The sequence below is a fragment of the Schistocerca americana genome, chromosome X (genome assembly GCF_021461395.2).
Source record: "Schistocerca americana isolate TAMUIC-IGC-003095 chromosome X, iqSchAmer2.1, whole genome shotgun sequence".
NCBI lineage: Eukaryota > Metazoa > Arthropoda > Insecta > Orthoptera > Acrididae > Schistocerca > Schistocerca americana.
This window is the reverse complement of record NC_060130.1, coordinates 274,633,473-274,770,836: the sequence shown is the minus strand read 5'-3', so window position 1 is coordinate 274,770,836 and position 137,364 is coordinate 274,633,473. Positions and strand designations below refer to the sequence as shown.

Here is a 137,364-nt window from a genome sequence, read left to right as displayed (position 1 = left end):
ACACCAACATGGCCGAAAGAATTGTACATGAATGTAAATTGTGTGACGACTATCTGGACAAAAAACTTGAAACAATTACACAGGACACACTTTCAAAAGCAAAGACACATGTTAAAGACGAGACAAAACACACAGAAGACGAAGCGACAAAATTACGAGACAATGTTGTGCCGTGTTTGGCGATTGCTGCAAACGCATCGCTAGGAAACGACAAAGCAGCTAAAACCATGGCTAATGACACAGACAGAACACCACCTATTGTGGAATCACCTATTTCCAATCAAAATTACAATGTGCCGCTTTCTTTTCCACCGAACGATCAATATTACGGTACCACACCTAGAGTAGCATGTGACCTAAATCACATCAATACAGTTATGCCAACCGGCATGGCCGATGACACGCTTGTAAGACATGGGTATTTCCAGACCCTTTCCAGTGAGGACTAGCACAAAGTCCATCCTATTGTGTTTATTAGATCATTTGACGGTGTTTTTCCACGTAGTTGGTCAGAAGTCGATAAAATCAGATACGTCACCAATCTCATGAGAGGACGAGCAGCTAAGTGGGGTGCCGCTATGAAGCGGCGGTGCCTTACGTTTGAGCAGTTCGATCAAGCCTTCTTGGACGAATTCTGGTCCGAGAATGAGCAACAGAGTCTAAGGAGAGAAGTGTGCAACCCCGAGACCTATGACCCTAAAAAAGAGACATTAAAACAATACTTTGAGAGGTACCTAGACAAGACACTGTACTGGTCCAAACCAGCCGACTTGCCAGCGATAATTGACACTTTAAAGAGCCACTTACCCTTTCCATACCGAGACAGATTAATAGGAATACCGGAGAATGACGTTAAGACTTTCTTAAACTTCTTAGATCAAATGGACGTAGTTTACAGAAGCGATTCACGCCATTCAAATTTTACGCATGTTAGTAAACAAAATCAGTACCCACCCCAAAGGAACCGTAGTGACGGTGGTTGGTGGAACCATCCGTCCGCGCCGCGACACAATACGATGCCTGCACGCGAAGCATATTCAAATGGAAACGTGTATGACAGTAGGAACAACCGCAGAAATTCGTGGAATAATAATAATAATAATAATAACAATAATTATCGCCCATATCAAAATGGTAACTACAAGCAAAATGAAAATTACAGACAGTACAATAACAACAACAATAGGAGACGTGAGAATAACCGGCACAACCCGGGCTACTTTGACAGGAACATGACATATAACAGACATAATTACCACAAAACAATAACAATCACCGACAGAATATGTGGAATACACAAAATTCACGCATGACGAATCATAACCGTCCACGGCATCCGCCGCCGTTTCCCTAGTACAGTGATGCACTCCCCACCACGAAGTAGCAATAACAATTGCGGCGCGCCATCAGCTGACGCGTGGGCGCCAACCGGCCGGAATGTAAACATAGTGGAACTGGTCAATGAACCCGGCCAAACACAGCAGACGACGGAAAACAGTCGACAACCGAGCTAAGCGCTCGTGCTACGGTCGTGAGGTGTTGTAAGAACGCAACGGCTGAGACGGTTTGTTTCCTCAGGTACGATGACAAAATGTCAGCAAAACAGGAATTAACAAACCTATCAGGTTAATGACCTTGTTCTTTTGCGTTCACATCCCAAGTCTACAAAATTAAAACAACTGAACAGAAAATGGCAGCTATTATATTCAGGTCCTTTCAGAATAGCAAGCATACCTCACCCAGGTTGTTACTCCCTAGAATACCCGTTATCTCACAAGCCGAGGGGGCTGCATCCCCACAGACATTTGAAACCCTTTGTGCACTAAAATAACATAATATAATGATAACTAAGTTGAACATGAGCAAGTTGCTGTGAAAACGAGATCATAAATATTTGTATTGAATACACGAACATTAAGTTATAAAGCCTAAGAACACAAACATTCATTTATGGAAATTATATACTGCAGTTACACTTGTACACATAATTACGAAGAGAAGGTAAACCCAGGCGAGTACACTTACTAAATGAGAAAAGATATTCATATAGGAATGAGATCTACACAGGTTACATTTGTTGTTAATTGTAAATTATAAGGTGAATCAACAATTAGTTAGTAATTTCAAGGCACTCTAATGACAGGAGATAATAGCTGTTGAAATCAGTAAAGACATAGGTATGTAGCAGAATGAATGAGGATGTAAGAATGAATGATCAGTATGAATGAGTTAATATTTAAGTTAATATAAGAAGGTAAGTTACTGTGAAGTAGTTGATGGAGACAAGAGATTATTTGAGGAAAATATTATTGGAGTTTTATGAGAATGGAAGTGCCAAATGGCCCCACGTATGTGATATATTAATGTTTGATGAGGAATCTGTTTAATGTATAAGGATATATATATATTATGATGAATATGTGAGTAAGGAATGAGTGAGAATGTTTGGTAATATTGTGCTACATAGAGAAGTGAGTAAACAGTCTACATCTTTAAGATTACGTAAGAATTTCAGTTTGAAAGAAAACATTTGTGATGAGTTAGAACACGTGAGTACAAGGCGTTAAAGGTGAATCTATTTACAGTGCCATTGAAAATGAACGAATGCAAGAAAAGCAGAGTGAACATAATGATGATTACAGCTGTTGAAAGAAATGTAATAAGAAGGTAACTTGGAAACACATTAGCTTTAATTTATTTCAGAAGTGTAACATAGTAACCTTTCGTTAAGTTTTGTTAAGCCACTGTGTGGAAGAAAACGTTTATAGTTCATGTTCAGACAGGAGAACGATATTTTAAGGAACTTAAGTTGGAAGAAATGTTTTTTACACAGCCCTCATGTGAATACATTTGTATAATTTTTTTTTTACGAAAGTGAAATTTAGTGCCATGTTAGCCTTTATTATACTTATACTTACATATGACAGAAAACCCTGAGGAAGCAAAAGATAGGAAAGTTATTAAGGCTGTTTTTGCGATACGTACAACACCTCCACTTAAGCGAACAGATGACAAAATTATATCTACGTTGAAGACATTTGACTTTTTAGGCTATGCAAGGTAAGTGCAAAGGAGCAGTGACCATCCGTGCAGCCGACGTCGAGCAACGGACAGTGAGAAAGAGACATTTTACTGTCAATTATAATAATATGTTCTTTATTTATAATTTATAGATAGAAATGATATATATATATATATATATATACTACATACATGATGTTTAACCTTCACTAAAGTAGAAGAAAGTTCATGGTTGAACTCTTGAGAGGAAATTTGATATGTTATCATATAATACACATTATGAGGGAGACAATCTCTGAGATACATTTTCCATTTGTATAGACGGTATCCACAAGAAGTGGAGATATTAAGGAAGTACTGAGCAGACATGCGATTAACTCATGCAAGGATTTGTTAAGGTATAATACACTAAGTCACATGAACAATCACAACACAAACAGAGAATCTGTCATGATGTTACACTACACAGACTTGACGTAAGGACACTTACATTTACCCATGATTTGGTAAATTGTAAGCACCCCCTTTCACACACCCCTTGAAGGTGATGCAAACGTTATAATGTATTGTGTTCTCTTTTTTTTGTATTAGCAGTAGGATTTGGCAGTTTTTAGGTAGTAAATAGTTTCTTCCAGTCTATCTTTCTTTCTTTCTCCGTTATCCTACCACATACTGCAGCTGGGTATTGTTTGTTTATGGAATGTAAGAATATAATGTGTGACAGTAAACTTTCAGGTATGAATAAAAAGACATGAATATTAATGGCATTACAAGCCTGGTTAACCACTAGCCAGCCGAGATATGGAATCAAAAGAAAGAAAGAAATAATAAATGAAGGAAAGCCCGTGCTTTAAACATTAAGTCTTATATCCCTTGGCACGTCAAAACCTTAATAAAGAAAATCAAAAAGACCATAAACCCCAATAAAAGAAAGCCAATGGGACTTAGTATAATTTTTTTTAGTGTAAATATTTCACATGCATATTCTTGTAAATTTATATGTATTTGTATATGTGTTAAAACTTTGCATATTGTCAACATATTTTGAAATGTGACCACGAAATGTACGCTTTCATAATTAACTATGTAAACATGCTGGGACACCGTGAACTTTGTTAAAATGTAAATGTGGCAAAAAGTGTTGCAAACTGTGTTAAACAGTGGACGTTATAAACGACAAATTTTGTGTTGTTTGTGAAACTTATGGCGCATAAACCAAATAACTGTTTGTAAATCGATATAAACTGCAAATTACTTCGACGATAATGAGGATTTTCACACTCCAAATGAACGTTTGTTGGCAAGTGTAAACATTGTGGTGAAACACCTACCTTTGCGAACATCGACGCCGTTGTTCCTGGCCGGCCTTCAGATGCTTGGAGACAATAAACTCAGCACCTGTCGTAGGCGATGTGGAGGCTAAAAACTACATCGACAATAGTCATGAAAACGCACAAGGACCTGGAGTGTTGTGTCGTAACAGAAGACATGGACGTTGCTTCAGATCACGCACACGCTCAATCTTATGGTGTCACCGAACTTAACACGCCATTTATGCTGGAATAACAACTTGTAATGAACACTATGTGAGAGCGAATACTGTTGAAGACTGTCATAACACAGCGATTTTGAAACTGCCCCACGCGAAATTCAGTGATGCTACTGCGCATGCGCAAAGACTACGGGTTGCCAGAGGTGCATTGGGAAACCAACGCTGGGAGCACACAACATTAACTGCTCTGGCGAACAGCTTGTTCACACAAACTGTATGTACATATATATTAATTGGGTAAAAAGGATTCAAACTGTAATAATTGTATTTAGTATATAGGTTTAGATAGTAAGTGTTGGTTAAGATTATCCCCTATGGATGCACGTGGCCTTTCCAATGAAATATGCATGTATTGACTTTTAGGTTTGCTAGCCTGCCACGCTAAGTGTTTTAGCGTGACAGTCGAGGGGGCGATGTAGCGGGACTTTGAATTTCGCCGCGCTACACTCGTTCCCCCAGATAAAAAATATCTCGTCGCAGCGGTATGAGCGCTCGACGGCAGAGAAAATACCAAAATTGTAACCTTTTTTGTTTTCTATCCGTTTTCAATTGTCTCTTGATACCCGTAGCTTAAAGCAGGCGTGATCGGATGCTGACGTAAAAAACTTAATGGCTAATCTTGATCTGATTGTAATGTGTAGACATTGTGGAAGTTATTAAGAAATTCGGTGTATGGAAGTAGCAAAGTGAATTAAATTGCATACAGTATCAAGATGATTTTTAATTGGTATAAATTAGTGATCCCTGGGCTATTGCAAGATTTTGGAGCAGATTTTTTCACGCAGAAATGAAGGAGATTTTTGAAGACCTGGACGCCGCCCGGAAGAAGACATGTTAACCTGGTAAAGAATGAACTCTAAGCTACGCCATTTCCCCCGGTCAGTTACATTCTGTTATTCTCTGTTTCTTTTCAATAACTTTTGTAGTGAAAATTGGTTTAACTTTTGCTCAAAAACGCCACAAGGACCACCCCAACAATAGCTTTTCCGAATAACGAAGTCCGATAGCTTTTCTGTAATACAAAGTCCGATTTGCTTTTCATTCTTTCCCTTTTTCACGGTCTCTCTTCTCCCATTTTTTTTTATTAACCACTACAGTATGGCAGGAAAATGCCATCTCCCTTTGAAGTTTTGATTCCAAAATTATGACCAAATGGTGAGTCGTTGAGGAATTTCGCCAGAAGAATTAGGGAAGTTTGGAGGAATGTACAAATGGCAAACACGAAGGCACTAGAACGCCCGGAACAACCGAACAGATGCATGCAGTACCGCTTGTGGCAGTGGGTAATATTCACTAGTCCCTATACGTTGATGGAGAAAACAAAGGAGTTTTTAACAAAATACCAGGGACCATACCAGGTCGTGGTAATGACATAACCGGCCAATGGGAAGATACAGTTCCGCGCAAATGTATAGCACAAAACCGTTTAAAGGAATGGTAGAGGGGATACCATAGTTATTGGCAATCAATCAGGTGTTGAAAGTTACAGAAGGTAAGAAGGAGGAACCTGGAATTGGTGAGCAACAAGATAGATGCTGTGCCATATAGATTAAGGTTGCGTAAGCAAGTTGTATAATTGGAATTTTGTGAGTTTTTTTTGTTTAGTATATGATGGAGTATGCATTTTTATTGCCGTAGGGACATTTGTTGTTTTTTGCGGAGCTGTTAGTTTTTCATGTCTTTATTGCTGATATTGTTCTTTTGTGGATCGTGCATTCTCGGAAGCAGGGTGGGGGTGATGGAGTAATTTTGTTCTACAGGTGGCAAATAGTAAGGGCATTCTGAGGAATGAGGATGGTCCTGCTGTTGCTGTACGTCTGCAAGGGCAAGGCAGGATCAGATAACGGTTGTTCAGCGTCTAGAATCAAGTGTAATGTTCTCGAGACAACCGAGTTGTTGCTGGTAGACTCCTTATTATCTAATTCGGCTCGCACTTTTCAGAAGCTGCTGAAAGGGTGGCAGGAAAGTGAGTACAGGAAAGTATCGTAACCATGTGATGGAACATGTGTCGGTCTCACAGACCATACCTCAGCAGTTAGAGGTTAAGAATTTACAAAACACTCTACAATCAATCTTTGATACAAATGAAGAGTTTCAATGTGGGAAAGGAAGGTGAAAAGAGTATGAAGCTGATATACCGGTATGTGGTTTTGTAAGTACCGTTCTTCCCACTATCGATCTATGAGGCAACAGTTATTGATCATAAATAATAATTTGTTTAGCCAAGAAACCATCAAAGGATAACAAATGTATTAACTTAATTAGAGCCTTCGTTATGAATGCGAATTGTCTTGTGTAAATTTAGCTTTGTATTTTATGTATTGTATACACTCCGGGAAATGGAAAAAAAAAACACATTGACACTGGTGTGTCAGACCCACCATACTTGCTCCGGACACTGCGAGAGGGCTGTACAAGCAATGATCACACGCACGGCACAGCGGACACACCAGGAACCGCGGTGTTGGCCGTCGAATGGCGCTAGCTGCGCAGCATTTGTGCACCGCCGCCGTCAGTGTCAGCCAGTTTGCCGTGGCATACGGAGCTCCATCGCAGTCTTTAACACTGGTAGCATGCCGCGACAGCGTGGACGTGAACCGTATGTGCAGTTGACGGACTTTGAGCGAGAGCGTATAGTGGGGATGCGGGAGGCCGGGTGGACGTACCGCCGAATTGCTCAACACGTGGGGCGTGAGGTCTCCACAGTACATCGATGTTGTCGCCAGTGGTCGGCGGAAGGTGCACGTGCCCGTCGACCTGGGACCGGACCGCAGCGACGCACGGATGCACGCCAAGACCGTAGGATCCTACGCAGTGCCGTAGGGGACCGCACCGCCACTTCCCAGCAAATTAGGGACACTGTTGCTCCTGGGGTATCGGCGAGGACCATTCGCAACCGTCTCCATGAAGCTGGGCTACGGTCCCGCACACCATTAGGCCGTCTTCCGCTCACGCCCCAGCATCGTGCAGCCCACCTCCAGTGGTGTCGCGACAGGCGTGAATGGAGGGACGAATGGAGACGTGTCGTCTTCAGCGATGAGAGTCGCTTCTGCCTTGGTGCCAATGATGGTCGTATGCGTGTTTGGCGCCGTGCAGGTGAGCGCCACAATCAGGACTGCATACGACCGAGGCACACAGGGCCAACACCCGGCATCATGGTGTGGGGAGCGATCTCCCACACTGGCCGTACACCACTGGTGATCGTCGAGGGGACACTGAATAGTGCACGGTACATCCAAACCGTCATCGAACCCATCGTTCTACCATTCCTAGACCGGCAAGGGAACTTGCTGTTCCAACAGGACAATGCACGTCCGCATGTATCCCGTGCCACCCAACGTGCTCTAGAAGGTGTAAGTCAACTACCCTGGCCAGCAAGATCTCCGGATCTGTCCCCCATTGAGCATGTTTGGGACTGGATGAAGCGTCGTCTCACGCGGTCTGCACGTCCAGCACGAACGCTGGTCCAACTGAGGCGCCAGGTGGAAATGGCATGGCAAGCCGTTCCACAGGACTACATCCAGCATCTCTACGATCGTCTCCATGGGAGAATAGCAGCCTGCATTGCTGCGAAAGGTGGATATACACTGTACTAGTGCCGACATTGTGCATGCTCTGTTGCCTGTGTCTATGTGCCTGTGGTTCTGTCAGTGTGATCATGTGATGTATCTGACCCCAGGAATGTGTCAATAAAGTTTCCCCTTCCTGGGACAATGAATTCACGGTGTTCTTATTTCAATTTCCAGGAGTGTATTAACCAGGGACCTAGAAACGATGGAGAGGCTCCGTCCCCGCTGCAGCCGCAGTGATCCACAACCCCACGACGACTACCACAGTCCACTTCACCCCTCCCCGCCCCACACCGAACCCAGGGTTATTGTGTGGTTCTGCCCCCGGTGGACCCCCCCCTCCCCCCCAGGGAATGTCTCACACCAGACAAGTGTAAACCCTATATTTGCGTGGTAGAGTAATAGTGGTGTACGTGTACGTGGAGAACTAGCTTGCGCAGCAATCGCCGACATAGTGTAACTGAGGCGGAATAAGTGGAACCAGCCCGCATTCGCCGAGGCAGATGGAAAACCGCCTAAAAACCATCCACAGACTGGCCAGTTCACCGGACCTCGACACAAATCCGCTGGGCGGATTCGTGCCGGGGACCAGGCGCTCCTTCCCACCTGGAAAGTCATGCGTTAGATCGCACGGCCAACCGTGCGGGCCCAAATTTAGGTTTAGTCATTTAAATCCAAAAAAATCCTGGAGTAGCATATTGGCAATGTGCTCCACAGTCTCCTGCAATGCTGCGTTTCTGGAAATGTTCTAATGGAAGTTCATAAGAATGAATGCGACTTTTAGAAGTGGTTAATATTTGAATTACAGAACTGTTACGGTGTGGCACACTGAATTTTCTGGTCCATTCAGTAGATTACTTGCCGGAAATAAAGAAAGAAAAGGAAATTAGCGTTCAATGTTGAGCATGATCTTGTTCAAGCAGTTATCATGGTCAAAAAATAAAAATAACCTGAATCGTTTTCCTAATAAAAAAATCTGTTCCATAATTTGAATAATACCAGTTAGTAGTCATGATGGAAGTGCTCAGCTGCATATTTTCTTACATGGCAAAGATTTAACTACATTTAGTGTTTACAGCAAAGAAGATATACTGGCAAATATAATGATAGTGTGTAAATGTCCAGATCATGCAATACTAGCTGGAGGCGACTTTAACCTACCAAGTCTAGACAGGGATGCCTCTGGATTCATTGTGACAGCCGATACAGTCAGACACACTTGGGAAGTACTTTTGACCACATTTTCCAAAACTGACATGGGCATCTAGTTCAGCAGTCCACAAGCAGGGGAAAGCTCTTAGACCCTGTAGCTACAACAGGCGAGAACTTATCGATGGCATCAGTATAGACATGGTGATTAGTGATCATTAGTCATTGTTGTTACTAATGTTACGAAAGTTGATAAATCAGACAAGAAGTCTAGGACAGTGTTTCTGCTAGGAAGAGCAGATAAGCAGTTGTCACAATCTTCTTAATGCAAACTGGACACCATTCAGTTCCAGTATGATGGATGAAGAGGAAATATGGGCATAGTTTAAGCAGATTGTAAATCTTGCTCTGGAGAAGTAGGTGCTTAATAAATGGAATAAGGACGCAAAAGATCCACCATGGTTTAACAATGAAATTCGGAAAATATGGAGGAAGCGAAGGATTTCACTCTCTCAGCTCAAAAGAGAATGTACCAACGAAAACTGGAAAAAGTTAGCAGAGATTAGTGTGTCTGTGAAAAGATCTAGCCACGAAGCATACGACAGTCACACCTTAGCGGAAGATCTGGCAGAGAACCTGAGAAAATTTTGGTCCTACGTAAAATCGCTAAGCGGGTTTAAGGATTCCATCCAGTCACTCGTTCACCAGTCTCATGTGGCAGCAGAATATAGCAAAACGAAAATCAAAGTTTTAAATTTCGCGTCTAAGAACTCGTTCACTCAGGACAATCACACGAACATACCATCGTTTTACCATCGCACAGAGTCCATTGTGAAGGACATAGTAATAAGCATCCCTGTCATAGTGAAACAACCGAAATAGTTGAAAATTTGGCATCTTACTTAGCTGGCATTTATCGCGAATCTCTCACCCAGTAGAAAGTCCCAAACGACTGGGAAAAAGCGCTGATGACTTCTGTATACTGTATAAGAAGGGTAAAAGATTGGACCCACAAAATTACAGACCAATATCCTTAACATCTGTTGATGCAGAATTATTGAACATATTCTGAGTTTGAATATGATAAACTTCCTTCAGAGCGAAAAGCTTTTGTAAATGAATCCGTACGATTTGAGAAACCATTGCGTGTGCGAAACTCAGCTTGTCCTTTTCTCACATGATGTACTGCAAACAATGGATGGTGGCCCTTCATTGAAGAGCACCTGACAGATTCCATTCTTCTAGATTTCCGCAAAGCATTTGACACTGTGCCCCACTGCAGACTGTTAACAAAGGTATGACTATATGGAATAGGTTCCCTATGTGAGTGGCTCAAAGTCTTTTTAAGTAACAGAACCCAGTACATTGTCCTCAACAGTGAGTGCTCATCACAGACACAGGTATCATCAGGAGAGCCCTGGGAAATGTGATATGACTGCTGTTATTTTCTGTTTATGTAAATGATCTGGCAGACAGTGTGGACAGCAATCTGCAGTTGTTTACTGATATTTCTGTGGTTTACAGGAAGGTGTCGAAGTTGATTGACTATGGGAGGTTACAAGATCACAGAGAGAAAAATTATAGTGTTGTGATGAATGGCAGCAATCTCTAAATGTAGAAAAATGTAAGTTAATGCAAATGAGTAGGAGAAACAAACCTGTTATGTTCGGATTCATCGTTAGTATTGTCCTGATTGACACAGTCACGTTGTTTAAATATCTGGGTGTAACATTACCAAGTGATATGAAATGCAAAGAACATGTGAGGATTGTGATAGGGAAGGTGAATGGTCGACTTCGTCTTATTGGGAAAATCTTGGCAAAGTGTAGTTAGTGTGTAAAGGAGACTGCATACAGGGTGCTACTGCAACCTATTCTTGAGTACTGCTCGAGAGTTTGGTATGTGCACGAGGTCAGATTAAAGGAAAATATCGAAGTAATTCAGAGACACGTTGCTAGATTTGTTACCAGTAGGTTAGGAAAACGTGTATGTATTATGGAGATGCTTTGATAATTCAAATGGGAATCCCTGGAGGGAAGGCCACGTTCATTTCGAGGAAAACCATCGAGAAAATTTAAGGAACAGGCATTTGAAACTGGCTGCAGAAAGATCTTACTGTTACCAACAATCATTTTGAGTGAGGGCCTTGAAGATAAGATAGAAGAAAATGGGGCACATATGGAGGCATACAGATAGTCTTTTTTCCTTGTTCTGTTTGCGAGGCGAACAGGAAAGGATATGGCTATTACTGGCACAGGGTACCCTCCACTACGTACTGTATGGTGGCTATTGGGGTATAGATGTGGAAACAATGTTTCCAGATAATAATGTAGTCCACTCAAAAATAGATTCATGATGTAGGAATAGTAAACTGGATACTACAGTAATCTTCAGCAATCTCTTTCTGTCAAAATACTGTTTACATTATTTTAAAACCGTTATTAAGGGTTAGAAAATACTATGCGCTAATCTCATTCTGATTATTATGTCACATAATTAAACCTGCCTGTTGTGGTATAAGCATTAGGTAGCTGTGCAGTTTCACTGGATCACCATCTGAAAATGCTGATGTAGGATCTATCCTGAAAATGAATATGCCGGTGGTTCTTTCTGTAGTTCCAAATTGGAAGTTTACCAATCTTTAACCACATTTTTAAGATGGTACTGGTGATGACCAGATCTCTTATAGTCTCCATTGCTTACAAACAGATAGTGTGGACATACATGGAGCTTAATAGTTCTCATCTTGTCAGAAAGTAAAAGTGCATGCAGTATGTATCAAGTTTTCAAAAGAATTTTCCCATGTGATTTAGTAAATATGCCACTCAATAATTGTTATAACCACCAACATTCCTCAGATAAACAGAAACCACACATTTGTCTATAAAGTATACCAATCCAGTATCGATTAAAAAAATCTAAATATTAGCACTAATCTGTCCCATGGCTAAACTGAACCAAAACAGGGACAAGGACTGTATGCAGCCAGTAACAACCCTGTGTGAAAACTAAAGTAAGGCTGACTGAAATGACGCTAGGTTTGGCCCTACAAATACTTGGTCTACGATATTGTGCAGCTGCTTTAATGTAAAAGAGTTTATAAATGCAATAGGTGAGAATGTTTGCATTTCACTGGTTGACAAGATTGTGATAATATTTTGTTTACATATTATTTGGTATGAGCAGCAGCTAATGAAACATGCAGTACTAATTTGTGCCTACGTAGTGGGAATACTGGGTTTCTGACCATGGGATCCATCTCATATGTTACAATTTGGTTATTGAAAATTCAGTTATTTTTAATTAGGGATTCTTGCTCGTCAGTATGACTGTCACTGGATTCAGAGACGTCAGACGATCAAAGGTATCTTAACAGATCTCAGGAATTTGTGGTGGTTTGTCTATAATTGGAACTGATAGTTTCGATCAGGCGAAACCCTTAATTACTAATATCCTTTAAACTAATGCAGTTTGGGCTAATGTAAGCACTTCACTGAAAAGAGGAAAATAGCCCTCTGAATTTACCTAACAGCTCATAAGACTTTTCCTATAGCTAGATGCATGAAATTTTATAATTGCAATAACTTTTGATTAACATCTTTTCTGATGAAACTAATTAGCTCTTTGCAGCCAGGACAAACAGAATGATTTGAATAATAAAGTTTTGTTGGGGAAATTTGTTTCTACCATTTTGATAATATGCACATTATGTGCTTAATGTAGGATCATTAATGTCGGAATTTTGAAAAGAAAGTTAGTGAAAATTTTATATAGACCTTAATACACGAAACAGGAGTGCGTACAAAGTAGGATGTTGGTCGTCAACCTGCGTTGTCACAAGTCCATTTGAAAAACGTTCAGAATTAGGAATCTGAGATACATTAAACATTAATAATATCGTTACTAGTCAAAAACAAAATGTGCCAAAAATGTATCTGCAATGAACAAAAGTGTATTTATTACCATATTTATGTATTGTACAGCTACTGTGTAGAAATTCAAAAGTCTTCATTACAAATATTATTAAACAGTTTTTGATGTTGCTGAGCAACAGTTATACAATAATTTTTAAATGAATGCACCATCTTTTGACTGTATTGTTGTTTATTTAATTAAGAAGCAAGTATCGGCATTTTACGCCATTTTAAAGTGATTGAGCTTATGTCATTGACATATATTGCAGGACACCAAGCTCAAAATTGCCATAAATTAAGAAAAATATTCACTCCCCACGAAATGGCAGATGTAAAATCATCATTTTGTAAAAAGATCAGTAAATAATAGTGGGAGTACCTCTAGTTAATAAAATTAGATTGATGTCCTGCAGTATATGTGAATGACATAAACTCAATCACTTAAAAATGGCATAAAAGCCCAAAACATGGGTTGTAAATAAATAAACAACAATACAGAGAAATGACACTGTCTTCATTTAAAAACCAAGTATTAATATTTCATTACAATTATTGTTAGTATTTGCAATAACCTTGTCACACCAGTTTCCATCATGTCACCAATGTTAAGTGCTGTTGGCCTTGGCTAGTTCTTGGATGGGTGCTTGTCAGGGCCTGCTGAGTGCTGTTGGCAAGCAAGGGGCCATCAGCCATTGTGAGGCCAATTAGGGAGCTTCTCGTTTCAGAAGTAGCAGTTTTGGTAACGAAGGTTGACAATGGCAATGGATGTGGTTTGTTGCGGAGATGCCCCTCCATGTCCACATCCAGTCATGCCTAGGAGCTAACGATGACCCAGAGATTGGTTGGTACAATTGGACCTTCCCAGGTTTATTCAGATTGAGTTTAGTTTATTTTCAATATTAAAGAGATATTATTTTGTACTAATTTTCACTCACTATAGTATATTATTATGTTTCTTAACAATCTAAAGCTTTTCTGCAACAATACATAGTAAAGAGAAAATCAAACAGCACATATATTTTGCTCTTTGCCGCTTTATCTCTAGAAAATGGCCTACTAAATTATGTGATGATGCAACACCTAGGTAAATTATCATCTACATACCAGTGATGGCGTACAAAACAAAAGTTGTATAATTTTTTTGTAAGTTTTAACACAAATTGGCTCCTATTTTGTGTAACTCTAAAACTCCACTGTCTCTTTTATCAATATCTGTAACTACAGCATTCATTTAGTGATAGGAAAGAGGTTTTCTGTGATTTCACTAAATCGCTCCAGGCCAATACTGGGATGATTCAATCGAAAGTTCATGACCAATTTTCTTCTCCATCCTTGAAACAATCTGAGGTTGTACGCCATCTCTAATGAACTCATTGTCAATGGGAAGTTAAGCCCTGATCTTCCATTCATCCATTTTCCAAACTTCTTCTTTTATCTGCCTCACTGATAACTGCGAATAACATTTCATATTGTGTCACAAAGTAGTATTGCAGATCATTGCCTTTGCTGATAAGCTATGGACTCTCAGGAGTCATCTAGTAAACGAGAGTCATCCATTCGCCCATTACCCACTCTACAACTAATCTTATAGAACTGATAAAGTATCTAACGAAGAGCCTAAGTGACTGTATATATGAGGAGACACTTACTCAGTGTGAAAAGAATTCTAATGTAGAGAAGTTTATACATATATAATTGGGAATGAGTTGTTATGATTATGTATGTATTGTAGGTAGCTGTGAGAAGAAGTTTATGAAAATAGTATTTATACCTTGATATAGAACTATAGATCAACGTGGATTATGCTAACGATCATATGTTTTCGTGAGTATTTGTTGTGGTTACCTGATTTTAGAAGTGTTTAAATAACTTTAAGCCCTATATGTGAACCCCAGGTAAATGTATACGAAATTACTGTTAATTTTAGACAATTTTCTGTATTCAGTTGATGACATGCAAGCTAAGTATTTTAAGTCGTTAGATTATATGACTGTTCATATATTAAAAATACACTCTCTGCACATAAAATAATCAAATGGGACCAAATAAAAATCAACCAGTCAATCGAGTAATACTGAAGGATGGTCAGCCATATAGAATTAAAATCAAAAGTGGTAAGTTTCTCTTCTCACTCATGCATATTGTTTTGTGTGTATTCACTTTGAAGCCAAGGTGCGATTCTTCCACAATGTGTATACTGCAGCGGGCTGTGCTGTATACAAAATAGCATAATGTTTAATGTCGCTGGCTACCCTGTTGTGGCTATCCAGTTCATACCCAATCGTCAGTGATAATTTGTAACTTGGTAATTATCATTTCTGGAAGGTTCTAGATTCATATTATGTTTATAATATTTCTATCTTCTGGAATATTAGATGTCTGTGTAAATAGCAGCACACTCCATTTGGGATCTGAGTTCTGTGCTGTCTGGAAGTTGGTGTCCATAATAAATATGCTTCCAGCGTTAAGTGTTGTATTTCACTGATGACCTTGATTATGGCTTTAGAAATGATTGTGGTGAAGATGCGCTTAGTTCCTAAATTTTATTGGGTCTCCATACAGTTATTCAAAGATGAATCTTTTTTGCACTAAGTTTTGTAGATGGTAGCAAAATCTGAGCATTTTGCTCCAGCCGACTTAGCACATATTTTTATTGGAAACTGAGGACAATGGACTGAACAACATTACATCAGTATTTACTGCTATTGCAGGTTAATACTTACAGCCACTATGAGCGCCAAGTGCAAGCAATTAATGCTTATTTTTCCTTGGGTAACAGGTCAAGTGCTGAAGTGTGGCACATGGGCACAAAACGGTTTGTCTATACTGATAGGCATGCCCACTTAGTGGGGTAGTTATGACCATACAGAAAACATCAGGTAGTAAATTATGTGACATGTATGTGCGAATACTGAAACATAGAGAGGAAAAAACAACACACTGAAGTGGGTAAATATTAAGGAACCAATGATCACAATATCTACACTTATGCCCCTAAAACTTTGTATATAACATCAGTCAGTGTGCTTAAGCTGAATGCTGAGATTTGTTACCATCTAGGAACTCTGTGCAGCAAAGAGTCATTCTTGAATAGCTGTAGGGAACTGCTGGAAACATTTAGAAACACATCACAATCACAATCAGTTCCAAATCCAAATTAGGCTCATCAGTAATTTACAGCACTTAGCACTGGAAACACATTTATTACAGACCTCAACACAGACTGACAGACACACACACACACACACACACACACACACACACACACACACACACACACACACATACACACAGATCAGGGCGAGTCACTTAAGACAGAATACCTCATTTATTTCATAAACAGTTCCAGATACCAAAACGAGGTTTTAGGCAAATGATATTACGCTAAGGGGCATGTACTTTAGTATGCGATGAAGAGTTTCAACTCTTGTATCAGTTGCGATACTGAAGCAAGCTTTATTTTTAAATAGAATTATATACCATTTTAATGGCACCTGAAAGTACCTGAAAAGACGATAACAGAGCTATAATGCTTGTTATTGTTGAAGTTTAAACTATTCACAAAAGAATCCAAAAAACGTACGAAAATAGGATCACAATGCGGGCAGACAGCTGCTGCAGTGCAGACACCAAGAGGCACTCTTCTCTTGTGAGGTTTTTTAGTTATATGTAGCAAGCCAGGCCCATGCTACAAAGACAAAACCTCATTCCCTATATGACATAGACAGTGGGTCAACAATGATTTTCGCGTTTGGAAGTATAGCATGTGCTTGTTTCTGGTGCATCAGATGTGGCTTAGGGAAACTATTTGAAATATGTGTGCATTTCCAGATTTTGTGAAAAAAATTGCAGCAGAGTGTGCATTGACATGAAATGTCCTGGTAGCTTAAAGCTTTGTGCCAGACCGAGAACCAAACACAGGACCTTCACTTTCGCAGGCAAGTGCTTTACTGGTTGAGCTTGGAAGGTAGGAGATGAACTACCGGCCAAAGTAAACCTGTGAGGACGATAGTGAGTTGTGGTTTGATGGCTCAGTTGGTAGAGCACTTGCCCATGAATAGGCTAAGGTCACAAGTTTCCCCAGCTCAGTATACATGTCTTGTTTTCCCCAGAGCAGCATTTTTGATGTGGGATACACACTCTGCTGCTCCACACATCTCTCCACTTCCCTTAATCATTTAATAGCCCAAGCAACCAGAGTAACCATTTCCCCATACTTTGCTTTCATAGGCCACTCATTACCACCTACTTCGTCCCAACATTCCCATTTCTTGGGCAAGCCTTTCATAACAATCAACAATGTAACTGACATGTGTAATTTTTATCTTTTCTAAAAAACACATAAATAACATAATCAATTTTTTATGACGATAATTGAGAAACTCATCTATGTGATATTGATTTATAAAATAATAATCATAGTTGTTGTGCTCTTCAGTCCTGAGACTGGTTTGATCTAGCTCTCCATGCTAGTCTATCCTGTGCAAGCTTCTTCATCTCCCAGTACCTACTGCAACCTACATCCTTCTGAATCTGCTTAGTGTATTCATCCCTTGGTCTCCCTCTACGATTTTTACCCTCCACGCTGCCCTCCAATGCTAAATTTGTGATCCCTTGATGCCTCAAACATGTCCTACCAACCGATCCCTTCTTCTAGTCAAGTTGTGCCACAAACTTCTCTTCTCCCCAATCCTATTCAATACCTCCTCATTAGTTACGTGATCTACCCACCTTATCTTCAGCATTCTTCTGTAGCACCACATTTCGAAAGCTTCTATTCTCTTCTTGTCCAAACTAGTTATCGTCCATGTTTCACTTCCATACATGGCTACACTCCATACAAATACTTTCAGAAAAGACTTCCTGGCACTTAAATCTATACTCGATGTTAACAAATTTCTCTTCTTCAGAAACGCTTTCCTTGCCATTGCCAGTCTACATTTTATATCCTCTCTACTTCGACCATCCTCAGTTATTTTACTCCCTAAATAGCAAAACTCCTTTACTACTTTAAGTGTCTCATTTCCTAATCTAATTCCCTCAGCATCACCTGACTTAATTCGACTACATTCCATTATCCTCGTTTTGCTTTTGTTGATGTTCATCTTATATCCTCCTTTCAAGACACTGTCCATTCCGTTCAACTGCTCTTCCAAGTCCTTTGCTGTCTCTGACATAATTACAATGGCATCGGCGAACCTTAAAGTTTTTACTTCTTCTCCATGAATTTTAATACCTACTCCGAATTTTTCTTTTGTTTCCTTTACTGCTTGCTCAATATACAGACTGAATAACATCGGGGAGAGGCTACAACCCTGTCTCACTCCTTTCCCAACCACTGCTTCCCTTTCATGCCCCGGGACTCTTATAACTGCCATCTGGTTTCTGTACAAATTGTAAATAGCCTTTCGCTCCCTGTATTTTACCCCTGCCACCTTCAGAATTTGAAAGAGAGTATTCCAGTTAACATTGTCAAAAGCTTTCTGTAAGTCTACAAATGCTAGAAACGTAGGTTTGCCTTTTCTTAATCTTTCTTCTAAGATAAGTCGTATGGTTAGTATTGCCTCACGTGTTCCCACATTTCTACGGAATCCAAACTCATCTTCCCCGAGGTCCGCTTCTACCAGTTTTTCCATTCGTCTGTGAAGAATTCGTGTTAGTGTTTTGCAGCTGTGACTTATTAAACTGATAGTTCGGTAATTTTCACATCTGTCAACACCTGCTTTCTTTGGGATTGGAATTATTATATTTTTCTTGAAGTCTGAGGGTATTTCGCCTGCCTCATACATCTTGCTCACCAGATGGTAGAGTTTTGTCATGACTGGCTCTCCCAAGGCCATCAGTAGTTCTAATGGAATGTAATCTACTCCCAGGGCCCTGTTTCGACTCAGGTCTTTCAGTGCTCTGTCAAACTCTTCACGCAGTATCTTATCTCCTATTTCGTCTTCATCTACATCCTCTTCCATTTCCATAATATTGTCCTCAAGTACATCGCCCTTGTATAGACCCTCTATATACTCCTTCCACCTTTCTGCTTTCCCTTCTTTGCTTAGAACTGGGTTGCCATCTGTACTCTTGATATTCATACAAGTGGTTCTCTTTTCTCCAAAGGTCTCTTTAATTTTCCTGTAGGCAGTATATATCTTACCCCTAGTGAGACAAGCCTCTACATCCTTACATTTGTCCTCTAGCCATCCTTGCTTAGCCATTTTGCACTTCCTGTCTATATCATTTTTGAGACGTTTGTATTCCTTTTTGCCTGCTTCATTTACTGCATTTTTATATTTTCTCCTTTCATCAATTAAATTCAATATTTCTTCTGTTACCCAATGATTTCTACTAGCCCTCGTCTTTTTACCTACTTGATCGTCTGCTGCCTGCACTACTTCATCCCTCAGAGCTACCCATTCTTCTTCTACTGTATTTCTTTCCCCCATTCCTGTCAATTGTTCCCTTATGCTCTCCCTGAAACTCTCTACAACCTCTGGTTCTCTCAGTTTATCCAGGTCCCATCTCCTTAAATTCCCACCTTTTTGTAGTTTCTTCAGTTTCAATCTGCAGTTCATAACCAATAGATTGTGGTCAGAATCCACATCTGCCCCTGGATATGTCTTACAATTTAAAACCTGGTTCCTAAATCTCTGTCTTACCATTATATAATCTATCTGATACCTTTTAGTATCTCCAGGATTCTTCCAGGTATACAACCTTCTTTCGTGATTCTTGAACCAAGTGTTAAATCATAGTTATATTTATAACTTTAAAAATCATAGTTATATTTATAAATTTTAAAGCATTTGTACATATTTAAAATGTATTAGTGCCTTGTATATGGTTAACATTTTGGTTCAAGGATGGGGACTTTTGTACCAATATCAATTAAAAAAATAAAGCAAAAATAAAGCGACTTCTATGCATACAATAAGCAAAGATATGTGAAAAATAACAAAATTTATTTCTTAGTATGACATGTTTCAGAGATTACAGAAAATGGGAAATAGAACATTAACACACTGATTGCTGTGAGATTGCTGGTGACCACAGGAGAGCCTTACACCTCATGCCATATACCTGCTGGCACCCACACCAGAGTCTCATGCCTGATGCCATGCTCTGACAGTGAATCATCCATCCCAATGTGTGCGCAGTGAATGTGTTAACTAACCCACTTGACATCGAATGCTGTCATTTTTTGTGCCGTCCGCCCCTGGTAACTGAGCGGTCAGTGCGACAGAATGTCAATGCTAAGGGCCCAGGTTCGATTCCTTGCTGGGCCTGAGATTTTCACCGCTCAGAGACTGGGTGTTGTGTTGTCCTAATCATCATCATTTCACCCCCATCGACGCGCCAAAGTGGCGTCAAATCGAAAGTCTTGCACCTTGCGAATGGTCTACCTGATGGGAGACACTAGTCACACAACATTTTCTTTATTTTTTGTGTCTGTAAAAGTATAATTCTAAGGAAAGTTGCAGTTTGTTTTTTGGTTCATTCATACAAATTTTTAACTCGAAAAAATACTTCCACTACACATTCTGGGATAACAAAGTAGGCAATGCTTGCAATTATAATCAAACATACGTTTCATTCCTTCCAGTAATTCCACTTTTTGTCGAAAATAAATGTTTATGTTTAAGCACCCACCCCTTTTTGTTAATCTCTATCAAGATTTGGTTGTTTCATTTGTATGATTAATCTTAATGGTGTTGAATGAGTCATTTTAAATTGAGATTACACATTCATATATAAATACTGCTGGAGGCTTACCATTTACCATTGCTTTGTTTTAATATAGATGTGAGTGAATAATTACTCATTCCCACCACCTTTTACACATTACAAAAACAGTAATTGTTCTACAGAATGAAAGTATTTGTGTAGAAGAAACTTCTTCAGGCTGTTTTCGAATTTAACTTTGCTGACTGTCAGAGATTTCGTATTATTGGGTAAATGATCAAAAAGTTTGGAAGCAGTATTGTTCACCGCTTTTTGTGCTTACGATATCCTTGATGTGGAATAATGGAGATCTTTTCTTCTTCTGGTATTGTAAATCAATGTTACTTTTGAATTGCAGTGGATTATTTACCATGAACTTCACGAGGAAATAAATATGCTATGAAGCAGTAGTTAAAATGATTAAGTCCTTAAACAGATGTCTGTATGATGATTGTGGATGGGAACCACATATTATTGTTACATGTTTTTGAGCAACGAAAACTTTCTTTCTGAATGATGAGTTACCCCTGAACATAAGTCCATATGATGTTGTTTAACGAAAATAATCAAAATATGTCAAGTTACTGATTTCTCTCTCCTCACCAACTGGAAGTGTAAATGTGACTGAACTACTCTGTTTTAGAAGTTCCAAAACGTGTTTTTTCCAGATTAAAGTCTCTTCAATGTGGAGACTAAAATTTTCTAAGTTTCCGCCCTAGTCATTATTTGCACATCATGTGTCACACTTATGCGTCTCTAGATGTGCAGAAGTGAAAACGTTGTGTCTTTTTAAACTGAGATGAGACTATTTGCAGAAAACTATTGCATGATATTTTTAAGAACATTATTTAACATTTTTGAACTGTTTACAGTACTGTTGTCATCCACTTAAAGAACTAATTCTGCTGTGGGTCTATTATTCGGAAGGTCTCTGACATATATGAGAAACAATAGAGCACCTAATATTGAGTCTTACAGTGGATGAACTATCAAGTAAATCTTTCTGCACTCTTTTGGTTAGATATGACATTATCCATTGGTTAGGTGTTCCATAAATACGATAATAATTTGATTTGTGGTGACATCCCAGAATTTATACAGCACATTTAGCACTGAAAGTTTGACGGAATATGATGGAAATAAATCTTCATCACCACGCACCTATCTCTTTACAGTGTTTATTTTATGGTTATTTCTACGAAAATTTGGGGCACAATATTATTTCTTGTTGTTATTATAAGATTTTCTGTGTAGTTAATAGATTCCAGCACTGCGCTTTTATATCAGCAACAGAATCTACTGGTAGCTTTTATCTTTGAGATTGTTGTTGACCGATGAATGTTATCTTGCGTTTGGTGGGAGATTTGTTTGACAATGTCAGGGGGCGACCCGTGATCAACTGTTGTAGTGTCGTTTCTTCGTGTGTATGTTAACGTAACACCGAATGTTTGCGTTCTGACGAGCGTTGATATGGGGAGTAGGGGATAAGGTGTTGCTAAGGCAGCTGTTTGCAACACAGAGGTGAGTGTGAAACAGAAATTACAGAAAACTAAGTTGCGATAGTGAAAAATTTTTGTAACGCTTGTATAGAACTTGAGCTGGTTAAATTTACATTCGTTGTTAATCCATGTATTGTGGTATACAATTACTGTAAGGCTCAGGGCATCAACCTATTATTGTTATGTGAGTCTCTCGTGAAGAATACGCAAAATTCGTAATTTTTCCTGACGTTGAGGCTACAGATTGTTTTCACAGGCTAAAAATGATTGTTGAATGAAATAAACACAATGAAAGTTTGAAAGTTCATTGGTGTCCTTGGACTGTTACTGCCCATTAACTGAGACTGTGCACCAGCAATATTATTATCGTGTGTTCATAATGAATTATGCAATTAACATGAAGTTATTTTTTTCATTTCTTGTTGCATATACCGCAGTATTTTCAGTCCACTGAAATAAATTTTCGTTAAAAACTGGATTATTCCTCTTCTAAATCCATAAGGTACTTTGCTATTCAGCAAAGGAACTGCCTGCACATAATCACGGCTGTACTGTTGTATTCTAAGCCAGTAAGTTGAGGATTTTCATCATGAGTGCTAAGCGTGTTTTTGTTTGTCATTCCATTTTTTATGTACCAATTATCTAACGTATGAAATTCGTTTTAGTTTTTCAGATAAATTAATGCAGTGAATATAGTTTTCTTGCTTGCTCTATACTGCTGCGTGTCATTTTGAAAAGAATAAAGAGTTTTTATCAGCTGTAGATCATATTAATTGACAAAGTCTTTTTCCATGTGTTATTCTTTGTCAGACAGCGACATCAGTTTACAAAAACACTTTATATACAAACATTCAGTAAGTACAATGTATGTTAAAACCGTAAATAAATTTGATGAAATAGTAATTGTTTTAAATATAATAAATAAATTTTTATAAATTGATGTACAAGAAGAACTGCACTTAGGTCTATCATTTTGAAACTTAGTAACTATTGTACAATTGAAGGATGAGTAACACACTGTGTTAAGCCATTATCTTACAAACTAATACCAGCATTGTTGAGATCATAGACTTCTTGTGTACTATAAATCCATATCTTACCTTTCTGCTGTTTCATCAGTTTTAATCTTCAGTTCGTAACCAATAAATTATGGCCAAAGTCAGTATGTGCCCATAGAAATACCTTACATTTTAAAATCTAGTTTCTATATCTTTGTTACCTGTACATAATCCATCTGAACACTTCTTGTGTCTCCACGTTTCGTGTGTGCTGTTTTCTTTAATCTTTCTTAAACCAAATATTTCCATTGATTAAATTTGGCTCTGTGCACATTCTACCAACCATGTTGCCTTTTAATTCCTTCCCCCCCACATCCATGTTTCCTACAATTTCTTTCTGCTCTTCCTTATCCTGATATGAAATTCCCATCTCCCATTACATTTAAATTTCCATCGCCCTGAACTAACTGTATAATCTCTCTTACCTCATCATACAGTGTTTCAATCTCTGCATCATACACTGAGCTAGTAGGGAATCATGTAGTATTGTGGTGGGTGTTGCCTTCATGTCTATCTTGGCTACTATAATGCATTCGCTATACTGTTAGTACTGGCTTATTTGCATTCCAGTTTTTTCTCTTATTACTAGACTTGCTCCGGCATTGTCACTATTTAATTTTTTTACATTTTACTCAACTGACCATAAGTCTTTTTTTTCCTACCACTGCACTTCAGTAATTCCCACAATACCTAACTTCAACCAATCCATTTCAGTTTCCAAATTCTCTAATCCATCTGCCTGATTAAGGGATCAAACATTCTGTCCTCTGACCTGTTGAATGCCAGTTTTGTTTTCCCTGTTGATGACATCCTCCCCATTAGTCCCAGTCAGAGATCCAAATGGATTGAATTTTACCTCTGGATTTACTTGTGATGAAGGTGGCAGAGGTAAAATGCAGGGAGCAAAAGGCTATTTACAATTTGTACGGAAACCAGAGGGCAGTTACAAGGTCGAGGGGCATGAAAGGGAAGCAGTAGTTGAGAAGGGAGTGAGACAAGGTTGTAGCCTATCCCCGATGTTATTCAATCTGTATATTGAGCACGCAGTAAAGGAAACAAAAGAAAAATTGGGATTAGATTAGATTCAGTTTTCATTCCATATACCCAAAAAATGAGATGATTCTCGTGAGTGTGGAACATGTCAGGAAGTATGACATAAAACATTTGAATGCAATTCTTACTACCCTGATCATTTGTCAGGTGATAGTCAAAAATAAGCTAATACAATGCAGTAAACTGGGACAGCTAATATTTACAGAATTAACACACTGTCAGCATGAAACACTGTTATCCACTATTAATAAATTTATCATATGCAAAATACCTAATCTTGAGCGTTGTGACGAAGTGTTGTCAAAATTGAAATCTAACAGATATTTTTACCTAAGCTGACTTAACAGTCTCTGTAAAGATATTCATCTATGGAGTAGGAGGAGTTGCCTATCAACAATTCTTTCAAACTCTGTTTAAACTGTGCTTTATCTGAAACCAAGTTTTTAATGGTTGCTGGCAATTTATTAAAAATGTGTGTTCGTGAATATTGGACCCCTTTTTGGACCAAGGTAAGTGATTTTAGGCCTTTGTGTTGATTCTTCTCATTCCTAGTGTTGATGCTGTGTACTGTTGGAAATAGAGATGTATTACTTGCAACAAATTTCATTAAGGAATAAATATACTTAGAAGCAGTGGTTAGAATACAAAGTTCCTTGAACAGGTTTCTACAAGATGTTCTTCAATTTACACCACAAATGATTCTTATCACATGCTTTTGCACCCTAAAAACTTTTGCTCGGTTTGATGAGTTGCTCCAGAGTATGATCCCATATGACATAATAGAATGAAAGTATGCAAGTTTGTTTATATCTCCTACATGTGACATCATTCTAACGGCAAATACAGACTTGTTTAGGCGCTTAAGCAATTCTGTGGTATGCCCTTCCCAATTGAATTTTTTATTGAGTTGTAATGCCGGAAATTTAACATTGTCAACCTCTTTGATCTGCATGTCTTCATATGGTATACTCATGCTGGAAGGAAATCTCTTACAGGTTCTGAACTGCATGTAGTCGGTCTTCCCAAAGTTTAATGACAAAGAATTAGCTTTAAACCACTTATTACTGTCAGTGAAAATTTGATTAGCAGCTATTTCTAAATCTGTACTTGACTTGCTACTTATTGCAGTGTTTGTATCATATGCAAACAAAACAAACTTAGCATCTGGCATTGCAACAGACGAAAGGGCATTCATATACACAAGAAAAAGTAGGAAGTAAAGTCCAGGGAGAAGAAATAAAAACTTTGAGACTTGCTGATGACATTGCAGTTTTGGCAGAGACAGCAAAGGACTTGGAAGAGCAGTTGAATGGAATGGACAGTGTCTTCAAAGGAGGATATAAGATGAACATCAACAAAAGCAAAACAAGGATAATGGGATATAGTTGAATTAAATCGAGTGATGCTGAGGGAATTAGAGTAGAAAACGGGACACTTAGAAGTAGTAGATGAGTGTTGATATTTGGGCAGTAAAGAAACTGATGATGACCAAAGCAGAGGGGATATAAAATTTAGACTAGAAGTGGCAAGAAAATCATTTCTGAAGAACAGAAATTTATTAACACCCAATATAGACTTAAGTGTGATGAAGTCTTTTCTGAAAGTATTTGCCTGGAGTGTAGCCATGCATGGAAGTGAAACATGAGGGATAATAAACAGTTTAGACAAGAAAAGAATAGAAACTTTTGAAATGTGGTGCTACAGAATAATGCTGAAGATTAGAAGGATTGGATGAGTAGATCATGTAACTAATGCATAGGATTGTGAAGAAGAGAAATTTGTGGTACAATCTGACCAAAAGAAGTGATCAGTTGGTAGGACACATTCTGAGACATCAAGGGATCACCAATTTATTACTGGAGGGAAGCGTGTGGGGTAAAAATCGTAGAGGGAGACAAAGAGATGAATACAGTAAGCAGATTCAGAGGGATATAGGTTACAGTAGTTATTCGGAGATGAAAAGGCTTGTACAAGATAGAGTAGCATCAAGAGCTGCCTCAAACAAGTCTTCAGACTGAAGACCACAACAACGATGCAATCATCATTAACTCATAAAGAATAGTTGCATTCCCTTGAGAAAAATAATGGATTTAGTTCCTCTTCCTATCAGCTATTCACAGTGCTGGTGTAGAAACTCTATAGTGGGTAAGTGTTACAAGCCAAGATCAGCCATTCATGTAGACTGTTTGTCGTGCAACTACTCCAAAGACTGTTGCTCAGTCTTCAGGAACTAAAAGTTTGTCTAGCTTCTGCACAGACACCTGTCTGTTGTTGCTGCATCTACAGTATGATTGTCCCATTGAAGCATGCAAGCCATCCTGTCTGGACATGGCCCATTGGGGTGTCCCATATAGCCTTGAACTTGTTCTCAGCTAAGTGTCTTACGGGTATAGCTTATACTCTCTAATAATATTTCCTGGGTTTTGTAGAAATGAGATTCTGAAGAACATCTGTCAACTACAGCAACAAAAAATTATTGTTCATGAAGTTTGGACATGATTGTGACTCGTACTCCAGGGATCTATTTCTGTGCTTCGAATACCCAGTGGTGGTGCTTCTGCACCCGTACTCTGTGACTCATTGCAACCTAGGTGCTGGGTACTACTGGCTTCTGTTCTATACAGCGTATTGTTGGTTCCAGTCTATAAGACTGTTCACTAGCTGTAGTTGTTTAGTGTACAGCATTGAACAGCCAAGTGATTTCCCCCACTGTAGTCTGAATATCTGTTTCTATGAACCATAACAGTTGGCCATGACACCTGTTTTCAACACACTCCGACCTGCCATTGTTGGTGCTTGTGGCACTGGTTTTCTGTATATTAACTCTTTCAGGTACGATTTTTTTCTGGCAGATGGAAATTTTTGATTTATGTGTTAGTGCTCTAGGTGATTTTTAACAGTTTTAGATGCAATATTTATACAAAAATATGTACCTATTTTCAAATCACACTTTGTACATTTGGGTTCATTTTAGGGACTAAAATAACAAATTACAGAGTATTCTCTATTGTAATAAAGAATAAAGAGATCATTCAGTAATTACCATGCAAAATAACAATATTTAATTACAATGTAAAATACAGTGAACCAACCACTTCCATGTATTCTTTTGGTAATAAGGCTGATGTGTACTGTCATTAGCTGCTGCACACTGCTGCATTGACTTGCTGATATTTTTGTAGTGGTGCCCAACAGTTGGCAGCACTTGCACATATGGAAAAGGTTGAGCATTCACAAATGTGTACCTCAAGTTTCCATTGGGAAAAATACTTCTGCTGCAGCTAAGACACAGTGAAAGTTAATGTAGACAATTGTAGCCAAAGGGTCTGAAAGGGTTAAGGTAGTCACAGTACACCCTTTAAATTGTGGTATGGGAAGTGCCCAATGCCTTCATTACCTCAAGAGTGTGGGTACCCAGTGATATAATGTGTGTAACAGAAAGCAAAGTAAAATTTGAAAACAAACTGAAAAGGTTTCTCCTTGATTACTACTCCTATTTTGTAGAATAATTTCTATTGTTGTGATGCGTAAAAGGTGGTGGGCAGGAATTGCTAACTCGCATATGGTGGGGGGAGCACTTGTGAATGATCAGCATGTTCACAATATAGTTTGTGATTTGAATATATAAAGTGATTCATTCTACATCACTTTGAGCTGTCATGAAGATGACCCATGGAACATGAAACTAACTTGTTGATGGTTCAGTGACCATTCTTGCATTCAGGAGGACCTGTGTTAAAACCACCATCCGACCAGTCAGTTTGCAGTTTGGTTTATCTCACTCACTCAATGTAAATGCTGGGATGATTCTGCTATTGTCATCTGTAGTCATTAAACCTTAATCTTACTTCCTTCTTACCATTTAGTCCGCTGTAGATTTAAAGTACCAAGCAGTATTTTATCACTGGTCCTGCTTGAATATTATACGCAGTCTGTAATTGTAGTAAATATAGGTAATTCCTTCATATGGAGTACTGGTTGTTATACCAACTAGTCTTGTCAAAAATGAGCTCATAGCTAGGTCCACTTGCTTCTTGTATGAAATGTAGGATAAGAGGGTGCAAATGGAGGAATTACAAACAAATGTAGGACACGAAAGTAAAAGAGGTAGGATGGCATGATATGATAGAAGCTCAAACTTTGAAAGCTGACTGAGCGAGGCTGTCCAGTGATTTGCACAATGGACTTGCATTCAGGAGGATGATGGAGCAAATCTGTGTCCGACCATCCTGATGTAGGTTTTCTGTGATTTCGCTAAATCATTCCAGGGAAATACCGGGATGGTTCCTTTGAAAGGGCATGGCTGATTTTCCTTGTCATCCTGTATGAGACTGTATTTTGTTTCTAATGATCTCATCGTTGATGGGACATTAAACACCAATCTTCCTTTTTTGAAAGCAGAACTTTGACATAATACTATATTGATGAAATGATAATTAAATCAAGACCCTAAACTGTCGACAGACGTTGATATACAACAGGGGCAGTTGAAAATGTGTGTCCCAACCGGGACTCAAACCCGAGATCTGCTTACATGGCAGACGCTCTATCCATCTGAGCCACCGAGGGCACAGAGGATAGTGCGACGACAGGGATTTATCCCTTGCACACTCCCTATGGTACCCACATTCCCAACTTAATGCCCACACACTACATTCGTAGTGCCCCTGCCCATTACACTCATTAATGGCGGCAGACAGTCTTACCGAGTACCGTGAGAGTTCGGGCAATGTGTATGCATCCAGCACAGAAGAAGGAGGTCAATGGCCAGCTAGCCTTAACTATGTATCTGTTCTTTCGGACACGTCCGAAAGACCAGATACCGTCTTCATATAATACTATATTATTCTTGACTTTGTTAGTTACAGGTTGTATTATGACTGGCTATAGTATGCAAATTATTTTCTGTGATTCCAGTAATATTAATGACATTGGAAATAATAACAGTAATAATAAAATAAAATTTCTCTGGAGGCTAAAATGTGGGGCATGTTGACAATTTTCCAGACCTCTGGTAGATTTACTCCTGCGCTATTGACGATGTAACTGGTAAGTTATTAAACCAAAAAAGAAAAGGCTGTTTGTTAATGTGGTTATGATAGGTGTCAGGTTATGCACTTTAAAATAAGCTTGTCAGCTCTGTGTAAATGCAATGCACTGTACATGTGAACTTGTTATAAAAATTTTTGACAATATTTTCTACATTAGATGTACTTTATTTAATTTCACTATTGCAGGTTTGGTCTTACAGTTATTTTAAGGTGTCAGATACTGACTGAAAAATGCAGTTACAATGTTATAAAATGTTAATTACTGTCTGAGGCTACTCTATTTTAAAATGTTAATTTACATCAGAACTACGTGAACTTAATAACAAACATGTTTTTAAAATCATGGTGAATGTATGGCCTTATTACATTGTGAATTCATCTGTTGGCATATATGTGTATTATTGGTTTGGATTTCACTTAATTAGGCTATTATAACTTTCTTCAGATGCAGAACAGTTTCTGGATTGGGAGCAGAATCTCAGATTTCCTCTTCAAGGACTTTTCAATTCATACGCTAGCTGGTAAGTTGAATTTTTTGGTTATCCACTCTGTCTAGAATCATTTCATAATGTTGTCAAGAGTGAAACACTGTAGTGATGATAATTTTAAGTCAAATTCTAATTTTTTATAGAAAAATAGTTAGGTATCCACCTAAAATGCATTACTATACAAATATTTATAAACTGCCAGGTGGGTTGCAGTGGAGACCTATAAATTTGTTCTTACGAAAGGAACTTACATACTTGTGATCACCAGACACTATTTAAGTTGGAAGAAATGTATTCAGAAATGTAAATATGATTAGACTTTAGCTGCACAGTTTATAAATAACAAATGGAAATCTGTTCTCGACTAGGACTTAAACCCAGATTTACCACCGTACCCAAGTGGTTGCCGTAACGAAGTAGCTGTCCAAGCTCCAGGACTGACCCATATCTCCATGTGCCACTGAGTGTACATGACCTGCAGTCACACAATTTCTGTGCGTGCATTGATGCTTGACAGAATGAAATTATAGTATACTGAAAAACACAGACACTGCGTATAGCAACTTTTGTCTACGATAGATCACTATTGGCGAAGTAGAAGAGATGCTGTGAAAAAGACAGTAGATTTCCAACATTTTAAACACTAATACAAGTGTGTGTAATATCATGTCGCAGGATTGTGGAAAGACGTGGCAATGGGCCATAGAAGCAGGAGGAGAACAATGCCTGATAATGATTGAATCCAGAGGACCTGGATGAATGATATATATGTTGCAAGAATGTTTCCAGCCTGTGCATTTCAGAAATGTGAAGCATTTGAACCTATTGATACTGCACTTCAACTTTGAAGTGTGACATAATGATGTGTGGCATTTGACGCCGTACAGAGTAGTGTAGCCTAGGCTCTAGGTTAGGTTGGTAGGTGATAGCTTTGTTGTTAGTTGGCGGAGCCGATGAATTTGTTGTCATGAGAATAATTATAATTCTTGTTTTGTCATGTGTTTCACGCATATAGGATTTCGCTGAGTGCCTGATGTGTGCCACTTTGATTACACCGTGGGCATCAGTAGATAGATGGGTTTAGTAGATTCAGTATTTCCAGAACATCTGGTGTTGAGGCTGGAGGAAGAAAGATCCAGATGACGTGGCTTGAGGAGCAGTTGTTGAAATCTAATGTTATATTTAGTAGCAAGTGCTACAACTAGATGGCTTGGTTGGCATTCAGCCATAGTTTATCTTACCCATACTCCCAATATTTAATGGGTGCAACTACTTCCATTGAGTGTTTTGCAATTGTGTAATTGTGCAGTAATGGATTTTTCTGCTCATTTAACTGCAGTATATTACACTTATTTATGTTAAGGGTCATCTGTCAATCCCTGCAGCAAGCTTCCTCCATTTCACTACAATTTTCTCCTGTTCTAGACAATCTTTATGTAATAGTATCATCCATGAAAGGCCTCATTGAATTTATGATACTATCCACTATGTTATTTATATGTTTTGTACACCAGAAGTTACTTTTATGTGAGAAGATTCCTCTCTGTTAAGAATGATGTGCTTTGTTGTTTGCTAGGAACACTTCAGTCCAATTAGAATACTAGTCTGATATTCTGTCTCTAGTATTTTATTCATTAGGACACAGTGTGGAACTGTATTGAGTGCCTCATGGAAGTCGAGGAACACTGCATCTACCTGGGCAATGGTGTCTGCTGCCGTCTGGATCTTGCAGACTAACAAAGCAAGCTATGTTTCAGGAATCACCCCTCCTGCATGGTTCTCAAGCTCCTTAACCTCCACCAGCTGAAACTTCACATTGTAATGGTTAATTATACCCCAACTGGTGGTATCTCCACTGTTAATAGTTACAGAATCTTTTGTCTGCCAGCTTCTCTATTACATCAAAGACACAAATCACTGTTCCACTAGCTTTCCACAGTTCTTGTCCCTTTACTACCTGGCACTTTTCGCTGAAGATTCTTCTGACAACTTCCATCGCATTCTGCCATTGAACGTAACATCTTCCAACAGGCAGCTGACTTCAGAATCATAATCTGCTTCCTGGTAAACATAACCACTATATTCTTACCAGTATCTACTTCCCCTTTTAAGATGTCACCTGGAAACAAATCTGTGGCACTGTCATGGGCACTAAAAAGGGATAGTTCTTCACCAACTTGTTCACGGGCCAGGTTCAGACGCACATAGATAATACCTTTAGGATCTTGACACAAGTTAAGGACATCCTGTCCTCATACTTTCAGAATCTCAGCACTTTTTGCCCCATTTTATTCACCTGGTTCTCTTCAGGCAAGTGAGTCATCTTGCCGAGCGTCTACATCCATTTCATTGAAGGCTCCTTAAGAACATCTGTTCACATGACAGCCAACAAACACCAATTTTAACAACTGCGACCCATTCCAAACCATAAAAACCCTTTGATTAAAGTGCGGTCACACTTTGGTACCACTTATGCAGTAACAATCAGTCCCTTTCTCAACACTCAGTCCCCCTTTCTTAAATTGCCATCACAGCATGGCCATGCCTGACCCACTTTGTACAGAAGTATATCTCCACTGCATACATAAAACATTACTCTCACACTTTCTGGCAACATTTCAGAACCTCTCTGTTGTTACTCAGTACCACCCAGGACAAGAACCACTTAACTATGTCCCTCAGTGTCTGTGCTAAGGTGCTACATTTTGCACCTAAGGGAGAACCTACACTATGTGATCAAAAGTATCCGGACACCCCCAAAAACATATGTATTTCATTTTGCTGCCATCTACTGCAAGGTACTTCGTATCAGCGATCTCAGTAGTCATTAGACATTGAGAGAGAGCAGAATTTGGCGCTCTGCAGAACTCACAGGCTTCAATCGTGGTCAGGTGATTGGGTGTCACTTGTGTCATATGTCTGTACTTGAGATTTCCACACTCCTAAACATCCCTAGGTCCACTGTTTCTGATGTGATAGTGAAGTGGAAACATGAAGGGACACATACAGCACAAAAGCGTGCAGGCTAACCTCATCTGTTGACTGATGTGATGTGTAATAGGCAGACATCTATCCAGACCATCACACAGGAATTCCAAACTGTGTCAGGATCCACTGCAAGTACTATGACAGTTAGGCGGGAGGTGAGAAAACTTGGATTTCATGGTGGAGCGGCTGCTCGTAAGCTATACATCATGCTGGTAAATGCATTGGACGATTGAACAGTGGCAAAACATTGTGTGAAGTGACAAGACACAGTACACAATGTGGCAATCCGATGGCAGGGTGTGGTCATGGCGAATGCCCGGTGAACATCTGCCAGTGTGTGTAGTGCCAACTGTAGAATTTGGAGGCGGCGGTGTTATGGTGTGGTCATGTTTTTCATGTAGGGGGCCTTGCATCCCTTGTTGCTTTGTGTGGCACTATCACAGCACAGGCCTACATTGATGTTTTAAGCACCTTCTTGCTTCCCACTGTTGAAAAGCAATTCGGGGATGGCAATTGCATGTTTCAACACGATCTAGCACTTGTTCGTAATGCACGGCCTGTGACAGAGTTGTTACATGACAATATCATCCCTGTAATGGACTGACCTGCACAGAGTCCCGACATGTAGCCTATAGAACACCTTTGGGATGCTTTGGAACGGTGACTTCATGCCAGGCCTCACCAACAGGCATCGATACCTCTCCTCAGTGCAGCACTATGTGAAGAATGGGCTGCCATTCCCCAAGAAACCTTCCAGCACCTGATTGAAACCGAGCGAGGTGGCGCAGTGGTTAGCACACTGGACTCGCATTCGGGAGGACGACGGTTCAATCCCGTCTCCAACCATCCTGATTTAGGTTTTACGTGATTTCCCTAAATCGTTTCAGGCAAATGCCGGGATGGTTCCTTTGAAAGGGCACGGCCGATTTCCTTCCCAATCCTTCCCCAACCCGAGCTTGCGCTCCGTCTCTAATGACCTTGTTGTCGACGGGACGTTGAACACTAACCACCACCACCACCACCACCACCACCACCACCTGATTGAACGTATGCGTGCGAGAGTGGAAACTGTCATCCAGGCTGAGGATGGGCCAATATCATATTGAATTCCAGCATTGCCAATGGAAGGCACCATGAACTTCTAAGTCATTTTCAGCCAGGTGTCCGGATACTTTTGATCACATAGTGTATGTTTCTGTATCATCTTCCAGTGAGATTCTATGAAGGGGGATTCCATTTCATTCCATGTAAACAGCTGTCCCACAAAAATTTCTCCATAACCCTCGCAAACAGTGCTCTGCATTGTATCTGTAGCACCAGGAAGGCCCTGTAGTACTCTGGACTCACTGTTCTGCCATATAGAATGAAGTGGCACACTATGATGCCCCCGACGTCATATGCGACGATCACCATCAGTTTCACAGAGGAAGGATTCTGACGTTCTGTCCCATTGGTGATATGGCATGTTACTACTCCGTGGACTGACGTTTGAATTATGGTTCATATTCCATGGTCCAAAATTCATTGATGGTGATTATTCATGACAGTTGCGATCACTGTTCTGTTGCCAGTTTGCTAGGTATTCAAAGGATATTGCATATCACATCCACTTGTAAAGGTTCATGTGGTACCTGCCACAATATGATTTTGTGCAGTTGCAGCTCTGTCCAGAGTATCCTGTGGATGGTGTGTTTCTCAGTGTCATTAGTCTGCTGTAAAGCCAGCAGCAGCAATCATGTGTCTTCCTCCAGGAGCTGCTTGATGATGGGACATGCCATTTTGGTCCGAACATTGACAGGTCATCCTTTGTATTGCTGATTATTGGTTACCCCATGTCCGTGCTGAAGATTTTGCTATCCTCTTTGCTGCTGTACCATATGGGAGGACATTATTCCCAAGAGCTTCCACCATTTTGCTGTGGCAAATCTCATGTTTCTTCCTCAGAGAACTGCTATTTTGATGTATTGTTCCTTTGAAAGTGCATGGTTGACTCCTTTTCTCGTCCTTCCCTAATCCGATGAGACCGATGACCCCACTGTCTGGTCTCCTCCCCCAAACATCCCAGCCCAGCCCAACCCTCAGCACAAGAAGGTGGATTGATGTGAAGGCATGGCGGAAAGGAGCTGATGTCCTCGGATGTCCGTATGATCCCACAATCAGTGAAGTCCTCTAATATGTTGTCATATCAATGCAGATTGTGCAGCATGTCTACAAGGATTCATGTGGCACCCAGTCTTAAAACATGATGTCAGAACTATTGTTGGAAGAAGATTCTAACTGACAGGAACTGGAACCGAGTGTCGTACCTGTCAGTGATAACTGGTTTCGTCTGACAGGAATGGTTGCTGTCAGTGAATCCAAGTGCATCTCAGGCAGTTTCTGAGAGAACATTGCAGTTAACATGCAAATTCTGGCAACTTGCAGAACAGCTTTGCCCATGGTGGCTTATAAAGTTGGATGTCTTTATTGGGCCAAACAACATGAAAACTGGACATTAGGTGATTAGAGCGTATAGCGTAGTATGGCAAGTCATGATGTCGCCTCTGTTCAAAGATACACGTCATAGAGTACACTGAATGCCCAATGAGGCATTTAATATGTAGTACGAGGGGCGTCCAGCGAGTACTGCAACAATTTTTTTTCTTAAATTAAATTTTCCCTGAGACATTTAAGTCTCTAATTTATCTGCGATAATAATAATTTATCTGCGAAGCTGAAGAAGTGAATTAAAATTTGTGCTGCAGCTGGGACTCGAACCCGGGCCTTCTTGCTTACTAGGCAGATATGCTGACCATTACACCACCACAGCATTATGGTCAACATAGCTGCATGAAGTACCGAAGTTGGGGAGGGTATTTGACTTGGGTAGTTCGTGCAGCTATGTTGACCATAATGCTGTGGTGGTGTAATGGTCAGCATATCTGCTTAGTAAGCAAGAAGACCCGGGTTCGAGTCCTGGCCACAGCACAAATTTTAATTCACTTCTTCAGCTTCCAATATTATTGTAGATAATTTTTTTTCTGAAAGCAAGTTGGTTTTATTCATGATAGTAATACAACATATTATTCCCCACACTTTTGGCTACAAAACTTTGTCATTCAGCATACCTCCATTCAGTGCAATGGGCTTACGCTACCTTACTGGGAGGGCATGTATGCCTGTATGGTTCTGTTGTACTGATTGATATCAGAGTCAACGTCTTGCTGCTCACTGAGTGCATCCTTCATTGGGCCAGACAGATTGGTGACAGAAGGTGTGAGGTCAACAGTGTAGGGTGAATGAATAACAACTGTCCAATGCTGTTTTGTGGGCGAGTGTGTCAACACTACCAACAGAGATGTCCAGTTCTGCAGCAAGGTGTTTGATTGTGATTCATTGATTCAAACATTGCACAAGTCACAGCAATGTGCAGCTGACTGGCATGCGGTAGATAGAACAGGTTAGTGTGACCTTGTTGCAGTGATTGACAGACACCTCGCCCAACAACTCAACATGTTTTTGTTCAATGCCAGATCTTCATAGACATTCTGCAAGCACCTATGAATATATGTGACGCTCAGGTTTTCCCCAAAAGAATCTCTGACAGCTCTCTGATTGGGACACGTCTCCATTACAGACACCATTTTGAAGGCTGTGTGAAGCACTGCCACCTATTGGGACTTCATGAAACTATAAGGGCTTGAAGAGGGAATATGAGGTTTGTTCAGAAAATTCCAGAACTTTGTCCACAAAATTTTTTGTGCTTACCTTTTACTTACTGTGCATGGTATCCTTCAAAATCTGCAATTAGTACACCACTCCCAGTGGCATTTTCAGTTCTGGAAGCGGTCTTGATATACTTCTTTCTGTATCGCACGAAGTGCTGTCTGTGAATTTTCTTTTATCTTGCCTATCATTGTAAGTCTTCATCCTTTCAATGAGGTTTTCAACTTTGGGAAAAAAAAAAAAAAAAAAAAAAAAATCTGCAGGGTCCAGGTCTGGAGAGTACGGAGAATGAGGGTGCACAGTGATTTCATTTTTTGTGCAATAGTCACACACCGACAGGGATGAATATGCAGATGAGTTATTGTGATGCAGGAGCCATGACTTGTCTTGCCTCAGTTCGTGCCTTTTCTTTCTCACATTTTCTCTCAGGCATCACAACCTATCCCGATAAAACAATCAATTAACAGTTTGTCCCTGTGGCACGAATTTGTGATGAACTAATCCTTCAAAGTCAAAGAAAGTTATCAGCATGGCTTTGACATTTGACCTGACCTGACAAGCTTTTTTTGGTCTTGGAGAAGCTTTCCTGGCCCATTGTGAAGATTGAACCGTGGTCTCAACATCACAACTATAGGCCCATGTCTCATCAGCATTTATGATTCTCACTCTCACTTGTGCAATCCAAAAACTCTTCACAGATTACGAGGTAAAGGTCTTTCTGGTCTTTATTCATGAGCCTTGGGATGAACTTGGTGGCAACATGATGCAATCGAAGACGCTTTGTCAGAATTTAATGACATAATCCAACTGAAGTGTTAACATTCTTCTGCAATTTCTTCGAGAGTCAGTCTTCAATTGGCATGCACAATTTCATCAATGTTCCTGTCATGAGCATCATTTGCAGATGTTGAAGGGCGTCCTGAACGAGGGTCATCTTTAACATCCGTCCAGCCATTTTTAAACTGTGTGAACCATTTGTGACACCAAGTAAAGCTTAAGCACTCACCACTGTAGGCTTCCTGCGTCATTTGGTGTTCCTGTAAAGGTTTTCTTGAGTTTCACCCAAAATTTAATGCAGACACATTGCTCCTCTAACTCTGTCATCTCGAAATTCGCAAACTTGCAACACAATGTTCTACGCAATACAGTACTGAACAGTAACTGACAGACAAACAACAACGAAACTTCTGGCAGTTACACTTTAAACACAGGCATGTGCAACGGTGCCAAATGCATTTTGCTCCAACACACTATTGGTGGGAAATTTTGAATTTTTTGGAATGTTTTGAACAAACCTTGTATTCCATAATGCCCCACAACAAATTTTTTCAACCAGACTTAGCTGAGAAAAAAAGTGTTGCATTACTTATTGAGTGCATCTCGTCTTTGGAGGGTGTAGTTGAGACTGGAAGTTTTTCACATTTTTCATACCATATGTGGTTTGGGCCCTACTATTCATGTTGTGATGAGCATGAACTGGGATGTTTATTTCAACATTCTCAATGACCAAATGTTTCCCTTCGTGATTATTATCTGTAGTCACTTCCACCCTCCAAGGTGACACAGTTGTGTTCATGGGACAGAGCGTGTGTATTCCTATTTTGATGAGCACTCAGTTGCACCTTGACTGACACCTTATCTTAATGAATAGAAAATGTCTGGGTCTATTTGAAACAGTGGAGGAAACATAGCCATCACCATCACTGCAATTTGGCAGCGCTATGATATATATTTATCAGCAGACTCTATTTCTCACAGAATTGAAGTCATTATTGAAATGTAGTGTTTGTGCAATATATTGTAGGGGTGACAAATTTTTGTTTGGAGTTCTTTTTTGTACATAACAATAGACTGTCTTTAGAGACTGAAATAATTAAAAGCAAAACCATAATTTCTCAAATTAGTACATTTATCATACAGAATTCAGTAACTCATTTAGACTCACAATAAGGGACTAGTCTAGATTTAGAATAATCTGGTGTAGGTATTGGGCTAAACTGAATATCCATATTGTGAGATGAAAGGAAGTAGCAACATATAGTGATCCTTTACTGAAGACTGTGGTGATTACTTTCTTCCCAAGTACACTTAGGTCCATCCTGGAGGATACTGCATTATCGTAGGCCAGACACGAGGGTTTGTGTACCTCAGTGAGGCTGAGGACTATGCTGGCAGTAGAATGGCTACTGGCAGGGTCACCCAAGCTTGGCAGGCATCAGTGGAGGGAGTTGATGAAGTGTGTCCCACAACTTAGGGAAGGGAGGGCTATGTTTTTCTGAGGGAGCTCTTCCAGCAGTGTTGGAGATATATATATAACAGTCTGTAGTGGGCAGCCACTGGGGTGCTGCACCCTTCCTATCCCTTCCCCCCTCCCCCCTCCCGTCGCCCCTTCCGCAGATTGTATAAGGCTTGCTCAAGCATCAAGACTCTGTGTGGATCCACATTTGTTTGTTTGCCTAGCAGCTTGTGGGCTCTCAATGGAATGACCTAAACTCAACTCTACACATGATGCGATGGGTGTACTAACAACTAATACCTACACCCACCCAACAAACAGAGCTTGGTTAGTCAGTCTGCTCAAGAAGAAGTCTCAGAATTATAGTAACAGGACACTGCCATAACACTTTCATTGTAATCAAGAGGGCAGGTAGAGTCTTTGAGAAGGTCTCTCCTTTCTATATTCGCAAGGCACTGGAGGGTATTGCTGGGTCCTTAAAAGTGTTAAATGTCTTCATAATGGAACACATTTAGTTGAAACTGCCATGTCAGACCAAGTATATAAGCTTCTGGGATGCAAGGCCTCAGTTGAGTACCCTATTGTGGTTGAGTTGCAGAACACCCTTGACTTCTTCAAAGGCGTGGTTACCTGCTCTGATATAATGGAGATAGACCCTTAGAAGTTAAGTGAAGAATGGACAAATAAGTGCAGAACTATGTGAGGAGAGTCAGTGGCACATCCAAAAACTGCAGCATTTATTCTAATGTTCAAAGCTGTGGAATTATCTGAACATACTTTTGCAGGCTGTATCTGTTGTAAGGTTCAACCATTTGTTGCCAACCCAATGCGATGCTTCAAATGTCAAAGGTCTGGTTATACCACTGTGGAATGTAAGGGAAGGCTGTGTGTGGAAATTGTGGAGGTTCAGCTCAAGAACCAGATAATAATGTATGAACTGCTGTGAGGATCACACAGTATGGGACAGGAAATACAGGGTCTATAATGAGGAAAGGGAAGTTCAGGAGTTGAAAATTATGACATGCATAGCTTATGGTGAACTAAGACAGTTTTCAAAGCTATGCAACTTCTGATGTTTGCTACTTCTTTTGCTATCAGTAGTTCTAATGGAATGTTGCCTACTCCTGGGACTTTGTTTCGACTTAGGTCTTTCAGTGCTCTGTCAAATTCTTCATGCAGTATCACATCTCCCATTTCATCTTCACTTATGTCCTCTTCCATTCCCATAACATTGCCCTCAAGTACGTTGCCCTTGTATAGTTCCTCTATATACTTCTTCCACCTTTCTGCTTTCCCTTCTTTGCTTAGAACTGGTTTTCCATCTGAACTCTTTATATTCATACAAGTGGTTCTCTTTTCTCCAAAGGTCTCTTTCATTTTCCTGTAGGCAGTACCTATCTTACCCCTAGTGATGTATGCCTCTTCATCCTCACATTTGTCCTCTAGCCATCCCTGCTTAGCCATTTGGCACTTCCTGTCAATCTCATTTTTGAGACGTCTGTATTCCTTTTTGCCTGCTTTATTTACTGCATTTTTATATTTTCTCTTTTCATCAATTAAATTTAATATCTCTTCCGTTACCCAAGGATTTCTATTAACCCTAGTCTTTTTACCTACTTGGTCCTCTGCTACCTTTGCTATTTCGTCTCTCAAAGCTACCCATTCTTCTTCTACCATATTTCTTTCCCCTGTTCCTGTCAATCAATCCCTAATGCTCTCTTCGAAACTCTCTACAACCTCTGGTTCTTTCAGTTTATCCAGGATCCATCTTGTTAAATTCCCACCTCTTTGCAGTCTCTTCAGTTTTAATCTACAGTTCATAACCAATAGATTGTGGTCAGAGTCCACATCTGCCCCTGGAAATGTCTTATAATTTAAAACCTGGTCCCTAAATCTCTGTCTTACCATTATACAATCTATCTCAAACCTTCCAGTGTTTCTAGGCCTCTTCCATGTATACAACCTTCTTTCATGATTCTTAAGCCAAGTGTTAGCTAAGTTAGATCAAGTTATGCTCTGTGCAGAGTTCTACCAGGCAGCTTCCTCTTTCATTTCTTATCCTCATTCCATATTCACCTACCACTTTTCCTTCTCTTCCTTTTACTACTATCGCATGCCAGTCCACAATAACTACTAAATTTTCGTCTCTCTTCACTATTTGAATAATTTCTTTTATCTCGTCGTACATTTCTTCAGTATCTGCGGAGCTAGTTGGCATATAAATTTGTACTACTGTGTTAGGTGTGGGCTTCATGTCTATCTTGGGCTAAAATAATGTGTTCACTTTGCTATTTGTAATAGCTGACCCGTGCTCCTATTTTTTTTAAATTCATTATTAAACCTACTCCTGCATTACCCCTATTTGATTTTGTATTTATAACCCTGTATTCACCTGACCAGAAGTCTTGTTCCTCCTGCCAATGAACTTCACTAATTCCCAATATATCTAACTTTAACCTACCCATTTCCCTTTTTAGATTTCCTAACCTACCTGCCCGATTAAGGGATCTGACATTCCACACTCCGATCCGTAGAACGCCAGTTTCCTTTTCCTGATAACGACATGCTCCTGAGTAGCCCCCATGTGGATATCCGAATGGGGGACTATTTTATCTCCAGAATATTTTACCAAAGAGGACGCCATCATCATTTAACCATTCAGTAAAGCTGATTGTAGTTTCCCCTTGCTTTCAGCTGTTCGCAGTACCAGCACAGCAAGGCAGTTTTGAATAATGTTACAAGACTAGGTCAGTCAATCATCCAGACTGTTGCCCCTGCTACTACTGAAAAGACTGCTGCCCTCTTCAGGACCCACACGTTTGTCTGGCCTCTCAACAGATACCCCTCCGTTGTGGTTGCACCGATGGCATGGCTATTTGTATCACTGAGGCACACATGCTTCCCCACCAATGGCAAGGTCCATGGTTCATGGGGGGAGGGGGGGGGGACTTCTCACATAAGTAAAGAAAAAAAGGTTACACAAAAAGTCATTCAAAAGTGAAGAAGGTGGCTTCAGATAAACCCTCAGATAGGTGAGCACTCTCCCTTTCCAGTGCTGGTTTTAATTTTGAGGATATTTATATCCACATAGGGAGACAGGAGAGCCAGGCACTGTCTAGGGTTCCCCTTGACCTCACGGGTAAATCAGCACCATTGAGAGAGAAGGACAAGGACAACCATTACTAATAAATGGTGTCCACAGGGACTTCGGTGTTACAATGGAACTTAAAAGGATACTGCTTATATTTGGATGAATTACAGCTCCTGAACCTATAGAGACTGGTCTACACCTGCTTACAAGAAACTCATTTCAAAGTCACCAACTCATCTACATTAAGGGGCAATCACCTGTAAAGGAAGGACGATGTTACTGGAGATAGGGCTAAGGTTGGAGTGACTGTTCTCATCAATAACAGATGCCACACCATTCCTGTGCCTCGTTATCATGGTCATACAAGCAGTTGCAGTGGAAGTTCCCACACCAGTGTGTTCTTTAAATCTTCTGTCTCATGATCTGTTGGATGCAGTTGCATTGACAGAACTCGTCCACATACTTCGGTGCCCATTCCTCCTCACGGGGGACTTCAGTGCACATAGTGTGCTGCGGGGCTTGGCTACCTCTTGCTCCAAGGTTGAATTATCAAATGCCTTGTTCATTCAGAAAATTGCAACTCTGCTCAGATAACACACTTTTCAAAGCTGCAAGTCATCTACATCCATTGATCTTTGTTTTTACTCACCAACTATTGCAGATTCAGTTCAGTGGGAAATGGTCACAGATTAGCATTCCAGTGTGGATTCGCCTGCTGACTCGGTTGCAGTACAGTCAGCAGGTCACCTTCAAACAACACGATTGTGCTCAGGAGATGGTGCACATTATCACCTGTGAGATCTGACGAGCTGCCACAGATTCCATTCCCCTGTCTAGCAACCATATCAGACAATGGCCTGTTCCTTGGTGGAATGACAAGCTGCTCGGCAGAGCCAGGCATGCAGCTTTACAGAAATTTAGACGTTAAAGGAAACCTTGATGCCTTCAGACCTGCAAGAGCATATGCGAGGTGAGTGATAAAAAAGAACAGAAGAGGAACTCTTGGAAGGAATTCGCAGCTTCCTTTAATTGGGCAACTTCCAGTCCACAAATTTGGGAGTCAATACAGTGGATTTCAGGCAAGGCCAGTACACCTCCCTTATGGCCTTACTGAGAAATGGAGTCTTGATGAGAAATGGAGTCTTGATGGACATGCCTAAAGACATGCCTCAGGTTTTAGCTGAGAATGATTTCAGTCAGCCAGACAAAACTCCTGCATTCTAGGTGATTGTAGGATTGTGGAGATGAGGTGGCTCCCTTTCTTCTTACATTATCAGGAGGTGTACAATCTTCCATTCTTCATGTGAGAACAGGAATCAGCTGTTTACACGGCCAGAGACATTACTCCAGTACCAGATCAGATTCATTATCCCATGCTCTGTCAACTGTGCTCTGAAGCCAAAGGCAAGCTCCTATCTTGTTTCAGTCAGATCTGGTTTTATAGACTGTACCCCATGACTTGAAAGGAGGCAATATCTATTCCATTTGGATAACAGGTAGGATCATACAAACACTAACAGTTATTGGAGCGTAATGAGTGCATGGTCTACCACCACTTCTGGCTCCTCAAATTTCAAGGTCATCTATGGTGCTCCCAGTGAAGTTTCAGGTGTTACCATTTGGCCCTTGACAACTTCTGCTGGAGATTCCTTCTGAAGCTGAAATCATTTGGTTGGTTTGTTTTCTGACCTCGAAAAAAAGCATACACCACTACTTCGAGGTACAACATACTTTGCCAGCTTCATGAATGGTGACTGTGGACGTCTGTTGCTTCTTATTCTATCCTTCGTCAAGGACCGGTGCTTTCGATATTGTGTTGATAAGCCCTGTCTGACTGCTACATTCAGGATAATGGCGTCCCCCAAGGCAGTGTACTTAAGAGTCACATTGCTTGCAGTTGCTATCAGTAGCATCTTCTCCACAGTCCAGAGCACTGTTAAATGCTCTTTGCTTGTGGATGACTTCACAATCTTCTGCTCTTCCTCCAATCTTAAGATGACAGTGAGGTAAGTCCAGCTAACAATCAGAAGTCTGTAAGGTTGGGGCAATAAAACTGGTTTTAGGTTCTCAACAGAGAAGATCACATGCATCAATTTTAACTGTGCCCGTCAGAGTTTTAACTAGCCAGAGCCCACAGTGGGAGGTAGTGTTTTACACTTTAAGGCCACTATGTGCTTTTTGGGCCTGCTATTTGACTCAAAACTAACCTGGCTCATTAAAGATTTGCAAATGAAAGGATTCAGGTCACTGAATATTTTTAAATACCTGAGCAGAAAGGTGTATGGAGCTAAAAAGTCCCACCTCCTGCAGTTTTATAGGGCATTTGTCAGATCCAGATTGATTACAGCAGAGGATTTATGGATCAGCATGTGTTTCCTAGCTCAAGATGTCAGGCACTGCCCACTGTGAGAGCATTCGGATATTGTGTGGAGCCGATCGGACCAGCCTATTTCCGAGTTGGTGTACAGAGGCTGGTGAACCATCACCTTGGATTTGGCAGCACCTCTTTCTGGCTCAACAGGCCATGGAAATTTCAGCACTGCCTCAGTCATTGGTATTTAGTGCAGGAATCTGTCCGAACTTCGAAACAGAGTCCAGGAATTGGTGCCATGCGACCAAGCCATTTGGTATATGTGCTACTGATTGTCTCAAGGATCTAGATACATCAGGCTTCTGGATACACAGCTAAGGATGGAAAAACTGGTGCCTTGGTGTGTTCAGATGCCCAAAGTGATTTTAAGCCTGATACGGTACAAGAAAACTTGTATTCCAGATTACATTTTTATAACTCTGTCTTCTTTAATTTTAAATACATACCACCATTTTGTCATGGTTTATGCAGATGGATCCCATCAACACCCTTGGTTGTTCAGTGTTTTCCCTGATATGGTGTTCTAAGTGCACCTTCCAAAACAACTTGTAAATTATTGTGCCGATATATATGGCATTATGGCACCACTGGAGTCAATTCTTGAGCATCATAGTACGAGGTTTCTTCTCTGTTCTGACTCGCTCAGTGCGCCACAAGTGGCTCACCAAATGTGTCTGGTGGACCAGTTGATTCAGCTCATCCAGTTGATTCAGGTCACCCCTTACTTTGGGTACAGCTCTGTGGCAAGGTGTCTTTTCCTGGGTACCTGGACCATCAGGATACAGGGAAAAGGCATAGCTGACAAGCCAACAAAACAGCCAAAGGAGCATATCAGAATGGTGTTGTATGTTGATGTGCCATCCCCTTGCACACCATCATATCATTATCTGACAGATGAATTGTGCGTCAGGGGGAAACTGAATGGTTGGAGGTGACAGAAAACAAACTGCATTCACTCAAATCGACTACACAGGCGCAATGGACTTCATGCCATCCCCACTGACTGAAAGAAGTTCTGCTCGCCAAACTGCACATAGGACATAGCCTTTCAACACAAGGTTTCCTCCTCTGGCAGGAGGATCCACCACTATGTGGAGTTTATGGTGTACCACTTTCAGTTAAGTACATTTTGGCTGTGTATGTCTTACATTCTGATACAAGGGCAATCCTTGGTTTGGCTGGAGATCTGCCCGCTATCCTGCCAACACTGACACCAGTATTAAATGGGTTCTGAAATTTGTGAACTGTTGGGGCTCATCAGTAAAGTGATGGGGAGGGGAGGTTGACTTTGCATTATAAACTACTACTCATGTGGGGGGAGCCTCCCCCCCCTCCCCCCCCCATCCCCAGCTCACAATGAGAATAGCATCCTGACTTTTCCTCGGAGCACTGATGACCATGATATTGAGTGCCACACATTCAAAATAATAATAATAATAATAATAATAATAATAATAATACTCTGGTAGAAAGCAGGTATCACTCCTCCCACCTATGAGTAATTGAGTTCCCGCAATTCTAGTAAAATCTGCAATTATGAAATTTCACTATATTTATTTTTAGTGTGTTTACAAGTATACACTTACTCATTCTGGGGTCTCCTGTATATCTTTCACCTACGAACCTTATGTTTCTGCATGAATAGCTCCATTTAGTTGTTTTTATTTCTTAAATATAGTACAGTATAGGCCTATCTCATTTTTGCCAGTAATACCTCAGGTCACAAAGAATGGGTACAATATGCAGAACATACTTAATTTAGTATAAAAAGGTACCGATTAATAAAGTATACACATTTTCAATGGTTTTCCAGCAGATACAAAAGTTCAGCTCTTAATAAAATACAGTGAAGAGGATTCATTGGTGTTCCATTCCTTTTTCTCCACCAGTGAATGTATTTTCTGAGCTAATAGATACCGGGCCTTCTTTGAAAATGTTAGACTTCTTTGCCTCTTACTCTAAGCTTCACCTTTCAAAGTAAACAAAGTGGTGCAGTGGCAAGGCACTGAAGTTGCATTCATGATGAAAGCAGTTTAAAGCCCCATTTGGCTGCCCCTGTTCATATTTTCTGTGGTTTCCCTGAATCACTTAAGGCAAATGCTGGTACTGTTCCTCTGAAATGGAGAGGGCCAGTTTCCTTCTACAACCTGAGCATGTGCCCTATCTCTAATGACTTCATTAGTGGGGTGTTAAACCCCAGTCTTTCTTTCTTATTCTTTCTTCCTTCTGTCAAATGCGATAATATGATCAATATATGTTAACATTGTAAGTTCTTATTGTTTGACATTTATTTTGTATATCTACCTTAGTTGTATTCTTTATTTGATTATGAAAATATTGTATTAATTTGTTAATGGTAATGGGCTATGATTTTATTAACTTGTTCAGTATCTTTGTGACCAATTCACTTAGGAATTATAGAATAAATATTGAATTTAATTTGTACATATCAATTCTTCTATAAAACACATATTGTTTTTATCACATATTACACATTTATGAGGGCCTTCTAATTGTGGGTCTATAGAACGAACATGTCTACTGAATATAACCTCCTCCAAAGAAATTTGGTGTTATTGTTTAACTGGATTGAATTCCATGAGGCTGGTAGGTGTAAACTTAGTGATACCGAGAATGAATTGACACATATTCATAATGTAAAACAGTTCTGGATAATTTTGAAAATAATTTTGGCAGGAGAAATATAAATAACCTGAAATTACTTTCCAGAATATTTTTATCATGCTGCCAAAAATTATGTTAGTAGTTGGAAATATTAATTAAAATTTAGTGTGTCTTTTTACATTTATTTTCCAGGTTTCATAGCAATATGTTTTGGACTTAGTGCATTAGCAGTTTTGTATGAACTGTTGCTGGTATACCAGATATTGTTGAAGCAAACATCTGGTGTATGGAGGCATGGGAGAAGTAGGATGGTGCACACCTTGCCACACAGAAGGTAAAGTAATTAGTAAGATGAAACTGAGGAAAGAAACAAGATGGGTTTCACAGGATTGCATAGTAACTACAGATCTGAACCTGTATCTCAAAGTCAGAGTGAATGAGACTCAAATCCCTATCCAACATTCTGAAATTAAGTTTCCTGTTTCTGTTCTTCAATAATTTTATTCAGTATCTATTTGTTTTGTGTTCTATTTGAAGATGAAATGTCAAAGATGATGGCTCTTGAAATGTGACTGATATCTAGGTGTGGGAAGAATTTATCGTTGTACTACTGTTGTTTAGTTTTTGTGCTTCATATGTTCAACTTCTGCAGCTCTCTCTCCATGTTCATAGATTTTGAGTCACAGATAGGCACAACAAAAAGACTCTTACAGTTATAGTTTTCAGCTGCTAAGGCCTTTGCACTCACTACATCTACATCTACATCTACATTTATACTCCGCAAGCCATCCAACCGTGTGTGGCGGAGGGCGCTTTACGTGCCACTGTCATTACGTCCCTTTCCTGTTCCAGTCGCGTATGGTTCGCGGGAAGAACGACTGTCTGAAAGCCTCCGTGCACGCTCTAATCTCTCTAATTTTACATTCGTGATCTCCTCGGGAGGTATAAGTAGGGGGAAGCAATATATTCAATACCTCATCCAGAAACGCACCCTCTCGAAACCTGGCGAGCAAGCTACAGCGCGATGCAGAGCGCCTCTCTTGCAGAGTCTGCCACTTGAGTTTGTTAAACATCTCCGTAACGCTATCATGGTTACCAAATAACCCTGTGACGAAACGCGCCGCTCTTCTTTGGATCTTCTCTATCTCCTCCGTCAACCCGATCTGGTACGGATCCCACACTGATGAGCAATACTCAAGTATACATCGAACGAGTGTTTTGTAAGCCACCTCCTTTGTTGATGGACTACATTTTCTAAGAACTCTCCCGATGAATCTCAACCTGGCACCCGCCTTACCAACAATCAATTTTATATGATCATTCCACTTCAAATCGTTCCGCACGCATGCTCCCGGATATTTTACAGAAGTAACTGCTACCAGTGTTTGTTCCAATATCGTATAATCATACAATAAAGGATCCTTCTTTCTATGTATCCGCAATACATTACATTTGTCTATGTTAAGGGTCAGTTGCCACTCCCTGCACCAAGTGCCTATCCGGTGCAGGTCTTCCTGCATTTCGCTGCAATTTTCTAATGCTGCAACTTTTCTGTATACGACAGCATCATCCGCGAAAAGCCGCATGGGACTTCCGACACTATCTACTAGGTCTTTTATATATATATTGCGAAAAGCAATGGTCCCATAACACTCCCCTGAGGCAAGCCAGAGGTTACTTTGTCTGTAGACGTCTCTCCATTGAGAACAACATGCTGTGTTCTGTTTGCTAAAAACTCTTCAATCCAGCCACACAGCTGATCTGTTATTCCGTAGGCTCTTACTTTATCAGGCGATAGTGCGGAACTGTATCGAACGCCTTCCAGAAGTCAAGGAAAATGGGATCTACCTGGGAGCCTGTATCTAATATTTTCTGGGTCTCATGAACAAATAAAGCGAGTTGGGTCTCACACGATCGCTGTTTCCGGAATCCATGTTGATTCCTACATAGTAGATTCTGGGTTTCCAAAAACGACATGATACTCGAGCAAAAAACATGTTCTAAAATTCTACAACAGATCGACGTCAGAGATATAGGTCTATAGTTTTGCGCATCTGCTCGACGACCCTGCTTGAAGACTGGGACTACCTGTGCTCTTTTCCAATCATTTGGAACCTTCCGTTCCTCTAGAGACTTGCGGTACACGGCTGTTAGAAGGGGGGGCAAGTTCTTTCGCGTACTCTGTGTAGAATCAAATTGGTATCCCGTCAGGTCCAGTGGACTTTCCTCTGTTGACTGATTCCAGTTGCTTTTCTATTCCTTGGACACTTATTTCGATGTCAGCCATATTTTCGTTTGTGCGAGGATTTAGAGAAGGAACTGCAATGCGGTCTTCCTCTGTGGAACAGCTTTGGAAAAAGGTGTTTAGTATTTCAGCTTTACGCGTGTCATCCTCTGTTTCAATGCCATCATCATCCCGGAGTGTCTGGATATGCTGTTTCGAGCCACTTACTGATTTAACGTAAGACCAGAACTTCCTAGGATTTTCTGTCAAGTCGGTACATAGAATTTTACTTTCGAATTCACTAAACGCTTCACGCATAGCCCTCCTTACGCTAACTTTGACATCGTTTAGCTTCTGTTTGAGAGGTTTTGGCTGCGTTTAAACTTAGAGTGAAGCTCTCTTTGCTTTCGCAGTAGTTTCCTAACTTTGTTGTTGTACCACGGTGGGTTTTCCCGTCCCTCACAGTTTTACTCGGCACGTACCTGTCTAAAACGCATTTTACGATTGCCTTGAACTTTTTCCATAAACACTCAACATTGTCAGTGTCGGAACAGAAATGCAAATGCAACTCATACACATGACTGCAGTCTCGGGCAACTGGAACCACACTGCGAGCAGCAGCACCAGTGCATGATGGGAGTGCTGACTGGGTGCGGTTGAGGAGGAGGCTGGGGTGGGGAGGGGGAGGGATACTATGGTGGAGGTGGTGGACAGTGAAGTGCTGCAGGTTAAACAGTGGGCATGGGAGAGGTTGGTGGGGGAGGTGGGGGGGGGGGTGGGAGGGAGTAGTGGAAAAGGATAGAAATAGAAAGACTGGGTGTGGTGGTGGAGTGACGGCTGTGTAGTGCTGGAATGGGAACAGGGAGGGGGCTGGATGGGTGAGGACTTTGACTAACGAAGGTTGAGGCCAGGAGGGTTACGGGAACATAGGATATATTGCAGGGAAAGTTCTCACCTGCCCAGTTCAGAAAAGCTGGTGTTGGTGGGAAGGATCCCTATGGCACAGGTTGTGAAGCAGTCATCGAAATGAAGGATATCATGTTTGGCAGCGTATTCAGCAACAGGATGGTCCATTTGTTTCTTGGCCACAGTTTGTCAGTGGCCAGTCATGTGGACAGACAGCTTGTTGGTTGCAATGCCTACATAGAATGTAGCACAGTGGTTGCAGCTTAGCTTGTAGACCACATGGCTGGTTTCACAGGTGGCTTTGACTCTGATGGAATAGGTGACGTTAGTAGGTGGTGGTGGGTGTATGTATGAGACAGGTCTTGCATCTAGGTCTGTTACAGGGTTATGAACCATGAGGTAAGAGATTGGGAGCAGAGGTTGTGTAAGGATGGATGAGTATATTGTGTAGGTTTGGTGGATGGTGGAATACCACTATGGGAGGGGCAGGAAGGATAGTGGGTGGGACATATCTCATTTCAGGGCACAACAAGAGGTAATCGAAATTCTGGCGGAGAATGTAATTCAGTTGCTTGAATACCGGGTGGTACTGAGTTACGAGGGGAATGGTCCTAGAGGGACTGCTCATCACTGCAGATGCAACAACTGTGGGTGGCTGGGCTGTACAGAAGGGACTCCTTGGTATGGAACAGGTGGCAGCTGTCGAAGTGGAGGTATTGCTGATGGTTAGTTATTGGTGATTGTTAAATTCCATCCTGGATTTTCCATTGTCTGATTTTTGTCCCTATATTTGATATTCAGTTGTCCATTACATTTTTCAAGACGGTTAAATTTTTAATTGTAGTTTTGGGAACAAAGCATCATCATGATGTGGGGTTAGATGGACAAGGTCTGTTCAAAAAATTAAAGAACATTCGTAATTTAGCACCAATGGTGTGTTGGGGCGAAATGCAGTTGGCATCCATGCACACACCTGTGATTAAGGTTCAACTGCTGGATGTTTCATTGGGGTGAGTCTGTTAGTTATTGTTCAGTGCTGTATTGAGTAGAACATTGTGTCACACAGTTTGTGAATTTCGAGATTGCAGAGTTAGAGGAGCAACATGTCTGCATTAAATTTTGCGTGAAACTCAAGGAAACCTTTAAAGAGACACAGTAAATGATGCAGGAAGCCTATGGCAGTGGGTGATTAAGCTGTACTTGGTGTTACAAATTGTTCACATGGTTTAAAAATGGCCAGACAGAAGTTAAAGATGACCCTCATTCAGGACACCCTTCGACGTCTACCGACGATGCTCATGTTAGGAACGTCAACAAAATTGTGCATGCCAGTCAAAGACTGACTGACTGAGAGATTGCAGAAGAATGTAACATTTCAGTTGGATTATGTCATGAAATCCTGACACAGCATCTTGGAATGTATCATGTTGCCACCAAGTTCATTCCACGGCTCATTAGTAAAGACCAGAAAGACCTTCATCTCACAATCTGTGAAGCTTTCAGATTGTGCAAATGAGAATGAGATGTACCTTAAGAGAATCATAACTGGTGATGAGATGTGGGTCTATGGTTATGATGTTGAGACCAAAGTTCAGTCTTCACAGTGGGTTGGGAAAGGTTCTCCAAGACCAAAAAAACTTGTTGGGTCAGGTCAAATATCAAAACCATGCTGATAGTTTTCTTTGGCTTTGAAGGATTAGTTCATCACAAATTCGTGCCACGGGGACAAACTGTTAATCGATGGCATTATCAGGATGTGTTGCTATGCTTCTCGATGGTTACCATGTTTGTGTAGAGGCTCATCGAACACTGAATTCTTCACATGGTGTCACATACACTTGGCTGCTTGAGGGTATGACTCTGTAATCAGGGTGTAACTTCAGTCCATCAGGTTATGGAGAGGGTCGATGCAGAATTGGTGCCTACCCGCACTCATTTCTTAACGTTTGTTCGAGTGGACCTCCTATCTAAGATAAAGGCATGCTATTAAGTCAGGAGATGCCTTTCCCCTCTCAGAATCATGAATGCTACGATACTGTTTTTACTATGAGGGAGCTTGAATGTGCTCTCACCTTGTCACGATCCCCTGCTCTAGTATCGGATGATAATCATATTTAGATGTTGCAGCATCTGTCTCGTGGTGGCAAGCACTTTCGCCATCATACATATACTCACATCTGGACAGATGGCACATTTTCCAGACGTTGGCGTGAAGCTACTGTAATCCCCATTCTAAAGCATGGTAAGGACTTACGTCTTCCATCCAGCTACCACCCAATTTCCCTCACCAGCAATGTAACAAATGTTCGATGGTCAGCTGATGTGGTGGCTTGATTCTTGGAATTTATTAACAAATACACAATGTGTGTTTCATAAGCACTGCTCTACAGTTGATCATCTCTTCACCCTGTCAGCCCATATTATGAACAATTTTCTGTGGATATTCCAGACTGTAGCTGTGTTTGATTTGGAGAACAGTTACATACAATGGGCATCTCCATACAGTGCACATGTGTGGTTTCCGGGCAGCCTGCCCAATTTTATTTGGGGTTTTAAAGAGACAGGGTTTTTGAGGTACATGTGGGTTTGGCTTCATTGAACACCTTTTTTTTAGGAGAATGGGGTGCCTCAGGGGTCTGTGCAGAGCATAGCCCTATTTACCATAGCAATTAACCCTATCATGGACTGTCTCCCGCCAGGCATCTCAGGCTTTCTTTTCGTTGATGACTTTGCAATCTACTGCAGCTCTCAATGGACCTGTTTACTTGAGCAACAATATCAGTGATGTGTTGACCGTCTTTACTCAAGGAGCTTCACAATGGCTTCAATTTTTACACTGAATTTGTAGAGGCATAAGGAGTTTTTTCTGCTGTCCTTACATTTCAGTCCTGTTGCTCTTTCGTTTGTCGAAACTACGAAATTCTCGAGGTTCACACTCAATAGGAAACTCTTCTGGTCATCCCATATATCTTATATCGCTGCACACTGTACCTGATCTCTAAATATCATATGTTTTTTAAATGGTACTTTATGGGGAGTGGATTGGAAAATTCTCCTCCTCTTATATTAATCCTTTGTCTGATCAAAAATGGTCTATGGGTGTCTCATTTAATCATCTGTGTGACCGTTTATTTTATGCTGTCTCAACACAATCCACCATCAAGGCACACGTTTGCCCACTGGAGCTTTCTACACTACTCTAGTTATAAATCTCTGTGCTCATGCTGCGGAAGTACCACTGTCATACCAGTATGATGTTCTCCTCAGTAGATGTGTGTTCCATCTGTCCTTTATGCCCAACCATCCATCCTGTGTGTCCTTTTTTGATGAATCACTTGAGCCCAATACAGGGTAAGCACAACTTCTTTGTTGCCTGCAGCAGTTAGCTTTTGTATACTGATTTGGAAGCTTAAGGTTACATTACCTGCCATTTTACTGATGGGTGAGAACCCTTCACTGTCTTGGCTTTTCATCTTGGACTTATTTTGCTTGCCAAGGCCACTACTCTAGATTCGACCTATCGCTGTAAGGTTTTCAAACTTTGCACACAACTTGGAGACAACACCTTCGTGTACAGTGATGCTGTAAGACTGACCATGGCATCGGACGCTCCTTTGTCATTGGCAACAAACATTTTAGGTATCAGCTTCTAGAACAGCACTTGATTTTTACTGCAGAGCTTTCTGCTCTCTATCAGTCCACCTGGTACATCCGATGTCACAGGCATCTCAACTGTGTATTATCTTCATATTCGATTTGTACCCTCCAGAACCTCTGTATGCCCTACACATACCACGCCATTGTGAAGCTCCTTGAGTAAAGACGATCAACACATCACTGATATTGTTGCTCAAGTAAACAGGTCCATTGAGAGCTGCAGTAGATTGCAAATTCATCAACAAAAAGAAAGCCTGAGAATCCAAAGAATACCTCCACTCACTTGCTGATGATGGAGCGTGATGTTCAAGTGGGTCCATGATCATGTCGGAGAGTTGGGGAATGAAGCTGCCAATGCTGCAGTCCAACTACGTAGGCCTTTTAGCTATTCTGTCCCTTCAGATGATCTCTCAGTTGCCAAATGTAGGAACGTCGTGTCACTCTGAAAGGAACAGTGGTATACTCTATATGGAAACAAACTCTGGGAAATTAAACGCCTCCCAAGGGCTTGGACGACTTCCTCTCACCCCACTCATTGTGAGGAGATACTTTTAGCTAGGTTGCATATTGTGAACTGTCGTTTCAGTCACTGTCATCTGTTAAGTGGAGACCTTGTGCCACTCTGTGTTTACTGCAACCAATCTTTGAGAGAGTGCCATTTTCTGGCCCAGTGCCTATATTATAACCGTTTATGTTTTAATGAATGTTTGCCATCTCAGTTGTCAGATATTTTACCACATATAATACGAGCTTTAAATTAATTTTATTTTTCATTTGTTGCAGTAATATGGTGAAGAAAATTTAATTTTCAACCATTTGAGCAACCTCATCAAAGGGGAAGTGATGGTTTTTAGCTATCCCTCTACTCCATTCAGTTATGATCTGAGTGTTATTGACTTCCAATTCATTCATTAATTGACCTATGACCTCAGTTGTTTTGCATTCGTAAGTGACAACAAACTACAATGTCAAGTGTAACCCAGTTCCAGTATGTAACAATGTTAAACCTTGTATGTAAAATATTTTATATAAATCACGATAACATCAGAATAAACTTCCTGTATACACCATTTCTCTGCAATGCACACTGAGATGCTATTTAGTGAAATAATTGTGTAGAAAGTGTAAGATGTTAAACATATGGCCTCCTATCTGCAACCATACCATCCAGCCGCTCTCCTCAAATGTTCACAATCAGCTCCCAAACTCAACTGATCAGCTTGAAACTGTTAGCTTGGTGGGCATTATTGGTATGAGCCAAAGGCACACAAAATGCTACCTCTACATTCCTTAATAATAAAGTAGTGGTAGAATATTGGTGAAGAAATGAATCTGATTAGGGGGTAAAACAGCTTACTATCAAGAGGATTGCTGCTATGGTTGTCAATAAAGTCAGAATTATTTATTAAAGAAATATAAATAAATGAAAATATGCCTTCACTTCACTCCACCTATTACATCGTACATCAGCTAACATTTTCTCAACTCAATTATTATGTGAGGCTTGGGAGTGAATTTTATGGCTCCCAGAGTCAGAAATGTTGCAATGTACTACATAGTAAAAAAGTTACTTGTATTTATTAATAACAATCATTTAAAAAGTGCACATTGTGAAAGAAATTATCCCTTGAGCAGGGGCAACTATGTATAAAGTGCGCCAACCACTAATAACATTGTTTTGCACTATTTCATTGTTGTTTTACAGTTGCAAGCCCATACCTATTTAGTCATTACTGCTTCAGCTTACACACTGGTAAGTTGTGTTGTCATATGTCCAAGTGAACAGCAGAAATGCAAAATAAACAGTTAAATAAGTGAGAAAAAATTTACGATCTGTGCTTGAAAATGCCCCAGATTCTGAGCTGGCAGCACATCCCACAATGAGGCGGTTGTCTACATGATAACAAGTAATTGAATAAGTGTTTGTTGGCTGGGATTTGATGCAACTGCGCTGTTTAATGCTCTGAGTGGGTCACAAAAAAAATTAAACAGTGATTTAACTCACATAATTTAAGTTTATTTTATTGTTGTTTAATTAAACTAAGATTAAACTGTGATTTTGCTCATACTACTTTACCTTTCAAATATAATGACGGCTGTTGTCTACATGTTTACAAAGTACACCACGCCCCGCTTTGTGTTATGAAAATCGGTAGGCCCACTCGAGGGTTAATAACACAGACAGAAGAGCTAAAGCTATATGAGACTTAGCTAAACCACAGAAAGCCAAAGGAAAATAAAACATTGCAATTTATGCTAGTTGACAGATGCAGATGATTTTAAGAACCATTATATAAATGTAGTAGATACAATTGAATTAACAGGAAAAACAGAAAAATCAAGGCAGTCCTTTGAAAAATGCATCTCCGTAGCAATGTCCTACTTCAGACCTAACTGTATTGCACATACACGTACATATATCTGCATAGATCTGCATGACTACATTGTCCTGGCCAACTTGTTTGTATGGGCACTGGCCTAGAAACATGTGCCTATTGACGAATAAATGCCTGATCTGTATAGTGTGTTCTTACCTTGAATCCTTCCATTATTTATATTGCACCAAGGACTTCCCAAGGACATAACATTTATTCGTGAAAAACTCTCACCCACTTCCCCTTTTGAAATTAAGAATTTGTTAATCCTTGCCAAAATAAAAAGTAGACTGAAGAGATGTCAGTAATTACTGATCTATTTCATTGCTGAAACCCAAATCCAACTGTCTAAAGAAAGTAATTTACTCTAGGACAGCATCCTGATTTGCTTGTAATGATATGCTTAGTGATCCATAATTTTGATTTCACAAGGATTTCTTAACTGAGAATGCAATTTACACATTCTTTCAGTCAAATATTAAATAACAAAAAAATTTACATTTAATTTTTGTGTCCTCATGAAAGAAATTCAATATGTAAATCACAGCACTTTGTTTAAAATAAAAGTTTACTGGAATTAATTATGTAACTGACAAATGGTACACATCATATTTAATTAAAATAATGCAGAAGATTGTGGTGTGTTGTTCAGTGACTACAGACAGGGAAGATTTTTCTTATATACTGGGGATTAATTAATGGAGTTCCACAGGGTACAAACTTAAATCCTCTGTTTTTACTCCTATATATAATTGATTATACATTGAGTATGAAAGAAGTGGACGTTACTCATATTGCAGATTTACTGTTAGACATACAACAAGGGAAGTTGTAAATAGTACTTTTTAAAGTGTTATTGCCTGTTTTTCTGCCAATGGTCATTGCTTTAATTACAAATTGTATTGTCCACTCTGCCTGTTGGTGTGCTTTATTTAATTTTTTGTAATTTGCATTGTACAATATGTATAAAATCTTGTTTCAATTAAGTTAGGTCATCAGTCACCACTTAATGTTATTTTAGTTAATTCTGGCAAATAGTGAAGGTGTTGACTGGAGATGTTACTGTAACTCTCTCCAGGATTTATAGAGTTTTCAGCAGGAACAGGCCCCATGCCAGAGTAGAATGTGTAGTAAGGCATTCAAAGAACGGGGTGGTGAGAAGGGCCTGATAACTGGCAGATTGTACAAAAGTAGGTAGAATTAAAAAGCACAGAGACGGCTTCATGTTAGAGACAGAAACGGGTTTCATAACTTCTGAAGTGGAGAGGAGTCTCAAGTATCTGTAAGGGTAAGGAGACTGTAGCAAATTTTGAATATAGTGAGAAAAACATAAGGTAGAGAGGAGGGTTGGGAAGAAGAAACTTCTGCTGCTCGATAGTAGACAGTGAAGATTGTCAGGTAGGATATGAGAACTAGAACACTAGTATATCTGTACCTATTCCAGAGCTCAGTGTATCAGCCATGACCTTGCAAAGAAGGCTCCTGGACCTATCACCGTTGTGCATTTTGTTTAATTGTTTGCATGTCATGATCAGCTGTGCTGTGAAGCTAGTTACTGTAAACCTAGGAATAGCTGTGATGGAAGCTGGCATATCCCAAATTGATGTGATACTGGTCATGGCTATCAGTAGACAGTATGAGGTTTTTCAAAGCAAGGGCTACACCTGAAATAGGTTATTGAGTTTACTGGCAGAGAATGTAGTGGGTGAAATCAGATTCGCATGGCCCAGTTCCTGTTGTAATGGGGAAGACTGATAGATCTTTTTAGTGTGAATTTGACTAACAGGAATCCCTACTTGTGTGTGGTCTTGGTAATTATGTAAGGTAATCTGATGGTTACAAAAGAAAAAGACTATTGTGCACTACTGATATTTCATCAAAATGTTAGGGAAAGCCAGTCAGTGCTGCAGAAATAAATCTTGACTGTGATATATAGTGTTGACCCATTTCTTCTTCAAGTATTCTTTATGGGCATTAGTAGCTGCCATCTGTGCCAAAGATAACATTCTGTTCAGATTGACTGAAGTGTCAAAATTTTGTTCTGAACAAATGTTTCTGCAATTTATCAAGTGTTGATGTATCAGTAAACTACACAGGGAACCAGTATGTGAAGCAGTAATTGGTAGAAGTGTGTGTTTCCCTCAAAGAAGTAATGTATAATATCTTTTAGTGCCTTCTTTTATAGAATATAATTGGTTTGGTTGGTTGGTTAGGAGAGTAAAGGGACTAAACTGCAGGGTCATCAGTCCCTGTGGTGATTTGGAAAGTAAAACGTTCATATAAAAAGGTCTAGTGAACAGACTGATATCTCAATGATAACTAATTGAAAAATGCACACATGTGCATGCAAATGGAGAGAGGGGCCAAGGAGTGCCAAATAACACTGAGCACACTTAGTTGATGAAAATTTATGGGCTGTAGGGAGTCAAATGTAGTGAGGCAAGTTTTATAATACAGTGAAGCAATGCATAAACATAAAAGTTTGTAACAAGCTATGAAAAACTGGAAAAGAGATGCCAGAATTTTGGTGAAAATGTAAAGAATACAAGTTGTGAAAAAAGAAAATGTGTTTACATGTGACTACAGAGAATATTGGACAACTGTGACCTATAGTTGTGCAAAATATGTGACTGTTTATAGCTTAATATTGGAAAAATGTGAAATAAACAAAGACTGTGTTAACACCATAAGTGAAAAACTTGTTCCTGATTTGTGACATACAATTTGTTGTATAGTTGTAATGTGCAGCCCCCTACACAACCTTTCAATAGATATTCAAAGCTGTATAGTGGTCTGGCTCCAGACTCCTACAGTCGTCAGGAATGAGCCAGGTGGGATGTGATGGTGAGAGTCTAGTTACACTTGAGAGTGCCAAGAAAACATCATTGACAATAACACATTTATTCAGCAGTAATTCAGGATTGTTTTCCAAAGCACTGCACCACAGCTGGGCCGGCAGAGTAGCATCTCATCAGCGGTGGAAGGTTGGCATTCATGCGTTCATCTTGCAGCATCACCAGCACAGCAAAGCATTGGGCGACAGCTGCTACGTCATGGGTGGCCGTCGACCATGGAATCTGGTGGCCTCCAACTCTGCGTATCGATCTCCATGGCGCTCATGTGGAGTTAAGCCCCAAGTTCTTATGAAGCACTCAATGGCTCATAGGGGTTGGCTCTCAGCGCCTGTGTGGGGAAGATGAGCCAGCAGCCTCAGTGTCTGCCACAGGAATGGGATGAGCAGCAGCGGTACCCACCTACTCGAAGGCGGATGACAGACAATGTCCAGGTCATGCAGATGAAGCCTTCAGCAGGCCTGCAGGGTAATGGCGGCCTCTGCATCCCATCGAATTGTCTTGGAAGTTGGCAGTGCAGCTGGCAGTAGCCACGTCCACCTGGCTGGACTCGTGGTCCCATAGACAGTTGGATACAGTGTGCCGAGGGTTAATTTCCCTAGCCTCCCCTCTCACTGAATAGCTGCAGCTGACACAAGGGCTGAAACTATGCAATGGGCAGCCAGCAATCGGTGCTCATCAGTCAGCCATGAGTTAAGAAGGATGGGATATTTATGTTGGCACTTCCCATGTGCTTTGCGGCAGCAAAGATTGCTATGATATCGTGTGTCCTGGCTTTTCCTTGCTGTCATATCTCCTTGTGACTTCAGACTTTGTCAACTTTATCTTTCAGAAGCTCTTTGCTCTGCTGTCTTTACCTGAATATTTATTGTTGTGTTATTCCTAGCCTTCCTTACGAAACTCTGCATTGTCACTACTATGATGGTACCTCTCAGCTCCCATGATGTCATTATGCTTTGCTTGCAGACTTAGGAACGTGGTTGTTCCCTCGTGTTGTGATAGCTTTTGTGTTTGCCGCATCTCGCTCAGCGTTTCTCCCTAGCTGGCAGTCTGCTGATCATTGACACAGGTGGTTCAGCTTCTGGGAGCCAGGGCTACTAATCTGGGGCATAACAGCTGAATGATATCAATGCTTTGACCAATTTCAAAAGAAGCATTCACTGGTAGTTTCTAGTGGCAGTTTTATTTACACTGACAAAAAAAATGGTTCAAATGACTCTGAGCACTATGGGACTACTACATCTATGGTCATCAGTCCCCTAGAACTTAGAACTACTTAAACCTAACTAACCTAAGGACATCACACAACACCCAGTCATCACGAGGCAGAGAAAATCCCTGACCCCGCCGGGAATCGAACCCGGGAACCCGGGCTTGGGAAGCGAGAACGCTACCGCACGACCACGAGTTGCGGACTTCCACTGACAAAAAAAGCATTCTTACCATTGGAAATTACATTGGTGATCAATAAAGGTATTTTGTTTAAACTTTGTTCTTGTCTTACGACACAATTCAAGGAACTTTAAGATACACCTTGTGTGATATAGACACTACTATTGAGATAGGATAAAATAAATGTATCGTACGTTACCTATCTGGCCAGTTCTTCATAAGAAACCGTAAAATTTACCAAAATTTATTGAGAAGTTTGAGGTTGTTAATGTATAGAAATAAAAAAGTTAAGTTAAATTTACAAATAATGAAAATGTTTGATAGGAGTGTATGGGTATGTGCATCAGCTGCCATTGGGAAAACAGAATGCACACAAAATATAATGACAATAATTTATATTTAAAGAAAGAGGGAAATCATTTTGAGAATGAAGGTATCAGATTTTGGTACAACATTAGAAATGAATTACTTTCTTAATATGAGTAGTAAGTTATTGATGCATAAATTTCTGCATGACATAATTTGTGATTGTTACAGGTTTTACTCTAGACTTTTCCAAACATTGCTGTACACTGCTCAAGTTCTTCTTTCCTACATACTAATGCTATCTGTAATGACATACAATACTTACTTCACTGCATCAGTTGTACTTGGTGGTGGCATTGGTTATTTTCTACTATCAAATTCAGTTTTGGAACTGAGGGACTTTGGTGGCTGTGACAACTTTGCTGATGATGGCAGTAATAACAGTGAGTACTTTTAATGTCTCCAGTAGTAAGGATGCCATTGAGATATATGAGAAATAGTATGAAAGAATTCTGTCCTTTACATGTTCTTAAATGCTGTGTGGTTAATAGCAGAATAAAATGGAGGTTTCCTTACAGTAATAATTGTAATAATTCATGGAAATAACAAGTACCCATAAAGCTGAAGGGAACTGGACAAATGAGACACACAACTTTCTTATTTGGTCACACACACACACACACACACACACACACACACACACCGGAAGAGAGAGAGAGAGAGAGAGAGAGAGAGAGAGAGGGAGAGAGAGAACAAGTATGTGTGTGGGGGGGGGGGGGGGGGCGGTGGACCACAGCTCATAGATATAGACGTATGTGTATTGATGTGCTGTGAAGAATAACAAAAGTTCACAAACTGAAGTACCAAGGTTCAGATATATTTTCTGGGCTTATGTACTACACAGTGCCTCCAATGGAAGGCGAGGGAGTAATTATCATATTAATTTTTTTTTTCTATAGGCGTGTATGATACTATTGTTTTGGCCAGCGTTAAAGATAACACCGCCTATGTAGCATGTGGTAGCAATGATCTCTGGGGGTCTGATATGAATAGATGGTGGTAAGTGTTGGTGCTACTGCTCACAAGGTGGGACCTTTGTGGCTATGCATGTCACTGGGCGACTACTGCAGAACTGAAGGGAGTAGTTTGATGAGAAATAGCTGCCATTTGGCCAACAATAATTCTCAGAGCCATGAGCAACTCTCAAGTGAAGCTCACAGTACAGTAGCAGTGAGAGTTGATTGGTGAATGGTGATACCTTTTGAATTTGTTTGAAGGAATTGCAACATATGACCACCTTACATGAAATAGTGTGATTTGGTTTCCTTGGATTGTTGACTTTCTATTGCCTTTCAAGATATGGAGGCCTTTTGTGCTTCAGCCTGTATTTCACTTGTGAAACATGCCCTAGCTGTTAGCATACCCATCATTTCATAGAAAAGGTTAGCCCTTTAAAGAACATAATTTTAGAGTGTCATATGTCACTTTGTGATAAATATGATCATATCACGATGTGTGGTTGAAGTGGTTACATGTTCACATCCCATCAACAATGGACCTGGTGCACAGTATTTTGGAAAATTCTTTATATGGTGTTTGGAACTTTAGTAGTGGCAACTATTTATCTGCAGCTCGTACAAAATAGATTTGTGTTTTGAAGTTTTACTGACCTTTAAAGTAGTCACCAGCACTGTGTATAACTTGGTGCCAGCGATGTGGAAGTCTTGGATACTCTTAGCAGTGCCAGTTGTGTTGACAGTTTGAGTGTCGCTGTCTGTTGCCCGGTGAATTTGTAACAGTTCAGTTTTGGAACACAACCTACGACCAGCATAGAGACAGACGTGATAACGCTTTCTGCAGGACCTGACCATCATTTTGGAGGACAATGCTCAAGCACGTACAGTGCAAGCTGTTACTAATTTGTTTGACTGATGGGGCTGCTAAGTGCTATACCACCTACTGCACTCCCCTGACTTAAGCCCTCGTGAGTTCAACTAGATTTCTAAACTGACGGAAAGACTTCACGGCGTTCGCTTCAGAACTGCTACAAATTCGTCAGGCAATAGACTGTGCTGCTCGAACTGTCAACACAACTGGCACTGCTAAGAGTATCCTACGACTTCCACATTGCTGGCAATGGGCTATACACAATGGTGGTGACTACTTTGAAGGTCAGTAAACTTTTGAAACATGTATCTATTTTGTATGAGCTGCAAATAAATAGTTGCCACTATTAAAGTTCCAGTATTCGCGCTGTTACTGGATGAAATAATTCATTTTCTTTTCTTTCTGGGCATTAGTGGCCATTGTGGATTTGGATAAACCCTTTCTTTCAGATACTGCATGAAAAAAAGAGGCACTGTCAGACCATGTGAATATAGTAACTGAACTACCACTGAAATGATGCTATTGCTGCATAATGACACATTGGTACATATTTTAAGAATATATTATGATATACCATACCAGGTGTAAAAGGGAACATTTTAGCTTATTACATCATATGATGTTACTATATGGATCTGTTTTTTTTTTTATGAATATGTTTAAGCGTTCTCTCCAGTCTTTTTCCCCTTTTTGCTGCTTGGCAGAATATTTGATAATTTACTGTTGGCTGATGAGATTAATTCAGATTTGTAGTACATTGTAAAAATATTTAATATCTATGGGCTGTGGTGCACATTAATAAGTAAGTAATAAATTACTATAGTAGTTATAACATCTAACATACATAAGTAGCAGAGTAGTCAGGCAAATAAAAGTGATTACACAGCTATTTCTAACTTACTGTTTAATATTTGTGTATTCTGAAGTTATATTTTTATAAGAACTATTAATTATTTTCAGATGTTCCTCATGTAGTAGTAGTGAGGAACTTGTATCCTCCTCACTGCTTTATCTGTGTGGTATTTTTGGGTTTTACATATGTAACTGATTACTTTTATCCTTCATTTTCAGTCTTATGTTATGATGTAATTTGAAACGATCCACTGCTTTATCTTTGATAGTATTTGTATCCTTTTTGATCTGGTCTCAGCTTTCTTAGACATGGTATGTTATGCAAGTAATCACTTATCTTCTGGCTAATTCCCCCTCTGCTTCAACTTGCTTACTATGTTTCAGTGGAGTTGTTTTGGCTTAATGTTATTTGGCTACAATAAAATGTATGGATGGGGAGCAGTTTTTGGTCCTTGTCTGTGCTTCATGTAACTTTAGCTTTATATGTTTTCTCATATTTTGTGTCAGTTTTACAAATAGCTTTGTCAGAAATGAGGAATTCTCCAAGTATTTTTCTGAAAACACAAGGAGAACATTCTAGTAACTAAATACAAGGCAATGCTACTCCATAACTCCTCAACAGATTGAGAATGTTTCCTGTACTACAGTATCCAATTACTTAAACATTCTGTCCCCCTGGGGATTCCTAGTGTACACCATCTTTTGAAACTTGGGAAATTTAATAATCTAACACAGCACGTGAACTGTTCTGTGGTACCAGAATCTGAATTTTATTGTCTCATTTCATACATGTTAAATCATTGATTTAGTGTACAGGAGACTTTTTAAGTTTATAACTATAATAGGTTTCTCATGGAATACAACATTTACTGGAACTATAAAAATCTGAATATATATACTATTAATTTTTATCCTGCTCAGATGGTCAGATCATCATTAAAAATTTTAGTAGAGTAAAAGCGTTTTTGTACCAGAGGGCTGTATTATTTTCTTTTTACTGAATTACTTTCAATCGTTCAAAAATTTTTCTTTTTAACTTATTGTATATTTTCATCACCATATATTGTGGGGTCTGTGCAAAAAGGCTGCATCTGTCTAGGAATCATGAAACTTTCTCTGTTTCTAGTTTCATATCCATGCTGGAAGTTATTTGGAGAATACAATTCTGGATTAGTATTTGTGAAAAGAATTATTTCTTAGAATTGAAGTGAATGAGTATATGTTTAGGTCTCTTAATAGAGGCCAACACGATTTTCTTGGCTTTGCACTACACATGTTCCTTATACTTTCTTTTTATAAAGTTAATATCTTGTCAAATTGCTAGCATTTCCTCAAAAGGCAAGGCTGTATCTCACTACCTTCTTCATGTCTATGGCAGTGAAACTGGCTAATATTGACAAAGCGATTGACAGGCTGTTCGGTTTATTGTTTAAATAGTCTATATGTGAGGTCCAAAGCAGATTTCTGTCCAACTGTATTTCTAAGGATTTAACACTTTCTGCTTCATTTAGTTCAAGACTTCAGTGCAAAATTTTGATATAATTTATTTTAGACTGTTTTGTCTTCAACTGCATAAGCTGTGTTTTTGAAATATTTTGTTTTAGGCCATTTACATGGCACCACACATCTAGATTTTCTAGAGTTTTTATGACATTTTCGGGAATTTCTTCTGCATTTTTATTTTCTATCATTATTGATGTGTCATCAGTGAATAAAGCTGAATTATACTTCATATTTACGGTTAAGTCGTTTATGTAAAAAAGAAAAAGTATTGGGCCTAGAATTGATCATTGTGGTACCCCCTGTGAGATAGTTCTCCATTTTGAGGAGTATTTTCCTTTGTCTGATGTTATGATTACCCTTTGGTGTCTCTTTGTCAAATATGACAACTGTAAGGCTCTGCCTATTATTCTGTATTTTTGGATTTTATTTAATAGCAATGAGTGATTCACACAGTCGAAGGCTGTGGATAAGCCACAGAAGATTCCTGCAGTGTTTTGTAATTTATCTAAGGTGGAATTAACTTTATTTATGAATTCATTAATTGCATAAATTGTACTTTTGCCTTTTTGGAAGCAAAATTGATTCTTTGAAACACTCTTAAACTTGTGACAGTAATTTTGAATTCGGATTGCAATGATCATTTCAAATATTTTAGGAAATGCAGGAAGAAGGGAAATTGGATGGTAATTTCCCATATCTTCTTTAGAGCCTTTTTTAAATACTGGTTTCACTTTCGCATATTTTAGAATGTCTTTAAAGTAGCCTTCTTCAAGTGACTGATTAATTATTTCAGACAGTGGGTGTGCTATTATATTTGAAGCTTCTTTGATGACTTGGGCAGGTATTTCATCCCATTCCACAGAATTTTTATTTTTTAGGTTTAATATGGTTATTTCTACATCTTTTAATGTTTTATTGTCAAATTCTTGCTATGACTGGACCCAAATAGATGTACATTATCTTGATAGGAGTCTACATATACATCAGATTTTGCTACTGTTATAAAAAATTGTTAAAACTTCCTGATATTAGAGCAGGATTTACAATTTTTTTTGTCTTGTATCTTTGGTGTTCCTTTCCTTTCCTTTTTTTTATTTACTGGAAGGGGATACGCGATATAAATGCCTCGACTCATAAGCTGGTATACACATGAAGATGAAGTTGAGAAGATATCATACTGTCAGAGATGCTAAACATCAGTGTTAAGTAAATGTCAATTAAATCTATAGAACAGTCTTCTTTACATATGTTTTCAAATTATTTACACTGTGAAATTGAGAAACACAAATACTGTGCAATGAAAAAAAAAAAAAAAAAAATATTTTTTGATGCAGCTTACTGGCAATGGGGAAGTAGTCAGCTTCTTTGTTTTTGACAGAAATGGGTAGCTGAATTAGTGTCTGCACTTGTTTGCTTGAAGAGGATCCATATGAAGGACTTCGAAAAACTGCAATCTCATATGAAACCAATATAGATAAGAAAATTTACAGAGCAGTCATCCACCATTTTTAGCTCTTGCACTTGGAATTTTGTCCAGTTCACAAATTATTTTTGTCTTTCAATTTTTCTCATGCTGCATTTTTGCTGTTGTCATCAGATCATAACCAAGAAACACAAAAATATAAGGACATTGTACGTCATGAAAGTGGACCATACAATGCATAAATAAATGCCGACTGGATAATGAGGTGATACATTCATATTTCTTCATTGTGATCAGATGATGGTGATTGCTAGAACATGCCACGAGGAAAATAAGATGATAAAAACAAATTTTTTTTGTAGTCAAAACTCCGTGTGCAAGAGGTGAAAACATTGAAAAAAGTGCACAATATGTCGTAGATCAATTGACAATTGAAGTTTTATGAAGTAGCTAATGCCATAGGCATATCCGAAGAAGGTACATTTTGCATGAGTAATTAACTATGAGAAAACTTTGTGCACAATAGCATTACATATTTTTGCATGCTGCCCAACATCAATGAAATGAAATTCTTTAGCAATTACTGGAACATTAAAAAAATTGACATTGTAAGCCAATTTCCCACTTAAGCCCATCTCACACGGAGCAAGATTCACTGCAATCTTACTTGCCACCTCATGGGACCACTCCCTTGAGGGCTCTGTATTTGCTAGCCGTCTGCCCTGCAGGGAGCTGTACATATTTCTCATGATACGTCCAATGCCATATTTCTCATGAAGCTGTACTGGCTAATCGGGAGTCCAGTATGGTGACTGATGTCACATCCTGCAGGACAGGAACTCTGAGATAATGCCAGTTAACTCTCAAGAGCAAACAGAATGTGACGCACCCGCCGGCTAATCTGCAAACTTTCTCAAATGATTGTAAAGAAACTGTTCAGTAAAAAATTTGGTTCTCACACATCTTTTAGCTTTATTCATCAATTTATTGTTGAACTGCCTATCATTTTGTTAATTGTCATATTTACTGTGATATTTTAGGATTTAGTAAACTACTCCATGAATTTCGGAAAGTTTGCAGTGAAAAATAGAGGTTTGCTATGAATTTGTGTTTGGTGCAAGTTGTCATATGTTGCTGCATATAAAACGTAACTGACATTTTAAATTTTTCTTTAAAATTAAAAAGATATTGCTATCTACCACCAGTCTTGAGAAAATGGATTGTATGTAAAGCACTGAGTCACAAGTTCGCGTGCTAGCCGAAAAGCCAGTATGAAATATTTACAAAATTCCTTGTATATTGTAAATAATTTCAGATATCGAAGCAAGATTTTGAAAAAGCAGTATGCAAAGAGGAGAGTATTTCACGATATGATTAATACGTGAAACTCCCAAATACCACAATATTCAAGTGACTACCGATTTTTTTCTGTGAAATGATGTAACATTGAAGTGCCATCAATAGCTGGTGAAACGAGAACTACTGTGGTTTTGGAACGATAGATGTGAAGAAATTAGTTTATTTTTATACTGAGAATGGGCATTTTCATAAACTATTGTCATGACTTTACATCAGTTGCTGTTTTATCATTCTGTCACAATGTCTGCTGCATTATTATGTCAGTGAGCTGAATATTTATAAAGTCAACTGTATTTTGGAAAAGACACTGATTAATGTGGCAACAAGGAGTCTTAGGTATTACTCAAAACTCATCACTGATGACCTCTCTCTGAAGAAAAGTAAAGGTGATGATAAGTCAAGGGAAAATAAATCGCAACTTCAATTGAAATTTTGGTGAAATCCTATACCTCAGTGTATGTTTCATAATGAATGCTAAGTACTGAAACTGGGCAACAGATTTTATTTCAGTGTCCCAATAATATAAGAAGTATTAGAAGAGTTAACAGTACACAGCATGCCACCTTTTCTTTCCTATTCCTATACAAAATGAGGGATTGTACTTTTTCACCACAAACATCTTTTAGTTTGTCAAAGATGTTGGTAATCTGTTTACACCTTGATAGGTAGTTGACTGGATTTGTGTGTGGATGTGAGCGAAGTTGATGACACTTCACTCTCAGCTCATGGCTGTGTCGGCTTTGGTTACGCAGCTTGAGGCTGCATTGGATAGGCATCACTGTTGTGGACCAGCCATGGGGATCCAATGGACATCCAGCATGGCCAACAAATTTGCTGTTCGGTCTGCACTGGTAGCCAGCCTGGGTACTGCTCGCATTGAGATTGCCTCCTTACCCATGGTCAAGTGGGAGCTCACCTCGGGACATGCCAAGCTGCAGAAGCTAAATGTAAGGCCTCGCCCTTTAGCGTGACAAACAGGTTCCAGGTGCTATCTGTGGCTGACAATGATCAGCCAGATACAGTCTCTTGTCCAGTTTCAGAGGAAACGTCTCAGCCTGCAAGATACAGGCAGTCACAGAGCGTGGAATTATTGGTAGTTTGGAGCTTCAGTGTTAGGTGTGTAATGGGGCTCCTTAGGGGACATGGCTGCCAATGAGGAGGAGAAATCAGTGTTCACTCCTTTTGCACGACAGGTAGAGTCCTTCCATATGTGGAATAGATCCTGCCGGATGGTGTGCCAAGCACATGGTGCAGCCAACTGCTGGTGGTGGCTCATATCAGTGGTACCAATGATGTGTGTCACTTTGGATTGGAAGAGATTCTCTCTGGTGTCGAGTGGCTATGTGAAGCGGCAAAGGCTGTCAGTCTTGCTTGCAAGATGAAATCAGAGCTCAAAATTTGCAGCATAGTTGACAGGACTGATTGCAGACTACAGAGCCGAGTGGAGGGTCTGAATCAGAGGCTCAGACAGTTCTGTGACCATGTAGGCTGCAGATTTCTTGACTTGCACCATAGGGGGATGGTGTTTCAGGTTCTGTTAAATAGGTCAGGAGTCCATTATGTGCAGGAGATGGCTGCATGGGTAGCAGGTCTTGTGTGGCATGGACTGGTGTTTTTTTAAGAGGGTAGAGGGACATGGGAAGATGCAAAAAGTGCTTTAGTCTCAAAGGTTGCAGGTCGAGCACAGGAAGAACGTGATCTATGAATCATTGGTATAACAGTTGTAAATTGTCGTAGCTGTGTTGGGAAAATACTAGAGGTTCGTGCGGCAGTAGAAAATACTGATGCTCAAATCGTTATAGGCACTGAAAGTTCAGCTGAAATTTTCGCAAAGGATTTAATATTGCTCAGAAAGTACAGACCAAATACAGTTTACGATGGCATGTCTGTTGCTTTTAGAAGTAGCTTATCTTGTAACGAAATGGAAGTAGGTAGTTCTTGTGAGTTAGTATGGGTTGAGGTCATTCTTGGCAACCAGGATAAAATAATTATTGGATCCTTTTACTGAACTCCTAACTCAGATTTTAACAACTGCTGAAATGTTCAAAGAAAACTTGAGTCTTATTCCAATCACATACCCGACTCGTACAATTATACACTGAAGCGCTAGAGATACTGGCGTAGGCATGTGTATTCAAATACAGAGATACGTAAACAGGCAGAACACGGTGCGGTTGCCGATGCCTATATAAGACAAGAGTTTGGCGCAGTTGTTAGATTGGTCACTGCTGCTGCAGTGGCAGGTTATCAAGATTTGAGTGAGTTTGAACGTGATGTTATAGTCGGCGCACGAGCAATGGGACACAGCATCTCCGAGGTAGTGATGAAGTGGGAATTTTCCTGTATGACAATTTCACGAGTATACCGTAAATATCAGGAATGTGGTAAAACATGAAGTCTTCGATATAGCTGTGGCCTGAAAAACATCCTGCAAGAACGGGACCAATGACAACTGAATAAAATCGTTCAATGTGACAGAAGTGCAACCCTTCCACAAATTGCTGCAGATTTTAATGCTGGGTCATCAACAAGTGTCACCGTGTGAACCATTCAACGAAACGTCATCGATATGGCCTTTTGGAGCCAAATGTCCACTCGTGTACTCTTGATGAGTGCACGACACAAAGCTTTATGCCTTGCCTGGACCCGTGAATACCGACATTGGACTGTTAATGACTGGAAACGTATTGTCTGGTCGGACAAGTCTCATTTCAAATTGTTCGAGCAGGTGGGCGTGTACGGGTATGGAGAAAACTTCATGAATCCATGGACCCTGTATGTCAGCAAGGGACTGTTCAAGCTGATGGAAGCTCTGTAATGGTGTGGGGCATATGCAGTTGGAGTGAAATTGGCTCCCGATATGTTTAGATAAGACTCTTGACAGGAGACATGTTTGTAAGCATCATATGTGATCACCTGCATCCATTCATGTCCATTGTGCATTCCAATGGGCTTGGGCAATTCCACCAGGACAATGAGACATCTTACATGTCTGAAATTGCTCCAGAGTGGGTCCAGGAACACTCTTCTGAGTTTAAACACTTCTGCTGGACACCAGACTCCCCAGACACGAACATTATTGAACATATTTGGGATACCTTACAACATGCTCTTGAGAAGATATCTCCACCCCCTTAAACTCTTATGGATTTATGGACAGCCCTGCGGGATTCATGGTGTCAATTCCCTCCAGCACTACTTCAGACATTAGTCGAGTGCATGCCACATTGTGTTGCGACAGTATGTGTGCTCGCGGTGGTCCTATACGATAATAGGCGGCTGTACCAGTTTCTTTGGCTTTTCAGTGTAGTTGGTGGTGACTTCAATTTACCATTAATATGTTGGTGGAAATACATGGTTAAATCCAGAGGTATACATAAAACATTATTCAAAACCCTGGTAAATGCATTCTCTGAAAATTATTTTGAGCAATTAGTTCATGAACCCACTTGAACGGTAAACAGTTGTGAAAACACACTTATCCTCATAAGAACAAATTATCCTGAACTAATAATGGGCATCAAAATGGGTACGGGGATTAGTGCCACGGGGTTGTCGTAGCAAGTTTGAATACCGTAACTCCCAAATCCACCAAAAATAAACAAAAAATGTATGTATTCAAAAAAAAGCAGATAAAAATCTGTTTGATGCCTTCCTGAGAGACAATTCCCACTGTTTCCAAATTAACACTGTAAATATAGACCAGATGTGGCTTGAATTCAAAGAAATCGTACTGACAGCAATGAGAGATTTATACCAAATAAATTAACGAATGATGGAGCTGATGCCCCATGGTCATATTTAAACAAATACAAAATCCCCAAGATTGCCCACCTTTTACAGAAGCTCGAAATTTAGTGTGGACTATAATGTGAGATGCTTATAAGTTTCCACAATGAAACTTTGCCTCAAAACCATAGCAGCAAGACGCAATCAGTGCCTTCTGTGCCCGATAGCAATGGAAATACTATCGACGGTGCTGCTATAGTAGGGTTACTAAACACAGCTTTCCAAAATGCCTTCAGCAAAGAAGACAAAGTAAATATTCCAGAATTTCAATCAAGAACAGCTGTCATTTGAGTATCTTAGAAGTAGATATCCTCAGAGTAGCAAAGCAACTTAAATCACTTAATAAAAGCAAGGCTTCCAATCCAGATTTTATGCCATATACGTTCCTTTCAGAGTACACTGATGCAATACTTCCATACTTAACAATCGTATACAACCGCTCATTCGATGAAAGATCTGTGCCCAAAGACTGGAAAGTTGCACAGGTCACACCAATATTTAAGAAAGGCAATAGGAGTGACCCACTTAATTACAGGCCCATATCATTAACACTGATATACAGCAGGATTTTGGAATATGTAGTGTGTTCGAACATTATGCATTACCTTCTAGAGAATGGTCTATTGACACATAGTCAGCATGGATTTAGAAAACATCATTCTTGTGAAACACAACTAGCTCTTTAGTCACATGAAGTTTTGAGTGCTATTGTCAAAGGATTTCAAATTGACTTCATATTTCTAGATTTCCAGAAGCCTTTTTGTTATAACGTCAAGTTGAACAAATATTTTTCAAGGACGACACAATACATGTAAGTCACAGATCAAGTAAACAAAGTAAGACTGGTGTACACTTTAACAGTCAAATCAGAACTGAGTCCGAGTCTAGCAGCTGCTGGCTGGCTGGCCGCTTAGGTGGAGCTGCTGCTGCATGGCTGGCAGACAGCGCCCCATGTAGAGGACACACATAACTGCATGGCAGCACTTTGAAAGATCGGTGAGTCACAATACTTTTGATGCAGTACCTAACAAGTGGCCTATAAGCAAACTGCACACTTGTGGAATATCATCTCAGTTATGCAACTGGGTTTGTGATTTCCTGTCGGAGAGGTTACAGTTCATAGTGATTGACGAAAGTCATCGACTGAAACAGAAGTGATTTCTGGTGTTCCCCAAGGTTGTGCTATAGGCCCTTTAATGTTCCTTATCTATATAAAAACAATTTAGGAGACAAATGGTTCAGATGGCTCTGAGCATTGTAGGACTTAACATCAAAGGTCATAAGTCCTCTAGAACTTAGAACTACTTAAACCTAACTAACCTAAGGACATCACACACATCCATGCCCGAGGCAGGATTCGAACCTGCGATTGTAGCGGTCGCGCGATTCCAGACTGAAGCGCCAATTTAGGAGACAATCTTAGCAGCCATCTTAGGTTGTTTTCATATGATGCATTCGTTTATCATGTAGTAAAGTCATCAGAAGGTCAAAACAAATTGCAAAACGATTTAGATAATGTATCTGTATGGTGCAAAAATTGGCAATTGACCGTGAATAATGAAAAGTGTGATGTCATCCAGATGAGTGGTAAAAATAATTTGTTAAACTTCAGTTACACGATAAACCATTCAAATCTAAAGGCTGTAAGGCCAACTAAATACCTAGGAATTGCAATCACAGACAAATTCAGTTGAAAAGAACACACACAAACTGTTGTGGGGAAGGCAAACCAAAGCCTGCGTTTTATTGGTAGGACACTTAGAACATGCAACAGATCTACTAAAAAGACTGTCTAAAATATGCTTGTCATTATCTCCTTTGTAATACTGCTGTGCGATGTGGAATCCTTGTCAGATAGGATTAATGGAGTACAGCAAGGAAGTTCAAAGAAGGGTAGAATGTTTTGTATTATCAAAAAATAGGGGAGACAGGATCAGGGGCATGATACAGGATTCAGAGTGGAAATCGTTAAAACAGAGGTGTTTTTCATTTTGGTGGGATCTTATCATAAAATTTCAATCACCAAATTTCATCTCCGAATGCAAAAGTATATTGTTGACGGTGACCTACATGGGGAGAAACTTTCATAATAATAAAATAAGGGAAATTTGAGCTTGCATGGAAAGATGTAGGTGTTCTTTTTCCACATGCTGTTCAAGAGTGGAATAATAGAGGATTATTATGAAGGTGGTTTGATGAACCCTCTCCCAGGCACTTAAGTGTGATTTGCAGAGTGGCTATATAGATGTAGATGTGGATCTTCTTCAGTCTATCTTCTAAGATAAGCTGTAGGGACAGTATTGCCTCACATGTTCATACAAGCTGATCTTTCCTGAGGTATGTTATTTTTCTATAAATAATTCATGTCAGTCCTTTGCAGCTATGACTCTTTAAACTGATGGTTTGATAGTATTCACACCTGTCAGCACCTGCTTTCTTTGGAACAGGAATTGTTACACTCCATGCGTCTCATATATCCTGCACATCAAGTGGAATAATTTTTTTGTGGCTTGCTGTCCCAAGGATCTTAATAATTATGAGACAATTTTGTCTGCTCAGAGGACCTTGTTTCTATTTAGGTCTTTCAGTGCACTGTCAAATTCTTCATGCAGTATCATATATCCCATCTCATCCTCACCTACACCCACATCTCTTTATATAATATTATCCTCAAGTTTTCATGCCTAACATAGATCTTTTATATATTCCTTCCATCTTTCTGCTTTCCCATCTTTGCATAATACTGGCTGGAATCTGAGCACGTGATAATCATACAGCAGATTATCTTTTGTCCAAAGGTCTCTTTAATTTTTCTACAGGTGATATATATCTTTCCTGTAATTATACAGGCATCTGTAGTTTTGCATTTGTCCTGTAGTCAGTCCTGCTTAGCCATTTTGCACTTTGGCAGTCTCATGTTTTAAACATCTGTGTTCACTTTTGTTTGCTTCATTTGTTGCACATTTATGTTTTCTTCTTTTGTCAGTTAAATCCAATATCTCTCTTATTACTTACATATTTCCACTAAGTCTTACCTTTTTATCCATGTGATCCTCTGGTACCTTCCCTGTTTTAGCTTTTAAAATTACCCTTTCTTTTTCTATTGTATTTCTTCCCTGTTTCATCTCTCAATTCTAGCAATTCTTCTTCTATTGCATTTATTTCCCCTGTTTTAGTCCAAGGTTGCCTAATGTTCCCTCTAAAAGTCACAACTACCTCTTGTTCCTTCAGTTTAACCAGGTCCTATTTCCTTACTTTTTGCAATCTCTTCAGTTTTAATCCACTGTTCATCACTAATAAATTATGGTCAGTCTACATCTGCCCCTTTAAATGACTTGCAGTTTAAAATTTGGTTTTGAGCTCTGTCTTACCATTTTGTAATCAGTTTAATACCTTCCTCCATCCCTAGGTCCCTTCCACATATAAAACCTTCTTTCGTTATTCTTAAACCATTTGTTAGTGAAGATTCAATTATGGCCTGTGCAGAATTCTGCCTGGTGGCTTCCTCTGTCATTCCTTCTCCCAGACCATGTTCTCCTGTTACCTTTCCTTCTCTTCCCTTTCCTTCTGTTGAATTCCAGTCTCCAATTCACATTTAAATTTTTGTCTCTCTTAACTATTTGAATAATTTACTTTATCTCTTCATACAATCTTTCAATCCCTTCATCTGCAGAGCTAGTTGGCATATAAACTTGCAATGCTGTGGTGGGTGTTGGGTTCTTTTCTATCTTGCCTATGATAACACAGTGTGTGTGTTGTTCACTGTAGCTTATCCACATTCCATTTTTATGATTCATTATTGGGTCTCGTCTCACATTATGCCTGTTTGATCTTGCATTGTAAGCATGCCCTGACATGAACCGAAGTCCTGTTCTTCCTTCCACCACACTTCATTTGTTCTCACTATATCTGGCTTAACCTATCTATTTCCCTTTTTAAATTCTCCAACATGCCTACACAATTAAGGATTATAACATTCCATTCTCCAACCCACAGCCCCCCAGGGGTCCACAACTCTTTTGTGGATACGTGCGTGGCGAGCACGGGGCCCCGAGCCATTGCAGCCTTCTTTCTCTCCAGGGCTGCATTTCCTTTCCCTTGCCCTCTTTGCTCCTTTCCCCTCGCCCTCTCCTCTCCCTCTCTTGGTGTCCTTGCTTACGTTGGCCCCTGCTATCCTCCTGGTTCTGTTGGTTTTCCAATTCGGCTTTGTTGCATAATCATCTCCTCCTTTTGGCATTCCTTGGTCCCCCTCTGGGGCTTGACCTCCATTACAAAATTTCTCCTCCGTAGTGTGAGCCATTTGGGGAAGAGCACCTTACCTAGTGTCTCCGATGTGCGCCCTCCTAGTACATTCCACCTTTTCTTTCACGTCGTTGTCTGATACTAGGGTGCGTAGCCAGCACGGTAGCCAGCCCGTGCGGTGGGGTCGCTATGTACCCTTTTGGTTGAGCCCCCTGAACACACAGGGATCACACTTCTGATACCTGAGCTGTGACCTCCTCATGCATGTCTTAGAGTGGTTGCTCGTCATCCTGGAGCTTCGGAACTCCCGGCAATGGCCGCTGTGCCAGACGGCCCTTGCTGTGGCTCGGTGGCACCCGTGAGGAGAGCCCCTGATCGGAGTGGGTGGTACCAGGCCAGACGCTATGCAAATGAAACGCATATGGCTCCAGAACTCTGGCTGTTCTTCTGCGGCCGTCTCTCTGCGTGGAACTGATTCCTCAAGTGCTGCTTCTCTTACCCCTTCGGCCTTCCCTTCCATGGCTACCCCCTGGGAAGAGGGTCAGGCCCGTCGGCTAGGGGCAAAACCTTTCCCCCATTATCTAGTTTGCACCAGGACTGATGGAGATACTTTCATCAATACCAAACCTTTATTCTTTGTGGAACACATTGAAGACAAGTTTGGCGAAGTGGACTCCCTGAGCAAGATGCGGTCGGATTCGTTGCTGATAAAAACTGCTTCAGCTGCCCAATCTGCGGCCCTTCGTGCCTGTACCCATCTTGGCACAATTCCTGTGTCCATTACCCCCCACCAGTCTCTAAATATGGTACAAGGTGTGATTTTTCACAGGGACCTCATCCTTCAAACTGATGAGGAACTTCCGGACAATCTCGGACGGCGGGGTGTTCACTTTGTTCGGCGTGTTCAGTAGGGTCCTAAAGACAATCGTATTGATACTGGTGCCTTTATTCTGGCCTTTGAAGGGGATACCCTCCCTGAGAAAGTTAAGATTATGGTCTATCGCTGTGATGTGAAGCCGTACATCCCACCTCCTATGAGGAGTTTTAAGTGCTTGCGTTTTGGCCACATGTCTTCCCGCTGTTCCCAGGCCCCTCTCTGTGGTGACTGTGGACGTCCACTCCATGAGGGGAGTCCTTGTGTTCCCCCTCCTGTATGTGTAAATTGTCACGGTAGTCATTCTCCACGTTCACCAGATTGCCCAGTATATAAGAAGGAAAAAAAGATACAGGAGTATGAGTCCCTCGATCGTTTAACCTACACAGAGGCCCGTCAGAAATATACACGACTTCACCCTGTGTCCATGACATCTAGTTACGCCTTGGTTACATCTACACCCCTTCCTCCCCCTTCCTTACCCCCCATCCCGGACCCCTCTCCTCCCCCCCCCCCCTCTCCTGCGGCTCCCACACCTTCTCCTATGGGCACTGCTCCCCCTCCCCAGCCGGAGAAGTGTCCCACTCCTTTGGCGTCTGCCGGTCAAGGGCGCCTCTCCCGGGATGCCCTTTCCCGGCACCTTCCAGGCTAACGGTCTGCTGCCGCGTGACGACCGCGAGAGCCGCGGTCTGTCGGCCCCCAGGTCGCCCGGTCTCTTTCTGTTCCTGATCTTGCTGCAGCTGGCTCCTTTATGCCACACAGCCCTCCTCAATCTCAGCCTGAAAAGAAGAGGAAACATTAGTCCCGGAACAAAGAGCCTCTGGTGTCACCGGAGGTCCCTTCCCCGACTTCACAACTGGATTCTGACCTGTCGTTCATGGAAGTCGCCCCCTCCTTGTCGGTGACGGGTGGGGACCCGGCGGTATGACTGGATTTAGCGTGTTCAGCCCCCATTTAAACCATCGTTCTGTGGTTCTCCAATGGAATTGTAATGGATACTATCGTCACCTTCCGGAATTGAAATCCCTTCTTTCATCCTACTCTGCAGCTTGTGTGGTTCTCCAGGAATCTCATTTTACTGATGCTCACTCACCGACCCTCCGTGGGTTCCGTGTTTTCTGTCGAAATCGGGTCGGACCCCTGCGGGCTTCTGGTGGCGTTTGTACGTTGGTCCGTACAGACATTGCTAGCACGTGGATTCCTCTTCAAACTACATTGGAAGCGGTTGCTGTTAGGGTCCACTTAGACTCTGCGGTCACAGTTTGAAATCTTTATCTCCCTCCTGACAGGACTCTTACACCTGCTGCCTTAACTGCCCTTCTTCAGCAACTTTCTCCTCCCTTCCTCCTCCTTGGGGATTTTAATGCTCATCATCCCTTGTGGGGCAGTGCCTTTCCATCTAGACGAGGTCTTCTTAAAGACCAATTTATTGCAGACCACCACCTGTGCCTTCTTAATGATGGCTCCCCTACTTATTTCAGTGCCGGTCATGGTACCTTTTCTGCCATTGATCTTTCTCTTTCTTCTCCCTCTCTCCTCCCTTCATTACACTGGTCGCCACACGATGAACTTTGTGATAGTGACCATTTCCCGTTGATTATCACGCTCCCTTCCCGCTCCCCGATGGACAGGTTACCTCGTTGGTCTTTCCAACGCGCCGATTGGCCTCTATACACTGCACAGGTCGTGTTTTCTCCCTCTTTGGCAGGTTGTATTGATGACGTCCTACGTGACGTGTCTGACGCGATTGTTCACGCTGCTAGCCTTGCTGTCCCGCACTCATCTGGACCATTTCATTGCCGGAAAGTCTCATGGTGGAGTACGGCCATTGCCATTGCCATTCATGATCGCCGTCGAGCTTTGCAACACTTTAAGAGGCACCCATCCGTAGCCAGCCTTACTACCTTTAAACGCCTTCGCGCTAAAGCCCGTTATTTAATCAAACAGAGCAAGCGGATATGTTGGGAATGATTCGTTTCTTCCCTTGGTTCTACTGTCCCTCTGTCACGGGTATGGGCTACACTTCGCTCTCTCTAAGGTTGCCATCGGCAGTCCACCCTCCCAGGCCTTCACCTTCCAGATGGCATTTGTACGGACCCATTAGTTCGTGCAGAACATCTTGCGACCCATTTTGCAGTGGCATCAGCGTCAGCCTCCTATCCAGCTGCTTTCCTTCATCAAAAACAGCGGGCTGAAGCTTCCACCTTATGTTTCACCCCTTGTGAGTCAGAATCTTATAACGAACCTTTTACTGAATGGGAATTTCTTTCTGCTCTATCTTCTTCTCATGATACGGCCCCTGGCCCAGATTCCATTCATAACCAACTGCTTCAACATCTCAGTGCTCCACAACGGCAACATCTTCTTCGGGTGTTTAACCGTATCTGGCTCCAGGGTGACTTCCCTTCTGAGTGGAGGGATAGCATTGTGGTTCCTGTCCTTAAGCCTGGTAAGAACTCCCTATCTGTTGACAGCTATCGGCCAATTAGTTTGACCAATGTTGTTTGTAAGTTACTTGAACGGATGGTAGCCCGTCAGCTCAATTGGGTCCTCGAATCTCGGGATCTATTGTCCCCTTACCAGTGTGGCTTTCGAGAGGGACGGTCTCCAATCGATCATTTACTTCGCTTGGAATCCGCAGTTCGGCAGGCTTTTTCCCAGTGCCGCCATTTGGTTGCAGTGTTTTTTGACCTTCGCAAGGCCTATGACACGGCCTGGCACCATCACATCTTACTTACCCTTCATCAGTGGGGTCTTCGGGACCCACTCCCGATTTTTATCCGCCAGTTCCTGATCCATGGGTCATTCAGAGTTCAAGTTGGTACTGCTTTTAGTTCTCCACGGACCCAGGAGACGGGCATCCGACAGGGTTCTGTCTTGAGTGTCCTTTTCCTCATTGCTATCGATGGACTTGTGGCCTCTGTCGGTCCCTTGGTCGCCCCTGCCCTGTATGTGGATGATTTCTGCATTTGGGTTAGTTCCTCCTCGATGGCATCTGCAGAACGACAGCTCCAGGTAGCTATACGGCGTGCCTCTGCATGGACCCTCTCACACGGGTTTCAATTCTCTCCTTTAAAATCGCGGGTGGTCCACTTCTGTCGCCGTACTACGATCCACCCTGATCCAGAGCTCTATCTCGCTGCACAACGATTGCCTGTGGTCCCACAGTTTCGTTTCCTGGGTCTTCTTTTCGACAACAAGCTCACTTGGCTGTCCCATATCAGACTCCTGAAGGTACGATGTTTCCGTAAACTCAATGTCCTTCGCTTCCTTGCCCACTCCTCTTGGGGTGCGGACCATTCCCTCCTCCTCCGTCTTTATCGTGTTCTAGTTCTGTCTCGCTTGGACTATGGTTGTCAAGTTTATGGTTCAGCTGCTCCTTCCACACTGCACGTGCTGGATCCAGTCCACCATCGTGATATCCGTTTGGCCACCGGTGCCTTCCCTACTAGCCCTGTTGATAGTCTCCTGGTTGAAGCTGGGATCCCCCCCTTTCTGTTCGGCGGTCCCAGCTTCTGGTGTCTTATGCACTCACTATCCGTTCCTCTCCCACTCATCCTTCCTATTCTATCCTGTTCCCAGACCATGGACGTCGCCCACCCGACTCCCGCCCTCGGGCGGGTTTACCGGTTGGGCTCTGCCTTGCGTCTCTTTGCTGTGATTTTCAGCTTTCTTCTTTGTCCTGTCTTCCTCGCTCCCTCCCCTCCACCCCTCCTTGGTTAGTTCCTCGGCCTCGAATTCGGATGGATCTCCGGCAAGGTCCAAAAGATTCCATCCCCCCGGTGGTGTTCCGTTCCTTTTTTCGCCAAATTTTATGGGAGTTTCAGGATGCTGTTGTTTTTTACACTGATGGCTCTAAATCTGCTGATCATGTTGGGTATGCCTTCATGTCCTCTGTTGGAACAGAAAGTCATCTGCTGCCACCTACATGTGGGGTGTTTACTGCGGAATTGATGGCAATTTCCCAGGCCCTTACCTTTATTAAACAATCCCAAAACAACCGCGTTTTGTCATGTACGGACTCGATGAGTGGCCTTCTTGCTATTGACCAGTGTTTTTCGCGCCATCCCTTGGTCTCTGCCATCCATGACCATCTCGCTGATATTCACCGTGCTGCTTGTTCCATTGACTTTCTTTGGGTCCCTGGCCATGTGGGTATCCCGGGTAATGAGCTCGCTGATCGTTTGGCTGGGGGAGCAGTTACTTACCCCCCGTTTTCTGTAACCCTTCCTGCGGCGGATTTATGGCTTCACATCAAATCCCACTTCGCACAGTCATGGGCCAATTCTTGGGAGGCTACTCCCCTGTCTAATAAACTTTGTGCGATTAAGGTGACACCAGGCCCGTGCCGATCTTCCTTTCGCCTCTCCCGAAAGGACTCGACCACACTGTGTCGTCTCCGCATTGGCCATACCAGGCTGACCCATGGTTTTCTTTTGCGTGATGAGCCACCCCCACTATGTGGTTGTGGAGCCTTCCAGTCAGTAGCCCGCATTTTGGTTGAATGCTCCCTTCTTTTGGCTCTGCGTGCTAAGTACAGACTCCCCCACACTTTACCTTTGATGTTGGCTGACGATTCCTGGATGGTCTCTCTGGTTCTCGGTTTCCTCCGGGAAAGTGGTTTTTATTCTCAGTTTTAAGGTTTTTAATCTCTCTCTGGTGTTGGGGCAGGGCGGTGAGTGTTTGGGTGTCTCCCACGGTAAGCCGTGTTTGGGAGATTCCCGATTCACCTCCCTGACCGAGATCCTCTTTTCTTCCCCTTTTACTCTGTTTTTACCCTTTTTTTTCCCATACGTATTTCTACATTCTAGCGGTTGCACCTTTTAAGTCACAGGTGGTCTTGCCTATGCTGCTTCAGCATAGTGTTGGGTTTGTTCTCTTGCCGACTTCCCTCATTTTGTTTTTTATCAATGACAACATGACTGCCCTTTTACGTTTTTACCTTTTTCCGTTTTATTGTTCTGACTTTCCTGAGATGTCCCATTAGCGGAATGGAGCATATTTGAAACAAGGGACTGATGACCTTGCTGTTTGGTCCCTTAAACCTCAAACAACCAACCAACCATCCAACCCACAGAATACCAGTTTTGTTTTTTATGATGACGTCCTCCTGAGTAGTCCTCCTCCAGAGATCCTAATGAGGGTTGTTCCACCTCTGGAATATTTTACCCAATAGGATGCCATCAATATGAAGCCATAGAGTAAAGTTGCATGCCCTCAGGAAAAGAAATGGTGAATGTAGTTTCCCCTTAGTTTCAGATGTTTGCAGTACCAGCATAGCAAGACCACATTAGATAATATTGCAAGGCCAGATCAATCTTCCAGCCTGTTGCCTTTGTAACTACTGGAAAGGCTGCTGCCCCACTTCAGGAACCACTGGTTACTCAGGCCTCTGTACATATATCCCTCCATTGTGGTTCCATCTACGGGTTGGCTATCTGTATCCTTGAGGCACCCAAGCCAACCTGCCTCGGCAAGGTCTGTGGTTCATGGGGTGTCTTCTAAATAAGTGAGACTAATTTCATAGCAAGACCTTTCGCCACTTTTCAAAAGCTTTTTGTTGTTTGAACTGTTCATTGTCCAAATTTCTTTACTGTTGCAGGAAAATACCTCTAAAAATGACATCATAACACTTAAATTAATTTTTAGTGTTAACAGATTTCCCTTTTTCAGAAACACTATACCTGATATTGCCTATCTGCATTTATATCCTACATATTTTGGCCATTGTCATTTATTTTTTGCTCAAACAGCAAAAAATCACTAACTGATTTTAGTGTCTGATTTCCTAATCTTAATTCCTTGATCATCACTGTATGTGTTACAGGGATTAATTTTTTATTTCGACCCAATACTGCAGACAGACGAAGAACTATACAAGTACTTGGTACATTGAGCCCCACCAGACTACAAGGTAGACCCTGGGCCATTCATCCTCACTTTTAAGGGGATACGCATCCAGGCAAGGTCAATTTCATGTTTAAAACTGTGATGAGAAGCACTATTTCCCATACTCAACATAGTGTATTAAATAATTTTACCCATTTTGATGTTTTAAATATCAGTGCTTCAGGCATATGTCTTCCTGTACACGTGACCCAATTTACAGACTGTGGCTGACTACTTTACGGGAAATCATTGGTGCACCACCACACATCTGTGTAAGTTTCAAGAACCACCACCCTCCCCATTTTGTGAAGTGTGCCATCCTACTCTAGAAATACGAAATTCATAAATCGAAGGTCAGAGGTTATCTGTCATATTTTGAAGCTCAGAAAAAATGTAATCATTTGTATCCAGTCTCAGTAATGTTGACTTTTGCGACAACTGTGGCTAGATCATTAGCAGTACATGGTGAGTTTATTTCCTTAGTGGTGACATATGCTAGTTGCATGAGTAACTTGAACGTGGAGCTGACACTCTCCCCTTTGTGGTTCCTGTGGCACCATCTTCAGGAACCAATCCTTGCATCCAGCCAGAGACACAGCTTCTTCCTCCAGCATGTACTGGTGGCAGGGCTCCCTCCTGGGTACCCTCTCCCCATAAATTTACAGATAACAGTGGATAAGCCATCACAAGAATCTCAACTGCTGAAAGTTGAGGAAGAGGAGGAGAAGAAACTCCGGTGACTCCTGGGGCAACAGCACCTCCTCCCCCCCCCCCCCCCCCCCAACCCCATGCTCCCCACTCTGTCCAACTCCAGACCGATGTTCGTGATGTTCGTTGTTCATTAATGTTGTTCAACTCTCCTGGGACATGGTCTCTTTACACGTAACCGTGACACCCTCAGTGTGATGATACAATGAAACTGCAGTGAATATTACTGTCACCTGCTGGAACTACAATTAATTTCCTCTTGTTCTGCGATGTGTGTTGCTCTCCAAAAAACACAGTTCACTGATGACCCTTTCCCAACTCTTCGAGTTTATGGCACAATCTGTCAGAAACATGCTGGCTCTGAGAGAGCATTTGAATGGGTCTGTACTATATGCACAGACTAAGTTGACACTCGGCGAGGTGGCTGTTGGGAGCCATTGTAAAGGCATTGCCCATGAACTGACACTCCCAACAGCCACCACACTGAGTATCAACATAGTTTGTGTGAATATTACATTGGTTTGCATAGATGTTGTCAGTGGAATCCCCCCGTACCTGGTTGGAAACAATAGCAGTGTGAATGCAAACAACCTGTGCAACCAACATTTGTGAAGTTTATTTACCTCCATGCAGTGCAGTTACTTTGAGATAACTTCCTTAACCCAGCAACTCTCTTCCCCTTTTCTGTTGCTTGGGAACTTCAGTGCGAAACACCCCCAGTGAGTAGAGGGGTCCCTGTGGTAAGGAAATTCTGATTAACCAACTTCTTTCCAATCTTGTTCTGTGCCTCCTCAATGACAGTACTCCTACCAGCTTTATTGCTGCCCATGACACCTATTCAACTATCAGCCTTACAATCTCTTCTGCCAGTATTGTGGCTTCACAGCAGCAGTAGCTATGTGATGACCTTTGTGACACTGACCCCTTTCTGGTGATCCTGTCACTTCCTTGTCACCACCTGACAGGCTATACCACATAGAGCTCTTCAAAGAGCCAACTGTCACCTTCGTCTATTTGTGTCAGGTTGCATTGGTGAGGTCGTGGTGGATGTCTGTCCTGTGATGCTACTGGAACTTCTATTCCCCTTTCTGCAAGCCCCCTCTACTGCCAGCAGAGACCTTGGTGGACCAAAGGCATTGCAACAGCTATTTAGGATTGTTGAAAGATCCTGCAAAATCTCGAGCTGCATCCTTCACTGACCACCCTCCTCACTTTTAAGATGATTCACACTAAGGCTTGCTGCCTAATTAAACACAGTAAGAAGTAATACTGGGATCACTCTGTCTCATTCTTTGGGACATATTTCTTCTCATTCTAGGTGTAGACCAAGCTCCATAGTCTTCTTGGCCACTGAGATCAACAACTGTTCTGGTTCTCTTCCTTCAGGTGGGTGTTTGTGGCAATGTGCCAGGACTTGAAAACATTGAGCCCCACTTTGTAACAGCCCCAGTGGTCTTTCAAATGCATAAGTGACAAGTAGAAGACCTCTCACTATCCTTCATTATCTCTCCCCCCCCAATTCTGCCACCTGCCACACTGAATTATATAACGAATATTTCACTGATTCGGAACTGGATAATGCTCTTGCTTGTCACAATGCAGAGCCCTAGTTGCGGATTCAGTTCATAATCAGATGATCCAACATGTGAATGTTACTCAAAGGCTCCATCTCCCCGTGGTCTTCAGCCTTGTTTGGCTTGAAGGTGTCTCTCCTTCACTATGGCGAGACAATATTATGGTCTCAATCCTTTGGCCAGGCAAATACCCAGTGTCTATTAACAGGTACCAGCCAGTTAACCTGACCAATGTGCTCTGCAAACTTCTTGAAAGGATGATAGCCCACTGATTGTGCTAGGTTCTTGAATCGCAGAGCCTTTTGGCCCCATCAGTGTGGTTTCCAGGAGGGACAATCCTGAATCTGCCATCTGGTTATGTTGGAAACAGTGATCCAATATGCTTTTCCTGAATGCCAACACATCATAGCAGTCTGTTATGACCTACCTGAGGCATATGACCCAGCTTGGCACCTTCACATTTTACTCACCCTTCATGACTGGGGCTGTTGAGGCTCCCTACTGACTTCTATTCAGTTTTCTTTTTTTTCCCACACCATTTGCTTCAAGTTAGACTTGGTACATCACTCGGCTTCCAGTGGGTACAGGGGAATGGCATTCTGCAGGACTGTGCTAAGTTTTACACTCTTGATCATTGCCATGAGGGGGCTATAGACCTCCATTAGGCATCCGGAGGGTCTCCTCTTGGACACTTCCCCATTACTGTCAATTCTTTCTTGCAAAGCAAATGTCTGTAGTCGTACCACAGGTCGTCCCTGACCCAGAACTCTACTTGAGTAGCAAGCATGTGGACATTGTTGCACAGTCCTGATATTTGGGGCTTCTGTTTGATAAAAAGCTGACTTGGCTGCTCCATATTCGTCAACTAAAGACCAGCTGCATGTGGAACCTTAATGCTCTCCACTTCCTTGCCCACACCTCTTGGGGTGCGGATTGAACTACTCTATTCTGTTTTTACCATATGCTGGTCTCATAGGCACCTTCATCTTTGAAATTGTTGGACTCAGGCCATCAACATGAAGTAAGACTGGCAACTGGCACCTTAAAGACTAACCCCTTAGACTGTCTCCTTGCTGAAGCATTAGTCTTTCCCCTTCATTTCCCACTGTACCAATTCTTGCTCTCTTATTCAGTCAACATCAGACAATTTCCTAATTATCCAACTTATCACATGCTTTTTGTATTTGGGGGCCATCAACTTCATGACACCCACACTCAGATGGGATTACAGTTTGAATGTGCATTGAGGCCTTCTGCTGGGGCGTCTTCCTAACCTCGTCCAGAATGTGCTCTCCATTCTTATCTGCACAACCCAGACCATGAATGGGATCCATCTGTTTCAATGTCCTAAAGTCTGTCTTACCCATGACCTTTCAGCATTTGTTCCTTTCAGTTCCTCTAGAGTATCATGGTGCCACTGCCATTTTCTCTGGTGGCACTAAAACTGTAATTAGAATGGGATAAGCTTTTATATCGCCCACTGGTCAGGAAAAACATTCATTGCTGGGAATGTTTAGTGTTCTTACACTGAAGCTGATAGCCATTAACAGAGCCCTACATTTTATTAAACAGACTTCCTTTAAATTTGTAGTGACTCAATGAGCAGGCTACAGGCCATCAATCCATGTTACACCTTCTCTCAGACCTTGGTTATACTGCCTGCTCAGTTGTCTTTCTGTGTATTCCAAATCATGTAGGTATCTCAGGCAATGAAGTGGCCAACCATTTGGCTAGATAAGCGATTACTCGCCCAACATGCACTTTGGCAATTCCAGGTGTGGATTTGCAAGTGCAAATAAGATCTTTGCTCATTCATAAATGGAACAGCATCTGGTGGACTACTGTTCCCTTTAATAAATTCCACACTATTAAGGAGAATTGTGCTACTTGGCGCTCTTCCTTCTGTTCCTACTCACTTTTGGGAGGATGACAGTTCAAATCCCCATTCAACCATTCGGAGTTAGGTTTTGCATGATTTCCCTGAATCGATTCCTCTGAAAGGGCATGGTCAATTTCCTTCCCCATCCTCTCTTATCCAAGCTTGTGCTCCATTTCTAATGACTATGATGTTGATGGGACATTCAACACTAATGTTCTTCCTTTCCATTCCTTCTGGAAGGAATCCACTGTTCTATGTCACCTCCACATCGGTGATACTAGACTAACCCCTAGTTTTACGTAACAAGCCACACCCTTGTTGTGGTTATGGAGCCTTACAGTCAGTAGCTCACATCCTGGTGGAATGCCCCTTTCTTCTGGCTCTCCATGCTAAGCATGGTCTTCTGGATTCCTTACCTCTAATATCAAAGGATGACTTGCATACTGTAGAACTGTTTCTCCATTTTCTCTGTGAAAGTGGTTTTTACTCTCGGACATAAAAATTTTAATAATACCTTAGGGCCGGAGACAGCAGTGGTTGGGGTTACAACATTCCTGCCATATATCGGGTGTGGGAGCCTCTTGACCCTACCTCCCTTGCCAGCTGTCACCGTCATCCCACTTTTAGCCTTGGTTTAATTGCTTTAGATGTGGTTTGCCCCTTTTTCTGCTGCACCATATTTTCTGTTTTAGGGATAGCACACCATTGAATAGTTGGTGCTGTTCCCCCTCAAATGCATTGACTGTAATGGGTAGGGGGTGGGAGGGTTGTGGGTGGGATGGCTGCCATCACATGCAGAACCCCAGCGACACTTGCTTGGGCCCACCCACCTGCTGCCTTGATTATTGTTACAGTGTTGATGGGCTAACTGAGTCCATTACATTTCTAGCCTTCTCCCTTTTACTTTTGTGGTACTTCTGACTTGAAGGCATTCTTTACTCTGCAACTGTCTTTGCTCTTAAGTGTTGGTGGGGGGAGTCGGATGCTGGTGTAGTTTCTCTCACCACAGATGAGTTCTGGGAGACCAGGTGTCTGCTGTGACCTATGTACCAGTTGGATCCATGTATTTTTACTTCTCCTTAAATTATTTCTCAGCTCTGGCATCAGTTTTGGCTTCAGTGCCTTGATTTTACCACTTCTACGTGCTTTCATCATTGGCCTACATTTGTCTCTTAACTCGCAACCACCCTCCCACCCATCCACCCACTGACGACGACGACGACGGGAACTACTGCTAATTCTTCCTCTTCCTCTTCTTCAGTAGCGACAATGACAACGACAACCTAATGCAGTTGGGGGGTGGGGGTGGGGTGGTTTGACCATCTGGGAGTCATTGTCAGTACTCTCTGTACCATCTGGATCCTGTTTTTTATGGAAAAAATATGTCCAGATTTCCTTGAAGGAGTGTCATAATTTGTTTGAGGGTTGGTTCCTCGCTGTATCCTTTACAAGTACAGTGCAGTTACAGGGTACGCTTATAGGTAGTTCTGTAACGTGTCATCTATTTGCAAGCACAATGTTTTCCAAGAGCCAGATGTGAGATCTGGTCCCATAGGTGGTCTGGATAGGGCATTGTGTTGGCATGTTGTACTGTTGGCTTATAGTGAATTGAATGATTGTCATTTTTGAGGAAGAGGGCCCAGCATTGTAGGCATGTCGTTTTTTACGGAAGGCAGTTCTTAGGACTCAGGAAGGAAATTAATGGTTTATGGTCTGTTATGAGGTGAAATTTTGTCCTGTAAAGAAATATGCGGAATTTTTGGATGCCAAATATGATAGCCAGAGATTTTTTTAATTTTTTTTATTTTTGTTGTTGATTTATTTGAGAGTGATCTGGGCCGAAGTCAGTGTTTTGGAGGCATAAGGGATTAGCTGTTCACACCCATCATCACTTTAAATAAGACAGAATGGCCTTGATGCCATGCTTGCAAGGATAAGGTGTTTTTGATGGATCATAGATTACCAGATGAGGAGCGAATAATAAACATTTTAACTTGTGAAGAGCCTCCTGAGACTGCTGTGAGCATTCCTATTTTAGATCTTTCTTACGTAGATTATTAAGGGCTCTGGCAGTCTAGGTGGTATTTGGTATACATTTTGCATGATAATTTATACAAAGAGATGACTGAAGGGCTTTTAAGTTCATAGGCACCTGGATTTTTCTATGGCTTCCACATGCTGCCGAGTTAGTTGAAGTCCTTTACAACTCAATATGCGGCAGAAGTACTCCACTTGATCTTGAAAGAATTCACTCTTTTGTTGGTTATGCTTCAGTCCATTTTGTTGGAGTCTCTGGAACAGTAGACATAAGTTTGCAAGATGTTCTTCCCCTGTAGTGCTACTTGCTAATGTATAGTGCAGTAATATATTTTGTTCTAAATGTTTTGAAATAGTTGCTTAAAAAAATTGTTTGAATATTGTTAGCACCCTTGCAATTCCACAAGGCAGTCTATTGTATCTGTACAATTCCAATGTAGTGTTGATGGCTATGAATTGGTTGGACTGTTCATCTAGTAGCAGACGCAAATTAGCGTCAGAAAGGTCGGTTTTTGAAAGTACTGCCCATCTGATAGTCTTGACATCAGTTCTCTTGTCTGTGGAATGGCATAGACATTACTTTCTGATTGTGCTTACATAGTTTATTTAAAGTCACCAATGGAGCCATTTAGTTTTCATATCACTACCAACAGTTTTGCCCATTAACTGGATGTGACCGCTGTGGGGTTGTCTTGTTGCACCAGACAAACTAATTTCAACTCGAGATAATCTTGCAATGCTACTGACACTGGTCTAGCTCTAAAGTAGAGACATCCTGCAGAAGACTTTAGCTGAATGTGAGCTACATAATTATTTGCACACCCTAAGTGTGGTGCAAATAGTTCTGAAATTTCAGTGCACAGTGAATGGAGATTGAGTGGTACGACTGCTGTTACAATGTTGCTGTCTCTTACTATTTTACAAAGAAAATATGAAAAACCATCCATCTCAAAAATGTCTTGTACTTGATGACTTGATGGCACAGCTAAGAAAGTAATGAGACAATTGACTTTTTGTACTGTTACTGTGCATTTAGTGCTCAGAAGTAATCGGTGCTTGCTGTAGGACTATAACCTTGTTATGTCAGCTGAATAGACAGAGAACCAAATGGAGCATAGGTTTCCTCATTTGTAATAGGAATTGGTGAATTGGTTTAAACAAGAAATTTTATTAATTGGTTGGTAAGTGTTGTTGATAGAGAGAACTTTCGCAGCTGAGGCTAAAACATGTTCATGCTGGTGCAGTGTCATCTGTGCAATGCAATTTCGCTTTTGTAAAGTTCCATCACATTTACGTGTTTACAGCACTGTGCACATTGCATTTCCCTAGATGGCCACAGAGTGAACATAACTGGGCACCCTGGGTACTGCTTCCTGCTGTTGTTATAGCAGGGATGGATGGTAGAATGGTTACATGAAGGCTGCGAGTCAAATACGAGCCACCGCTGTTTCATTTTTTCAGTTTTGTCCATAAATGGATGTTAAGGTTTGAAGCCTGAGTTGAATGACAAAGACGAAGCTCTTAGGGGCTTATCATTCATTTCCTGGCTACGAGCTTGGTGACCCTGGGGTTCATGAGCTGGGGACTGGTAAGTACCGCCAGTCCTTGTCATCATTAGCTCTGGGCATGCTTCAACGACCACTATGTAGAGTGGCAGTGAAACATTGTGTGTCACAGGGAACGGGCATCTTGGCTCAAACGCCTGGATTCCGAGGATAGTAAAAACCTCTATACAAAAACCCTCTATCTCGTGTGCTGTGCACTGATGAGACACATTGTTGTTGAAGTGGGACAGCCGTTAACAGGCGACCTCTGGGTAACATGCTGCACATGAGTTGTATAGAGTTTACCTAGGCATGTGGGGCTTTGTCTAGGTGGACTTTTGTTTCTCTAGCTGCTCATGGGTCTGGGACGGATCCTTCAAAATTTTCTCTTCCTCCTCTCAGTGGAAAGGGTGGCCAATCAAACAAAAGGGCTCTTGTTGCCAGTCCTCCAGACTTGGTGTTTATGGAGTGTCTTTCAATCTCTATTAACAGAACACGTGCTGGTGGCCAGAAAGTGTTTCTTATAGTTAAATGGAAAGAGGGTAGCTTTGAGAAAGTCTCACTTTTTTACGTACAAAAAGGTTTATAGGACATTGTTGGTACTTTCCGATCTTTGAAGTGCCTTGAAATGGGACTCTGTTGGTAGAAACAAGTAATTCCCAACAAGTGAAGTACATCCAGAAATCTCAGTGCTTCAAAGGGTATATGCAATTGAAAGCAAACTGCAAAACACCTTCAACTACAGCAAAGGTGTTGTCACTCGCAGAGATCTGGTTGACATTCCCCAATAAGAACTGAAAGCTGAGAGGTCCCAGGAAGGAATTGTTGATGTGCAAAACATAACAAAAAGGGTGGATGGCGATCTTGTGAAATCAGACTCATTTGTGCTGACTTTCAGCAGCACGAAATTTCCACAGCAAGTTGAGGCAGGTTTCCTTCACCTCAGTGTGTGACCTTATTTCCCAAACCCATGCGCTGTTTTACTTGCCAGCACTTTGGGCACACCACCATAGGATGTAAGTGGAAAAAAACCACCTGTGGCGAATGTGGTGGCTGAGGGGTTGGTTGGTCATTTCCTGTAAAGTGTGTAAACTGCTCTGGGGGTCACCCTGTCTGGAGTAGGGACTTTAATGTCTTGAAGAAAGGAAGATACAGGAGATCAAAACTACTTATTGTATCTCATGTAGTGAGGCCAAAGATATCTATGAGGCCATGCAGCCCCTAGTGTTCATTATCTCCTTTATGTCTGTCCTTAAACAGCCAGTTCAGAAGACCGATGCTGCTACACAAATGGAGGTTGCTAGTGTTAGCACTAGTGCCTGCATTTGTCATTGCACTGGTGCTGCTGCAGCCACTCCAAAGCCTGTACCTCCTCCCAGAACATCAGACAAGGCCATGGTTGCCAAAGTTGTGGAACTCCCTGCCCCTCCTCAGGTTCAGACTGATCCACCGTTCAGCACTGCCACTACAATCTCTACAACTGTGGCTGCAAAATCTCCCCAGACAAAAACACCAAAGGCTAAAGAAAGAATGAGCCCCAATTGAGATGGGAAACAAACCTCCACATTATGTGATAGACTCTTATAGACCATTTCCCCTGACCATTTCTCTTACTGGGAGACTTCAATACCCATAATGTATTATGGGGCTTGAGGTATACTTGCTCACAGGGTTGAGTCTCAGAGAACCTCACGATGTCTCAGGAGCGGTGCATCCTGAATATAGGCAGTTCCACTCACATCACAGTTGCTACTGACTTGTCCTCAACCATCGACCTCTTCTTCTGCTCTCCTGCCCTTTCAGACTCAGCCCAGAGGAGAGAAACTGATGACCTTAATTCCAGTGACCACTTCCCCCTGTGGCTCCACCTACTGGATGGAGGATTGCTTGAACAGACGCCACTGAAGTGGATGGTCAGCAGGGCTAACTAGATGCTGTTCAGCCAGCTGGCTGTGTTTGAACACCATGACAAGGTCTAGGAATGGGTGGACCACATCACACAAGTGATCCATCATGCCGCTGACTTATTGATCGCCGGCCGGAGTGGCCGTGCAGTTCTAGGCGCTACAGTCTGGGACCGCTACGGTCGCAGGTTCGAATCCTGCCTCGGGCGTGGATGTGTGTGATGTCCGTAGGTTAGTTAGGTTTAAGTAGTTCTAAGTTCTAGGGGACTGATGACATTAGAATTTGAGTCCCATAGTGCTCAGAGCCATTTTGAACATATTGATCCCAAAGTCTTCAGTCATATTAGAAAGCAGTCTGTACCTTGGCGCACTGATGAGTGCTGTTCATCAATCTGGGATAGGTGTGCAGCTCTTTGACAGTTTAAATGCTGCCCAACAGCTGACAGCTCAGCCTTTAGAGTCAGGGCAGCCAAACCTTGATGTGTAATTAAGGAGAGCAAAAAAAGCCCATGGAAAGCATTCCATCAACTGATCCACTTGTTCTACGGGAGCATAGGGAGCCATCCTGAGGATTTCTGGTATACACAGTCGTTTACCAGTATTGTCAGTGCTGAAATAAGGGTATCTCCAAACAACACCTGGAGACATTGCTCAAATGATGGCAGAGCATTTTGCAAAGACTGCTGTCAGTGCCAACCAGGATCCTGGGTGTCACAGCTACAGTGCAACTGTAAAAATGTGCAAGGTGGATTTCAGATCCAACGGTTCTAAATATTACAACTCCCCTTTCTCCCTGTGGGAACTGTAACTGGCACTGTCTGAGACTTATGATACTGCATCCAGTCACAACCAGATCTGTTACTGAAAGTTTCAACATTTGTGTGCAGTGTCAAAGGAAATCCCCCTTGAATGTTTTAATTTGATGTAGCAGACAAGTCACTTTGCCAGTCTTGGAGAGAGGCAGTTTTGATCCCTCTCCTTATACTAGGAAGGGATTGCATGTTTCCCAATAGTTACCAGAGTATTACCTTAACAAGCTATCTCAGAAGACCCTTGAGCAAATGATTGTCATCTGGTCTGGTTGTTAGAGACCAGGCAACTTCTTAGCTGGACTCAATGTGCATTATGGAGATTTCAGTCCACTGTCGACAAACTGACCTGCTAGAGGCAGCTGTTCAGCAAGCTTTCCTTTGTAGACATTGCTGTCTCAGTATTCTATTTGACATCAGTAAGACATACGACACTACTTGGAGAGACAGTATTCTAGAGTAACGTAATCAGTGTGACTTTCATGACTGCCTCCCACACGATTTTTATGTGTGTGTGTGTGTGTGTGTGTGTGTGTGTGTGTGTGTGTGTCCATTTTTAATTTACCTAACTTGGATATGAGGGACACTGTTCTACGTTTTAAAGACTCAGTGAGGTTTCTGGGCCTTATTTTTGACTCACCTGAGAGACCAGAAAGTCAGAACCCTGAAGGCTCTGAATGTCATAAAGTGCCTGCTCCAATTTTATAGGACTTTCATACTTTCGCAGCTAGACTATCGGTGCACAGTGTATGGATCGGTAAGGTCTTCTTATCTGAAGATGATTGACGCTATCCATCATCACCATGAGGGGGTGTGCTGTGGCTGGTGCACCACAACTTACAGTCAGATGGCAACTCCTCATGGTGTGTTAGGCATGTGAGCTCCTGGCAGCCTGAATACACCGGCATACCATACTGCTGCTTGTCCACCTCTGGGCCACCTTTTCTCCAGTCATCCATGAGCCCATCTGGAATGTGCATGCGGCGTATGCTGCAGTCCCTTAGTGTGGAGCAGGAACAACCCCAGATCCAGGAATTTTAACCATCTGTCACCCTTGTTACTGCAAAGTCCCAGAGTAGTTACAGACTTAGTGCAGTACAGGAGAGGTTGCACTCCTGCATATGTTTTTAATACATTATTTAAGGACATTATAACGGAGCTGCACACCCTTACAACTGTCTTTATGGATGGATCGAAACAAGGTGGCTCTGTTGTTCTCCCTGATTGTGTCCTCAAGGTCCCACTGCCTCAAGACTTTACTGTCTTCGATGCAGAATTGTATGAGATCTTGTTGGTACTTGAGCTTACGAGACGTGATTAGGGTATGAAATTCCTTGCCTGTTCCAATTCTGAGTGTGCCCTTCACTCTATACAATGCTTGTACCCAACAGATAAGGTAGTCCAGAATATCCAGGATGCTCTCCTCCAGCTACAATTACTGTGGAAGGGGTTGTCTGTCTGTTGGGTGCCAGGACACTGAGTAATGTGGGGAATGAAAGAGCAGATTTAGTAGTGAAGAAGGTGTGTCACAATGCTCATTTAGCTTGGTGTGCCCTCCCCCTGCATGTTATTGCCTTGCTATTGAGATAGAGTCTTGCATTGATGGGAGGATGAGTGGCCGGCAGTGGCAGACAATAAGCTGCATCTAGTAAAGCCCACAATGCGGCCATGGCATAGCACCTTCCAGCCAAATCGATGGGATGAGTTGCTCCTTAGTCATCTTCTCATAGACCACTGCCCTATGTTGCATACCTTCTTGCTCTGGTGAGAGGACCCTCCAGTGTGTGGTGATTGTGGCATACAGATCGCTGTGCACCACATTCTGTTAGACTGTGTTTCAATTTCCGACCAGTGGGCAGTGGCAGTTTTGCTGACAGATCTGCCCTCTATTTCAGGTATCATTCAAACGAATATGGTGAGAGATTTAAGGTTTTGTGATGCATACAACATGTTTCCAAAAATTTTAGGGAGCTGTTCTTTAATGTGTTAACAGGCTGACTGGCTCACCTATGTTTTTTGTAAGTGGTCAGCCAGTCACATTTCTCGGTGTCTTTCTTTTAGTTAATTTTAATCCCATTCGTAGGACCATTTCGTGTTCACAATAGAGGGAGTGTGTGATGAATGCAACTGATGTGGGAGGGAGTGCATGAGTGTCATTTAGTATTTACTTCACTTTCAGCAAAATTTTGCTGTTCTGCATTTGGTATTTTAAGCTCTTTTGTAGAGGCCATGTTGATTTCTCCAAATTGGGCTGTGCTGCAGCTGACATTTCAAATGTTTTTGCTATTGTTAACATTTCTTCAATTAATTTCAAAGCCTGTACACAAACTTTGTTATTGGGTCCGTGTGTAATTATTACATCATCCACTAATGATTCAGCATAGGATTGTTTACAATTTTGATTTTCACACAGAAATCGTCACATACAAGTCACCCCTTTGAGATCGGCTGCCCACGCAGCATACGATTGATGTGACTTCTTGCAATAATGGGAGAATTTGAGCCAAGCTGCTAGAACAAGGGTTTTCTAATGCTCAGAGAGCAAACTATGGATCTCAGAAAAATCTAACTCAGGTTTATTTTGAGGATGTAATTTTTGTGGTAGACACATTATTTGCTGCATTGAGTCTGGCCTCAGTAGCCAGAGGCTCTGGCCGTGTGTGTGTGTGTGTGTGTGTGTGTGTGTGTGTGTGTGTGTGTGTGTGTGTGTGTGTGTGTGTGTGTTTATTTATTTATTTATAATGAAGGCCTTTTTGGCCAAAAGCTTACTTGATGGCAGCGTTTTTGTTGTGCCTATTTGTGACTCAGCATCTCCACTATATGTTGAGTAGCAAGCATCCTTTTCATAATATTGTCATTATTTGGGGTGTAGTAGATAACAGAAAAGCGCTCTGTTAAGCAATGTTGGTTATGTTACTCACCCGAAATTGGAGCACCAGGCATCTGTAGTTTGAGTCACAGCCTTTGTCTTTTGGCTGAAATGGTGTGAATGGTTGTGGTGAATGCTACCCTGGCTTCGTGCGCTGGAATACATCTACATCTACGTGACTGCTCTGCAGTTCACAATTAAGTGCCTGGCAGAGGGTTCATCAAACCACCTTTAAACTACTTCCCTACTGTTCCACTCTCGAACAGCATGCGGGAGAAACAAACACTTAAATCTTTCCATGTGAGCTCTGATTTCTCCCATTTTATTTTGATTATCATAATCCGGGTCGCCCAGTGTCAAGCAAATCCATCACTAATCCATAGCACAGCAATCCAAAATATAGTCCAGTAAAAATACAGTAGAGAGCCAGGTCATGGAAGTAAGGTATAAGCACGGTAGAGACTTCAGCATAGCACGATTCAAAGTGTGTTGTAGTGACTTGCGAGCCAGTTTTTATCTCCTCCTTGATGCCAGTGGCCAGGCTCTTGCGATGGCCTGCTGGCTCCTTGTACCGGCTGCCGGAGAAGCCATTGATGACAGACATTGCAGCATAGTGGCCTTGCTGTTGCATGACAGACACAGAGTACCAGCTTTCCATTCCCTGCTTTGTACTGGCTTGCCAACTGATCTCTTGAGATACAGCTGTTTCTCTTGGAAGATTTCTTTAATTTCCCAGTAGGCATCATCTATCTTTCTCATTGTTAAGCATGTTTCAACAGATTTGCATTTCTTCTGTAGCCATGCCTACTTTGCCATTGTGCACTTTCTGCCAGTTTCATGTTTTAGTTGTCTCTGTCCCCTTTTTGCCTGCTATATTTACCGAATTTTTGTGTTTCCTCCCTTCATCAAATAAATTCAGTGCCTCTTGTGTTATCAAAGGATTTCTACTAGGCCTTGTCTTTTGGCTATTTGAGGCTTGTCTGCCTTCACTATTTCATCTCTCAAAGTGGCCCAGTCTTTTTCTGTTCTTTTCCTTTACCCTGTTTTTCAATTGTTGTCTAAAGCTGCCTTTGAAATTCTTGACTACCAATGATCTTTGAATTTAGTCATGTCCCATCTCCTTAACTTACTGACTTTGTGCAACTTCTTCACTTTTATTCTATAGTTCATAACCAATAAATTTTGACCATGGTCCTTATTTGCTTCTGGAAATGTTCTGAAGCCTATTTTTTTCCTCAAACTCTGTGTCATGCCATTATATAATCTTACAAGGTTTATAATTTAAGCAGCAACCAGCCACAAGTATGGCTTAAGAAAGTTTATTTAACTCAAACCATAACATGTTTTGGATTCTTACAAAGCTATCTTCAGACAGCTTCTTACAGCTTTCCTTTCTTTCCTGCTGGGACCACATTTTGTTTTTGTTGCTGATGTTGTGCACTAAGTAATGAACACACAACAAGGTTTCATTAGGAAAGAAAGGAAAGCTGTAAGAAGGCATCTGAGGCTGGATCTGTAGGAATCCGAAACTGGTAATGGTTTGAGCTAAAGAAACTTTTTTAAACCATACTTGTGGAAGGTTGCTGCTAAATTATGAGGTATATAATTTTACTATGCCATGTCTCTCAACATGTGAACTGCTGACAAGATTGCATTTTATAATTATCTGAAACCATGTGTTGTGTGTCCAGCTCCCTTCCACACCTACAGCTTCCTTTCATGGTTAATAAAACCAAGGGTTAGCAGTGATTAAATTGTGCTTTGTCCAAAATTTTACCTGGCAGCTTCATTTTTCATTCCTTTCCCCAATTTCATATTTTATCACTACTTCTCCTTCTCTTCGAGTCCCCTGTCACAGTCAAATTGTTGTCTCAAAATAATGGGATTCTCAAGTCAGAGGTATATGAAAGGATATGTCAAAGTTGGAAATTTGATAACAACACAACAGAACCTCGTAAATTTTTGTTGACTGTTAAGAAACCATTAAAAGCTCTTGAATGTTCATACTGCTGTGATGATTTAACTCTGTATGAGTGTGACTCTGTGCTTTTGGTGGAAGGAGAGTGTTTTTAGCTATACATGAAATGATACTGCAAGTGATAGATATGTACAGGTGGCAGGAGATATTAAAAAAAAATGATCAGGTTCAGAAGATGAAGATAATAATTTTAAAAAAAAGGATATTAATTAGGCTGTATTTTAGAACTCCCATAGGTCTTCTTGAACTCTGTCAACAGTCTCTAAATTGTACAAAATTTAAAGTAATTTAGTTAAAAGACAATTTTCTTCACAGTACCAAAATCAGAAGAGAGGAACAAGTGGTATGATTTAATATATATATTTGCATATATATAAGAGAGGAACAAGTGGTATGATTTTACACACACACACACACACACACACACACACACACACACACACACACACAAAGAAGATGTGACTTACCAAACGAAACCGCTGGCAGGTTGATAGACACACAAACATACACACAAAATTCAAGCTTTCACAACCAACGGTTGCTTCATCAGGAAAGAGGGAAGGAGAGGGAAAGATGAAAGGATGTGGGTTTTAAGTGAGAGGGTAAGGAGTCATTCCAATCCTGGGAGCGGAAAGACTTACCTTAGGGGGAAAAAAGGACAGGTATACACTCGCATACACACACATATCCATCCACACATACAAAGACACAAGCAGACATTTCAAATGTATGTGCGGATGGATATGTGTGTGTATGCGAGTGTATACCTGTCCTTTTTCCCCCCTAAGGTAAGTCTTTCCGCTCCCGGGATTGGAATGACTCCTTACCCTCTCCCTTAAAACCCACATCCTTTCGTCTTTCCCTCTCCTTCCCTCTTTCCTGATGAAGCAACTGTTGGTTGCGAAAGCTTGAATTTTGTGTGTATGGTTGTATGTCTATCAACCTGCCAGCACTTTCATTTGGTAAGTCACATCTTCTTTGTTTTTAGATATATTTTTCCCACGTGGAATGTTTCCCTCTATTATATATATGTGGGAGTAAATGTTCTTATTTACATTGACTGTTAAGTAAATTTTAATGTAAATGTTTCTACAAAGAGCAATTTTTACATTTAAGTTCATTCATGATTTTGGTTTAGGTCCATCTGCTGGAAGGGCAAGTCGTGCTGCAGGAGTGTTGAAGACTGTTGCAGAAGACATATCAGATTCTGTACTTGCAGGTGGTAGCAATAACTTGAATAATAGGAGTACTACTCCAGAAATTGTGACCGCATGATGGATTTTTAAGAAAGGCCAGACTGATAGATAGTAGCTTTTCTTTTATAGTGTCTTTATTGATTGTCTGGAATATGACGTGAGCTTTTATTTGAAATAGCCTTTTTGTGTATATGTGAATCACTAAGTCTTGATTCTGATGTACTACAAGTTAAAAAATAAAAGTTAAAAAAATAACATGACATTTTTATTTAAAAAGAAATCCTCATCCAGACTTCTTTCACAAAGCTAAGTGAAAGTACTTGTCCAGTAACAGGAAAAGAAACTTCAGAAATATGATTTTATAGTCATGTGAAGGCATTTGTGATGGGTAATACTGGTTGAATCAGTTTGTGTTTCCTGGCACAGTTATTTTTGTACTATCACTATATAGGTAATAGACATCTGAACATGCATTTGAAACTGTTGAAACCACTAATGTAAAAAAGTGATTGCACCAGGAAATAAAAATTATTGGATAAACGTTAGTTTATCACAGTTGGCAGCTGTGTCCTAATAATGGTGATTTTTGTTTGATATTTTATGACTAGCATCAACATTAGGGTTATGTTTGAGCTCAGAAATAGGCAGTTTTCATTTTGGTCATGTAGAATTAAGTTTCTGGCAATAGGACTATAGTGTGTGAGGCAGATACTAGTGGAGATGGAGGCCAGGGGAATTTTGAAATTGAAAGATGTGTTACACAGACAATTGCAGTTCACGGGAGCTGGTGATGGTTGACATGGCAGCTTTTACAGGAGGCCCTTCCTCTGCAGGGATACGATATGTCTGAAAAGTGGGTGTTTTGCATGTACAAGGGGGGCTGATGACCCTGTAGTTTGGTCCCTTTACTCCCCAAACCAACCAGCCAAGCATGTACACTGATCAGCCAGACCATTATGAGCACTGACCTACTATCTATATAAACTCATCCAGGCAATAGCAGTCTGACTTGATGAGGAATGATTGCTAATCAGACACATGCATGGTGTATGTAGAATGGGGAAGGTGCGCAATCTATTTGAGTTTGACTGAGGACAAATTTTGGTGGCCCGTAGGCTTGACATGAGCATTTTAAAAACTGCGTGCCTTGTGGGGTGTTGAAGTGATGAAACCAAGTCTGGATGTCACAGGGTTGGTTGGCCACCCCTCATTACAGAAGTCGGACATTGTAGGCTGGGAAAACTGGTAAAACAGGACAGGTGGTGACCAGACTGTAATGCTGGGCAGAGTATAAGTTTATGTGAACACACAGTGCACCGAACACTCCTAAAGATGGGCCCTCCGCAGCTGATGACCCATGCATGTGCTACGACATCGCCAACTACAACTGAAATGGCCATGTGAACCTTTGGCACTGGCCATTGGGGTAGTGGCAGAGCGTTGCATCGTCTGATGGATCTCGGTACTTTCTCATGCCAATGGGAGGGCATGAATCCATCTTCTTCCAGGGGAACAGCTCCTCGACATGTATACTGAGGGACAGAGACAATCTGGTGGCAGGTCCATTATGCTCTGGGGAACATTCCTGTCAGCATCCCAAGGCACCACGATGGCCAAGGAGTATCGTATACTGGTTGCAGACCATGTACTTCCCATCATGACAATCATGTTTCCTGATGCAGTGATATTTTTCAGCAAGAGAATGATCCATGTCACAAGACCAGGAGAGTGATGGAGTGGTTCGAGGAACACAGTGGTGCAGTGGTGAGTTCCAATTGATGTGCTGAACCAACCCCCCCCCCCCCCCAACTCACCCTCACCAAATCAGAACCTGATGAAACACATCTGGGATGTGACCTGAATGTGGTGTCAGAGCTCATTCCCTCCCCCCCCCCCCCTCCCCCCTCCTGGAATTTATGGGAATTAAGTGACTTGGGTGTGCAGATTTAGTGCGAACTCCTTCCAGTGACCTACCAAGGCCTCATTGCTTCTATGCCACAATGCATTGCCGCTCTTATCCGTGCCATAAGTGGACGTACCAGCTATTAGGTAGATGGTAATAATGTCCTGGCTGATCAGTGTGTATGACCAATGTGGCAAGAAGTTATGAGGTGCTGTGGCATAAGGGTGGACCAGGATATTTTGTGGTGGAATGCCATTTTGGGGGAGATGGAAAGTATTTTGAGTGTGATGTCCTACATTTCACAGCATCATGAAACGTAGCCAAAGACCTAGTTAAGGATGTGGTTTAGCTTTTACGGTCACTTCTACACCAAAATATCGTTCCCATGTAGTTAAGCTACTGACAGATGATGTATCTGCAGTTTTAGAGAAATCCCTATCCCAGTATACTGAAGTTCACTTGACCATTACAGACAGGTTCTACCTCCCTAAAGCGGTTAGCACACTGGACTCACATTCGGAAGGACGACAGTTCAATCCCGCGTCTGGCCATCCCGATTTAGGTTTTCCGTGATTTCCCTAAATTGCTCCAGGCAAATGCCGGGATGGTTCCTTTGAAAGGGCACGGCCGACTTCCTTACCCATCCTTCCCTAATCTGATGAGACTGATGACCTCGCAGTTTGGTCTCTTCCCCCGAAATCAACCCATCTCTACCTCCCTAAACCAATACAGCAAACAAATCTCCCACAGAATACACACATTCTCATAATACATCAGCCATTCCTATTAACCACCTGTGAAGGATCACACTCTGCACTACCCATTACTACTATGGACTGGAACTTTTAAACTATACCTTCTGTAGGGGATTCCATTTTGTTTAATTGTACCCTCAACTGAGTAATATCCTTCCTAAAATCATTCCCTTATCTTCCAGAATTGTGTTCCACTGCCCGTACAATCGAAGAAATATCAATCCTTATGGCATGCCACATTTGTATCTGGAAAGACAAGTCCTTTCCCATGCACCTACCTACATCATGATATTTCATTCTGTTACAGATATATGTTATTCTTTTTGAGAGATGGCTGCTTGTGGAAGTAGCCATGCCATATTCCAACTATAACATAGCTTCTGTACAGCCTCCTATGTGGGCATGTCCACCAACCAACTGTACATCGAAACGGATGAACACCACCAAACTGGGACTGAGAGCAGAGTTGATCATCCATTGGTAGAATGTGCCACTGAGTACAAAATACTTAATTTTAATGGTTGTTTCACAAACTATACAATTGTGTATCTATCCCATCCTTCCCCACCATCAGAGCACCTGCTTCTCTGATGATGTGCTTAAATTGGAATTGCCCATACAAAACAAACTTCAGTTCTCAAATTCCCTTGACCTCAGTCTCCACTAGTCTCTGTACCATGCTCATTTCCACCCCTTTTCTCATGTCTTCTCTTCCTCTTTGTTGCAACAGCTCCCACAACTTTGTTTTAGTTGGATTCATCCATTTACTGAAATAAAGTCTCTGTTTTTCTGTGTTAAACGTGTACACTTGCTCTTGCTGATGCCATGTTGTTAACGTTTTCATTACAGTTCCTCCCTCCCTCCCTCCCTCCCTCACCTTTTGCTTGTTGCTGTTTGGATGTCTGTCTGCTGGTCAATATCTGAAGCACTGATACAGTTTGTTGGTAAAATTGCTGGAACTGATGAAATATGAATTAAGAGCGATTGTTAGACAATCTTATTAGGCAAACCTTAATTGCAATTATCTTTGAAAACATCTTTATGGTAGTGTCAACCTTAGTGTTGGTTGCCATATTATTGGGGTATTACTGCTATTTAACCAAATACATCAACTTTTCAAAAGGAGCAGCAAAATTAATATGGAAGTGCTGCTGTGGTTCATCTATTCAGCTATTGTCAAAGAGCTGTGTGAGGTGCAGGTGGAATTTTTGCTGAAGTAGTACCACCAGAGAACTCCACTGGATGACTGACACAACAAACTTTATTAATTCGGAAAACAACTTATTGTAGTGGGTACACAGACGACAGAGTGGCTCACAATAACAATTCAATAACACACGTACAGAGGAAAACATGTAACTGAGCTAGAGGTGGCTGGGCTTGTCTATGAAAGATGTCAGACAGCCAGTAGAGTGTGCAGATGAGAGGCTGCACGCACATCCGCAAGTGGCGGCTTCTGATAGTTGTCAAACTTCTAGCTGTACCTGATGACTTCTGTGGCACGTCTTAAGACTGTGTGTCCTCATCTTAGGTGAGGATCTATGTGGATCACTACACCCCTACCCCCCTGGGGGCTGAGCATTGCTGATCCCCGGGTGAGATGTGGATGGTTGACGTGAGCAGAGTACTGGTGCCCCCTTACACTTTTGGAGCATGAGATGACACAACCAGCAATGGGCAGTCCAAGTTTGGATCCGTGGCGGTGTCCGACGGCAGCGTGGAAGGTGGAGGCGAAAGTGCCGCAGGCTGAGACTGCTCCTGTGACATCAAACTGACAAGGGCTATGCACTCTGGCTGGAACGCCACTGAAGCTGCTGCTGGAGGTTGTGAAGATGTAGGTTCGTCGGGCAGAGGCACTGCCGTAGGTGGAAGAAGAAACTAGAACCCTTGAGGCTAGGAGATGCCCATTGACCAGGGTGGTACTGTAGTTGGGACAGGGGGTTGGATACTAACCCAGATGCAGAGCTGATTTTGGAGGCACCTGACATCCTGGTCCACTGTCCCTATGATGCAGATGTGGTGTCTGTTCTGGTGCATGCTGACTGTTGGTATCCAGTGGGGGTGCTGATCAAAACCATACTCTCAGACTGCTGTCCCTGGCGTAAAACCTGGAACACAATGGTTGGCGAGATCCAGGATGGAGGAGATGGAGCAACATCCTTGGCTGGCACCCATGGAGAAGCTCCACTGGGTTTGCAGGAAGTAATAGGAGATGTCCAGTAGGACACCAGAAAAAAAATTTAATGCCTCTTCAGTGTAGAAGTCTTGCAGATATTTCTTCATTGTGTCTTAAAGGTGTGAACTGTTCACTCGGCCTCCCGTTTAGATTGTGGGTGAAAGGATGGGAGCAAACATGGTGAATTCCTGACCGCACACAGAAGTCGTGAAATACCTGAGACAGTAACTAGGGTCTGTTGTCAGAAATGAGGGTAACTGGAAGACATTCCACAGAAAAAAAATTTGGAGAGAGCTTGAATAGTGACCTCAGTGGTGGCTGAGGGGCACTGGGCCACCTCTGGAAAATGTGTGAATGACAATCAGCCAGAACAAATTTAGAAACAGACTCACAAAATCAACAATGATGTGTTCCCAGGGCTGGGTTGCTGGATTCAATGGAGAGAACGATGACGCAGGAGCCACTTGTTGACTTGCATTCTGGGGACACACAGCAACCAAGTGTTCCAGCTCCCAAGCAATGCTGGGCCAGTAAAGATGTCTGTGAGCCAAGACTTTGGTTCAGGAAGCATCCCAGTGTCCTTTGTGTAACAGACTTGAAACATGCCACTGCAAAATCCTAGGAATGACCACCCAGGGAGCTACATTGTCTGTGGAGATGAGGAGGTTCCCATCTAAGGCCAACAGATGATGGTGCAAGACAAAGTAGTGGCAAAGCAGATCAGATGAGTGGCCTGGCAGATAAGACCAGCCCTGCTTTATGAGGTGGACTATGTGCCTTGGCAACTAAGGCACTAGTGATCGGGAAACTATCTACCGCTTTGCGAGAGGAGACATCCAAATGAAATCATGAGCTCCACCTGATCGAGCTTGAGGACTGTGCTAATGGGCAGCTGGTACAAAGCATTGGTGATGGAGTGGTGCCCCGTGGGGCAAAAGTAATCTCATAGCTGTATTTGAGGAGGAATGAGGCCCGCCACTGCAACCTTTGGGCCGCCTTATCGGGGACACAGGCGGATGGACTACGTAACAAAATTAAGGGCTTGTGGTCTGTAATTAGTTGGAATTTTGTGCCATATTAGAAAATGTGAAATTTGGTGACTGCATATACAATGGCCAGAGCCGCCGCCTCGACCTGAGAGTACTGGATCTGTGCTGAACTGAGAGTTTTGGATGCAAACGCCAGTGGTTGCTCCGAGTGGTCTGCATTCCAATGTGCAAGGACCACACTCATGCTGTGCTGTGGGGCATCCGTAGCCAAAACCAGTAGGTTGTTGGAATCGAAGGTAGCTAGACGTGCCACTTGGAGATGTTTCTTCAGCATGGTGAAGACCCGGTCCCACACTGGAGACCACAAATTGAGTACCTTTGCAGAGAATCAGATGCAGTGGGTGCACAATGGTAGACTCCCTGTGGTTTGAACTGGTGGTAATATGAAATTTTTTCTTTAAAAAAAACCTGCAGTTCATGCAATGACAAGGGGGACAGGATATCCGTAATGGCCCTGACAAGTCTCTCCGTGTATCGGACACCGCGCCCTGAGATGATGTGGATCAGATAGTCAAGAGAGGGATGGAAAAATTTGGACCTCTGCAAGACTGTAATGCAGGCCCATGGCCCAGATTTTTGAGAGGGCCTGGAGGTTTTGCAACAAAGATGTCATATAGGTAGTTGAAGCAGTATGGAATAGTGGATGTGATATGTTCCAAAACTGTGGGGACACTTGCCACCCCAGACATCAACTGTTGATATTGATAAAGGCTGAATGTCGGGTAACAGGTGATATGCTTCACAGAGATCAGTTCGTCAGAATGTGGCAATGGGTACATGATAACCACAGTCTGTGAATTCATGGTGGCCTTAAAATCGCTGCAAAGGGACAATTTACTAGAGGGCTTCTTAGTGATGACAAGGGGTATGGCTCATTCAATAGTGGAAATGTGAACCACTACCTTGAGAGAGGTGAGCTGCTCCACCTCCACCTTCGCTTGGGAACGGAGGGCTAGAGGAATCTGCTTAGCATGAACAAATGTTGGAGGAGTCGATTGTTTCAACGTTATGTGTGCTTCAAAGTCTGTGGCATACCGTAGGCCTTCCGTAAAGATATCCTGAAATTCTGAGCACAGAGATTCCAAAGATTGATATGGGACCTCAGCAATCTGAAAAGGTTGGCTGAACTAGTATCATGGACAAGAATAAAGGTAATAGATTGAGTCACTAATTTATAGGTTACAGGCAGCACGAATTGGCCAAGCAATGAGATTTACTGTTTTCCATATCGCCAATAAAGAGACATCTCAGCGATGAGGCATCTCTTTAATGGCGATAGCTGTGGAGAGGTAAGGTCTGAATGTGTTTTGGCAGAAAGCAGGCAGACTGCTGTGCTGATGTCTATATGCAGGCACAACTGTCACAAGAGACTGAAACCTCAATAATAATAAAAAAAAAAACTTGTAGCAATCATGATCAGAAACTGGCTATGATGGAGACACTTCCTGAATGTCCATATCTGTGGTCTTGGGTACTGCATTCTGTGGTTCTGAGTAGCAGATTACCACAACATTGCTTTTTCCGACACTTATGACACAGTCTAATACTGAGGACATAGTGATCTGTCACATTCGAAGTAATATGACAGCAACAGGGTGCGGTGGCTGGAATACTGTATATAAATCGTTCAAGAGCCGCTGCGTTAGCTGGCTTGCACCATCACAACTTCGTCCTCATCAGATGCACTAGGGCCATTCTGTACCACCACAACATTACATCAGGATTCTACTTGCTGACCAGCAGTATGTGAGACATCATACAACTGGGCAATTGGCAAAACCTCTTCGAGGGAGGGTTTCTGTAACTGGAGGGCCTGTTGCTGGACATCCGTAATCTGGGGTAGAGAGGATAACATCAAAAACCATGACATCCACATATGACTGTTTTGACTTGTCCGTGACAAAATGGCACTTGCGACTAAGGCTGTGAAAGGTCACAGCCCAGGCATGATAATAGCGACCATTGGTAAAATTAAACCCTAGTGAACATGATGTATGTGTGGTGGTGATAAGAAGAAGACAACAATGAACATAAGGTGTCAAATGCCAACGAGGAAGATTCCTGCAATGGGGACAACTGCTGCAACACCTGGCACAAGGTGGGAGAAATCCATGACAAAAACAGTGCGTGACGTACCTCTGCAGTATGTGTGTTGGCAGGTGTGATTTTTGTATGCTTCATACTCCAGTGATCTTTATGTTGGAGGTTGAAATATTTTGGCAGAGTATGGGAAGGACATTGACACAATACTGATTTTTGAGTGTTGTGATCACTAGTACAAATGACAGTGCATGTTTATGAGCAAAAAACGGCATAATTCAGATTCCATAATTTCTGACTCAGGCTACACATTTTTGACATAATGAAATAGATGCCTTAAGATAGAATCCTGTTTTTATAGTATTTTTGGCTGTGTTTGGAGAAATGCATTCTACCATGTTGTTATGACCCCCTGACCTCAGGAGTCATAATGTGCCAGGATGAATGACATGATTTGGGGGGGAGGGGTGAATCATGCTGGGGCCTGCAGAGATACGAAGGTAAGTTGGGCATTGACTTGTATGTTTGTCATCACAAATACCTGCACTGGATTATGCTGCTCTGTGCACCCGGCTGCTCCATCGCAAGGACAGAGTGGCCGGGTGCCAGAGCAGCAGCTTGCAGACCGTGAGATGATATCACCCAGAGAGCAGAGGCTGGCCGCCCATGTGTTCTCTGCTCCTCTGCAGTGCCAAGTTTGGACTTGCCTCGCCATGGCTGTGGTGCTTCTGTACAGTGGAGCTTGATGATTGATTCAGTGGGCTGGCTGGGTACCCAAGTTCACTACTAAATGTTCATTGCGGTTGGCCTGTGATTTAAATGATTCAGTGGGCTGGCTGGGTGCCCAAATTCACCACTAAATGTTCATCGCGGTTGGCCTGCCATCATTCTCTGCACTTCCAGGTGCAGACAGAATAGTGACACAACCGCTCTCTTGACCTCCTGGACTCTCTTATTTATACTCCTTTTCCTACACCTCTCACGTAGTCCCGCTGGAGGGGATGAGTGCAGTGTTCCTTAATAATTATAGCATCAGATTTTTCTAGCCTGCTTCAGCCCCCACATACAGGGTGCTAGGCACTTCTGTAACTGCAGTATATGGTTTTTTTCATAGTATGTCAATGCCCTTTGTTGCACCTGATTACTCCACACCCATACCCATATGTGTTTATAGTGCCTGCCAGGCCATGCTCCCTCACCTCTGAGCGGTGTTGTAAACTAGCCTCGTGGTACTATTTGCTTAATAACAACATGGCCAGTGCCCACTACCTGATGTTTCCATTGGTCCCTTAATTTCTACCTTCTGACCATAGGTGCACAAAAATTTCAAGAATTCCACAAATCCATGCCTAAACTTATTCATGGTGCAGCATACCACCTCTCTTCCAAGGACATTCATCCCAAGTCTTTAATATTGGGCTCCCACTAAACAACCTTAACTCTAATAATTGATATGTTGAGAGCAATCCCCCAATTTCAGAATTTTGTGTTCCCAAACAGAAATTAGACTCAAAATTGTATTGCCCCCTTAACTAAATATCATGTACCTTTATTATGCTCTTATTTAATAATTAAGTCCTCAAGACTAAGTGCTTCCCCGGCCAATGCTAGTCAACCATTCTACTGGTAACTGGAGTATTGGCACACCTACAGCCTGTGTCTGCTTGCGTTTCATCCATAAAACAGTACACAAAACCTGCTAGAAACACGCCACAACTGGGATAAACTTGCTACTAACACTTTCTGCTGCTGTTGTTTCCGAAAATGGTGTATATATTGTTACTTTTGTTCCATCAAAATCCTTCCTTGCTGGGACTCTATTAATTTGTCGAACAATGACATAAGTTCTGTACTGAGTGTGTTGTTTAAATAGGCTAAATTTTGAATGGGTAGTACCCTCAGAAATCCTTCCAACTAATAAAACATATTCCGTGATGATGTCGCAACAATTGAGCATCCCGATTACCTCACAAGTTGTCCCATTAATAACACTAGCCAACAAAATTTTACTTTTTTTCTGTAAGCGGCATGAAAACATCTGATCTTTATGTTTTCAGTTGCAGATGACGAAAATGTTGATGAAAATCCTAGATTTGCTACCGTTTTGAAGTTATGATAACTTTACATTATTGCCTATATAAGCTTATGCGTGTATTCACCTTCGTGTTATCCGTTAGAGGAAGATCACTGAAGGCACAACCACTTTGTTTGGCATTTGTAGTTCCCTGCCAGTGATTCCCTGACCAATATCCAGCAGTAATCGCTATCTGCACTCTACTTTCCCTGGTCTCTCATTTCCATGTCTGAAATTTGCTGGTGGATGTGATCTCTGTGCTCGTCAGTTACAGCACCACAGTTGCCAGGAAAGAAGTTCAAAAAAATGACTCTGAGCACTATGGGACTTAACATCTGAGGTCATCAGTCCCCTAGAACTTACCAGGAAAGTACTTGGGCTCTAACAAACAGATCTGTATGAACATTTGGTTACAGGACCATTATGTACCTCTGAATGTCGTGGTGGGTGTCGTTTTTCTGCAGACCTCTGCAGTCATGCTCTAGATATCAATGTAGATGTAATTGTAGACGCCATATGCAATGCAGCAATCTTAACTATAAATGTAAATGCGGAATGTCAATAAAATGCTTTGATCAATACGAATGACTGCAAAATGCAAGTTGATCGCATGGTGTATCTGCACATACTATAATATCAGTGTTGAATGCCACGTCAATGACACTTTTAAAGTTGTTCACTGGTTCAGCAATATCGTAGCCAGCGTTCTGCCACGCGTAACGAAGCATTGGTCTGTATACTCCCGCAGATAACTGATTGTAAATGACAGAATGCATATTCATGATAAAGAATCTGTCATGCAATTTCGGCTGCATATTACTGGAACGTAGTTTAATGAAGTCTGTTATTCTCTTGGCATATATTTTATGTTGCCTGAAGAAATACACATCCAGAGGTTGTGCATATTTTGTAGTTTTAGGCGGAATGATTTTTAAATCTACATGTTTTCCGCCAGATGCTTCCAGTAGTACTCATTCATCCTTATGTCCAGACCAGGAGTCACAAAGTACTAATGACTTTCTCGACAAATGTGGATTCAAAACTGACAGAAAAAACGTCTTCAGATGTTGTTTCGTCATCTTCCCACTCACACTTGCATCGACGACGACATTTGGAGGGCACCGCGTTTCTATTTCCCTTGACACGCGGGGTCCAAACTGTCCACTGGATTCTTGGAAGGAAATATAGAATTTGTCTGCCAATCGTCCATCCATTGATATAGCAACATCGATCGTGTAACTATGTGTTGCACAGTTAACTGATTGCAACATTGCGACAGTGTTTCTCTCCTCTTTCATGGATAGTGTTCTGTCACAAGAAAGTTCATAGTTGAACTGACTCTGATCACAGTTCCATACAGAACTAATATCGATGTTTTCTCTCATGATATGCTCATTGACGTCAGCAACAAACGTTTGAGCTCTTTCAATCAGCTCTTCTTCGTCATCCTTATCTTTTCGTGCTTGGAGCATAGTGATACTGTGTGATGTTATCCTAAACTCCTTTTTCAAATTAGTAATAAATCCTAGTGAAGCTGTAAAGTTTGTACACCTGAGATTTCTGACTACGTCCAATGCCCAATGTTGTAAATGCCACTAATGAATGGCGGAACTGCATTCTCGCGCTTCATCGAATTTCGCCGTTACACGCTCCTTGATGGTCTTGAACAGCAGTGTACGATTTCCTTTGAAAACTGTATTTCCTTCTCTTTTCTTTGCCACGTAATCCAGTATGTTTTTAATATTGCTTTTAGACTTCAGTTTAGGGTATCTTTTCAGAAGCTTGTCCTATGTGTCGAAACCTCTTACGTAATAATCATCGTACATGTTCTCCAGTGTGTTGTCATCAAACGCCGTGATGATACTTGCAACTGTAACCTTCTTCTTGGGAGACGGTTGGTATTCACTGTCACTGCTTCCATCGCCTCTTCCCGCACTTGCCGTAGTACTACCGTTTGCAATGAGTTGTTCGTCATTATCATCCCTATCATCATCATTATGTGTTAGTGTTACAGCAGTATCTGTTTCTAACTTATGCTCATATTTCTGCACAATAATAGATACCAGAAAACATGTGAATGATTTGTCTTCTACACAAATACCATCTTCACGAAGAAGGGTTCTTCGTAACTTCGTCTCAACCAATTGCAATACATTAGCAGGATTGATTACCAATCGCCGAGCCATCTGATGCTTCAATACACAAATAATGTCACAAAACGCAACTCCAGAGGTACACTGCCTGTCCGTACTGGTCCCAACTTGCGTACCGGCAGGTCAGTGTCCAATGCGGCATGGCATACGCAGAGGCCTCTAACGGACGACTGCAGAGTTTTCCAGATGCGGGAGTATCACTAGTGCAATAAGAGACCTTTACATTATTTCTCACACGATTTTGGTGTATTTGTGTTTGTTCGAGCCCAAGTACTTTCCTGGTTAGAACTACTTAAACCTAACTAACCTAAGGACATCACACACATCCATGCCCAAGGCAGGATTCGAACCTGTGACCGTAGCAGTCGTGCGGTTCCGGGCTGAAGCGCCTAGAACTGCTCGGCCACCAGGCCGACAGGAAAGAAGTCCAGGTGCAACTCTAGGAAAATGTAACTTTGAGGACATGTTGCAACCCAGTTTATTGTAGCAGCGTAGAATACTTTCCACAAGATGTTTATAGTTTTCTGCCCTCTTATTTCCTAGAAAGTTCATTAACCCTTTAACTGCTCTGGACATGTTAACGTGTGCGCCTTTGTACCTGTCCCTATGTGCTCTGAACGTGTTTACACATGCCACAAGTCCTTCTGCCTGGTACTCTGAACGTGTCTATGCGTAGACATGTTCAGAGTACCAGGTAGAAGGACTTGTGGCGTGCGTAGACACATTCAGAGCACATAGGGACAGGTACAAAGGTGTGCGCATTAACACGTTCAGAGCAGTTAAAAGGTTAACACTTGAACAAAGGCATCACAAACTAGCTTTTTATCACCAGTCAGGTGGTGTAAAATGCTCATCCTTGCACTGTTTGCATATCTGGGGACCCACGAAAATCCTCTTTCATGTTCGCCTCACTAAAAAATGTGGAAATTTCTTGTGCAACTAGAGAAGTGCTTCCCCAGTTTTGTCAGGAGCATTAATGAAGTATTTCATTAGGTTCAATTTTATGTGAAGAGCAGGGAGAATTATGTTCTAGGATTCAACAAGTGCTTTGTGCATAACATTATGAGATCCTGGTTCAAGTCATTAACACTTAGGCCAATCTTTCTTTTTATAATGAAGTGCTTTGGCACAGCTATCCCAGAGGTGAGGCACAAGGAGCAACAGAATTTGGTGTACCCATGTTGCAGCCCAAGTAGTATGCCTATGAGTTTCAGCCATTTAAACTTGTGATAGTTCAGTTGCAATAGCAATTGTTTAATGTTTCTTTCATGTAACTTGCATACCAGAATGAAATCGATGGTAACATGGTGCCGTTATGCAGTAGCATCCTGTTGAGACTTACTTTGGAGGAGTTGAACAACCTTCATTGACTACTTTTATAGTCAATGCCCATAGCTGCCATTAGTACCTGTATGTCACTATAAAATACTAAGTTCTTTTCACTTTCGAAGATGGAAGGAATGACATATGGCGGTTATGGAATGCAGTCATATTCACCATCTTATCAAGACAAGTCCCCTGTTGTAGTCTTGACGCCAACAGTTCAGTTTTACCTTTCGGCAATTCCAGATCTCTCACTAGGTCGTTAAGTTCATAGTGTTTTTTTTTTTTTTAAACCTCTGTACACTCATCGTTACACACAAAATCAGGATCTTCGAAGAACTGGGTTTTTAAGGTGATGGTGCAACACTAATTTCACTATCGGCCTTGTCACTATCACAAACAGTTGGGAAAGGAAAAGGCAGTCCGTCTCCATGAGGCACTGGTTGCATGGACTATGGAATGTTAGGATACATCAAGGAAGACTTTTTCTTCTTGTACCATGTGTTAATGGAATTGTCATATAAATGTAACAACCATTCACGTGGTTTGATGGCTCCTGCCAGATCATGGATATAGCAAAGCCCATGGAAGCTCTTTATGACTGGACTACAAATGAAGACTAAGGAAACAAGATATGCAACATACTTGAGGAGCCCAGGACTTGTCGTGGTCCCTTATTTCACAGCCAAAGTACAGTCTACATGCGTTCATGATATACACTGACGTGACAAAAGCCACGAGATACCACTTAATATCATGTCGAACCTCCTTTTGCCCAGTGCAGTGCAGAATATTGACGTGGCATCGACTCAACAAGTCGCCGTAAGTCTCCTGCAGTAATACTAAGCCATGCTGCCTTTATAGCCATCCATAATTGAGGAAGTGTTGCTGGTGAAGGATTTTGTGCACGAAATGACCTCTTGATTTCGTCCCATAAATGTTCGATGGGAGTCATGTTGGGTGATCTGGGTGGCCAAATCATTCTCTTCAATTGTTCAAAATGTTCTTCAAACCAATTGTGAACAGTTGTGGCCTTGTGATGTGGCACATTGTCATCCATGAAAATTCCATCATTTCTTGGGAACATGAAGTCCATGAATGAATGGCTGCACATGGCCTCCAAGTAGCTGAACATAACCATTTCCGCCAGAGGACCCATTTCATTCCATGTAAACACAGCCCACGCCATTGTGGAGCCACAATCAGCTTGTACAGTGCCTTGTTGACCACTTGAGTCTATGACTTCGTGGGGTTTGCGCCACACCCAGACTCTACCATCAACTCTTATAATCTAAAACTGGGTCTCATTGAACCAAACCACAGTTTTCCAGTCATGTAGGGTCCAACTGATATGGCCACAAGCCCAGGAGAGGCACTGCAGGTGATGTCGTGATGATAGCAAAGGCACTCGTGTTGATTGTCTACTGCAATAGCCCACTGACTCCAATTTCGCCACACCATCCTAATGGATACGTTCGTCATATGCCCCACATTGATTTCTGCACTTATTTTATGCAGTGTTGCTTGTCTTTTAGCAGTGACAACTCTTTGCAGATGCAACTGTTGTGAATGCCTTTGGCCACCATGTTGTTCATGGTGAGAGGTAATGCCTAAAATTTGGTATTTTCAGTACACTCTTGATACTGTAGATCTCGGAATATTGAATTCCCTGACGATTTCCAAAATGGAATGTCCCATGCATCTAGCTCCAACTAGCATTACATGTTCAAAGTCTGTTAATTGCCGTCGTGCGGCCATAACTGTGTCAGAAACTTTTCACATGAATCACCTACATACAAATGACAGCACTGATGCACTGTCTTTTTACACCTTAGTGTACGCAACACTGCAGTCACCTGTTTTTGTCACCCCAATGTTTGACATTGTTAGCCTCCTTTACAATTTCAATGTAGACTGTCCACAAATGTAACAAATTTGTCAGCATTGTTTCCATGTCTGTGAGGCATATTGAATCACAGGAACTACAATGACCACAAGCACTAATTAGGAAATGGCACACACACAAAATGGGGTCTTTGCATCGATGTTTGAAATTAAGTAGACCGGCCGCTGGAGCTCCAGAGAGAGGATACATGCGAATCATTGGCTGTGGCGTAAGCATTTGAGGCAGTGCGCTCATTCTGCAGTGGCAGCTGTAGTAAACACGGCTGCGTGACTGGAGACAGGATGGCGGTTGATACTGCAGAAATATGCTCTGCTCCTCCCTTCCTCTTCCCTTCCCCTTATTGCTTCGAGCCTGGGCTGAAAGTACTGTCAAAATACTCACAGCTATTGTTGCCTGAAATTTTATCACTCTGTCTACCATCAGCAGAATTTCAAAGCCCGTATAGAAAGGGATTGATAATGAATGCTAACGAAATATAATTTGATGTACCTCCTCTAAACTGGAAATGAGAGCCAATTCTAGTTTTTCATTGTCGCTTTCGCTATCAGCATGGGTGATATAGTTAACAAACAGTTATATTTTCGCTGTTGGCTAGTGTAAACGTTCCACTGCCCCAGATCTCGAGTTTCCTGTACTCTACAAAACTTGCTCCTTTGTAGCAGTTCAAACATACAGCATCTGGCGTGAGTACTGAGTATAACCAATATGTTCCTATTCTTTGGAAGTAAATTTGAGCTGGCAGAAGCTCCTTCCCACAACTTGTCCCATTTACTTCCCCCAGAAACAAACTCTCTTCACGTATCCGCATATCAGTTTGTAACTGACCATGTGTAGAACATTACTCTATCACCCCCTCCCTCCTTCTGTGAACAAACAATACACAAAAAAATCAATGATAATAACATGAATAAAACTAACAACTGTGCAAAAAAATACCCCTAAGGTAATAAAAATACACACTCTCCAACATATTAATCGAAAAACCTCCAACAAATTACTGTCCTACAACTTACTTACGTGACCTTAACCTATATGACACATCATGCACCTTAAGTTGCTCACCAGTTCCAGGTCCCTTCTTTTTGTTCCTTGTAGCTTTCTCCTCAAGGTTGGTTGCTGATAACTGAGGTGTCCCTATGACCCTTTCTTTAAATGATTTTATGCAACTGACGTGATAACAGATGTTTTTGTAGGGAAATGTATCTTCACGTTGACTGGTGGGGTAATTTCCACAGCCTGGTATGGTTCCTGGTATTTAGTTCAAAATTTGTTTTCTCCTTTTGGCAGATAGGGATTTGTGAGTATCACCCACTATCTCACGTGGTACTGGGGCAGCTTGCCTTGTATCTGTTTGGCTGTTCTTGCTGTACTACTGCCTTTGTGTTCACCTTCTGTTCAGTCCTTATTCTTCTGACAAACTTTGTTACTGACTCGCCATCTGGCCATAATTTAAGAGTCAAGATGTCAAAGGGAGACAGCAGCTTCCTGCCATACACAGGCGACCAGCTTGTTGCAGTGTAGACCTTTGAATTACATGTGCAATGGACATAGGGGAGATAGGTGTCCCAGTCGTCGTATCTGGAATTAACGTAATATCAATTTTGAAATTGACTTGTGCTAACATTTGGTGCTGCCTTGGTCTGTGGGGGTGAAATGGAACTCATCCACAACTTCTGTGTACACAACATGTGACACAATTGTTTCATTAAATCTGAGATAAAGTTCGTTCCCTGATTTGTAACTATGGTATCAGGTACCCCAAACTTCAATATCTAATTGTTTGCTAATGCCTGCGTCATGGTATTAGCCTGTTGGCCTTGATTTGGTATCATTGCCAAAAATCAGGAAAAATGATCAATGTCCATGAGAACATACCTATTCCCTGTCATTACATTAAACTTCCTACCGCACAGGTAGCATCGAAAATACATACCACCACATATGACTGCCAACATCTCTTTCTCGGCTGTTGAGTAGTTATGCTCCGACTTGTTTAACTGCCTCAAAATGTAAACTGCCAGATGTTCTTGAGCATCTACCATCTGTCCCAATACACAACTGCACAACTGACTGCCTCGTTTGAAGCATCACATGAAAGGATAAACTCTTTCTCAAAATCCAGAAAAACCAGTACTGGATCTGAAACTAATATATCTTATAATTTTTCGAATGCCACTTGACATTGCTCCATCCAATGGAATTTTGTCCCCTTTCGCAGTAGGTTGTTCAAGGGTTTGGCTATTTTTGTAAAGTCATGAACCGCCAATAATAATTACAAAGGAAGGTGAATGACACTACCTGATTAGTCACTTGTGGTGTCATAAAACTTTGAACTGCATGTGTAAGATGAGGATTGTTCTATATGCTGAATTCATTAATCGCATGACCAACTTAGTTTACCTGAGTTTGCAGAAAATGGCACTTGTCCATATTTAACAACATATGTGTTTCCAGAATGAGATTTTCACTCTGCAGCGGAGTGTGCGCTGATATGAAACTTCCTGGCAGATTAAAACTGTGTGCCCTACCGAGACTTGAACTCGGGACCTTTGCCTTTCGTGGGCAAGTTTCAACATATGTGTTGACAATAGTATATTAAAGACATCCTCAAAACGTCTCACATGCTCTGGTAGGCCCTTCAAAAAGACAATTATGTCATCCACATACACATACAAGTTTTTGGTTTTAATTCCCTCAATACCCAATCTAACAACAGCTGAAAAGTTGCCAGTGCGTTCTTCAGTCTGACAGCATGAACTTGTCATGAAAATGGCCACCTGGTGCTGTAAATGCTAATCGCAATCATCCATTCCCCATTACTGTCACTCACCAAACTTCTGTGGACACAACAATGCAAACTATCCAACTCTTCATTACTTAAGAGTGGTTCAACAATGTGTAAAATTGGTATCCATTGAAACCCACACTATCTTCCCCATACCTGCTGGTATTTTATCCTGCTCATCAATCATTACTGAAAACGTATGCAGTTCAGTTTGTCTCATCCCTATGATAGTTGAACCTTGCACCATTGCCTCAATTGTAACTATTTCCCTCAACTGGAACAAGCTGAGTTGTTCTGCGCATTGTCGAAGATAACCTTAGCATGAATTTTGTCGTGAAAGTCTAGCCTGTGAATCTTTGAATAACTTTTGCCTATGCATGGCAATACGTCAGTGCATTCCCTGAATTTAGTTTTCCCAACCAAAAATACCAGTACTGCTGTACACAATGATTCCACACTATCATTGCTGACCCTACGTAATTTATACTGTGAGGGCCCCAGTCTCCTCTTTCCCACAAGGTCCAGATGCCCCCCTGCGTCTGCTACTCACCATGCCCACTAAGCAACATACAATCTGCGCACTAACTTGTGCATTGTTACAGTCTGTCGTAACTGCCCTCCTATGTTTGAAGCACTGCATTTTACAGCTGCTTCCCTTGCCAGGGGTCCCCACCTTTTCTGTTTCTACAATCAGACGACTGTTGGCTCACTCTGCGACACTTTGGCTATCTTCATTGCTTCCTTATATGCCCCTCTTCACCCAATCTATAAAATTTGATTTCGGAAGTGAAAACTTGGTGGTGCACTCTGGCTTCATTGGAATATCCACTTCATCTATGTGTGTTGTGATCCTAAGAGCTGATGCTCAGTCCTCTGTATTTACCACTTGTATCCTCCATGACGTCTCCACAGGAATACCACATATACAGGGTGTTACAAAAAGGTATGGCCAAACTTTCAGGAAACATTCCTCACACACAAAGAAAGAAAATGTGTTATGTGGACATGAGTCCGGAAACGCTTACTTACCATGTTAGAGTTCATTTTATTACTTCTCTTCAAATCACATTAATCATGGAATGGAAACACACAGCAACAGAATGTCCCAGCGTGACTTCAAACACTTTGTTACAGGAAATGTTCAAAATGTCCTCCGTTAGCGAGGATACATGCATCCACCCTCCGTCGCATGGAATCCCTGATGCACTGATGCAGCCTTGGAGAATGGCATATTGTATCACAGCCGTCCACAATACGAGCACGAAGAGTCTCTACATTTGGTACCGGGGTTGCGTAGACAAGAGCTTTCAAATGCCCCCATAAATAAAAGTCAAGAGGGTTGAGGTCAGGAGAGTGTGGAGGCCATGGAATTGATGCGCCTCTACCAATCCATCAGTCACCAAATCTGTTGCTGAGAAGCGTACGAACACTTTGACTGAAATGTGCAGGAGCTCCATTGTGCATGAACCACATGTTGTGTCGTACTTGTAAAGGCACATGTTCTAGCAGCACAGGTAGAGTATCCTGTATGAAATCATGATAATGTGCTCCATTGAATGTAGGTGGAAGAACATGGGGCCCAATCAACACATCACCAACAATGCCTGCCCAAACATTCACAGAAAATCTGTGTTGATGACTTGATTGCACAATTGCGTGCAGATTCTCGTCAGCCCACACATGTTGATTGTGAAAATTTACAATTTGATCACGCTGGAATGAAGCCTCATCTGTAAAGAGAACATTTGCACTGAAATGAGGATTGACACATTGTTGGATGAACCATTCGCAGAAGTGTACCCGTGGAGGCCAATCAGCTGCTGATAGTGCCTGCACACGCTGTACATGGTACGGAAACAACTGGTTTTCCCGTAGCACTCTCCATACAGTGACGTGGTCAACGTTACATTGTACAGCAGCAACTTCTCTGACGCTGACATTAGGGTTATCGTCAACTGCACGAAGAATTGCCTTGTCCATTGCAGGTGTCCTCATCATTCTAGGTCTTCCCCAGTCGCGAGTCATAGGCTGGAATGTTCCGTGCTCCCTAAGACGCCAATCAATTGCTTCGAACGCCTTCCTGTCAGGACACCTTCGTTCTGGAAATCTGTCTTGATACAAACGTACCGTGCCACAGCTATTGCCCCGTGCTAATCCATACATCAAATGGGCATCTGCTAACTCCGCATTTGTAAACATTGCACTGACTGCAAAACGCGTGATGAACGCTAACCTGTTGATGCTACGTACTGATCTGCTTGATGCTAGTACTGTAGAGCAATGAGTTGCATGTCAACACAAGCACCGAAGTCAACATTACCTTCCTTCAATTGGGCCAACTGGCGGTGAATCGACGAAGTACAGTACATACTGACGAAACTAAAATGAGCTCTAACATGGAAATTAAGTGTTTCCGGACACATATCCACATAACATCTTTTCTTTATTTGTGTGTAAGGAATGTTTCCTGAAAGTTTGACCGTACCTTTTTGTAACACCGAGTATTTCCTGCCTCCTGCAACAACACCCTATTAGCTTCTGCATTCTTTGTCTGTGCATATGTCTTCTCATTCAGTTTGTGGATTCCATCCAAGAATGCCTCCACAGACTTGTTGCACTGCATTGACAAAGTACTTAGTTTCTCCTGAATAAACTGCACACTATTTTGCTTTTGGTATTGCTAGCACAGTCAAACAACCCTTTCCTGAAACGTTTGTACTTTAATCGAGGTCTCATGGTATGCAACATATTTTGTGGCATCCCCTGCCAATCACATAATAGCAACATGCAGGGCTATTCTGTCTGACCACCCATGCACTTCCGCAGTGTCCGTAACATCCTTATTAAAAATTGTCATGTTCTCTGTTGCCTTTCCCGAGAAAGGATGGACTAAGGTGCCCACTGTCAGGTCATATGGAAGAGAATACTTCAATTGTGGCTGAACGTGACCCACTTTCTCAGCTTGTAACTCACGATTAACTTCGAAATTTCTCTGTTAACACATGCACTTATAATCCTATTAATGGCATTCTCGTGCGTGTGCTACACTGTTTCCAAATTATGGAACTTACAAACTTGTCACAAGGAAGCAAAGTATAACACTACCACTGCAATTGCCTAAATATGACTTAAACGCACAGTATGTGTTACCCTCTGGCAGGATTTTTAAAAGTTTGACAGTGTGTTAGTTAACAGACAGAGGGAATTGAACATGAAGTTCTTAATAATAGCAGTTGGAAGACAACAGAAAGGCTAAAATTTTATAAGAAATTACAGTAACAGAGCTCCTGTAAATGAAATATAAAACAGTTGCCAGCCTAATTAAGCATAATAATGTGGAAACATTATTTTTAATGAATCTATTTTTATTCTTTCAAAAAATAACTTTCATAAATCCTTTCTTAATCAAGTGCAATGAACATCTACAATAACCAAACGAACTACACACTGGGTAGCAGTAGTTATCAACAGCATAGTTAAGCTATCACAGAAATGGAAAAGAGACTTTATCCCTGTTAACCACAATCTTCACTTCTACCTTTCACCAATTTGGCACATGAATTGTTCCCTAGGGCATACAGAAGACTAAGTGGCGTCTGGTAAGAATTAAAGTTTGACTAACACATATATACACATCACAAATGTGGTAAGATAACACTGTACACATACCTTTTATATATACTCTTCTAAATAATCACTTCTAGTTTCTTTAGCTAGGAAAAAAATTATTCAGTTTGGTTTCTTCCTGATATAAAATAATGAAATGGGGTCCCACAAACCATCCCTTCTTTACATAAGCAAACTATACACACTTTCCAGAAATATTTTGCATTATGAAAAAATCTGAATTACTGCCCCACATAAGATCATTTATCTTGCAATGTTTAACATTATTTGCACTAACAATACTCTGTAAAACTTCAGAAATGACTTCAAGTAAGAGTTCAACTTCAAAAAGCATCAAAACCTAATGCTTTATAACACCACTTGGGAAGCAAGTGATCTTCACTGACAACTTTCATACCACTGAACATTAAAACACTGATATTTGTAAGATGGAAGCAATTCAAAACACATTGGAGATTTTTTATAAATTAATCAGTGTGTGTCTACCTTGATTTCAATGAAACCATTAATCTGACTTTCCACATTTATATATTTTTGCATTCATAAATTAGGCATAAGCAAATAACACAGATTATTATCAGTTTTCACACACAGGATACTCATTATTTAGTAATTTTGAGGAGAGGACCCTGTTAGGTACAATGAAAGGAGTAAATTCATGGTTTGAACACAAAGTTCAGAAATACTTGAATTATTATTACAAATTAAATCACACAAGCACTCTGGTTCATACTGTTATACTGTTCTAACCTCTCGAATCTGATGAAGTGGTGGCGAGCACGTGGCTTCAACCTGGTCTCTCCATTGGCAGGTCAACATGAATATCATTTTTAGAGCCATTTCCAATGTGAGAGCACCATTTTACAGCCACAATTACACTCGAGGCCATTCCATCTCAAATTAGATACTGGTTGCCTCAATTGGCACCTGCGCTGTTGACTGGTTGCCTGCTGGCTCCGGACTCATTACTGTGCTCTCTCACTTCCCGCCCAGATTGAGTGCCAATTCCACCTTTTAGCTGGGACCACACCATTTCTGTAGTGGAGGGGAATCACTATGTCTTTTACATTATAAAATACAAAATCCCTAAGTATGAACCAGTTTTTACACTGCAGTTTTTCATACATACACAAACATATTTAATAAAATTCCATTATTTAAACACACTATTATGTTAAACAATTTATACATCATAAAGTACCTCCTCTGTCCAATGATCCAAAGAACTTAACTAGTAACGAGTAAACACTTCTTAAATAAAGTTGCACTGTACCGATTGCTCACAATCGGTTGTGGTGTTACACATGCCGCATATTTCACTGAGGTTTCCCATCAGGTATATATTGATGACACATCAATAACATCTATGCAGTGTTCAGCAGGCAAAAAAATTTACTCCATCCAATCACACTTGGGCATAAAGAAAATTCACAACATACAATAAGCATACTAAGAAACCAAGCAGTTTATGCACATTACTTTCAAATCAAGACAATACATCAACAGTCATTCTCCTATTACTTTAAAAAACAATTAGTTGATCATTAAACAAAACATCATCAGACATACTCATTTCATGTAGAGTTACCATAATTCATCTTTATTCTATCAGACAATAAGCAAACAGTACACAATATGACCTACATAACTTGAGAGAATGGTATGGCATACAAGAGAAAAATAAGTATGCATATACAAGAACATGCGTAACAAAAGCACGAAACATTTTACACTGTACACTTCAAATCCCAAAAAGCATTTTTAGATTTCTCAAAAAAGAGATCTTTCAATACTGATCTCATTAATAGCAGTCCAAATTTTTGTTAATCACACAAACAAACAATTACATCTATATTGAACCTAGTATCATTATTCACTGACCTCATTTTAAAATGCAGTCAATTTTAGAAAATTCATTGCAAAACACATGCAACAATAGTTAGAAAAATAATTAAATATTTTGCTGCCTGCAGTAGCATTTGGCAGTCCATTTTAGCAAACACTTAAATACAAATTCACTTGGAAAACACTCAAAATACTTTTACCTTTATACACTGCCCATCCCTGATCTATGGCAGTCCAGGATAAATCTATGCATTCTTGCCCTATATTGGCAAGTCTTTCTCACTGCCCGCAAAGTATGCCAGGCAGTCCCCTTTCATTTTTGTCATTCTTACTTAGCTGCCCAATTTTACATTTTCCTGGCAGTTCATTTTTCCATACTGCAATTATTCATTATTGCAGCCTTCATTTTGTCACATCCATGAACACATAGGTACAAAATATCTTTTGTTATGTTATATGGAATCTGAAACTTACAGACAGGTATTAGAAATTTGGTAATAATATTCTTTCCAACAAGATAACACTTGGTAACATACACCATTATTAATAATATATACATATTAAAGTACATAGACATTTTCTCAATTTTTTTCATTATTATTCACTCCTGTGGACATATAGTTTTAGGTCGACAATATTGCGTACGACTAAAGGTTTTCTAGACTTTGGGTACACGAGAAAGTAATCGTTAGTATGTGGCATTCCTTGCACCTCAAATGGACCATTATAAATATATTTAAGTTTAGAGATTTCCTGTTTTATCTCACTGGATTTTTTGTGAGTTTTCACTAAAACAAAGTCACCATTTTTGAATTTAGCTATTTTGAGGCCCTTATCATGCCTTTTAGACCTGCGTCTGCCTTTTCTTTCATTCTTTTCCTAACCAAATCCTTTTTTCACTTAGGTCAAGCCCTACAATTGGTGGAAACTGCAAAGTTTCTTCAATCACACTCTTACTTTTATAATTTAACAGAATTTCTTCAGGTGTAAAACCTATGGTTTCATGGTAGAGGGTATTCATTATATTTTCAAGATCTGTAGCAAACCTGCCCCAAGCCTTGTGATTGTGGTGGTAGTAAGTCGTTAGCCGGCCGGTGTGGCCGTGCGGTTCTAGGCGCTTCCGTCTGAAACCACGTGACTGCTACAGTCGCAGGTTCGAATCCTGCCTCGGGCATGAATGTGTGTGATGCCCTTAGGTTAGTTAGGTTTAAGTAGTTCTAAGTTCTAGGGGACTGATGACCACAGATGTTAAGTCCCATAGTGCTCAGAGCCATTTGAACCATTTAGTAAGTTGTTATTTACTGAACGATCACCTATATCTGGTGGCTTCTTCAGCCTCCTGCTTTCTACATTGTTTACAATCCTGTCCAACTCTTTGCCATCGTATCGTATTGTCAGGTGGCTCTTTTGGTTTTGGAATTTCAGATTCTTTCATGACTGTGATCAAGGCTTGCCCCAGTATTGTATCATCTGGAGGCTCTCTCAATTCATGCCCCAGCACCGTATTATCCAGCAGCTCTTTCTTGTTTGGTTCAGTTTCAATTTTCGGGTTTTGTTTTGAAAAAAACTTCCATTTATTCTTTCATATCCACATTTTCATTTTGCATCCATTTTTGGTAAAAGTGTATTCATTCTCGTCTACTACTTTATATTCTCCCACATCTGAACTATCACTGAGTTTTTCTTCATTATCTGATTCAAGTAAGAATGCAACTTTCAGGCAACGAGTTAATTCATTAGTTGATGTTTCAGTAACTTTGGTTTATTGACTATCTTCTACATAATGCACTAGGTCTATGGTTCCAGGCACTTTTTTGATATCCCTTTGAATAACATCAGCTTTTATTTCATATTTACTGTAATCATCATTCACTTCAGTAATTTGCATGTCACATTTGGACTCATTCTCCTCCTCACTATCACTAACAAATGATTGTGCAAGATTTCTGTTAATCATAACCTCATCTATATTACCGAGGATTTCATCCATCATTCTGTTTTCACTTATACTGGCCATATTATTATTTTTCACCTTATTCTCCCCAACAATGGCAGCTCGCATACCTTCTGCGGCGCCTTCATTTCTTTCAGCCACTTCCTTTAATGTTGCTGCATGCATGCCTTGCACGGCACTTCCTATTCTCACTTCATTTCTGCTCACTGATTCTGTCTCTACTTCTATGCCTCCCTTATTTATAATGTCATTGGCTGTACAACTTTTTTCGAAATTAATTACCTCCTTCCACTCTTTTTCTTTCCTTGACAACTCTTTCTTGCACAACATTTATTTCTTATTACTTTCATTAATTAACATGCTCGAATTTTGATCAGTTTCAGAGACATTTACTGCAAAAACCTGTCTACTGAAGTAATCGATTCCGTTCTCCATTTTCAGCACAACTATCTCGGCCGCACAGTGACCAGCTGCTTGCCTCTCAATGTTCATCGTCCGCTGCGGCTTAGGTGGCCAGTGCTCACCTGTTACCTTGATGCTTGAGTATGACTCATATGTGACACCATCTGTTACTCTGCACTCCCTGACTAGCAACATTTTCTTACAGTCAACTCATTACTTGCATTCATTACTCCTATTATTTCTGTGTAATTTCTTTCATTTGGGCCTAAAGTCACTGTTCGCTCGGATCTGGCCTGTAAAACACGTGGCCTCTAGTTTCCCATATCATCCCTATTTTTCAAATTTCGTGGCATAATTCCTCTACCATGAAATGACATGTTACCGTGACGTCTACCTCTGCCTCTCTGTATCATATTCATGCGATAGCATTCATTTTCATTTACTTTGTTTTGGTCATAGTTTTCTCTCATCCTGTTGTTATTATTCAGACAGTAGTCACGGTTTCCCCTCCAATGGTCTTTGTCTTCAACTCTTTCTAAGAATGATGAGAAGCTCTTATGGTTGATTCCCACATATCTCTTTGACTCCTCAGGGAGCTTCTTCCACAGTTCCCACATTGTTTCAGATTCTGTTTGTCTAGATTTTAAATGAATTAATTTTCTTTACCATGTTTCGCAAAATTCTTTCAAAAAATTTCTGCCTCTATTTCGTGTAGCATAGCCATTCTAAATTCTTGCCACAAATGGTCCTGCTTCTGTTTGGACTAGTATTATTCGATAAACTTCTGTTTGAATTCATCAAATGACATCTGACTTGTTTGTAAATTTAATCCCCATCTTTTAGCATCACCTGCTAAAGCACTAATCATTACATTGATTTTCTCTTGGTCTGTCAAATAATCTGGAGAATTCCCTTCGCAGTTTTTCACAAAATCGAGAGGATGCCACCCTTATGTCTTCTGGCTGGGTTGAACCGTTCTTCTCCCTCTAGTAGTTTACTACTAATTACTCTTTCAGTAATGTGGTTAGGTCTTTCTCTTAATTTTCTTTCAATGCTGTACATTTTGCCTTGAATCTGATAAGTGTTGTGCTCGAACTTCTTTTCACAGTTTGTTATCTGTTTATGTAACTCTCTTTCGGTTTCTGTCACCAATTGTCTCATTTGAGCGATTTTGGTGTTTTGTTAGTTAGTATTTTGGGTTTGAGACCAAACACTTTTTCGTCAGTTTTAGTTACTACTATAGGTTCTACCTGATCTTGAATTTTTATTATTTCTGAGTCAAATCTTTCATTAATGTTATTTATTTGTCCTTGCATATTAGCAACATTACCATTAATAGTATCTACTTCAATTTTAAGGTCTCTAATGGCATTACTCACAACGCCTACTTTCGCATCCACTTTTTCAATCTGTTTGTTGATCTTAATCTCTTGCACTTCAGTCTGATACTTGGTTTTTCCACAAGTGCTTTAATTTGGTTATTAATGTTACTACTGTGAGTAGCAGCCTGATTTTCAATTTGGTTTTTTATAATACTACTTTGTGCTTTGAGTTGCTTATTAATTTGTTGACCTTGTACTGTAATCTGAGCAATCAATATTTTTAACAATTCTGTCATATCTAATAGTTTTTCGCTTTTCTTTTCCTGCTGCATCCTCGAATTCAAATTCTACTTGTCGCGATTCCCTCACTTGACTTTTGACCTTCGGTGAATCAAACATATCCATTCATTCGTTGATACATCCGCTATCTTTACTCACATCCTCTTCCCTGCCTTGTTCCATTTGTGATATGTTCAGTATACGAATCTGATCATTTACGTGTTCGTGATAGTCTAAGTAAGACTGCTGTTGACTCATGGCGTCATCTGTTGTTACATCTGTCAAACTACTGCCACCAAATGCATTCTGTACTCTCCTATCCTGCTCGTCCTCTTTATTTTTGGCTTTTGTGTCCATCTTTTATTCTGTTACTGTTTTGTATCTTTAGCTTTCTGCTCTAGGAAAAGTTCTGCAAACAATTTCTCCTAATATGTTACAGGTTCGTGCCGCTGGATGTTTATTACTTGTTCTACTTTTGTTTTGAACTAATTCTGACAGTGAAATTCAATAATGTTCTGTCACACAGCGCCATGTATGACACTATTACTGGTGTTCGCATGTGTGTGCTACACTGTTTCCAAATAACAGAACTTACAAACTTGTCACAAGGAAGCCAAGTATAACACTACCACTGAAATTTACCTAAGTATTACTTAAACACACAGTATGTGCTACCCTCTGGGAGGATTTTTAAAAATTTGACCATGTGTTACCTAACAGACAGACAGAATTTAACATGAAGTTCATAACAGTAGCAGCTGGTAGACAACAGAAAGACTAAAATTTTGTTAGAAATTACAGTAACAGAGTTCCTGTAAATGGAATATAAAATAGTCACCGGCCTAATTGGGCATAATAATGTGGAGACATTACTTTTAATGAATCTATTTTTACTCTTATGCCAACATCCTTGCCGCAGTGGTAACACTGGTTCCTGTCAGATCACTGAAGTCGCTGACGGGCTGGGCAAGCACTTGAATGGGTAACCATCTGGTCTGCCGAGTGCTGTTGGCAAGCGGGGTGCACTCAGCCCTTGTGGGGCACGCTGAGGAGCTACTTGATTGAGAAGTAGCGGCTCCAGTCTCGGAAACTGACATATGGCCGGGTGAGCAGTGTGCTAACCACATGCCCCTCCATATCCGCATCCAGTGTCACCTGTAAGCTGAGGATGACACGGCGGCCGGTCAGTACTGTTGGGCCTTCATGGCCTGTTTGTGAGGAGAGTTATTTTAACTCTTGCAAAAAGTAACTTTCATAAATCCTTTCTTAATCAAGTACAATGAGCACCTACAGCAACCAGACGAGCTGCACAGTGGGTAGCAGTAGTTATTAACAGCATAGTTAAGCTATTGCAGAAATGGAAAAGAGACTTTATCCCCGTTAACCACAATCTTCACTTCTACCTTTCACCAATTTGGCACATGAATTGTTCCCTAGGGCATACACAAGACTAAGTGGCATCTGGTAAGAACTGAAGTTTGACTAACACATACGAGGTGTGGCTAGAAAAAAACCGGACTAGTACTGGTGAAACAATAAAACGAATGCAATAAGGCTGAAAGTCGCGTGGCCTGTCACGTGACTCTCGCTCCGCCTACTGCTCGAGTTTCATCTGCCTCCTGCACTCAGTCTGCCCGTGGCGTCTGTTTTAAGTAGTTGATGTTTTGTCTGTGCGTCGGAAAATGTTGAGAGTACAGAAAGAACAGCGTGTTAACATCAAATTTTGTTTCAACCTAGGAAAATCTGCAAGTGAAATGTTTGTAATGTTACAACAAGTGTATGGCGATGATTGTTTATTGCGAACACAGGTGTTTGAGTGGTTTAAACGATTTAAAGATGGCCGCGAAGACACCAGTGATGACACTCGCACTGGCAGACCATTGTCAGCAAAAACTGATGCAAACATTGAAAAAATCGGTAAACTTGTTCGACAAGATCGCCGTTTAACAATCAGAGCAGTGTCTGAGTTAACAGGAGTTGACAAGGAAAGTGTTAGGCAGATTCTTCATGAAAGTTTCAACATGAACAAAGTGTGTTCAAAAATGGTTCCAAAGTGTCTCACAATTGAACAGAAGGAACGCCGAAGAACGATTTGTTCTGACATCCTGGAAAACATTGAAAGTGATCCCACCTTCTTACAAAATGTTATTACTTGCGATGAATCGTGGTTTTTTACTTACGATCCCGAAACTAAACGCCAATCGATGCTTTGGAAAACTCCTGGTTCTCCACGACAAAAAAAAGCACGAATGTCAAAATCGAAATTCAAGGCAATGATGATAGTTTTTTTTTGACATCAAAGGGATTGTGCACATTGATTGGGTACCAGAAGGACAAACAGTGAATCAGCATTACTACATTAGCATCCTGGCTACCCTACGTGCGCGAGTACGGAGAAAACGGAACGATTTGTGGAGAAAAAAGTCATGGATCCTTCACCAAGACAATGCCCCAGCTCACAGTGCGTTGTCAGTGAAGACGTTTTTGGCAAAACACAACATTCCCATCTTAGATCATCCACCCTACTCACCTGATTTGGCCCCCTGTGACTTTTTTCTTTTCCCTAAAGTCAAGTCAGCTTTGAAAGGAACTAGATTTGAGACTGTTGAAGCAGTAAAAGAAAAAGCGACGGAAGTAATGTATGGACTTACCGAAAATGATCTGCAGCATTGCTATGAACAGTGGAAAATTCGTATGGAGCGGTGTTGAGACCGAGGAGGAGAGTACATTGAAGGAGATAACATGAAATTGTAAATAACTGTAAATAAATGTTTTTTCCAGCATCAGTCCGGTTTTTTTCTAGCCACACCTCGTATATACAAATCACAAATGCAGTAAGATAACACTTTACTCATACCTTTTATATATACTCTTTTAAATAATCACTTCTACTTTCTTTAGCTAGAAAGAAAACTATTCAGTTTGGTTTCTTCCTGATATAAAAGAATGAAATGAGGTCCCACAAACCATCCCTTCTTTATATAAGCAAACTATACACACTTTCCAGAAACATTTTGCAGTATACAAAAATCTGAATTACTGCCCCACTTAAGATCATTTATCTTGCAAAGTTTAACATTATTTGCACTAACAATACTCTGTACAACTTCAGAAATGACTTCAAGTAAAAGTTCAACTTCAAAAAGTGTCGAAACAAAATGCTTTATAACACCACTTGTGAAGCAAGTGATTTTCACTGACAACTGTCATACCACGGAACATTAAAACACTGATTTTTGTAAGATGGAAGCAATTCAAAAGACAGTGGAGATTTTTTTATAAATTCATCAGTTAGTGTCTCCCTAGATTTCAATGAAACCATTAATCTGACTATCCACATTTATATATTTTTTCATTCAGAACTTAGGCATAAGCAAATAACACAGATTATTATCAGTTTTCACACACAGGATACTCATTATTTAGTAATTTTGAGGAGAGGACCCTGTTAGGTATCATGAAAGGAGTAAATTCATGGTCTGAACACAAATTACAGCCATATTTGAATTATTAATGCAAATTATATCACACAAACACTCTGGTTCATACTGTTATACAGTTCTACCCTCTCGAATCTGATGAAGTGGTGATGCAATAGTGGCGGTGAGCACGTGGCGGCTACCTGGTCTCTCCTTTGGCAGTAATATGCTCTATTTAGTTCTCCTTGGTGATGTGAATATCATTTTTAGAGCCATTTCAATTGCGTGAACACCATTTTACAGCCACAATTACACCAAAGGCCATTCCATCTTAAATTATATACTGGTTGCTTCACTCAGCACCTGTGCTGGCTACAGACTCCTTACTGTGCTCTCTCTTTTCCCACTCAGATTGAGTACCAATTCCACCTTTTAGCTCGTGCCACACCATTTCCGTTGCGGAAAATACAAAATCCCTAAGTATGAACCACTTTTTACATTGCAGTTTTTCAGACATAAACAAACATATGTAATAAAATTCCATTATTTAAACACACTATTATGTTAAGCAATTTATACATCATAAAGTACCACCTCCATCCAATGATCCAAACAACTTAACTACTAATGAGAAAACACTTCTTAAATAAAGTTGCACTGTACTGATTGCTCACAATCGGTTGTGGTGTTACACATTCCGTGAGTTAAAGCAGTAATCGGTTCTGCAGTAGTAGTAGCATGTATTTCCATGATTTTGTGTACTCCACTTTGACCTTAATTCAACTGTTAAAAACAAAGAAAAACAGAAATTCCTGCTTAACCACACCACCCACAAAAATCTAACTACAAATGATTGCTTCTGATGAATCATTGCCCATTTCTACTCAGTATTATCCAGATGACCAATTCGCTTACACACAGAATGAATAGATGCTACAACTCTGGTATGCATCAAGTCATGCCAAGATAAATTACAAAATGGACATCTCACTGGCAGAAATTTATCATGTTCACCATTACCTCTATACAAAGAAAAAGTCTGTGGGGTTCTGTGTCTTCACAACAGTAACTCTAAACTTTGCATACCTTAGCTCACACAATTAACTCTTACACCAAGAGCAGACACCACAAATAAGATAAATAAAACTAGATTCATACACCACATTGTGCTAAGCTGACACCACTGAATCACCCCCACTGGAGCCCACCACTTTTCAGTGAGTTTGTGCTTGTCTACCACAGCACCCTGGCCATTGCAGCGCCTCTTCCCTTTCCATGTTGGATGTCCCTTCTCCTCCTGCTGTTCTTTTTTTCCACCCTTGGGGAACATGTCTTGGATATTTTTGGGAATGTGTTGTGAAGTTTTGGTGGCCTGTCATCAGAACAGTCCCTTGTCTGCTTTTCCTTCTTTCTTCATTCTCCATTCTCCATTTCCTCCCCTTCCTCTGCTTTGGTGTTTGAGGTCTCTGTTTCTTGTTCCTCCCGACCTTGCGTCAACAGGTAGGATTCGTACATACCCCCATGGTACACCCAGAGAGGGGTGTTTGCATCAGCTGTTATCTTCACAGTTACCGGTTGGTCAATCTGGTGTCTGAGCATGACTTGCTGAGGTGTGAACAGTCGTCCCCCTCCCCCCCCCCCCCCCCCAGCCCCCCATTTGAAGGAGGAGTGCACCATCAGAGATGATGGCAATAGTGAAGAATTTTTTGGCAATGAGCCAATCATCTTCATCTCTGTCTACACTTACTAAACATAAATGGAATGAGGCCAAAGTTGCAATGACTCTCCCAGCTGCACCTCAGTTCCTCATGGTGTCATGTACAGAAGAAGGTAGTCGTTTGCTGCAGTTAATTCGTTCATTATTCAGAAAGGTGTTGATGTAAGTGGAGGCCCTGTGAAATCCTGCTCTCGCTTACATAATGGGACTTCGCCTCTGGAGACCAACTGCAATTTTCAAGCCCAACAACTGCTTATAGCTTTGCTCCTACACAGCTATTCTGTTTGTGTTGAGACCCATTGTATGCTGAATTCTTTATGTGGTATTATTGACATTTAGCTGCTTGATGGTCTGACTGAGGAGGAAATTCAAAATTATCTCTCTGATGAGGGCATCAGTGCAATTCATCTGGTAATGGAAAAGGTTGATTCAAACTTAGTGCCTACATGCACTGTTTTTCTCACATTTGATTGAGCAGTGCTTCCATCAAAGATTAAGGTGGACCATGCAGTCATCATGGTCTGACCAGACATTCCAAACCCAATGCATTGCTACCAGTGTCAACGTTATAACCACACTCACATGTCCTGTCAACACTTGGCAATATGTGTTACTTGTGGTAGAGCCACTCATGAGGGCAATTGCCCACCTCCTTCTCCCTGCTGTATCAATTGTAATTGTGACCCTGCCACTTCATCCTGAGAATTTCCCATGTACCTTGATGAGCAGGCTGTGCAGGAGATCTGGGTGAAGGAAGAAGTACCCTACCCTGTCGCTTGCAAGTTGTTACTAGTTGAAAGCCCTGCATTTTACCATCTGGCACATACATTACCATTCTTGCCATGCCTTGTTCCATGATGGACATGGTCATGCAGACTTGCAACCTCCAGTTCAGTACTGCAATTGTGAAGTCGCCCAGCATCCTACAGCTGCACAAAAAGTCACCAAATCTTCACCTTTGCATGAAATCACCTGCTACACAGCTGGCAGGCAGAAAAGGACAAAAGGGAACACTTACATGAATACCTTTTATGTCGCTCCAGTCAACCAACATCTGAGTCTTCGTGTGCCCATCGTAAAGTCTCTAAGAATTCGAACAAAGGCAAACATTCTTCTCCTTCCCCGACTTGGGGATCCCCTTCAACTGTGTTGCTGCATCACCTTAATTTTGCCGGTGTGTGCCAGCTACCATTTTTCTGTTCTGGAATCCGCAGGACAACCCAGGGTAAATGCCACTGTCTCTGTAGATTTCATGGAACAGGAGTCTCTAGCATCTGCACTCTGTCATTCTTCGAAGGCTGACACTTGACAGCCACTGATGTGGCTGTCCTTCATCTGTTCCCTCCTCCCCATTCCCTGTTATGACTCATCTCCAATGGAATGTTCGTGGCATTAGATCCAACAAGAAGGAATGATGGCTGCTCTTGGAATTGCAGCGACCAGTTGTTTGCTGCCTCCAAGAAATGAAATTGTGATGTTGCAACTGCTTTGATCTCTCACATTTCCTTCCCGTCCTCTTTGACCTTGCCCCTGAGGACAGCATTCCATCTCATGGGCTAGTCATGCTGTTCATTTGCGATGATATCCATAGCCAACCCATCTCACTGAACACTTGGTTGCAACTATTGCAGTTTGCATTTTCCTTCCTCGTTTTGCCTTTTCTTTTTGTAATGCCTACATACCTTCGTCATTTGCTGTCACCTGGGCAGACTTACTCCAGCTTACTGGTCAGCTCACTGACCCCTTTTAGCTGTTCAGCAACATTAACGGCCACCATCCCCTTTTGGGCTCTTCGAGAACCTGTCCGAGAGGTTGCCTCTTGGCTGATCTTCTCAGTCAACTCAACCTGACCTGTCTTAGCACTGGAGCATCCACTTTCCCTTCCCCATCATCTCCAGTGGTCCATTCTCTCTGAAACTCAAGCGAACATTTCCTGTGCACTGTCCATTTGCTGATTCCTACTCCACCAGCGTGTAAACCCAATTGACAGCTTTCTAAGGCCAACTGGAGGCTTTATTCCTGCCTGGTGACCTTCAATGAACAACATTTCCCCATCTGTGATGACGTTACCATCACAGAATCTTCCATACCTTGCACCTCTTCTTAACTGCACCATGTCCCGGTCCCCTAGTGGACTGAGACATGCCACAATGTAATTCGCACGTGGAGATGTGCTCTCTCTGTTTTTGACCATCATCCTATGATGGCGAACTTTATTCATTATAAACAGTTGCATGCACAGTGTTGTTGCATTCTTCGGGATAGCAAAAGAGCTAGCTGGATTTCCTACACTATTTCTTTTAACAGTCTCACTCCCTCTTCCGTCATGTGGGGCATCCCTGTCAGCTCTCTGGGACCAAGGTTCATTCCCCGATTTCTGGCCTGACTGTAGCAGATGATGTCATTAACACCTGGGGCCGCTATTTTGCAGAGACTTCTAGCTCCACCCACTATCACCCTTTCTTAATCCCTTGGAAATGAGTGGAGGAGGCTTGGATGGTATCCTTCTCCTCTCAGAATCATGAATGCTACAATGGCGCCTTTAGTATGAGGGAGCTTGACCATGCTCTTATCTCATCCTGATCGTCTGCCCTAGGGCCAGACCAATGTTCACATCTAGATGTTGCAGCACCTTTCTCTTGTGGGCAACACTTTCTCTTCCTTCATACAATCGTATCTGGGCAGATGACATGTTTCCAAGACACTGTTGTGATGCCTCTGTATGCAAATAGCGGGTTTTAATTGGGTCTTACACCCTACAAATATTTAAGTATTTGAAAATAACTAATACAGCATTATAGTAATACAGTACTAAACTAGTACTAACATTTCAAAACTGAAAATTTAACATTATGTAAGTATTTAATTCTCTATTTTATAAAGATTTTTAATATTGCTCTAAATGTCATTATTATGGCTAGAATGTCTTTAGAAAGGTGTAAATGTCGACCGTCTGACTGGAGTACTGAATATGAAGTCATTGATGACTGGTCGGATATCCAATTCATCCAACACATCTTGGTGGGCATGAAGAACAGCCAAGTTGTTCAATCGCTTCTGTCCCATTGTTGATTGGAGATATGACTTCAGACATCTAAGGGTGCTAAATGACCATTCTGCTGTTGTGATTGGAACTACCTGGAGAACCTTAATGCACTTCACTACTTCACATAACATTTCTCCAACTTCAGGCTCTTGTGTAATGTACTTTCTTACATCACACATGTTTTTTGAAGACCAGTTTTTTTTATTAGCGATATCAGCTAACATATTCAAGTGTAAGTGCAGTCTCTCAATGTCTAGGTCATTTTTGAAAAACTTAGTTGGTTTTTCCAAATTTGTTTCACCTCTGTTTTCTAAAAACAAGCATTCTTGTTCAACTGCCATGACCTGTGTGAGTCTAGTTGAAGCAAACTGTTTAGTAATGCAAGATTGCACTGTTTCACAAACTTCATTGTAAATAGCTTTGTAGTATGACATGTTTCCAAGACACTGGTGTGATGCCTCTGTATGTAAATAGCGGGTTTTAATTGGGTCTTACACCCTAAAAATATTTAAGTATTTGAAAATAACTAATACAGCACTATAGTAATATAGTAATACAGTACTAAACTAGTAAACTAGATTCCAGTGATTTCATTTTGAATATCGTGGGATGTCCACTTATACCCAGAATGCCCTAACCAATCTTTAAACTCAGGTAAGTCATTCTTTCAGAGTTCCAACAAAAGTGTGTGGTGAGCTGGCTTCATTGTTTTCATACTTCTTTGGTATACTTCAAGTCCGAGGAAGCGAAGGATCATCAACTTGTGAAGGTTTTTCTTTTAAACACAATTCCCAAAAGTGTTCAGAACTATTATGCCTTCCATTCAATACACAAATCAAGCCCTCATATATTTTTTTCCAGATCAGTAACACTTAGATGATGGCATTGAATTTTTTCATTGACACCCTCTACTGGGTTCATTTCATGGCAATAAAGATGTAAAAAGAAATAAGTCTTGAATTGTAACATTGACTCAAGGTAGTCTGCACATTCGTAACCTACCTTTGTTTTGTCCTCTGCAGAAAATGTTTCAAAAAACTCAAGTTCTTAAAATATTTCCAATATTCTCAAGTTACTAGAAGCTCACATAGTCCATCGAGTTGAGCAAAGGGGTCGTAGACCAGCTTGGTTGTTGGCGCTCTCACACCGTATACTTCTGAAAAGTTCCATCCTTTTGTTGGATTCCCTTACAGTGTTTATTAAGCCCATTGCTAAAGCCATAATATCCCTCATAGACGTAAGATGGCAGAGACTGTCTACAACTGCCAAGTCTAAAGTGTGAGCAGTGCAGTGCACATAACGTGTGTTGATTGTATGTCTAAAATTAACTTTTTTAGTTCTTTGAACTTACCTCTCATATTCAAGGCACTGTCCTCTTAAGTTATCCATTGACAAATCAAGATGAGCAAAAACGTCTTTTAAAATACTAAACAGAGTTTGTGATTCAGTGTTGGGGCTCCTGTATAAGCCAATAAAGTCTTCATTGATGATTGAGGAATCATTGACAGTACGAATACAAAATTACACTTGTTCATGAATCGAAGAATCACTTGTTTTGTCAACCATAATAGAAAAATTTTCAGTCTGCTTGAATGAAGCCAATACCTTTCTCAACACAGGCTTTCCTAGTAGATTCCAGTGATCTCATTTTGAATATCGTGGGATGTCCACTTATACCCAGAATGCCCTAACCAATCTTTAAACTCAGGTATGTCATTCTTTCGGCGTTCCAACAATTGAAAAAAATTTGAGTTTACATCTTCGTGCCCTCTAATTGCTAGTCCTTGTCGGCATAGAAATTGCATGGTAGTAAAAATTGTCACGAGAGCTTCATATCACTATCTAACTGTTCATTCAATTGGGAGGCCACACTTCGGTTAGTGATAGAATTTAGTTTCAGAATACCTTCTTTATGCATAAATGTATTTTCATGAAGACAGAATTTTTGAAAGCCTTTTTCCAGTTAGAAAACCCTACAGAAGTAAATGCACCTTCTTTTTTTGAAGAAAATTGTAATAGATTTTTAGCATCTGCCTCTTTGAAGGTTTTGCAAAAAACTTTTTCGGTATATGCTTCATATTCTAGCCATGTATATTTGATCAACCAAGACTTCTGAAATGATCTTCCCTTACTGGATTGTCCAGGTTTTGGCTGCGAAGGGTTATCGCCTGAAGATGACGAGGCAATTGACGACACAATAATTGTTGGAGGTTGACTTGCAGTATCATCAACTTTCAAGCGCACCTTTTTGGTAACAAATTTGTCCATTGCAAACTTAATTCACAATACACTAAGGGACTTAAGTAAACAAAAAAAATATAGTCATATAAAATAGTCCACTAGACACTAAAGTCGCAACACTAAAGACGTCTGCATCATGCGCTGAATGAAACTATCCACACTGAATGAAAGTGACAGCAGGGTGGGCTTTATATAGCTGCAGCATCATAATGTCTCGAAGTGACAAGGCTATGTGAG

At 41.2% G+C, this 137,364-nt stretch overlaps 1 protein-coding gene and 2 non-coding genes across 3 annotated transcripts; 2 read left to right on the top strand and 1 right to left on the bottom strand.

The window, feature by feature from the left end:
* Positions 1–22,218: 22,218 nt before the first annotated feature.
* Positions 22,219–99,366, top strand: LOC124555389 (probable low affinity copper uptake protein 2). The gene is made up of 5 exons (XM_047129282.1): positions 22,219–22,439; positions 30,025–30,100; positions 47,276–47,417; positions 61,027–61,238; positions 99,054–99,366. The coding sequence occupies exons 2-5, from the start codon at positions 30,025–30,027 to the stop codon at positions 99,188–99,190; spliced, it is 567 nt and encodes a 188-aa protein (XP_046985238.1). The 5' UTR covers positions 22,219–22,439; the 3' UTR covers positions 99,191–99,366.
* Trnat-agu lies at positions 35,792–35,864 on the bottom strand. The gene has a single exon. It is a non-coding gene; the product is annotated as a tRNA-Thr (tRNA).
* Positions 35,950–36,022, top strand: Trnat-agu. The gene has a single exon. It is a non-coding gene; the product is annotated as a tRNA-Thr (tRNA).
* Positions 99,367–137,364: the final 37,998 nt, after the last annotated feature.

Excerpts from the sequence above, each read along its gene's own strand:
- LOC124555389 (XM_047129282.1), top strand. The coding sequence starts at position 30,025 with ATGCAGAACAGTTTCTGGATTGGGAGCAGAATCTCAGATTTCCTCTTC. Across the intron at positions 47,418-61,026 it reads CACACCTTGCCACACAGAAG|GTTTTACTCTAGACTTTTCC; the intron begins GTAAAGTAATTA and ends TGATTGTTACAG. Across the intron at positions 61,239-99,053 it reads TGATGATGGCAGTAATAACA|GTCCATCTGCTGGAAGGGCA; the intron begins GTGAGTACTTTT and ends ATTTTGGTTTAG.